At 40.1% G+C, this 144,179-nt stretch overlaps 2 protein-coding genes across 20 annotated transcripts in view; both read right to left on the bottom strand.

Annotated features, from left to right (window-relative positions):
- Positions 1-54,336, bottom strand: part of GRIA2 (glutamate ionotropic receptor AMPA type subunit 2) — a 140,699-nt gene extending 86,363 nt beyond the window's left edge. For 4 of the 15 annotated variants that reach the window (XR_012904186.1, XR_012904187.1, XR_012904188.1 and 1 more), the window contains exons 1-2: positions 53,572-54,335; positions 52,898-53,038 (exon numbers count right to left, since the gene is read on the bottom strand). Coding sequence is in view for 9 of the 15 variants with exons in the window: in XM_075930122.1 (XP_075786237.1) it covers positions 52,898-53,038; positions 53,572-53,665 (235 nt within the window). In the remaining 6 variants the exon portion in view is untranslated. Of the gene's footprint in view, positions 1-47,109; positions 50,247-52,897; positions 53,039-53,571 lie in introns of those variants that run through there. The other 11 variants (XR_331991.4, XM_006121857.4, XM_006121858.4 and 8 more) reach the window with 5 other exon arrangements.
- A 16,492-nt stretch (positions 54,337-70,828) lies between these two features.
- GLRB (glycine receptor beta) lies at positions 70,829-142,365 on the bottom strand. 5 transcript variants are annotated; one of them, XM_075930121.1, is made up of 10 exons: positions 142,140-142,365; positions 133,531-133,685; positions 121,377-121,483; positions 118,075-118,142; positions 111,911-112,140; positions 109,878-109,960; positions 99,466-99,606; positions 95,527-95,679; positions 87,455-87,747; positions 70,829-74,203 (listed from the first exon to the last, which is right to left on the bottom strand). In XM_075930121.1, exons 2-10 carry the CDS (start codon positions 133,650-133,652, stop codon positions 73,907-73,909), a joined length of 1,494 nt encoding a protein of 497 aa, XP_075786236.1. In that variant the 5' UTR covers positions 133,653-133,685; positions 142,140-142,365; the 3' UTR covers positions 70,829-73,906. The 5 variants fall into 5 exon arrangements, with proteins under 5 accessions (XP_075786236.1, XP_014428442.1, XP_006121913.1 ...); XM_014572956.3 differs by lacking the exon at positions 142,140-142,365 and adding an exon at positions 136,177-136,313; XM_006121851.4 differs by lacking the exon at positions 142,140-142,365 and adding an exon at positions 136,269-136,408 and having other exon boundaries at positions 70,830-74,203.
- Between the last annotated feature and the right edge of the window lie 1,814 nt (positions 142,366-144,179).

The following is a 144,179-nucleotide window of genomic DNA, read 5'->3' as shown; positions in this document are numbered from 1 at the left end:
TTTTTCGAAAAAGTGCTATTTCGAAAGTAAAACTGTAATCTAGATGCGGTTCTTTTGAAAATAGCAGGCTTTTTTCTAAAGAACCGCATCTAGACTGCAGTTTTACTTTCAAAATAGCACTTCTTCGAAAAAGCGCCATGATGCAATTATGCAAATGAAGCACGGGATATTTAAATTCCCACTTCATTTGCAATTTCAAAGTGTTTAATTTACATCCCTCTGTCGAAAGAGGGATGTAGTCTAGACACAGCCCTTGTGTATACACTGTCCCTTCTGTTAGGCCAGTAGAAAAATGGCCTACCTGACAACATAACTATCAGTGGAAAAATCCATTATATAACATTAACATAATATAAGAACAGCTATAGTGCATCAGACCAAAAATCCATCTAGCCCAGGATCCTTTCTTCAAAACAGGCCAATGCCAGGTGCCTCGCGGAATAATCAGAACAGGTAATCATCCAGTGATCTATTCCCTGTCACCTATTCCCAGCACCTGGTAGAGGTTAGGGCAGTGGCCTCCAACCTGTTTAACCACAAGATCACTATTTCAATGTAAGTGCAATGTCCCACCCCTTCTCTGAGGCCCCACCCCTGCTCCACCCCTTTTCCAAGGCCTCCCCCTGCTCACTCCATCTCCCTTCCTCCCCCATCCTCACTCACTTTCACCAGGCTCGGGTAGGGAGTTGGGATGCAGGCTCTGATCTTGGGTCAAGGGGTTTGGAGTGTGGGAGGGGCTCCGGGTTTAGCCCATGGCAGGGGATTAGGGTGCAAGCTCTAAGAAGGAGTTTGAGTGCAGGGGGACTCACGTATGGGGCAGGAGATTAGGTGCAGGAGGAGGTTCAGGGCTGGGACAGGGATGCAGGATGCAGGCTCTGGCTGGGCACCATTTAACTGGGATGACTTCCGGGTGGTGAAGCAATGGGGTTAAGGCACGCTTATTCCTGCCCTGGCCCTGCACATGAAAGCAGCTGGTATGTACAGCGATGGCACCATGGTGCCATGTGCTGCTCCTCATCTACAGGCACTGAGCCCACAGCTTCTTCTGGCCCCGGTTCCCTGTTACTGATCAATGGGAGCTGCAGGAGTGGCGTCTGCAGGCAAGGACAGCATATGGAGACCTCCACGTCTCTCATGGGCTGCAGGGACATGCCAGCCATTTCCAGGAGCAGCAATTCCCAGTGGGATAATGACTCCAGCCACAGCAGGATCAGCATTTTAGAACTCATTTCTCAAAAAATTACATTTAAGCGTAAAAGAGAAATGAAAATGGTGAAATGCACAGACCAGTCAAAACCCAAATAACCCATTTTGCAAGCAGTACAAGAAGTAACAACCACCCCCCACATGTGTGTTGGGTCAGAAGATGAGAGTGAAGGACAGTGTGTGTTTGTGAGAATAACAGAGGCACACACACTGTGTGAGAGTGACAGAGATTTGCATTGCAAAGCTCCCTCCATTGCTTTCTCTCTGTGTGGAGACAGTGTACAGGAGCGGAAGGAAGAAGGACACCCTGACATCAGCACCCCCCTTCTCCCTCCCACACTCTGCACAGCAAGCAGGAGGCTCCTGGGGACAGCTTCCCAGACACACCAGTCAGGATCCCCTGTCAGGGTAAGATCTTTTTCACTTTTTCCACACCAGTCATGATTTTATAGACCTCTGTCGTATCTCCCCTCAGGAGCGGCCCTAGGCAAGCTGCCGGCAACTGGTGCCCCTGCCTCCAAAGCCCTCAACAGCCGTTTATCTTGGTACCCAAGACGACCACCTAGTTTGCCTGTATTGACAGGCCACCACCATCTCCCCTTAATCATCTCTTTTCCAAACTGAAAAGTCCCAGTGTTATTAATATCTCCTCGTATGGTAGCCATTCCATACCTTTAATCATTCTGTTGCCCTTTTCTGAACTTTTTCCAATGTCAAGATATCTTTTTTGAGATGAGGTGACCACGTCTGCATGTAATATTCAAGATGTGAGCATACCATGGATTTATATAGAGGCAATAATATATTCTGTTTTATTCTCTATCCCTTTCTTAATGATTCCCAACATTGTTTGCTGTTCTGACTGCTGCTGAACACTGAGTGGAAGTTTTCAGAGAACTATCCACAATGACTCCAAGATATCTCTCTTGAGTGGTAACAGCTAATTTAGTGTCCATCATTTTATACATATTGTTGGGATTATGTTTTCCAATATACCTTCCTTTATCAACACTGAATTTCATCTGCCATTTTGTTGCCTACTCACCTAGTTTTGAGAGAGCCTCTTGAAGCTCTTCACAGTTTGCTTTGGGCTTAACTATCTTGAGCAGCTTAGTATCATCTGCAAATTGTGCCACATCACTGTTTACTCCTCTCTCCAGATCATTTATGAAAATGTTGAATAGGGTTGGTCGCAGTGTGAACTCTGGGGGACAACACTAGTTATCTCTCTCCATTCTGAAAACTGACCATTTATTCCTATCCTTTGTTTCCTATCTTTTAATCACGCATTAATTCATGAGAGGACCTTTCATCTTTTCCCATTGCAAATTAGCTAAATATTTGTGGAGAACAGTTCTGTGCACTGATGCACAACTGCTGATCACCAAAAATGCAATACAAGGTACTGAAGAAAGAGACCCCATCAGGTTTTGCTGAGTGCAAGAAGCATTTTCATATTTAAGAGCTTCCTGTCCTATGCACACAACCAATCTGACAGCTAATATTATCACTCATTTTTCAGCAACACTTTGAAGGTCCGGACCTTGTTCTCCATTATGACAGTTAAGATTCTGATTCTGCAATCTACTCTCCTTCAGCAAAACATGTAAATTTATGCTGTAGACCCATGGAAAATTCAATGGAGCTTAAGCACATGCCTAAAATTAAATATGCTAAAATGTTTTGCTCAATTGGGACCCATAACATGTGGTTACTCCATTATTTCTTGCCTTGGCACCTCTTCTAAGGCTCCCTACTACCATATTGTTTCCCTGCAATCTGTCCAAAACAGAACAGCTTATTTGATCTTATTTGATTTTTAGCCAGTCCATGTCACCCTTGCCTTTTAAAAATAATTCCAGAGACTTCCACTTGCTCACTATACTTAGTTCACATTCCTGGACTTCCTCTTTAAAGCCCCGTAAGTGTTCTGAGCAATAATTGTCTTGTTACTTAATTTTCTTGTTGGTGCTAAATAATAATAAAAGAACAACTGCAGAAATTACTTCACTCCTATCATTTGCTGATCTGCTTTTCTTTTAAAAAAAAGGATGTTAAATATACAATTTACAGATTATATTTATTTTTGGTTTTGACTTGAATCTAGTCTTGTAATATATCTAACTTTCAAAGAGTCACTGCAGAATTAAGAATTTAAATGTAAGAATTCATAATATGAAATTGTTTAAAATGTGTACATTTTTGGCATTATATAATGGTCCCAACTGAGAAGTAGCTAAATTTCTTCCACCTTTATCAAGACAAATTTAATATACAGAGACATAAAGTGAGTCAGAAATGGTTTCCTCAAAGTATATATGCAGAACAGGTTTCTAGCAATTTCTTTCTAAACCAACATCATCTCCTACACAGGACAAAGATAAGTCTATTGTCCTATAAATGCAAAGATAATGTAGGAGGAAATATTATTGAATTCAATTAGTAAATGTTCAGTTAAGTTATTGTAGCTGTACCAAGTGCTGAGCAAGGTCTGCAAGTAGTAAAGGTTGTAAAATGCTTGAACCTTTTTCCTCCTTTGTTTTTAACTTTTCAAAATATTCTGCTTTTGTGCTGTAAATTTCTATTTTCAGTCTTCACCCAAAGGCAAATACTTTTAATAAATTCTCTCCATGGATTTTAGCCTATTGAGAATATTTGCCTTTTACTGCTCATCTTTTGATCATAAGCATTAATCTACTGCAATTACATTCATTTGTTTTGACTGTCGTGTGCTAACTTCAAGGTGGATGTTTGATAAAATCTGATATTCCAGAATATTCGTGGTTTATATAAATTTTCTAATCTTTTTTCCCTGACTTTTATCAATAAACTTTAAGAGCAGTTCTACAGGAGGCCCCATCTGCAGCCACAATTCAAGTGACACTAAATCTCTGCAGGTGCACAATGTGGGAAAGGTTGTGATCTTTGTAGGACAGAGTGGATACTGCCAGCCATAACGTCAAGGAAAAAGATGAGTCCCTGGTGACTGGTGACACCATCCCACTGCTGAATGATTCATGCCATGAATAGCTCCCACATCCCAGCTAATGAGTGGGGCTGTAAGAGTAGGGCAGCAGGGGATTCCCTACAAGACCATACAGCTGGTAAGCCCGTGTCTCTGTCCATGCAAGATACAGGAGAGGTTGCACTTGCCAGTAGTTACTGATTTTTTTTCACCAAATTTCTGGATGTCAAGTTAAATCAGTGTCTACCAAATTTACCAATTTAAAATGAATCCTGCCAAGTCTACACACACACACACACACACACACACACACACACACACACACACACACACACAATTTTATTTGCTATAGGAGTCTACAGTACTGAGGGTGCATCTACACTGTGCGATTATTGTGAGATATCTAGCATTATTTTGAAACCATGAGAGCTTCTACACAGCCATTCCATTATTTCAAAATAATTTTGAAATAATGGATGGCTTATTCCGAAATCTGTAAACCTCATTCTACAAGGAATAATGCCTATTCCAAAATAGCTCTTTCAAAATAAGCTGCATTTAGATGCTCGACTGCTGCTATTTCAAAATAGCCCCTCACCAGGGCCATTCTAAGTTATTCCTCCCCAGCGCCTCTTGGGCTCTAAATCAAGATAGCACGTCTACATTAGGGAAGCCTGCTTCTGACTAATTATGAGGCTTCTCTCCAGTGAGGACATGCTATTTCAAAATAAGCTATTTTGGAATAATTATTCTGGAATAGCTTATTTCAAAATAGCCGTGCAGTGTAGATGTAGCCTGATCGTTGACTGAATCAGAATAATTCTAAGACTAACTTAGGGAATGAACTATATATCAATTTTCAGAGCGTGTTATTTAATCATGTTCAAGGAAATAATGATTCCCTCACTTCTAAAGAAAATATGGCACTAAATTAGATAAACAGACAAGCAGGATCTCTGTTAAGAAGGACTAGGAGATAAAGGAAAAAGCATGTTGGGCTGAAAAGTTGATAGATGAAGAGGAAGCAGCTAGGAAATGAGACAGAAATTGAATACCCACTTGGTAATTTCAGCAATCATTCAGCTTCTATGATCAGCCACGTCAGAACAAATGGACATTAGAAGAGAACTGCAAACAATACACCGAACAAAAGTAGTAAAAAACAATCAAGAACCACAGCTGCCAAAAGAATTCTTAGATGATAGACACTACATTAGAAAAGCATTATATGAAAAAGGAAGCCATATGGATTGGTTTCAAAAGCTATCAAACAAACAGAGCCTAGCAGAAAGCATGGGTTTCTTCTCAGCAAGGCTGAAAGGTGAAACACACAACAATGGTAATTCAGAATTTGAACACTATTGTAGTTCAGAAAAGCATGATTTAGAAATATTCAAGAAAAAATAATTATTGCCAGCCCCTACCATTAAAACCATGAGTCAAGCCCCACAGAATCATTAGCGTAAAAAATCATGATTTTTTTTTTTAAAAGAGACACGTTTAGATTTCATGCTCTTTACCTTCCACTCTAGCCTAAAATTCTCAAGATTTTCTCTATAACTATGAGGACGAGAAACCTTCTTTTTTGTTTTGTTGTAAATGAAGGCTGAAATTCTCATATAATCTGCAAATTCAAGCAACTGGACCTTCAGAGGGAGGGGGAGAAATCACAAGACTAGGGATAAAATTGCAAGTACAGGCAATATTGTACATATAGTTTTAAATTAGACAATTCAAGTTATTAAAACTTGATATGTTAGAGTTGATAGGTTAGAGTTAAGGTCTCATTCTACTTTATATTAAGGCCAACATTTATACTGATTTTTAAAAGTCCTTTTATAGCGTGTGTGTGTGTGTGTGTGTGTGTGTGTGTTGGGGGGGATACTGGCCCACAGATTGGACCTGGTTCCCCAGAGTTAGCCCCTAGTGGGCCATTGTCACCATATTTACCTGCACCTCCACAGGTACAAGCGATTGCAACTCCAAGTTGGCCGTTCCCAGCTAATGGGAGCTGTAGGGAGTGGTATTCCTGTCCATGCCACTTCCCGCCACTCTCATTGTCTAGGAATGGCAATCCGCCTTCAACAGGAGCCCAAATCATAGAATCATAGAACACTAGAACTTGAAGGGACTTCAAATGGCCAACAAGTCCAGTCCCTTGCCCTTGCAGCAGGACCCAGTACAGACCATCCCCGTTATCTATGGAAGTGCAGGTAAATATAATGGCTGCAGCCTTCCAGGGGCTAACCTTGTTTTATTGCCCAACTCTGTTTGATGCTGTCAGAGCAGCATAAAGAAGCCTTGCTATGACTGAGAACCAAGCCCTATACAGTATCTCAGCACACACTTTTTTGCATAGTTATCTAATACAGAACCAAAATTGGATCATAAGGAACAAACGCTTTGTATTTTTTTCCTTCATGCATTCTATACATGCAGCAGATCTTCAATTTTTATTATTACTAAATAAATCATGCTAAGGAATGATCAAATTTCAGACAGTAAATTCAGATCCCAAACAAACAAACAAAATAAAGATAACCTACTCAATGAGGAATTGTACATCTTCCACATTTTTTCTGTATAGTTGTTGGGACACCACTATACTGGGCTCAGTATTATCAATCACAGTGGATATTCACTTTCCTGAACCATAGACTCTATAGTCTGGCCACATTGTAGTGGAAGTACAACTCTGTTAGCCTTCCAAGTCTATCTGCAATCAGAGAAATTCCTAAGAGCTTTGCTCTCAGCACTAGTAAAGATGCCTGTAGATAACTGACACAAACTGACAGGAAGCTGCTGAGGTGGATTTCCCCCTTCCCCCATCCTCTTATCTTATATAAGAACTGTAATGCTGTATTTAAAATGTATGGGGTTTTATCTGTTGATTAAGATTTTGTAGGATCAGCCCTTACTCACAGGAGCAGCACTTACTGGCACACTACAGGAGAAACAAGTTAGGTGACATCTTTTAATCTCATCCACCTTGTGTGTTTCATATCATGGGACCAACACAGCTGTAAACACTGCAGACATAAAAATTACTTGTGGGAGAAGGCCCAGATGAGTGAAAGTTTGCAGAATTGGGCTCTATGTTTGAAAAACAATGCCAATTTAATAGTCCCTGTTTCTTCTGTAGTAAATTTGCACAGTAATATGCATTTAGACTTGAACCAAGAAGTTGATTCAGAACATCTGTATTCAACAGATGTTTCCATTAAAACTACTGTTAATTACATTGAAATAGTTTCCAAAAAATGCTAAAGTAAGAAGACATTTAAGAAGAGATCATATTGAGTAAAAGGCTATTTATTGTGTTACATTTTTGGATTTAAAATAACAAGCTTTTTTAAAAGAAACCCCCAGTCTTTTTACAAAGCCTAGGGTTAAATTGATCTTTTTAAAATTGTTTCATTTATTTATTTTAATGAAAAAAAAACTTTGATCTTGGTTTAAATGCAAACAATGAAGCTTAGTGCTAATGCAAGAGAACGAGAAAGTAAAACAAAATCAATTTTCATTGTTCAGGTTGAGAGAAATGCAAGAAGTGAATAAGTATAAAAATTAGATTTTGATTTTTATTAACGTACCTGCTTTGGTTTTTTCAATGTCTGACTTTAACCTGACCATGAGCCTACTGTTTGAGAAATTTTCTTCCAGTAATGTTATGGGAAATTCATAACTAAATTATTATCCCCATTTTATAAAGCGGGTTGGGTGGGTCTCAGAGAAGTACAATTTATCCAAGGCTACACTGCAATTTACTGGTAGAGTCAGAAATAAAATGTAGGTCCCTTGATGTCCAGGTGCATGCTCACTCCACTAGTTACTCACTACTGCTCTTAATTTGGGGTTACTGCAGCTGCATAGCATTCATGAACTTTGCCAATAACTTGAATATTGGGAAATGTGTGTTAAAATTGCTACATTTATTAAAACAATACTTTCTTACTATTATTGAGTTCTTTACTTTCTAATGCTTGACACAAAACAAATCTCTCTCCAAAAACACTGTGTATTTTTGTTTATTGATGTTGCAGTTATGCAGCTTTATTGTATTTTAAACATATTTCAAATAATTATTAGTTGTCATATGAATAATTTAGCATGAACTTGAATTTAATATATTGCCCAACAAAAACTGATAACATTTGCAGTTTTCTTGTTTTTTCCAATTATTGTTATTGATTATATCACCAAAAATGATAGCTAATATTTGGTATGAAGATGAATACAAAAAGGGCCTGTGCATAATTTTTGAAATTGGTAGTAATGAAACATGGTGCAAGAGAGGTAAGTTCTACCAGATGAATACCTGAAAATATCTTCAATTATATAACACACAATGAAGATAAGAGCTGCTGGGAATACTATTGCTGAGTCCAGTGGAATTTGTATCTTAATGAATTTAAACGGTCAGGTACAGTTCAAAATGAATATTTTTGTGCTATATTCCCCACTGATGTAAATCTGCATAGGTCAATTAACCTAGAGTTATGATGATTGACATTAGATGAGAATATGATTTTCCATTTTTAACATGACTACTAATGCAAACTCTTTAAAGTAACTGAAATTTACTTTAATAGAAGGCTGCTTAATGTTCCGTAACTTCATTTAATATTGCTAGAAGCATCTTCTTTCCCTTTTTTTTTTTTAGTAAACTCAACACCTTCCACAGTATCTCTGATTGTTTTTATGTATAATTGGAAGTTTATAGTCATGGCAGACTGAGAATGATGAAACTAGTTACTGAGTGGAAGTGCTTTACATTAAACTGGCTAGAGACCAGGGTTCAATTTATGAAATCAGTTTCTCACTCTCTGAGCTGAAACAGCCCCCAAATAGAGTATGAACAGCACCTGCTTAAAGCATCTTATGTTGTTCAGTAACACCTCAATTCAATAAGAAGGAAACATGGTTGGATTCAGCCCAGTCCTCCCCTGCTGGAAGAATTGTGACGGTCTTATGAGGCTTTGAAATTGAGGTGTAAATCAAAAACTGGTGTAAATCAGACAATCCTAAGGAATCTGATATGGATAAAGAAAATGCCCATTGAGAGAAAAACAAAATCAATGGAAAACGCAAGTAGCAGTTGTTAGCACTCTTATGTTTTTGGATTACTGAAGTCACAAAAATAAAATAGAAGGTTCAGGGGGTAGTCGAATTAGTCTGTACAGGATAAACTTAAAAAACAACAAATGGTCTGGTAGCACTTATAGACTAACAAAACATGTAGATGGTATCATGCGCTTTCATGGGCACAGCCCACTTCTTCAGATGACATCTGGTCTGCAGGGAGACAGGGAGCAAAGCCGCGGAGCATGCCCGCAGCGGGACAGCCCGGGCGCGCTTGGGCTGTCCCGCTGCGGGCGTGCTCCGCGGCTTTGCTCCTGTCCCCCTGGTCGGCTGGGGGGGTCCAGCAAAGCCGCTGGACCCCCCCAGCCAACCAGAGACACCCGAGCAAAGCCGCCGCCTGGGCTTTGCTGGACCCCCCCAGCAGACCAGGGAGACCGGGAGAAGCTTTTCTCACCCCGGAGGGCACGGGCGGCGGGTCGCCACCCGTGAGCTCCGGTGTGAGAAAAGCCGCGTTCGTAAGTCGGGGACTGCCTGTAGTTTAAGTACTGTGTAGATACTTTTCTCTCAGGCGTCATCTGGCTTCTAGCGGTTTGAACAGATATAAGTGTCCAGACAAATTTAAAACTTTTTAACTAAATTAATGTAAAAGGCGCACCTTCAGTTGAACCAGTGCAATTGTGTGTGTAGACAGGGCTCATGCTGCTACTTAAATAAAGATATATGTCATGTCAGTGAATCCACAGAACAAATGGAAAATGACAATCCACTAAATTCCTGTTTGAACTCTGACAGTTCCAAAGTACTTATTTTTAGCTGAACAATACTCAAAATGATGTCGTAAAATATGCAAGACCAGTAATTATTTTTTACAAAATGGGCTTTTACATCACAGAGAATATTTTCACGCTTTAAAATGTATTATAAATTAATGACAAACATTCATTAGCATATTTACAAATGCTACTTTGTAAATGTTACAATATTAAGAAATTGCAAATAAATCATTGCAATTTCTTTTGCAAAATTTAATGTAACTGTATATTCAGTTTTTCAGGATACCAATTTAGATTATAAGTGATTTTTCCCAGGAATTTTTCATTAATTATCTGGTGGGAGCAAAAAATCATTATCTGCTTGTATGAAATATTATTTTGCACTGAGAAACAATTTTTGATTAATGCTCCAATTAGGAAACATTTCAGTTTTTCACTGGTAACATACTAAAAAAAGGATGCATGCTGTCACTAGTTTCTGATGAATTCCTAAGAAAAGTTACCATGTAGTTGTGACTATACTCAGTATTACCAGCTCTCATAATTTGAGTGTCAGAATATTTGGTGTTTCTGTTTAAAATCCCAGCTGTTGGAACAAGGTTAAAATGTGACATCTCAGCATTTTGATTTTTCAGCTCTCCTGGATACAAGAAAAGCTTGGAAATGTGAACTTAAGTATTCCAACAACTGAAAGTAAAAACCCAATACATACTTCCAAAATATGTTTTTTTCAAACAATTATTTTTATTGGATATAATTTTGGAACAATCTTGACAATTTTATGTAGTAAATCAAGTACCTGGGTTTCTGAGGATCAGATTTAGAGGTTGCTCAACACAATCTATCACACCTATGATAATACATCAGTGTACCACCCATCATGCAGCTCAAATTTGGCCTCACTGTCCTTCTGTCATGACTGAGGGATTCCAATCCCAGTTTGAGTGAGCAGTCTTGCAGTTTTGCAGATGGGTTCACCATGCACTCAGGTTTGGCCTTGCCACCTTTGTGTCATGCTGGAAGGACAACTAGACCAACTCTTCCACTCCTGGCAGATGCTAAGAAATCTGCCACCCCAGGCAACTGCCTAGCTTGCCCTTAGAGAGTATGCATACATTGCATTCCTCCTTCAAAAGAGGAATGCAAATGCAGACAAATGAAATTGCAAATGAAGCCGGATTTTAATTTCCCGCACTTCATTTGTATAATTGCGGCCAGCCATTTTTCCAAAATACCGTATTTTGAGAAAAAAATGGGCTTATTTAGAAAAGAAACCCTTCCTTCAAAATAACCCTTACTCTTAAAAAATGAGGTTTAAGGGTTATTTCGAAGGAAGTGTTTCTTTTCAAAATAACCCCATGTAGAGCACGTTTTTTCTCAAAATACGGTATTTTGGAAAAGCGGCGGGCCGCGATTATGCAAATGAAGCACGGGAAATTCAAATCCATGCTTCATTTACAATTTCATTTGTCTACACTTGCATTCCTCTCAAATAAGGAATTGAGCAGCCTTTAGCTTGATTATGACTTTAGTAGATCCCTGCCTAAGAGAAGTTGTGTACACTGCATAACCCAAGGTAACATCTCAGAATTCCTCTCCTGCTTCTTCTTTGGTCGAAGGAGTAGTTATTTACTAATGGTATACACTAGCATCAAATTAGACAATCCCTGCTCAGGCTTTGCTCTGCTGTGCACCTAGTGGGGAGACAGGGAGCTAAAGCTGTTGAGATGGGGAAGTAAACAGGTTTGCAGCACCTGAATCTCCTACATGCTTGGACTCAAAAGTTGTAAGCTTATGGAAGGATAAATTCCATCAAACAAAGGGTAAATGGGCAATGTAGTCCTATGCTTCAATTGATATAAGGATAAAATAACTATTTTTTCTCCTGAATTGTGACTCTCTTCCTTTAGACAGTGCCCTACGATATAGCTGTAAAGCATTGAGGAAGGAGTAATTATCGTTCAGATACTAATATTGAGGGAAGGTATCATTGAGGGACAAGTCAGAAAAAGCTGTCATTGTCCCGAAGATTCATGCTATATGCAGAAATGTTTTAATTTCAAATGTAACAGAAAAGGCAAAGAGCCAGTTTGATGTAGGTTGGATAAAGAACCAGATGTGGAGCAGGATTTCCTTCACTATTAGATTGATTTAATTGCAACAGTTAAAAATTCAACAAATAAAAAGAGCTCAGCCCACAGATCTTAGTGTTCAGCATCGATTTGTTGGAATTTTTGTGGGTAATTTACATAAGCAGGTGACTTTAATATCAATGGGTACTTCAATTGCATATATGCTAGGTAAAATTAACCTCTAAGCAGGGTTCCAGTATAAAGTCTATACAGCTGCTAAATACCATTAAGTTATGTTAAGTTCCATTCAGTGTATAGGCTCTATATTAGACGTATGCTTAAGGGTGAATTCCACTTTAAAAAATAGAATAAGTGAGGGTTATGGAATTTTTTGGTTTGTTTTTTACGCTTTGTTTCTTCAATATTATATTTGAGTGGAAGAAAGCAGAGATAATAGAATATGGAGGATAAAAAACATTTGCAATCATTAGTCTGTTCCATTATGACAGTTCAGAGAAAAATCAACTCACAGAACAGTATTTAACAAATGAGATGCTGCTTACTGTTTAATCCCATTGATAGTCTCCTGGATATGGTTTCATTTGGCTGAGTAACATCAGTCAGCAGCTTGCCTAAAGCAATGGCTTCACTGGAGCACTTCCCTGATTTTCATTTGAGAGACTTGTATTCCAGCTAAAAAATTTATAGATGAGGAAGACCTGTACTTTTTTCCTGGGCTGCGTCTAGATTGGCATGATTTTCCGGAAATGCTTTTAACGGAAAAGTTTTCCATTAAAAGCATTTGTGAAACAGAGAGTCTAGATTGGCCCGGATGCTTTTCCGCAAAAGCACTTTTTGCGGAAAAGCGTCCGTGCCAATCTAAACGCACCTTTCTGCAAAAAAGCCCCGATCGCCATTTTCGCGATCTGGGCTTTTTTGCGGAAAACAAATCTGAGCTGTCTACACTGGCCCTTTTGCGCAAAAGCTTTGTGCAAAAGGGACTTTTGCCTGAACGGAAGCAGCATAGTATTTCCGCAAGAAGCACTGATTTCTTACAGTAGGAAGTCAGTGCTTTTGCGGAAATTCAAGCAGCCAGTGTAGACAGCTAGCAATTTTTTCCGGAAAAGCAGCTGATTTTCCGGAAAAACTGGCCAGTCTAGACACAGCCCTAGGGTGTAGGAGAATATATACACTAAATTTCAGCACCTATTAACGTTAACTGCAGAATACTATTTACACTTTCACAGTGTAAAGTGAGTATTTCATTACTTTTGTTGACTGTCACTTGTTTTCTAATCTTTCTTTGTTATTAGATAATAGATACAGAACATTAAAAGGGTCAAATTCTCATATTTAATTCATTCTTACTCAGGCAAAAGTCTCACTGACCTACAGCAGACATTTTGCCTGAGCTAAGAATAAGTAAAAATTCAATCCTTGCTACCCCATCCTGAAATCTGCAAATAAATCAATCTCTTTCAATGTGAAAGGGCTAAGGCACCCATATAGTTTAAAACAATACCCTCTTTCCACAGGTCCAGTAGAGATCTTCCCACTAGTTTGGAGATTTACACAATCTGTGTTTATGAATGTGGCTATGGGAGAGATTTTCAGAGTTATGTTTTAGCAACATAGAGCTCCATAGGCCTCAGTTTTTCCATCTCTAAAACAGGAGAAGTACTTCCTTACCTAACAGGGATACTGTAAGGATAATTCATTAACAATTATGAGTGCAGCAAAAAAGCTTATGTAAAACCTCTGCCCAATCCAAGACATGTATACGGCTGTGTCTAGACTGGCAAGTTTTTCCGCAAAAGCAGCTGCTTTTGTGGAAAAACTTGCCAGTTGTCTACGCTGGCCGCTTGAATTTCCGCAAGAACACTGACTTCCTATTGTCTGAAATCAATGGTTCTTGCGGAAATACTACGCTCTCCCGTTTGGGCAAAAGTCCTTTTGTGCAAAGCTTTTCGGCAAAAGGGCCAGTGTAGACAGCTCAGATTTGTTTTGCGCAAAAAAGCCCAGATCGTTAAAATGGTGATCGGGGCTTTTTTGCAGAAAAGCACGTCTAGATTTGCATGGGCGCTTTTCTGCAAAAAGTGCTTTTGTGGAAAAGTGTCTGTGCCAATCTAGATGCTCTTTTCCGCAAATGCTTTTAACAGAAAACTTTTCCGTTAAAAGCATTTGTGGAAAATCATGCCAGTCTAGACGTAGTCGTAACGTTTTGTACTGTAAATCATGTACGTTTCGGTTGTTCTAAGTCATGCGAGTTTCAGTAATTGCGAGCCTTATAACTTTCTGTTACTGTAACTTTCATGTAATGTTTCAAGTTCTGCAGCTATTTGCAAGCTTTCTAATTTCCAGCTATTGCTTGTAGAGTCTTTAAGCTCTGTAATATTCTATTTTGTGACAAGGGAGTACTTGGATGTGTGGAAGTGGTATGAACAGGGTATGAGTAAGCGGTGTGAATAGGGTAATGTCTGTGTGTTTGTGGAGAGGTGACATGAGGCTACAGGGAGGAGCCAGGTGGGGTCTGATGTAATCTTCACTTGCACATGAGAAAGGCAAGAAATGGAGGTGCAGCAAAGATGAGAATAAGGAATTAATATGCATGAGGAAAATGAGGTATAGGCGGCCCTCTTGGTGACGAACAGAAAAAAAATTCAGTGTACATGACAGGGGCTGCCCAGCTCAATAAAGAGAGGAGAGCACGCAGGCCACAAGCTGTACGATCAGCTCGCCAGCCTGGATTAATGACTGCAGGCAGACACACCAGACCACCATGCTTGGCTTCTTCTGCCCTCTGTGCAACTTGTAGCGTGCATAAGTGCATGAGAGAATGAGAGAGAGAGAGAAAGAGTGTGTGTGATAGAGAGAGAGAGAGAGCGCTCGATCCCCTTCGGTTTAACCCTCTAGTGGCATTTAATAAATGCATATGAGTGTAACCCTGGGGTGGTTTCTAGTGAAAATTAGGTAACAAAAGGTCACATAAGTATATATAGAAAAACAATAGCTTCCTCAGTTGCTGGGCTTAGCGCTAAGAATTCTATTCTATTTAAGGTACCTAGTTCAGATTTCAAACCACAGACTGCACTGTCTACTGTTTCTCCTACTTGGAAGTATATAAACCATATTACTAATTCTGAAATGAATGCATTATTGGGATAAAAGAACAGCATCCAGAAATTAGATTATTTCAGATTATCCTTATTGACCAAATATGATGTCTACTATTTTATCCTGTGGAAATATTACTAAGACTAATAACATTCATGGCTACCCAATATTATACATTATCATCCCTAGATTGATGCACAGATTTTTTTTTCCCATTCAGCTTTGTAATAATGTCTTTTCGATGTTTTCAGCACCAGATAGATATGTTCCTATTAATATCCCTTATCACTATATAATGAAACAAAATGCAGTATTTAGTGGCATATGGCATGCATATCAGTGAAGTGAAGGGCATGTCTGACTCCTGGCTGTGGTATGCCACTTAGTTTGTTCCGTACCACTTATTTTACCATATGGCACAGCCTAGGTGGCATGCCACTGCTGAAATGCAGGTGTGTGCTATTTTATTTAAATCCATGGACCATGCAAAAAATACTGCAAAAACCTTATCTAGTAGGACAAGCAATGTCAGTTCTTTTAAATCTCTCTAACCATGTTCTACCAGAGCTAGAAGACAATACTGCATTATTATTGGATGCAGACAAAATACTTGGTCCCATGAACAAGTGATAAAATACATTTTAGCCCTGGGCAGACCCAGCCTGATCCTGAAGTCAACAGAAACCATAGAGTATAGAGGGCTATTTTAAAAAAGTATGTTTCTGCTCTGATTATGTAACCTTATCTTCCTGCTTTATTCTAAACATTTTGGTAGTGGTAGGCATTTCTGACTACAGTTGGTTTTCTACTCACTCATTCAGGAGACAGCCAGAGAAAATGCCAAGTTATTCTTCACATACATAAGTGATGAGAGGTGCTTTCCCCTTTGAAGTTTCAGTCTGGTGGTTTAAGGAAATTGTTATTTTTCTTCGAAAAACAACCACTTAAGGAATGAGCAATGGGAAAGCATGTCATATAGCACATGAAAAGGGATCACAAAGTCATTGTGTTTAATACATATCATCTATTCTATTTCTTCTTATTAATGGTAGTAGTAGTAATAGTATAGACCTATAGTCATGACTCAGAACTCTCTCTGCTAGACTCTGGACAAACAGAACAAAAAAGACTGTCCTTGCCTCCAAAGAATATACAATATTAGTACAAAACAATAGCTTACAGATGCAGATAGATTGATGGGGGAGTACAATGAAACAATAAGATAATATTGGTTAGCCTGATAGGCACTGTCTTCAGCCCTTGAAAGATAGCCAAATCCAGCTATGTATCTGTTATCATTGTTTTCTGTAGATATCACAGCACAGAGGAATTTTAAGAAAGGTTTTGAAAGATAATGAGGAAACTTTGAGGATGTTAACAGAGAAGCACCTCCCAAGCAAGAAGGGCAGTTTGGGAGAATTCACAATTATATTTGTCTGAAAATTCAACAAGTGAAGGATGAAGAATGATATTACTAGTCAGAGATGAGAATCAACTTTTCAGCAGCAAAATGAGAGCGATAAGAAAGGTGAGGCTAAGCCATGAATGTCCTTGGCAGTGAAGACAAGCTATTTGTGTTTGATTAAATAGAGGAGAAGAGAAAGATGAAGAGAGGGCTGACATGGTCAAAGTGATAGGCTAAAAGAATAGCTTATTGAACAGATATCAGAGAAGCAAATTTGCACTTCTTAAGGTCAAAGAAAAGCATGTTGCAATAAATGAGAGAAGATGATGGAAAGCCTGGACAAAAGTTTTAACTGTGTGGATGGATGGGGAAGAACATATTTCAGAGATGTTTTGCAGAAAGGACTGGCGAGATTTAGACAGTCTGGATATGAGGACTTGCACAGAAGTATTAGTTAAAGATGATCCTTGTGTTATAGGCCTGAGTGACAGGCTGGATGCTGGTGTTGGCCCACAAATATTGAGACAGGAGATACCAGGGAGAGTTTGTGTGACCTGGGAGTTTGAGAGTTTGTCTGCCACTCACTTATATGATGTTCACTTGTGTTACAAAATATTTGAATTTTATTGGAACAAGATCATTTCTCTTCAGAGTGAAAATGCTCTGTTCATCATAATATTATCTTGCTCAATTACAAATGTCTTTCAGATGTCACTGATCAATAAGATATACAATTTTTCATGTGGATAACTAGTTTTTCTCTGCCAGCAGATGCCTGTCCCAACTTTTTTCTAAAATAAAATCTGAACAATGTGTGGAAACTCCTCATTCTGGGGTTTGGCTTTTTTTTTAAAAAGAGATAAATAACATAATTTTGTCTCTAAACTTCTCTCTAGCCTTAGCTATCCTAGAATTCTTACTTCAGGACTTATCCTCTCCCTCCAAACAGCTACAACCACCTCTCATACATCAAAGTAGAGTGATCAGCCACCTGCCAAAAGAAGTCATTAGACTGACTTAATTCTTTCCCGAAAAGGATCAACATCTACAGAGGAGACAGTGGTGTTTTAGTCAAACAGTGCCACCTTGTTACCTTCATATATGTGCAAAATCACAAAGTAGCTGGACAACCTTCTGCACACATCTGAAAAGACTCCACTTTGTAAACTATAGTAAAACTCCAATTGTCTGGCATCCAGTGGTCCGGCACTCCCGATAGTCCGGCACCAACTGGAACCCGGAAGTGCTCCAGCCAGCTGGACAACTGGAGCTGCTCTGCGCCGCTTCTCCAAGTCCGCTGCTGCTGCTGAAACTGACCAGCTGCAAACTTGGGGAAACTCTGGGGCAGAGTAGCTAGGGTGCTGCCGGGTTGGTCCCACAGTGCCGCCCCTCACCAGCACCCCGTTTGCCCACGCTGTGCCGTTCCCCGCCCAACCTTCCCCCCCCAGACCTGTCATAGCCCCCAAGCCGGAGTACCTCCTGATACTCCAGCATATCCGATAATCCGGCACCCTCTTGGTCCCAAGGGTGCTGGATTATCGGAAGTCTGCTGTATATCTTCTCATCTCCACATTAGCTTATCTAAAATAATTGCTCCAGATTTGTTTGCTTCAGTTGTTGAATAAACTAATGTCGGGATAATTTTGTTAGCTCTACATACTTATTTTGGGGGGCTGCGGAACATTTTGAAATGCACATCTGGAGATCTTCTCTATTTTGAGGAGCAATATGCTACATCAATTCATCCTCAATTAAGTGCCCAGATGCAGTAAAGCCACATTCCAGAAATCTGCTGTGTAGATTTCCCACTAAATTATCAGAAAGTGGCACCAGAAAAATTAATTAAATGCAAGTACAAATATATGCAACATACTAAAGTCCAAAGCCTATTCGGAATTTTTGCCATTGGCTCCTGTGTGAGTTGGAACAGGCATAAATGGTCTTGCAAATCTTTATTTATGCACGTAGTGTTTCTTCACCTCAGACTCCATTTAGTTTAATCAGCCACACTATCCAAGGGAGAGAATTTCTCCTGTAGTAAGATTACTCCAACAGCTTCCTGACATACTGGAGCATGGCCAGTAGTGCTAATGTATCAGTGCTATACACACTCTCCAGCTCCATGTATCAGGCCCCTCACTATGGTCCCAGGGTGGAAAGGAGCAATCCCATGGTCCTATCTCCTTTTAATCTCTTTTGGGCTTGTTTGTGCAATTTCAAAGTCGCATGGAGGGATCAATTACTTTATTTCTATGAGCATGACAATGGGGACTAGTCTTTCCATGGAACACAGAAGAATCCTTCCATGTTCCCTCCATAAATACCCATATAAAGTCCATTTGTAGCCTGGCTCTTGAACAGTTTCACTAAAGTCGCTAAAATGATAAGTTGGCAGGATCAGGCACTGTAATTCTATGCAAGCAATTTTAAACTAATACAGACCAAAGCTTGAATCTTTATGGTTTCTACCTTTACTAAAAATGTACTTTACGGAAAGCCAGAAATAAATTTGTGTTAAGACACTGATAAATGGCAGGAGAGGACCACTGTCTTCTGTCAAAAAATACTAATCAAATACTTCATCAACGCTTACTATGTAAATTGAGTACCACAACAATACAGATTTTGCACCTCCACAAGACATTTTAACCATATGGTTTGATCAATTTATATGCAGATCTATTCCCTTGGCAGAACTTTTTTTGCAACACCTGTTTGTCCATATTGTTCAGTTGAATCCAATAGAACAGAAATGAATTAAAACAGAAAGACTGTGCCTTTCTTCATTGAATGGCAATAGAAATGCAAATCAAATAAAGGTACTGTTTTACAAGAGGCAAGTTAAAAATGTAAATAATACAAAGTTAATATAGGAAGAATATGGCCAAGCATTACATCAAAACTAATAAATTCCAATATTACCTGAACCCTGACATCTGTAGATTAACCTACTCAAATTATGTGATAGCACTGAAGTTCACACAAGAGCATCAACCTTCTGGGATAGCTTTGAATTTGGGAATCTCTTGCATTAAATATAAGTACAACAAAACAAAACAATCTACCTGGCTCCAATCTTTTACCTTCGAGGTAGTGTTCAGTAGTCAATACCCCCTTTCTATTAAGTTCGGTAGAAATGAGACTGCTTAGTTGGACTTCAGTAAGCAAGTGATATGATTTTACGGGCTACAGTGAGAGTCATGGATTTGCACTTTGTATTGTCATTTGCATCAATGGAAAATTGTTATATAATTCTATCAACATTTGCTTGGAGAATCAGATTTACACCCATTGTGCACAGGTGCAAATGACTACACTAGGTGCAAGGTGATAAAAAAAATCAAGCCCTATGTCTTTCTTATAAAGTTATTAGTAATCCCTTTTATATCTTCATATGTTACAATGTGTGAAAGATTTACTAGCAACTTTAGAGACTAACCACTAACTTTAGAGAAGTCAATCACAGTCTATTATCAACGTTCAATTTGAGAAAATAAACCTATTTCCACTCTCTAGAAATACTCTACTTTAGATAAACAATTATTAAATGCAATATTACATGGAAAGAAAATGTTTTATTGCGTAGATTCTTACACCAAAGGAAGACACAATCTCTTTGTGCTTAGAAACACAATCTTACACTCCTTTTGTTTCCTGCCTTTAACGTACTGTGTTCAGTAAACTTGTTAAATTAACTTAAAGGCTGTCAAACGGACAATTCGAAATACTACATGGATTATTTAACCTGAGTTAATGCAAGTGTTTCTGTTATGAGAAAAATCGGAACTATAGTCCACAGATAACAATTTTAGAATAGATGAATACTATTAGAATACGTGAATGACCAAAGAAAATATTCACGTGTAGTAAGAGAGACTTTTTGGAGAGAGTAAGCATTTTGGGAAGAGGGGGAGTTCACATCAAGCAACCCTTCTGACAGTAAGGGACTAATTTGACTCATCTTCCCGTTTTGCCACTCCTAACACAAATGTATGAAAGATATATGAACTTCCTTATGTAAATCCTACTATTCTCAGTCTTCCTTGACAAATTCAGATGACAACCATGAAACTCAAATTTTGAACAAGCATGTGCTAACCACCTTAGGCAAAGTACATAATCAAATATTATTCATATTTTATTTAAAATGTGACTTGACCAGTGTTTATTCACCATACAGATTGCACTGAAAAGTGTTCTTTGTCTTAGAATTCATTTTTGGAAGCCTCAACTAAAGAGTGAGCTATTCTATTAAAAAGATGCTTTAGGGAATGGTAGCTGTATTCCTGTTTTAGTTTCAATCCTTCCCCTCTCCTACCCCTTTTCTTTTCCCTCCTCAGTTGTTGTGTTCTTTCTGCAGTTAGTACTGTGGACTCTTCACATTTAGTCAGGATAAATGTTGATTTGCGGCTCAGCTGAGAGAAGGCCAGCCTTGTAGACACTGCTGCTGTCATAGAAATTAAAAATGGAAAAAATCCTAAGGCTTCTAGTCCATTCCTCTGCCAGTGAAGAGTTCTACATTTGACCAAATTCATGAATATCATCATGTACCTGGCAAGTTTCTATTAGATCAGTGTTTCCCAATTTTATTTGGCCACGGAACCCTTTTAAACTCAGAAGAATTTCGAGGAACCCCTAGAGCTGGAGGGAAAATTTGTCAAGCAAAAGAAAAAAGAAAAAGCCACCTGAGGTGTTTGAAAGCTGGCAGAAAACCAAAGAAGGAGCCAGCTCCTCTCTGTCTCTTTAAGGAGGGGGTGTGAGCGAGTTCTCACGGAACCCTTACTTTTGATTCACGGAACCCCGAGGTTCCACAGAGCACCATTTAGGAAACACGGCATTAGAATGAAGAAGAATTATAACCTGAAATTTCAGTACCTGCTTAACATGGCCATGCTCAGCTCTGAAACAGTGGAATCTGAATACAAGCTTATAGAACTAACCTATAGCAATATTTTTTACAATCGCACATTTCTCATAGCAAATGGATTAAGACAACTGCTATTTCTGATAATACTTTAGACAAAAAGAAAAATCACTGAAATCCTTACATTTTCTTCAAAATGGAGACCTTCTAATATGACCACAAATTTTTAAATAAACCTTAAAATGAAATAATTTTCATGGCTTCATTGCTCTTTTGCAGATTTTGGGTCCAGTTTCCAGTGGGAGCAGAAATTTCTAATGGGAAGTCAAATATTTTCTTGGATTGATTTATTTACAAAACATACATGTTCTGTTTCTTTGCAGAGATGGGGGTAAACAGTACACAAACAACTTCCTGTACAAACCTAGGGTAAAATATCTTTGGCAAGACCTCAAAAGCAGAGGTCAGGAACTTCTCTCTCTCTCTGGGGCATCACACAAGTCTAACTTCATAACAGACTCTGTGCCCCACTTCCTTCTGCAATCTCTGCATGTTTCATTTGGGAAACCCTTAGCCCCCGTCTCTCAGGGTTTATCTTCATTAGGGGAAAAATGGGTGTTCTTAAGTTACTTAATTAGAGTTAACTAACATGAGGCAAAATCCTAGTGCAAGCAAATAGTTTATAGCTTTCATACAATATCTCTGCTGGCTATTCCAGGTATTATACAAGCCTTGTTCAATGGAATCCCAGTCTCCATTAAGGACTGTAGCGGCTACTAAATCTATTTAATAATTTAGTAAAAATAACTCATATTATATTAAATGGTCATATCATGAAACCACAATCAACATTAGTATTTGCAGATTTTTGGAACCATGAGTTTAATAGTCATAGATTAATGTTCTTGAATATTCCTAGAAAAACATCAATCTTAATTATAAAAGTGGCAGATAGTTATGCATCTAAAAATCCCTCAAAATGATACACATGTAAAACTAGATGGGAGAGGGGCATGGAACAGTTTTTATAGTGTGGGTGCTGAAAGCCATTGAATTAAACTATAAACCCTGCATATAATGGAGACCATTTCTAGATGGAGGGTACTGAAGCAGCACAACCCACACCTCTATTTCCAGCACCTACGAAACTAGGATCAGAACCTATGGCTGGCTCCACTCTGTCTTTCTGTTAATATGCAACACTCCCACTAGCATTAATGGAATATGCCCTCATAGAAAAATGGAAATTATATGAAAATAAATGACAGATCTCCCAAAAATGTGTCAAATACCAGCCTGCAGTGTACATTTTAGGGTTGTTGCTGATCTCTCAATTTCAGTTCCTCCTTTTTATGGCCAACAGTAACACTAAACAATGCTACCAGGATGACTAAAGATTTTCCTTTAGTCATTGTTCTTCCCCAATGATTGCTGGTTTAGATTGAAATGTAATTCTGGGGGAAGGAGGGGGGGACAAACAAACATTGGTTAAACTGAAATTAAGAGGGAGTCATGATGACATCAGCTCTTCTGAAAAGATTTTAAATAATGATTCAATTGTAAGGAAATACCAAGAAAGCACAGAAAAGTCAAAGTCAAGATTCCACCTTAAAAATGACAACTACATAAGCACCTCTCTCTCTCTCTCTCTCTCTCTCATGCCCACACATATACTCACAAACAAGCAAATTGAGTGTTTATACCTTTTTGTGGTTGAGGAGGATAATAAATTCTAAAACCTAAATATAGATCATTGTGATTGTAAATGAAAACTTCAAGCAAAAGGCAAAAAATATTTATCACATACTTTCTGGGATTTTTAAAATGATAGTATTTAGTCACATATAAGATATTTCACTTCTCTGTGAAATGCTATGTTTTACCTGGCAATGACAAGGCATACAACAGAGGAGGGCTCTTAAAACAGTAATACATATTTTCTCTCAGAAAGAGGCTCATGTCTACATCTTAGACATGAATTGAAATTGGCAGCATGAGCATCCAGAGCAGGCTGTGGGGTTCCTAATCCCACCTTAATTTATTGCTAGAAGGTAACACTAATAATGATTCCGGAAAAAGCACAGGAAAACTATATCCATTTTCCCCGAAGAAGCTATCATACTGCACTGAGAATTTTTGTCATAAAAATGATTCAGATTTTCTTGACAACACGACATTTTTTCTGTGTTAGTGAATTTTCTTGGCATATTAACAAAACTGAAAATTAATGCTACATATCATGAAATATTGCTTCCACAAATAGCTTTAATAAACTATTATTAAATACATTTGTCATATTGTGGTACTGTCTCTCCAGTATGATAAATGACAAAAATAAATCTGTTAAATACATTTGTATTTATGTTACTGTTTAAAAAAAAATGTTTACAGAGACAGAGACCAGAACATGCATATTGACCAAATTTTCTGATGCACTTGAGCAGTGCTTAACCTTACAAGGGGTGGAGATGGCTTTTGGCCATTTTTGTATCCCTGATCCCTTGAAGTGCTGAGAGCTAGCTTGGCTGCTGGCACATCTTAGAACAAGCTGCTCCTCATTGCAAAAGGAAGTAAGGGGTTATCCCCCTAGGGACTGTTATGACAACAAAACTTGACAGAGGATTGCATGCTGCTCAAACATGCTACTTCCTCTCTCCTGCCCTTTGCACACCCTTGACATATCTCCTATGCCAGTGGGAGAGGAGCCAGTTAAGCTTGCCAGGAGAATCCTTAGTATACTAGGGAAGCCCACATTATGGACAGGTTTAAGTACCTGTAATGTCACAAGAACTGTGCAAAAAGGAATAGATGGGGCTAAGGATCTGACCCACTATATATGTATGTTTACGTATAATATATCTTTAACACTCATTTGGATGAGTTGATTATTCATGAGTGGCACAGCAGATAGTAAAAATAATTAAAAGCAAACCCACTTGTGAGAAATCAGATTATCCTGAGTGCTGACAAAATGTGTTACCATTTCACCCCATTGTGTATTCTCCGTGCTCCACATATGCAATCCAAAACATAGAGTATAATGCACTCTCTTAGGGTATGTCTACATTACAGTATTATTTCGAAATATTTATTTCAAAATAGCTTATTTCGAAATAACACGTCTAGAAACAAAATGCATTTCGAAATAGCATTTTGCTATTTTGAAATAGCACATCCATACTGATAAGATGCTGAATCACATTAAAGGCCGGCCAGAACCAGTTCTGGCAGGACATCAGGTCAGGAGTTACCCTCAGGCAGCAGCCACACAAGGCATCTGATACCTGTGCTTAAAGGGACCCCTCCGCCCCCCAGACAGCCAGTTCTAGAGTTTCCCTGCTTGCTTGCCTACCTCACTGAGGGACAGCAAAACTTTTTTTTCTCTGCATGCTCTGGTTGCCCTCACTCAGGATACCACAGCACTCTGCAGCATGGAGCCAGAGCCGCCCCTGGGCACTCTGGTGCTTCTCCTGGATGTGTTGCTGCAAGCCTGGCAGCACGTTCTGCAGGCAGCAACAGTCTCCCTGGTGTGCCCCACTAGGGGCTTGTGCCTCATTCCTCCCTCACATCCTTCCACTTACCCCTCCCTACTCCCCCTTTCCTGCTGTACAATAAAAGACATGTGTTCATTACAACAAAGCCTCTTTACTGAACAAAACTGGGGTGGGAGGGAATGAAACTGAGGTGAGATTGGGGAAAGAAGGTGGGAGAGGAGACAAGGGAGGGTGGGAGAGGGGAGGGGGAAACCTGAGAGGAGGGAGCTGGCAGGGGGAGGCAAGGGAAGGAGAAGCTCAGGGCTCAGGGTTGGGAGTCTCACCGACCCAACTGTCTCCCAGCACCATGGGTGCGGGGGCCTCGGCATCCCTGGGGGTGTTCAGAGGGTGGGGAAGAAGCAGGAGGGGAGAAGGCATGGCAGGAAGAGCTGTAGCTGGGGAGGTATCAGGATCTAGAGCAGCAGGAGGCAGCAAGAGGCAGCAAGCTCCCCCATGACCACCTGGGGGGCACAGACTGTTCTGCCCCCAAGGATGTGGTCCAGGCATCAAAATAGGGGCAAAGGTCTGGGTCTGCCCCTGGTTGGGAGCTGCCCCCTTTGGCCCTGGCATATGCCTGCCACAGCTCCTTTATTTTCATGCGAACCTGCTCCTGGGTTGGCATGTGGCTTTTGGTGGCCAGGCTGGCAGCCATCTGCCTGTAGACAGTTGCATTCCTCCTACACAATGCTTATTTCGAAATAGCAATTTTGAAATTGGTGCTATTCCTCATGGAATGAGGTTTACCAGTTTCAAAATAGAGGTTTTGCTGTGTAGATGCTGGTAAAGTTATTTCAGAATAATGGCTGTTATTTCGAAATAACTTTGCTTTGTAGACATACCCTTATATAGCATAGACATGCTATTTTATTAACATTATTTAACATTATTTAGGCCATGCCTATATTTACATGCCAGAGATCCATCTTTTGGTATTTGATTTAGTGGGTCTAGTAAAGACCTGCTAAATCAAACGCTGAGGGTGCCTCCGGTCAGCGCCAGTACTCCTCACAGTCACAAGGAGTAAGAGAGTAGGATGGGAGTGTTTGCTCCTGTCAACCTCCCACCATGTAGATGCCTGCTCAGCTTAAAGAATGTTGACTCCAGCTATGTTTTTTACATTTGGAGATGTCACTTTTACTAAAACAGGGAAACTAGTCATCCAAAAGAGGTGGAACTTCAACTAAATCCAGTTGAAACTTTTCAACTTTTTTTCCTCAGTGAAAAATGTTCACAAAATTTATACAATGTGGGTGATAACAAGGAGAAGGAAAATAAGCACTGCAAACATAGTCATGGCAGCTGTAAGTGGGTTTTGGACACTTTGATGCATCTCTCACACAGCTGCTGCTATATATAGGGCTATATAAATGGCTAGTCAGTCTGGTCCCAGGATCTTAGGTATCTTAAAGAGAAGGGCCAGGAAAGAGCAAGACAGAGGGAAATGGGAGTAAGAGTCTAACTCAAGAATGGGGAAGAAGGAGATATAAAAATAGCCTATACAGAGAGAAAGACCAATAAGGATATAATTAGTACTACATGTGTGAGAAAAGTACAGTTAGGGAAATCTCTGGGGAGATAGAGATGGGTATTAAAAAAACAGGAAGGGTACTTTTTGAAGAAATACACATTTGGGGCTAGATATACATGAAACCCTTCTGCCAGGCCGAGTTAATAGCAGCAAGGGCCGGGTTCAGTATCTAGGGGTCTCCTCTCAACAAGGTAATACAACACCAGCTTGAGCCCCCACCCAGTGACCTGGGAAATCTTACATACACCTTTAGGTGCCTCAAAGAGGCAATTCTTCCCCTCTCGCAAGCACAGAGCCTCAGTATATCAGCAAACCTTTAATAATATGAGGTAACCGACATCAGCATTAACTTGGGAAAACTCGCTGTCAACGTGAGTCACTCTGCCACACACCACCTGTCATTCAGTGAGCCACCTCAGCTGTCCCATGAACTGTCTGTCTCCGCCAGCCATCTCGGTCCATGCCCCTGGCCGCCAGCTGGTTATTCCTGCAGCTGCACCACTGGCTGTCTGCTGCCACTCCTACTGGCCGTAGGTCGTCCCCGCCAGCTGCTCTGCTGTCCGCCTGCACCCGTCGGTCGTCCCCGCAAACCACTCTGCTGTCTGCCTGTGCCTGCTGGTTGTCCCGGCAAACAGCTCTGCTGTCTGCCTGTGCCTGCTGGTTGTCCCGGCAAACTGCTCTGCTGTCCGTCTGTGCTTGCTGGTTGTCCCTGCAAACTGCTCTGCTAGTAGCGCAGCAGCATAGCACCAGGTTCCCATCAGCAACAGTCATTTCAGCTGGTCAGCAAGTTCAGCTCATAATAGAGGAGCCCCAGTGCAAGTGCTACACTGGCCCACAGTGAAGTCAATTCTGCAGCTCACAACTAGACTCCTAATGGAATCCAAATTAGTTCTGATATTCCACAGTGGAGAGGGTGCTATTGGTGTTGTTTAGGCCCGCAGACAGAGCCCCACCACCAGGTACAAAGACCTGTCCCCAGCCTCTCTCAATTTGACTGGATTTGGAACCCATGCCCCTTGTCTAGCAAGTGCTACTTAGTTTATGGCAAATCCCTTGGTCATAAACAGTTCCACCATTTCATTGTCCTTGATTCAACACTTTTATCCCCCCTGCCTCAATAACAGAGAGACTGGGGATCCCACAGTGGCCAAAGTGACCATTTGGGCTGCTGTGAGCACATACTAGACGGGGTGGGTGTGTCTATGCAAATTGGGTGTATCTATGCAAATGAGATCAGCCCCTGAAGTCTCTTTGCACCACTCACCACAGTTCACCACCAGATGTCAGGGTAGAGCTTGCCCTTACCCTGTTTACATACAGGCTGCATCTAGCCTGGCATGATTTTCCGCAAATGCTTTTAACGGAAAAGTTTTTCCGTTAAAAGCATTTGTAGAAGAGAGCTTCTAGATTGGCAGGATGCTTTTGCGCAAAAGCACTTTTTGCGGAAAAGCGTCCGTGCCAATCTAGACGAGGTTTTGCACAAGAAAGCCCCGAGCGCCATTTTCGCCATCGGGGCTTTTTTGCACAAAACAGTTATTACCTGTCTACACTGGCCCTCTTGTGCAAAAGCATTTGCACAAGAGGGCTTATCCCTGAGCGGGAGCATCATAGTGTTTGCGCAAGAACACTGATAATCTTACATTAGATCGTCAGTGTTCTTGCACAAATTCAAGAGGTCAGTCTAGACGCAGCCACAGAAAAGAGGACTCTATCTGGAGAGGCACAATTTGGAGGAGGCCAGAGAGAAAGGCATATTGGGATCCTTCTCTATTTAATAGAGTTGTCCTTAACCAAAACACATTTTCAAATCTTCAGAAAGACTCAGTTTGGCTTTGCTTGCAAGAATGAACAGTGTTTCAAGGGAATTCTTATTAAACATTTAACCAAATCAGATTGCACATCTCTAATAATTAAGTGCTGACATTATGTTCTGCTCTGTACAATAAAGACCTTTCACTGGGCCATAGATTTTACACTCTGGATAATTTTCATTAACATAAAGTTTATGACATAGATCTACTCAAACCACATACAACAATTAATTCCCCCAAATACTCTTCATGCAAAGCTGTTTTTTTAAAACACAAACATGTTTTCTATATACTGTTTTCGATATTAGTATATGTGGCTCAAAACTAGATTAAATATGTTCAAAAAAATCAAGCAGCTAAAAATGCATGGGAAAGTATGGTCCAAACCTTGGGAAGCAAACTTTTGCAATTCCCACTGACTTCAATAGAAACTGTAGATGCTTAGGACCCAGGGCCGGCCTTAGGCCAATTCGCCCAATTCCCCCAAATCAGGCCCCGCACCTAAAAGGGCCCTGCGCCCTAAAGCTGGAAGAGTGCTGGGCGCACTGTGGGAGGGGGCGTCGGCCCTGGAGGACAAGTGAGGTGGCTGCCTGAGCCGCAGGAGGTGTGAGTTGAGCACAGGGTTTCCCTGCGCCGTAGGTGGAGAGGGAGGGGTCTTAGCTACCTCCGGAGTTTGGTGGGGGAGGTAGTTGGTGATTTTTTTTGCTCAACCAAAATTCCTGGGACCCCCGTTGAAACTTTTGTGTGCAGTTTTTTTTTGTTTGTTTTTTCTCAACCAAAATTGCTGTCTACTGCAGGGTCCCGTCGAAACTGTTCGAATTGGGCCCTGCACTTCCTAAAGCCAGTCCTGTTAGGATCCTTCAGAATTTGTCTGTTGTTAGCTGTCAGAACTAGTTAAATTAATCAAATACATGTTTTGAGGGCAAAACTAGTTCCTGAGGGTTGCATAGAATTTTGTAATCACTGTTCTTCCACTGCCTGTAAAAAAATTTTTTTAAAAAATACGCACAACCTTCTTTTTCTTTTCCCCCCTCTCTTCCCTCCTTTCCCTCTCCCCCATTTCCTGTTAGGTGACAAATGGCTACAGTTATTAACACTAATCTACCACCTTCCAGTTTTAAATTTCTCACTTTTTTGTGCAACGCAAGAGGGGAATGTATTGTGCAAGGAATCTGGTCTGATCATATTCATTTTGTTTGTTATTTTAAAACTATCAAATTTTCTAAACTCAATGGAGAAAGAGTAAGCCATTCATACAGTATTCTGCTCCTTTGCAGAAAGAGAACAGGAGTATAAAGTAGTATTCTTATAGTGCAATGTATTCTCCCTATGGGATGTAAATTGCACACTTTGTGCCCAGTCATCCCAAGAGTAAAAACCTGTCCACAAAGAAATATGCCCCAAAATTGCTGATCTCCCACTTGGGAATGGGACACTTACATGTGTGCATAGATATTTGTGTATACACTAGAGATTTTACATATTTGTTAACTGATTTATAAAGTGAGCTGTGTCTACATGAACAAAATAAACAATTTTGATGTAATCTAATAACACAATCCCCAGAGGCAAACAATGCTTCCCATTACAAATCAACCCCTAGATCAAATGCTTCAGAAGACATGGGTGGAGCTTTGCAGTTCTGCAGATATCTGCTTTATATCCATGGCTCATTTCTGAGGATACAGATGCAGATGTGGGTACAGATTTTGTGTCTAGAACCCTGCAAATTTGTGGATATCCACTTTATATTTTTGGGTATCCGAATCCTTGGATGTCAATGCAGATATCTGCGGGTCATTTTTGCAGATATAGATGTGGATGCACATACAAATTTTGTATCTGTGCAGAGCTCTAGAGAGGGACCTTATCTTTAAAGTCACTTGATCAGAGTAGTGGGAAAAGGGAATTAAAAGTTGAGAACTTGTCATAGTTCTGCTCCCAACCCCACAGACATTTAAATCTTAATCATTTAGTTTAAATGCCCATGAATGCCACTGGGAAGAAATGGTCTTTCATGTATCCAGGTGTGAAGCTAAACAAAGCTTGCTGATCAAATTTAACACCCTGAATTGCATCCAGAAGCAACTAAGAAAATAGTGCAGTTATCCGAGAACTGGTGTATCACATTGCCTTTGGCTAATACCATCTTAAAAATGTAAACAGTTCTATAATGCCACTTAAAAATATAAGCAATAACCCATCCTAAAAGTCACAGGTAGAATAATAATCCCAGTTAGAGCTAGAAACCATCCTAAAAGTCACAATAACATGGATTACTGTGACTAAGTCTGGCTCTACAAGAAAAAGTTTTAAACAAAAGACAAAAGTGAAAAAAGGTCCTTTGCCCACTGACATCACTTGGTTTCTTGTGAAGGAGTACATCTACTCAGCAGAGCTAAATCTGAAATAAGCTATGCAACTTGTGCTACATTCACTGCATAGCTTAAGTGAAAATAGCTTATTTCAGCTTATGGCACTGTCTACACAGCAGGAAGTCTGGGAAAAAGCATTTTTCCTCCGACCTCCCTTACTCCTCGTAAAATGAGGATTACAGGAGTTGGAGTAAGAAGTCCTCAAACTCGACATTATTTCAACATTCTGTCATAATAACTGCTTGTGTGTAGATGTGAGCTATGTTATTTCGGAATAACGTTAGTTATTTCAAAATAACACTGCTGTGTAGACATACCCAAAGAGTCCAAGAGCATTCACAGAATAAAATCCTCCTCTAAAAAGGGAAGACAAACACTATAATAAGGAGAAAATACTTCTCCTATGCCATTAAATCCTTCTCAACTACACCTTGTCTGGGCTGAACTTTGTCCTGGTCTCAACCATCTAAGTGCCAGATTTGGCCAGTCACTTGTCAAACACTGATATTACATGTTTTAGATGTGGAAAAAATAAGGAAAGTTTTTATATGTTCTTCTCTGTTCTTCCACACATCTATATTTCCTTACCACCCTTATACTGACCCCCCAAAGATATTGAAAGGAGGGTGAGAAAATAAAGCCTTCCAATAACTACTATAAAAGCTGTCTTGCAGGCAACTGCCACAAATCACTTCTGAGACCTACTGAAGAGAATATATATATGTATCATAGATTACAATCTAGGGCTTCAGGACAGCTAACAAAACCACTTGGGCAATAGGATAAAATGATGTTAACATCTTAAAAAAAAAAAGAGTCAGTATAGACACCTGCCTATTATCCATTATCATCCAGACCTTCACTGCTCTTCCTCTGAACATGATGATTCCACCACAGAGACAGTTTGTGGTTGAGGAGTCTTTGGGTGACTATCCTCTTGGATTAGCTAATGTGAACTCCAAAGACTTGGTGCAATAGTTGGTGCACTGAGACCACAGGGTAATATACTGACCAATTATGTTTCCTTGTTTCCTTTTACTTCCTCACCCATCTGTCTATATTCATTTGCTGTCTCCTGTCTTATATTTAGATTTTAAGCTCTTTCTATTCTGTGTTTGTGGGTGTAATACAATGGGGTGTATGACAAGTCTCCTGATCTATAGCTAGGGCTACCAGGCAGTATGGTAATATAAATAATTAGTAATCAGAACTCAGAAACTACAGTCTAAAATCTCCCCTAGTACCTCCAAATATTCACTGAAAAAAATCAGGTCAGAACCTTAGAGAAAATATCACATTTGTTCCCTCCAGCCCTGACCAGCCTGTACAATGGCAGCCACTGTAGATTGTATATTGAATTCACAAAGTATAGTAAATGGAAAAATCCTCACAAAAGGGAAAACTGTTTCTAAACAGACAAAGTGGGTCTTTGCCCATGAAAGCTTATGCTCCAACATTTCGGTTAGTCTATAAGGTGCCACACGATTCCTCGCCGCTGTTTCTAAACAGAGATAGCTGAAAGTTATAAGGCTGTAAAGAGCCATCTGCTTATTTCACAGAAAAGATCAGCGAATCATGGATAATCTCATAGAAAGTATGTAATGCTACCATCCCATCTTCATTCTCAGAATCTGAGATTCAGACAACAGGAAGGCCTACCAACATAAAAGACCATCCAAACCTGATCCATAGTCCTAGGATTTTGAGGACTGCCTGGAAATGCTCTAATCTGACTTTAAAAACCTTACTCCCAAAGTAGTCCGATAGGGTAGTGATAGACAGCTAGACCTCTCGCTTGTGAAGATGTGTGAGACTGTATTATTGCTCCCATATCCTATTTAATGTATCAGTGGAGCTACTTTGAAGGATCATGAGATGCCCAGGTCTACAGAGGTAAGCATACGTCAAAATATTCAACGATACAGCTCCTTCACTATCATTACCCAGCTGATCCACTGTCTATGCAAAATCAATTCCTAGATTAAAAGTGTCTTGCTGAAGCTGAACATGGAAAAGTTGAAAATGATACTAATGGGTAGAGGAATGGTTTATTGCCTGAGAACCCTGAAGAAGGAAATATTTGGAGGGGGGCTGCATTTATAGTTGACAATTCCCTAGAGCATCCAGGGAAAATAAATAGTCAGTTTTGGACACCCAACAGCTCTCCCAGCAGTTCGTTTCCCTCAGCACCTCTAACCCACTAGCAGCCCTGAAGATCATCTTCTTCCCTGCCCTCCTGACACCTTCATCACATGTTCAGCAGCATACAGGAGGTGCTGGGAGTAACGGAAGGAGCAGGGGCAGAGACAGAAAGAGATGGAGGGAGAGGCAGGAACAGGTGAAGCAGGGGTGTGGGAAGGGGTAAAGTGGGCATGGAGCCTGGGGCAGAGCAGGAATCCAGTACACCCTGGGAATAGAGGAAGTCAGTACTTATGCTTGCATTGGTCAGGACAGAGGAGAATAGAAGAGCTCAGCAAGGGGAGAGTCGCTTATTTTTTTTTTGAAAAAGGGAGAACTAAATATTCACACTGTCATTCTCCAAAATATATGTTTGAGCTGCAATGCGGACAGGAGCAAGGAACAGAGTCATGGTTGGTAAGTGTTGGGTTTGGATTTTTTTTAATCATTACAAAAAGTGACACAGAAAGGTCACACCTGCTTCTGGATGCTGTGAGAGCTTCAGCATCATGTTTCAAATGATACTTACAGACAAGGTTGAAAAAAACCCTTTATTTATTTTGAATGGGCATCCTGAATAATCGCAAGATATACATTTCTCCATATAGAACCACTTGTGAATAGAATTATAGAATAGATAGTTAAAATTATTTTCACAAATTTTTAAATACCCTAGTGGTAGCAATGCTCATGTTTTTTAGAACAATGAATGGGAAAGATCTAGTGGCTTGATGTAAAGCTGATCTAATAGTGTAAAAATGGTCTCCCAATACAACAGCATTTACTTTCTTTCGTGTTTGAATACTAGACTAAAAAAATTACTCTGCAACACAATCAACTATTTTCAATGCTAGAAAATATTATAAACTGTATAAGCAAGTAAAAAAGGCAACTTCAAAACTGTGACTGCTGTCAAAAGTATTTCACCAAAAGAAGAGAAATCTATAAGCAAAGTTCTTTCCCCTTCTTCTATTTTATTGTAATGGGCTTTATGACAATGTGGACTCGGTTTAAAATTCTGTGCTTTTTTAAATGCTGAAATGCTTTTTTCTCTGTTTCTCATGTAAGAATGAAATAGCACATGCTCCACAATGGAGGCTACTACTCAGCTTTTGTATATTGACAGGATAAAGCCCACAAATGGAGGCAGAAAAGATTAGGCAGTCTTAATGATCTGTAACAAAATCCAGGACTATGTAGCACTTTAAAGACTAACAAGATGGTTTATTAGATGATGAGCTTTCGTGGGCCAGACCCACTTCCTCAGATCAAATAGTGGAAGAAAACAGTCACAACCATATATACCAAAGGATACAATTAAAAAAAATGAACACATATGAAAAGGACAAATCACATTTCAGAACAGAAGGAGGATGCGGGGGGGGGGGGGCAAGGGAGAAAGGAAGGTGAATGCCTGTGAGTTAATGATATTAGAGGTGGGGAAGGGTAGATGTCTATGAGTTAATAGTATTAGAGGTGATAATTGGGGAAGCTATCTTTGTAATGGGTAAGATAGCTGGGGTCTTTGTTCAGCCCCCCGCGGAGAGTGTCGAATTTTAGCATGAATGCCAGTTCAGAGGATTCCCTTTCAAGTGCAGATTTGAATAATTCTATATGGACTCCCTCTGACGGTTGGAATTACAATCTGGATTTCTATATACAAAGCTTCCGCAACAACGCTCAGACTGACATTATTTGCAAACAACAACAAGCGACACACAATCTCAGCCACGCTGAACAACATGCCGTCCAGAGTCTCAAAAACAACCTGGACATTATAATCAAACCAACTGACAAAGGTGGTGCTGTGGTCATTATGAATAAGGCCGACTATAACCAAGAGGCAACCAGACAACTCTCCAACACCACATTTTACAAACCTCTCTCCTCTGATCCTACCTCGGAATACCGAAAGAAATTACTCTGTCTCCTTAAAAGCCTCCCTACAGCTACTCAGGAACAAATCCACACAGAAACACCTTCTGACCCCCAACCAGAATTTTTCTATCTGCTTCCCAAGATCCATAAACCTGGACACCCCAGACGCCCCATCATCTCTGGTATTGGCACACTCACTACTGGTCTATCCAGCTATGTAGACTCTCTCCTCAAACCCTACACAACCAACACCCCCCGCTATCTCCGAGACACTATTGACTTCCTAAGGAAACTACAAAACATTGATAACCTCCCCAATAACACCATCCTTGCCACCATGGATGTAGAAGCACTATACACCAACATCCCACATGAAGACGGATTACAAGCTATTAGAAACACTATCCCAGAGGACACCACTGCCAACCTGATAGCAGACCTATGTAACTTTGTTCTCACCCACAATTATTTCTAGTTTGAGAACAACTTATACCTCCAGATCAGCAGCACAGCCATGGGTACACGCATGGCCCCACAGTATGCTAATATCTTTATGGCTGACCTAGAACAATATTTCCTCAACTCCCGTCCCCTTTTACCCCTTCTCTACTTACGCTACATCCATGACATCTTTATGATCTGTATGCTTGGCCAAGAAACACTGGAGACATTCCACAGAGATTTCAACAACCAACACCCCACCATTAACCTCAGCCTGGACCATTCCACACGAGAGATCCATTTCCTGGACACCACAGTACAAACCAACAATGGAAAATTAGACACCACCCTCTACAGAAGACCCACTGACTCATACAGTTACCTACATGCTTCCAGCTCCCATCCAGCACACACCATACGATCCATCATCTATAGCCAAGCCCTTCGATACAACCGCATCTGCTCTAATCCCACTGACAGAGACCAGAAACTTCAGGATCTCTACCAAGCATTTATAAACCTCAACTACCCACCCGGAGAAATAAAAAAGCAAATTGAAAGAGCCAAACGAATACCTAGAAACCATCTACTACAAGAGAGACCCAAGAAAACCAACAATAGAACACCACTTGTCATCACCTACAGCTCCCAACTTAAACCTGTCCAACACATTATCAATAAATTACAGCCTATACTGGAACAGGACACTAAACTCCAAGAAGCTCTGGGAGACAGACCCATAGTCTTCTATAGACAACCACCTAACCTCAAGATGATTCTTACCAACAACCACAGGACATACCACACTAATATCAACCCTGGTACCTTCCCTTGCAACAAACCCCGTTGCCAGCTTTATCCACATATTCACTCTGCTGACACCATTATTGGGCCTAACCAAGGGAGTTATAAGATCAAGAATACATATTCCTGCGCCTCCAGAAATATAATCTATGCTATCATGTGCCGAAAGCTTCCGTCTGCTATGTACATTGGACAAACGTCTCAGACACTTCGCCAAAGAATCAATGCCCACAAAACAGACATTAGACAGGATCACAAAGAAAAAACAATTGCTTGCCATTTCAACCAGAAAGGACACTGTCTCAATGACCTAATCACCTGCATCCTACTTCAGAAGACTTTCAAATCTGCACTTGAAAGGGAATCCTCTGAACTGCCATTCATACTAAAATTCGACACTCTCCGCGGGGGGGCTGAACAAAGACTCCAGCTATCTTACCCATTACAAAGATAGCTTCCCCAATTATCACCTCTAATACTATTAACTCATAGACATCTACCCTTCCCCACCTCTAATATCATTAACTCACAGGCATTCACCTTCCTTTCCCCTCCCCCCCCCCCCGCATCCCCTTTCTGTTCTGAAAAGTGTTTGTCCTTTTCATATGTGTTCATTTTTTTAAATTGAATCCTTTAGTATATATGGTTGTGACTATTTTCTTCCACTATTTGACCTGAGGAAGTGGGTCTGGCCCACGAAAGCTCATCATCTAATAAACCATCTTGTTAGTCTTTAAAGTGCTACATAGTCCTATATTTTGTTTCAGCTACACCAGACTAACACGGCTACATTTCTATCACTATTCTTAATGATCTTTGTGTACCATAAAATGAAACACATACTGAAATGCACAACAATAATTATGGGTCCATATGTAAACAAGAAATACCTGTTTCTTAGCAGAGTGGGAAACAAAATTTCCAAAGCAGAAGCAATTAGGTATTTTTGTCACCTCTGAAAGGACAAGGGTAATGGGAACATGATTCAAATGGTGCTCCAAATAGTTGCCACAGATATTAAGTATTCTGTGGAGTACACCATTTATTTGACACAAACAAACACATTGTGATGTAGAATGATCCATTCCTATCACTGCAAATAGGAATTAATGTCAGAAAAAAAAAAAAAAGCTAAGGAAGCTTCTGAGCTCCTAAGAGTCAACACTCAACTTATTTGTAGCAATGATACAGAGATGCTATTTTCATTATCATACTGAACATCATCCTCATAGACTCATAGACTTTAAGGTCAGAAGGGACCATTATGATCATCTAGTCTGACCCCCTGCACAGTGCAGGCCACAAAATCTCACCCACCCCTCCTAGAATAATCCTCTCACCTATATCTCAGATATTGAAGCCTTCAAATACTTTGAAGACCCCAAGATGCAGAGAATCCTCTAGCTGTGATCTATACCCCATGCTACAGAGGAAGGCGAAAAACCTCCAGGGCCTCTGCCAATCTACCCTGGAGGAAAATTCCTTCCTGACCCCAAATATGGCGATCAGCTAAACCCTGAGCATGTGGGCAAGACTCATCAGCCAGACACCCAGAAAGTTCTCTATAGTAACTCCTATCATCCCTCCATTGACCTATTTCCCACTGATAATGAATGGTCAATTAGTTACCAAGATCATGTTATCTCAAACCATCCCCTTCATAAACCCATCTAGTTTAATCTTGAAACCAGATAGATATTTTGCCCTCACTACTTCCCTTGGAAGGCCGTTCCAGAACTTCACTCCTCTAATGGTTAGAAACCTTCATCTAATCTCAAGTCTAAACTTCCTACTAGCCAGCTTATATCCATTTGTTCTTGTGTCCACATTGGTATTAAACTTAAATAATTCCTCTCCCTCCCTGGTATTTATCCCTCTAATATATTTAAAAAGTGCAATCATGTCCCCCCTCAGCCTTCTTTTGGTTAAAGTAAACAAGCCAAGCTCCTTGAGTCTCCTTTCATAAGACAGGTTTTCCATTCCTCGGATCATCCTAGTGGCCCTTCTTTGTACCTGTTCCAGTTTGAATTCATCCTTCTTAAACATGAGAGACCAGAACTGCACACAGTATTCCAAATGGATCTCACCAATGCCTTGTATAATGGCACTAACACCTCCTTATCCCTACTGGAAATACCTCGCCTAATACATCCCAAGATCGTATTAGCCTTTTTCACGGCCATGTCACAATTGCGGCTCATAGTCATTCTATAATCAACCAGGACTCCAAGGTCCTTCTCCTCCTCCGTTACTTCCAACTGATGTGTCCCCAGCTTATAACTAAAATTCTTGTTATTAATCCCTAAATGAATAACCTTACACTTCTCACTATTAAATTTCATCCTATTGCTATCACTCCAATTTACAAGATCATCCAGATCTTCCTGTATGATATCCCGATCCTTTTCTGAATTGGCAATAGCTCCCAACTTTGTGTCATCTGCAAATTTTATTAGGACACTTCCACTTTTGGTGCCAAGATCAGCAACAAAAAGATTGAATAAAATTGGCCCCAGAACTGATTCCTGAGGAACACCGCTAGTAACCTTCCTCCAACCTGACAGTTCACCTTTCAGTATAACCCGCTGTAGGCTCCCCTTTAACCAGTTGCTTATCCACCTCTCAACTTTCATATTAATCCCTATCTTTTCCAATTTAACCAATAATTCCCCATGTGGTACTGTATCAAATGCCTTACTAAAGTCGAGGTAGATTAGATCCACTGCATTTCCTTTATCTAAAAAATCTGTTACTTTCACAAAAAAGGAGATCAGGTTGGTTTGGCACGATCTACCTTTTGTAAAACCATGTTGTAATTTGTCCCAATTGCCATTAGCCTCAATGTCTCTAACTACTTTCTCCTTCAAAATTTTTTCCAGGATCTTACATACTACAGATGTCAAACTAACAGGCCTATAGTTACCCGGGTCGCTTTTTTTCCCTTTCTTAAAAATCGGAACTATATTAGCAATTCTCCAGTCAAATCCTGAAAGTAACACACCCTCAGAATTGATCTCTCTATGAATTACAGTATAACTTCATATCTTCATTTGTACAAATGCTAATTCAATGGCACTGAAAGATCATTTGGGGTATTTTCAGCTCAATGGAAATAGCATTTAAAGTAATTGAAGCAGAACCTTGTTACTGTAATTATAAATTACAGTCAATATGAGGCACACCTGCATAGTGAAACTAAAATGTATCCCATAACTCTTGGCTTACGTGGGAATCCTTCTCTCCCCCTCCCCTCCCAAACCAGTAAAGTATTTTTAAATAATTTTTACATAATTATTTTTAAATAAAATACTTGGTTTTCCATTCCAGTAATCAAAACCTTCATTTTTACCACTTGATCTTGAATATTCAAGGTGTTTATGAGTTTTATATAGTTTCACTATATTTACTTGAAAGTAACATGCAAGTACAAAGACATAATAGACCCACTGTTTTATCTTTGATGGCAATCTAGAGAAACATGCATAAGCCTTTAGTATTTTCAGACATGTTTCAAATGAGACACAAATCTCCAAAAAACAATGAAATCCTTTATGGATTCAATTGGAATTTAATGTGAACTCTTTGATCTGAGATCCCTGCATGACCAAGTCTCACTGACAACCTAAGGAAAAATGACCTTTGCTTTTGTCACAATACTAGTGTTATTTCAGTTTAGAGTGTCAATTTAGTAAAAAACATTCATGCTAGAGTTACAGATTTTAAGAAAATATTTACATAGATCTAATGAAGTGATAACCATTTACACCAGTTCAGGATCTGCCCCAAATTGTTTAAATATATTGTATCATGGTTGGTAGTCTTTCATTATATCACTTTTCAAAGACTACAGCTAAAGTCTTCAAAATGATTACTTATTTTGTCTGCCCATTTAGAGATGCCTTAGGAACACTGATTTTCAGAGCATGGCTGATTAAAACTTTCTGAAAATCTGACCCCTTTAAGATGTCTTAAATTGAACTTCAAAAAATTGAGACATTTAAAATTACTATTCTTTTTTAAAATGTTGGTCATATATGCACATACACAAACACACATTCACATTGGTGTATGCACAAAGGAGTAAATATAAATAAAGTTGTGTTTTCTTTCAAACAAGTGTTACAATGCTCTGTGTCCTGGCAAATTCAGTGCTAGTAGTGCAAAATTATGCAGTTATTTCCAGAATGCAGTTTTGCTACTAATTTCTGTGAGTGCAGAACTAGAGCCATTTTAGCAACTCTGTACAAGTATTTTTTTTAATGTCACATAGATATTACCAAAGTACCCTTGATATGTCATGACAGCATTCTTTTAAAGGTAAAATGCAAAGGAGTAATGAAAACCAACATTATCTTTGTTTTACTGTTCATCTTTAAGAGCCATCTATACAAGCAGAAATTAAATCCATTTTCAAAAATGGCTCAAGTAACACAGTTTCAGCTATATATTTGTGCTAAATTAAAATGTTTCAGTAATCCCTTCTAGTAAGTTCACACTTTCTCCTTGGAAACCATGTTAGAAATGCTTTGAAATACTCAGAATCCTGGCTCATGTATGCTAGAATACTTCATTAGCATTTTCCTGTTATGAAAGGCAGATAAATGGCCAAATATTTTCATACCATTTTCTAAAAATGTTCAGATGTGTCCCTTTTTCACATGCATTGCAATATACTACACCACCATATTTACTGCATTGACACGATTGCATAGCGTACTTTTTTATTTTTCCACTTAGGGCTTGATCCTGCTCCCATAGATGTCAATGGGAGATTTGCTTTAGTAAAAACAGAATCAGGCCCTCAGCTTGCGGGCTTTGTGCTTCACATTATCAGAGAGCAAAATCATCAAGTTATATAGTTATCCTGTCCATGTTACAAAGCAACCTTTAGTATTTGGGCATAACACTTAAATATTAGCCAGATGTAATGAAATGTTTGAAATAAACATTGATAGTATTTTTATAAACCCAAATACTATTCTCACCGGTACTCACAATCTATAGCACAGGACCTCAATTCTGCTCTATTCTGTTTTTTTTTTAATCTGTCACTCCCCCTTTTAGTACTATTTAAGAAAATCAGTTGCATCATCAACAAGTATTATTACTCTTTCACTCTGTGCCCAATCCTATAAAGAGATGAGACCTGCCAGTAAGCTGTAGCTCAGGACCCCCAAGTCCCACTGTAGTCAACTGTTTGAAGCACTTAGCCAACTGAGCAAATGGCTCTTACACTTCCAACAGAGCTACTGGGGTCTACCTGAAATGTGCTTGGAGACTTTTCAAAATGCAGATTATTGATCCAACTAATTGTAACCGCTCCAAATGGTTTAAATCCCTATTTTGTGCATTGCTAAAATAACATCATAGCAGCTTTTGGTGTAATTGGCACATACCAGAATTACATAATTATTGCATGCATGCATCCAAGGAAGAGCCCAGGACCTAGACTGCAAAGCATGACCAAGGACTTGATAAATGAATTGGGACAGAGCTGGAAAGTGTAGTGGACCATGGGAAGAATCCTTCCTCTGGGTTACTGAGTTACACAGTCATCTACACTGGTAGTTCTGAACCTTTCCAGTACTGTAACTCTTTCACGAGTCTGGTTTGTCTTGTGTATCTCCAAGTTTCACTTCACTTAGAAACTACTTACTTACAAAATCAGACATAAAAATACAAAATGTAACAGACACTATTACTGAAAAAGTGCTTCCTTTCTCATTTTTATTATATAATTAAAATAAATCAACTGGAATATAAATATTGTATTTACATTTCAGGATATATTATAGAGTAGGATAAATTAGTCATTGTCTATGTGAAATTTTAGTTTGTAGTGACTTTGCTACTGCTTTTTATATAGCCTGAAGTATAATTAGGTGAATGCTTAGATAAGTTGATGTACCCCCTGGAACATCTCTGTGTATCCCCCAGGGGTAGGCATACCCAGAGGTGTCTCTAAAGAGGTGTGGAGCCCTGGGGAGAAGTGACAAATCCATCATTTCTGGATCAACCCATCACTTCCACAACTATGCCAGCCCAAAGGGTCCTCTAAAGTTCAGGCCTGGAGAAGTCACCCCAATTAGCCATACGCTAGGGACAGCTCTGTGCGCAGTGGTTCTCAACCTGCTGCCCAATTAGCACACAGCTGCAGCCTCTGTGACGTCCTCAAGGCCATACAGGTAGTCATAGAATCATAGGGTTGGAATAGACCTCAGGAGGTCAGGAGTCCAACCCCCTGCTAAACACACGACCAACCCTAATTAAATTATCTCAATCATTTGATGTAGCCTAAACAACATGTATTGGGGCCACAATGGTAAATAAGTTGAGAACCATTGCAGTCTAGCTCACCTACTACCATGTCCCTTAAATTACTCCTTCCCAGGGTATGTCTAAACTACATCCCTTTTTCGATAAAGGGATGTAAATTAGACATATCAAAATTGTAAATGAAGCTGGGATTTGAATTTCCTGTTTCATTTGCATAATGGCGGACGTGGCTTTTTTTTTTTCCCCTCAAAAACCCTATAGTGTAGACATAGCCTCTGAGCAGCACATTCACAACCTGTGCAGAAGAGTCATTCCAGTTGCATTGTCCTTCTACAGCCTTGTGAAAGAAAACTGAGTATTCCCCTAATCTTCTGTTAAAATGTAACAAATGGCATCTTAATTTTCATAAAAAGCTTAGTTTGAATGTGCAGTTCCTACTCTTCTTTCCATCTGAAAACAGGCTGCTAATTGGTGGCTGATACCATGCTTTAGGGGGCTGCAAAATTCAGCAGTTCAACAAGAGTCATTTGAATTCTAGAGACGATTAAAAAAAACAACCAAGGCATTACCTAATTGACTGCTTTGTTTGTTAAGAATGAAAAGCAAGAGTCAAATCTTCTATTTTTCAAATACTTAAAAAAAAAAAAAAAAAAACAGTTTGCTACCAGGCTGAGATATTTTTATTCCCAGCTCATCCCTGGGTCATACTTTTAAATCTTTATAAATAGAAATTTCTAATAACAATGTTGAGATGGCATTCTTAACTACCATAATATAAGAAAATGCAGTGTCCTATTATACCAAAAGCAGCAATAAATAACTGAAATTCAATCAGAGGCTGAAATGAAAAGGTGAGATAATATAGCAACTAGACTTGATCAAATATTGGTTATTGTGAGCATTTTATGTTTTAGTATTTTTGCCTCCAGTGGACTTGAAACTGGAGTTAAAGCCTAATCAGCTTGTCTATGACTAAGAATGCTGTGCCATTAATGTCACAAAGTGAACCTGCTGAATACAGATTGCTTTTGTGAATCTAGCACCAATTCCATACTCTGAACTCTTAAATATCTTTTTTACTGACATTTCTCCTACACTGCACATGACAAGTAAATATGGTCATGGACTCTGTAGGGTAGCTTATTTCCAACAGACTCCACTGGCAGTTTTAGCAGCAAAATGATCACAGGATTAGACTATAAACAGGAAATTACTATTTTCTCTTCTCTTTTGGTATCTAAAACATTTTAACTTCAGCAGTTAACAAATGAAGATACATTTCAGAAATGAATCATGAAGCAAACAACCAAGAGGGTCCCATGCCAAGTTAAATTTGATAATATAGAGCTGAATATCCTGGTCTGATATAAAATAAAGTTATAGTTTTGTCCTAAAACCGAAAATTTCTTATGTCCTGATTCTGCCATCTTAACCCCTCCTCCCCAAAAAACAACCAATCTCAGAAGTTTCTAAAAGATAGGCTGTAAACTAAGATAGTATCAGAAGCCAGCTACTGTAAAAGAATAGGAACCTTATTTTGTACATAATTTATATCTATTAGTGAAAATCTTTTGTTACATTTTTTGTACTCTTCACCCAGGCATTCTGAAGACCAATAGAGTTCACACTGTCTGAAACAGTGTAAATAAAATAATCTCGTTCAAAAAGCGTTACTTACTGACTTCATTTTACAAATGGTAACTTTATGGTACAAATATACTTCCTTTATAAATTCACCAATGTCTGAATAAGAACACACTTAAAATTTCGAAAGAGCATACAAAAATAGATGTATTTGCGATAAATTAAAAAATTGAAAGATTCCCTTTGATTGGTGATTGGCAAAGCAGCTTTGGACCACAGACAAACAGATAAAAGGAGCCTTGGTATTAGCAGTAGTACTTAAAATAGTATAATCCATGTTACACACATTACACATTGAAAATATAGTGTGGTCAGCAGAGCTACTGATAACATAATATACAATATGCATTATCTTAACAGGTGATTTTATAAAATATGCATTCATTATATATGCCTAGTTCTTTTCATCTCTCCTTTCCATCCAAAGAAACTGTAGTGTCAAGCATTCATTAATGGAACACCAGACTGTTTATTTAGCAAAGTACGTTTTAACTTTAACAAGCTTAAAACTATCACGTCTTTGTACCCAATGTACAATTTTAATTCGCTTTCTAATGTATAACCTGAAGGCTAAAAAACAAACAAACAAAAAATAATAAATGCTGATACAAAACCACATTAAATTTCAAATAGCATAAGACAGATTTCTACAATATCAAACCTTCTACAACACTGTAACCAGATTTCAATAAATAATGTGACACAAAAGAAGAAAATCAACATGGGGAAAACAGCTATGGAAAATTAAATGAGTGAGTCCCTAATTCTTGGTCTTCTACAATTTCTCATAGTACTGTGATCTTAGCCCTCAATGTCACATTGATAACTGCAGGCATCTACACTTATCAAATGAAAAAATAAAAATAAAAATATTTTGACTCATGAATTATGCTGATACAAGAAGCATAATACTTAATCAAAATATAATATGAAGTATTTACATATTCAGACCTTTTCTCAACATTACTTTGAGTATGATCATACAGGCTTTAGCATCAGGGGCAGAGTCTGCTATCCAAAAATTCAGGAGAGATCCTTCAGTATAAAGTATTGAGGTAATTCTTGCGCAAAAGATTAATAGATTGGAAGATTAACTAAAATGCTAAATTATTTTCTCATAAGGGCTTTTGGAATCCTTCTATTCAGAAAGTTATTTGTGTAGTTTAAATAATGTCCTACTTTTTTCTTATAGTACATCAAAGTCAAATATTTACTTACTAGTTTCATTAATCCCTCTCCCCCCCCCCCCCCAAAAAAAACCCAACAAGGAGTCCAGTGGCACTTTAAAGACTAACAAATTTATTAGGGTATTGGGGCATAAGGTTCCATAAGCTACAACTCACTTCAGATGCTGAATAAGAAAGAAAGAAAAGAAAAAAAGGATACACAGAAGGCAGTGTGACATCAGTGCTAATTAAATCAGAGTGGATGTGGCTCATCTCCAACAGTGATGAGGTGAGAGTACCTGATTGGGACATTACCTATTGTAATGCAAGAACTACTAATTGTTTTTTAAATTCTTTCTTCAGCATCTGAGGAAGTGAATTGTAGTTCATGAAAGCTTATGTCCTAATACATTCATTAATTTTTAAAGTGAAAATCATTTTTTTGAGAAGTTTAGGATCGAGTGTTTTTCCAAGCATTTCCATAGAAAATAATTGGTCTTTTTGGAACGTTCTATAAAATCACTAGGATTTGACAAATGGTCTTATCATTGGATAAGCCTTCTATTAAGATGTAAACACGACATGTTCAGTGAAAAGTTACTGATAATTAAATTAAGGACACAGCTTGTATGCACATTGACATAACAATGATAACATACCCTCTATTTCTTTAGCAATCTTGAACCAATGAAAAATGTTTTCCCTCAAGAATTATTTATTATCTGTGCAAGTAGTTCAGTAGCTGTTACATACCTCTTAATTCTCAGATATATCTTTTTAATAAAAAGCTCTCTTAAAATAAATAGCTTCAGAGGGAAGCCGAATTACTGTACTGGATAAGTCTGCACTGGATATCCTTAAAAAAGAACAAATGGCCTGATAACACTTTATAAACTAACAAAACATGTAGATGGTATCATGAGCTTTTGTGGGCACAGCCCACTTAAACTCCAGTCATTTGAAGAAGTGGGCTGTGCCCACGAAAGCTCATGATACCATCTACAAGGTTTGGTAGTCTATAAAGTGCTACCAGACCATTCGTTTTTTAAAATAAATAGTAAGATTATAATGTACTTCAACAAGCTTTAGATCAAGCCCCAGTTCATGCATCAAAGGTTTGTGCTTAGCTTTATGCACTGTGAGTAATCCAATTAAAGTTAATGTAAATTAGTTATTATAATAATAATAATTAATAATAATGTACAATAATATATCTTACTAAGGACAAGGAACTAAAATTAATTTCAGTAGTTATTTAATGACAAATAAAATGACAATTCATCAAAATGGAGACTAGTATGCATCTCACAATCTGCAGTTAAATTTAACTCATTTGATAGTTTTATTTTATTTAAATGTCTTCAGAAATATAAATAGGATGTATATTTAAGACAGATAAGATTTGTGCAAGAAATGCAAAGAAAATCTGGGAAGACAAGCTGTTAACCCAAAAATGTCACGTATGTGTAACTTCTAGATCATGGCTCTGTGTATGTAAATTTAAATAGCATCAAGAAGCACACATGCACAGCAGGGAAGGAACAATCGCAAAGAACAAGTGTCTTGGGTTTGATTTTTTTTTTTTAAGGACACCAGGAGTAAGAGAGTACTTTAAAGTCTGCTAAAACTCTTGATTTTAAATAAGAAGGTGTATGAGGGAGGAGGTGATTTTGGGGTGTGAAAAATATGGCAGATTACATAGCATACCATCCACAAATGTGTTTACATAATTTTTATGATAATTACAATTTGGAGCCCATCTATTCTAACTGTAAGCAAGTTCCATGACTGTTCCATGCAGAGATTTGTAGAAGAAAAGAAATGAGGGAGGGAAGACCTACCAGAAGAAACATGAACAAACCTAAGTATTACAAATGTCTCCTCTCTTAAAAAACAAACAAACAAAAAAACCCACAATTCTTTTACAATATATTTGCTTTTGGTCCAAAGAACATATACTTCACATAAACACACATAAATCTCTACTGGCATACCTGGAAAACTATATATTTTCTTGATTTATTTCTGAATTGTTGTTACTGGAGATATTCTAAATGCTCTTCTCTTTAAAATTTCATCTGTAGCATTGTAGTCTAAAATAGCTAGAAAACCAAATACCATGAATTCTTCTCTCTTTCAAATGTTGCAATACTTTAGATATTCATAGGTTTTCAAAACTGCTGGCTGATATAATGAGAGGATCTGAGATTTATGCATGAATCAGCAACTCCTTGTCATAATGTCATGGTGCAGTGATCCCTGCAGAGCTGTAGGGCTCGATTTAAAATGGAAATGCTCAAACCCCTCTTGAGCCAGCAAGATTAAACTTCCAAGATCTTACATATATTACCTCTGTGCCAAGGCTATTTTATGAATAACTTGTTACTGTCACTGATCTTTTATAATACACACTAGGACATTCTCTTGAAGGGACTCAAATCCCCTTTTAGGATAAAAAAACAAGTCTTCACAAAGCAACTGAAACTGTATAGTGTTGGAAGGGTTAATAGGAAGATTGTCAAGGTTCATCACTTCAGCTGTTTTCTGTTTTGATGTAATTACACAATAGAATCTGTTCCTAATACTGAAGAGAAAGAGAGAGAGAGTGATTTTATCGTTGTATGGGTTTAATTATACTGTGCTGAAGGACTAAAAGTTCATTTTACTGGATAACGTCCAGCTTTATGCCATAGATCACCGCCAATACTGTAACCTTGTCACAACTGTTAAAAGCCGAAAGCTCCCAAACACCAGACTGTGGTGTACTGTAGTGACCTTGTAACTTTCCTTTCCCCTTTACTTTCTTCTCTGATTTACGTCACTGGAATCACCTATGCGCATCGAAATCTGCTGCTTCGAGCCCGCTTCCCCCTTAGGGAGAGATTGTACTTTTCTTACTCCTGTGTACCTCTCACGCTTGTCTCCTCCATTATGGGTTGCACTGTCCCACAATGAGAACAAACCACAGCCTCGCATAATCGATTGATGCCAGCTGCTGAAGATTTGCCTCCCCCAAGTATTTGCTGAAGACCGAAATTAACACTCTCAAACGGCAGCCTGAGGCGTGTCTTGCACAACTTCAGTGCAACCTTCGCTATCCAGACCTGTACTGCAAAGCAGAACCTACCTCCCTGCACATTTGTCTTTGGATCATCTATACAGATCAGTAAGGCTCACTCACCAGATTGTTTGCTGCCAGTTTTGACATCTATGCCTCCTCCTTTGAGTGTGCATATGGGAACGCAGTACCTTAAGCAGTATTCCTTTGTGTAAAAGCCACTCGTCCATGGCATAGACTCAGTATTGGTGTGCAATTCGGAAAATACAAATGATATTTAATTAAACACACTTTTTGAGCAGTCGGGACCATGCGCCCTGGGTTTCCTTTAGTTACTTTGCTTACGGACATTGTTGGGTTGTCTGTGTGCGTGCTTACTTTTCGAAATGTGTCCGTTTCAAAAGAATGCTTTACAGACATTTAAAATCGATATCAAATGCTGAGTAGAGTTCCCAGCCTGTCGACAGTTTCATTTGGTAAAAGGGAGAGTTGGGAACGTGGTTTGCTGACTACCTGTTGTTGGAAATAGTCTGCCATCTGCTGGATGCTTGATCTATGGCATTTTTGTCTTCCGTCTGTGAACCTACACTTAAAGGCGCAGAACTCCGTTTTTACAAGTACTGTGTAGACGTATTTAGCTGTCAGAATAGCATTTTGTTTTATTCAGTTACTAATCTACTTCGAATATTAACAGTTTCGCCTGCATATTATAATTGGCTGTGTAGCGTACTGAATTTTAACCTTATGCCTTAAACCAAATTACCAGAAGAGCATCTCTGCTAAGCAAGGCTGATGAACTGACTACAGTAAAATGCCTAGGAAAAGATCCAGCAGCAGTTTTCCCTATGAGTTTCATTTCGCATGAAAGATGCTTTGAGAGTCACTCCAAAAAAGCAAGTTGAGAAAGAACCAGATACAGAATCTCATTACTCCAACAAGAATGAATTTCATAGGATGAGGCAGTGGAAATAGTAATGAGAAATAAACCCCGAATTTTGAAATATTCGGTGCATACAATTCTAATTATTTACCTCTCTCAGCTAATACTTGTCTCTGGTAGCCAATCACAAACCTTTCTTGGACGGCAATTGAAGTAGTACTACACCGAATTGTTTTAGTATGAAAAAAAAACTTTAAAACGACGAATGGTCCTGCAGCACCTGTTTTTAGTATGCGTCTCATGAATCAATCTAGACCCAGAAGGCTGATTACAAGAATAAGGTCAGTTGTGATAGATTTGAAAGATACTACCTGCTCTTTGCTCACTGTTCCTTGTAACCATAGGTCATGGGGGTGTTATTGCCCCCACTTTGAGATGGTTTCTATTGTATTCAAGGTTTACCGTGTGGGTTCAATGGCTCTCAGCACCTTGCTATAAAAATTATTCCAGCCCCAAAGCTTGTAACGGACCGGGCTGTTATCCTGGATATTGATCTGCAAGTGGCTCGAAAATGGAAGTTTTGGATTTGGCCAGCCACATACAGAAAGACAAAAGGGTAAAGAGAAGCGAAGATATCATCAGCCGGCTGGAAGCCTCTCTCAGCTCTTTAATGACATCAGAACCTTTCGTAAACCTCCATAGGTCATCCAAATTTTGCAGGAGTCGTCTGAGGGAAGATACTGAAGCTCAAGAACGAGTCAGACGCAAACATCCAGATCAGTGTGGTTTGTTTAAGGAAAGCATGATTGCTCCACTTGCGGGAAGAAATCGAAAAGCAGCCATGTTAGTTAGTGATTGTTAGCAGCAGCAAGATTACTGATGCTGCTTCAATTAAATCACATTCAGGAGTTCATTGACTCAGGAGTGGAAAAGCAAGAAAACACAGAGCAATCATTCAGGTTGACCTTGAATTTTACCCAGACTAGAATTTTAAGGCACTTTCCAGTTTAGTTGACAAATTTCCAACACAATATCTTGAAACTACTACCCAGAAGTGTATTCTGGAGTCTCCCGTGATATTTGATGAGGTGAGAAATCTTCAATTAAATAACTTACACTATAGTAGATAACTAATGTAATAAAATTACGAAACTACCTCGCTGTTGGAGGAAATCTGTGTTTTTCCTTCCCTTATTCAAAGTATGCCCTGTATTCCAAAGCACTAAAGATAACAGGAAGGTTATTTTAAAAAATATCTTATTTGGTATTCTATGATCACACTTTTTAAGGACACATTAGAATATGAAAGACTCCAGCTGAGGGTGCAGCTTGCACACACACAATTAAGGGTCGCTTCAGTGTGACCGTGCGATGCTCCCTCTTTAGTGTGCAATAAAATAAGGAAGTCAATTTCCTGAGCTAACATAGTGATAGAAATGTAGCCGTGTTAGTCTGGTGTAGCTGAAACAAAATACAGTTCTATGTAGCACTTTAAAGACTAACAAGATGGTTTATTAGATGATGAGCTTGGGCCAGACCCACTTCCTCAGATAGCTTCCCCAATTATCACCTCTAATACTATTAACTCACAGACATCTCCCCTTCCCCACCTCTAATATCAACTCACAGGCATTTACCTTCCTTTCCCCCCCCCCAACCCCCTTCTGTTCTGAAATGTGATTTGTCCTTTTCATATGTGTTCATTTTTTTTTAATTGTATCCTTTGGTATATATGGTTGTGACTATTTTCTTCCACTATTTGATCTGAGGAAGTGGGTCTGGCCCACGAAAGCTCATCATCTAATAAACCATCTTGTTAGTCTTTAAAGTGCTACATAGTCCTGTATTTTGTTCCTGAGCTAACAGTGTGTGTTGTCTGTTCTTGTAAACCTGCAATGTGCTCATTTTCACTACAAGACCGAAGATGTGTTAGGAGAGCATGACTCAGATCTGGCGACTCTATAGGAAGCCTTTCGGAGCATGGGGGACGAAATACAGATTTTAATGCTCCACATGGCCAGGCGTGCCTTTTTAGGGATCCTGGAGTTTGAACAATCGTCATTTTAAATGGTTGTTGGATGTTCTAGTCTGTATGACGCGGCTTCCCCTTCAATTTAGAACGACAACTTAGAGCTCTAATCGGCTGGGTCTGAGATGATTTTTCTCGTTAGGCCGTCGCCTAAATGGGCCTTCTCCCTGTCTTTTTTTAAGGTGTTGCGCCACCTCTGTAGAATCAGGGAATCTCATGGGCCACACTGAACGTTCATAATTCATTCCCAGAACTAATTTAAAAGCACCTTCTCATTCAAGAATTAAACAATCCTCCGATATTAAAACAATGCAAAATATGGTCCTAAAATAGTCCCCGTCAGAATTGGTGTGTAGGCACAGACACCACTAGATCGATTTTGTAAGTAGGTCTATGACTTCCATAACTGCAAAGCACCCTTTTTGAGCAATGGCTCTCTGTTTTCATAGAACTAAGACTAGAAACCTGGGCTTTTATATATATATATATATATATATATATATATATATATATATATATATATATACACACCCCACCCACGGGACGTATTTGTAATAAATATAGGATGACTTATGATGTTCTTGTCTCTTTGATACAAGTATCCATCGAGAAAACAACAGTGGCTCTGGGATTTTAAAATGAGGCAATGATCACGTTTCTCGAGTCTACAAAGCTCAGCCAAAATTGTTAATTGTTTAATCAAACATTTCAGATAAGGCGATGTGGTTTGCACCTGAGAATGTGAATAGGAGCGTTCCTGAGCTGGTTTTACTGTGGTATTTCCTCCCCCGTCACTCTAGCATTTATTTTACCTATTGGCTGGGCAAAACCACTGAACACAGGGAAATCGTGAAGATGGGCAGGGATAGCAACTATTGTGGCCCTATGCAATTACAAGAGATTGTAAGAAAACCTCAGTCTGTGTCTAGGAAGAAAGGACTCAGTTTTCCATCAGTACAATCCTCGAGTTAGCAGGGATTTTATACAGAGAGTGACCAGGCTCCTTCTTAATGCGCCTTTCCTCCCGAAAATCTGGTCGCTTTGCTGGTCTCTTCGTTAAGATGCCCCCTCCCACCCAGTGGGGGCTCCTCAAGGAGGCTTGAATTATTGGGGAAATGGAAGAAAGGGGGAGCCTGATGTAATATGGAGCATTGCAAACAGTAAAATGGCTGATCCGTGTCTCATTTAGCTACCGATGCTCAGATCCGCTGCCGTTTCGCTTCCCCCAGCTCCCGATCGCCTTTGCATTGCCTGGTTGATTTGTCAGGGCACCGCTGTACTACACCAAGACAGAAGCCAGGACCGCCGCGCCACGGAGCTAGCATTGCACAGCATCTGCGGGCAGCAGGCTCTCCCAGTTACGTTTAATTGATTAATTGGAGAGCTAAATGGATCTCTATTCAACAGCTCCTAGCTGAGCGTGGAGCCTTTCATTTGCCGAGTCTGCCTGTCCAGCTGGACCAGAAGGGCTCGCATATGGTCCCAGGCTATGTGCAGCAAGCCAGGCTTATGTAATGTATGGAAAGAGCAGAAAAGGAACCATTTTAAACTTGGACCATCCGTGCGGGAGGCCGCCTTTGAGCCCCCAAGTCATCGCCAGAGGAGCTCTTTAGATGGGCGCGTTCTCCCCGAACGTGTCCCGCAGCCCCCGGGGGGCAAAGCGCTGCACACCACCCCCTCCCACCGCCCCATTCCCAGTGCGCACGCGTCCCCGCTCCCCTCCCACGCTCCCCCAAACACAGGAGGACAAGGGTCCCGGAGATCTCACGCCTCCCCCCACGGTTATTTGAATGACACGAGAGATTCATTACTCACAAGCGTTGGTGACGGCGAAGCTGTTGGCTACCTCCAGGTTGTCGATGTGGGGCGTCAGCCTAAACTCCGAAGTGGAGAATTGAACCATCCCTACCCGAAAGGCACTGTATTCCTGATCGGCACCCCTCGGAAACAACCCCCCTGCAGGGAAACAGACACGCACACAACAGAACAAGAGAACAGATCAGTGCTGCAAAGCGGGAGGCTTCAGGCATCACTCTGGGGCATGGCAGCGCTTGGGAGCCACTTATTGACGCTGTCAGGGAGACGGGCAGCATAAAGGCACGCTCGCTCTGTGGCGGGGGAGCTGCTCGAGTCAGCTGTAGCTGAGGGGCATGGCATTTTGTCAGGAGCGGCTGCTTCTGCATCACACCAGAGAGCTCCGAGTCCCTGAGCCTCTTAATAACGTGCAGAGCTTGCTAGCGCCGGCAAACCTCCATCGGACCAGCTTGCCTTTCCGTTTAAGACAAAGGGGAGCTTAGCCATCATTCCCCAAGGGAGGAGGGTGACAGAAAAATCGCACACGGACGTGTGTGTATAACGCAGAGCACCCGGGGCTTGACATGCCATGCACACTCGAACGCAAAACCAGCTGTGAATGAACGAATCAATCACCCCATCCAAATGGAAACTCAATTAGAAAAAATAAAATCCGCCCACGCAGAGGCACCTACCTATTTGTATGCTGTTAGAAGAGACGCCCCAAATCAGTCCCCAAAACACAGGAGCCAGGAAGACAGCAATATGCATAATCTTTTGCATTTCCATGAAAAGTAGAGCATCCACACAGCCACAAAGGATCCCTTTCCCCCTCCTCTCCCTTCTTTGTCCGCGCTCGCCAGCGAATTAGATCCTCTGCAATGATGGGCGAGGGACCAGAGCACCCAAAGAAATGAAAATAAACCCGAAGCGGGAGAAGCCCTCTGCACAAGGGGCTGCTGCTCTGGTCCTTGTCCCGGCTCCAGAAGTAAGGCGGCTGCTTGAACGCTGCCGTGGTCCCAGCACATGCACTCACACTCTCTCACCCCCTCGCTCTAGCTCACAGGCTGAGGAACAGGGAAGAACCTGGCGCGCGTGCGCGAGCAGCGGAGCGCGCGGGGCCGCGCACCCACCCCCACGTTCTCTCTCCCTGCCCCCGGCCCTGGAGCGCTGCTCGCCCGCCCGCCTCAGCATCTGGGCTGCTGCAGCTGCGACTGCTTCCCGCTCCTCGCCAGCACCGCCGCCGCCGGGACAGCGCTTACCAGGCGGCTAGCGCCTTTGCGCACCGCGGACAGCGCCGCAGCAAGAGCCACCAAGCAGCCGCAGACCTGCCCGCCGCCGACCCCCGGCGCTTCCGCGAGCTCCCGACCGGCTCGCTCGGGGGCAGGGCCAGGCTCGCTGGCTTAGCCGCCCAGTTATGCTGGGCAAAGGCCTCCCTTATGGGTCAATGGCTGGGTCAAGGAGGGGATGGCGTGTGCTCAGCGCAGGGCCTCCCTTCCCCCCACCTGAGAGCCTCGCACGGGCTTGGCGGCGGCAGGGGGAACTGCAGCAGCGCGGCTCTCCTGCGTGCTCCATGCTGGGCGGCGTCCGGCCGGCAGCCACAGCCCTGGCACGCTGGCTGGCCCATTGCCCTCGGGGTGGAGTCGAAAGGGGCGCGAAGCGGCCGCGCGTGCGGCTCTGGGACCGGCGGTCGGGCTCTGCCGCTCTTGGCGCGCCCCGGGGCAGGGCTCGCCTGGTCTGCGGCAGAGGCGGGGCTGGGCCCTAAGCGGCTCCGGTCCGCGCAGTAGGTGGGGATCCGTCAAACTTTGGGCAGCGAGAGAAAGGAAAGGTCATTGGCTTCCACGCATGATTCGTTTTGGTTATTCACTTAGGCTCTCAAGAGAAGCTTAAGGGTGTTGGGTGCCTAATAGCGCTGGAGCCGAATCCCCTTAGGTTGCTTGGAAAACCCTAAGCCTTCACTCAAACCTCCTGGACAACGTTATCAAACCTGGATGCCAATAACTGGGCACTTCACTCCAAATGTCCGCACTTGAATGAGTGTCCTGATTTAAAATCCCAGATGCTGAGCTCCTACCTCAGCCTGTAAATTAAAACATGGATTTGGGTGCTTAACTTTGGACTGTTTTTTGGAAGGTATGAATAATAATTTTAAAAAGTGAGATAAACCTCCACAAACATCTTTCTACATAACAATAGGAAAGATAAGATTGAAAGCAGAGGTTAAAAATAAAGAATTTTATTTGAGTTAGCTTGTTTTTTATTCTATCCTCATGCAGATCTCACCTGAATGAATGTTGGCTTTGTCTCCAGCTCCTGTAGCTGGAAAACCTGTTTTTAATGGTCACACTAATACAGTTAAGTGGCTAATGAAGTGTTTTTATTTATAAATGCTTATCAAATTCTCAAATAACCAAATTTAACGAGCTTCCACATTTGTTTTCCAGAATTCACACTTTACCACCGATAGATAAATTTACAGTGAACTATAAGTGAACACATTTCAGTTTGCCATAAGCGGCCCTGAAATGTATCTTAATACATTTTAATACATTGTAATACAAAATACAATATTTTAATACATCCTTCCCAAAAAAATTGCCAATGAATGGTGAATAGTGAATGCATTTTTAGTGCACAGTTCATATCACAAACAATAAGGGTATTGGCAATTGTCCCATCTTTAGAAAAAATACCCTTTCTGGAAAGAAAAACTGATGTTTTCCTGTTGATTTTTCTATTAGGTTCTGTTATTCTCTCCTTTCTGTAGAAGAATCAATGTAGCCTTGTAATTTTTGTAGGTAATAAGTTATTTAATTATAATTAATGTATATTATTGCATAAGGTTTGGATTAAATTTAAACACAAGATGTAGACCTCAGACAGGCCAGGCGGCTTTGTTAACTTAGCTCCAGCTCTGTTTGATGTTAGCATGTTCTGATGTTAAAGTGAAGGGATGGAATATTTTACTACATAGTGATGTTAATATTAGGTAAGGACTTGTAATAGATAGAAAGAAGTTTAATGTTGAAAGACTTTGTAACTTTGTTAAAGTGACTAGAAGTACCCTTTGTTCTGTGCTGCAATTGTGTTGTAAATGTATTGTTTGTGTGAATGAGAGAGAGAATGTTTTAGGAAAGAGAAGTGTGAAGGCTACTGAATGCCCAAATGGTCAGGGAGGGGCTGGACACTCAGAAGCATGCAGACTGAACTGAAGCAGATTGATGAACCCTGAAGTTAGTGGCAAGCACCCCTTGATAGGGATACTGATATCAGATGACCGCGAGAACAACCTCCAGATAAACATATGTCACAGAAAAACTGATTGTGATGCTGAATAACTGATTAAGGCCTCACAAGGCAAAATGCATAAACTCATATGGAAGAAAAATCTTATAAAGGATGGGGTGTCTTGTATGGTTCTTTGGGTTCTGTCCTGCTACGACCATAGAGGATCAGTTTGGACTGACAAGAACCCAGCTCCTTCCCTGTACTCAATTTATCTCATCAATAAATTGGGTTGAGCAACAGACTGGTAACTATTCCATCAGCAGGACGTGTTTGTATGTGTGTGTGTAAATGCATATGCTACTTTGTTATATTATCAGTAAATGTGGTATGTTGTCTTGCCCCCCTGAAAATGGTTCCGTGTGCTTCTTTTAAGCATAACATCAGGGCCTGCAGCCTCCAAACTAGCAGTTGCCAGAGATCAGGATCAATTGAAAAAGCTTTCCATGCCACATAGTTTTTGAGAAGTGCAACATCATTGCAACCATTCTATCAGGGAATTCCTTTGGAAACTCTGGGGAAAAGGAGGGTGTTCTTTACATGATGGATAGTCTCAATACAAAAAGAAATAAAGTGTACAACTACATTACGTAGTGGTTAGGTGCCCAGTTTTGGAGGAGGGAGGAGAGGGAAGGGAGTCATACAAATTTTACACAGTCACACAATCCCACTCTGGTCCCTGCCTAATCTCTATTTGGGATACTCTGCTCGGTGCTCATATCATGTTGTTACATGAAAGGGCACTACAGAGCTCTGGGAAGGGGGTAGTAAGCTTCACTGAAATGACTGGCCCCACTGCACTTCACTTCACATGGTCCAGGGAAAATGTGCATATAAAAAATTCCTTCGAGTATATATTTGGAGGACAATCAAACCCACAGTCATTATGTCTGGTAATATGTGTCAAATGCCATACTACATTTAACTTTAGCACAGTTATGTGCAGTCTATCTCTCCAATCTCAGGAACTAAGAACTCTACTCTAAAAATTCACTGACACACAAATTTGGCATGTCTTAATTTGAGAGTGATATTTCAACATTTAAACAAGCAAACAAAATCCTATTTGTGTATTTGAATTGGAGAGTACACAAGAAAACAAACAATAACAAAAAAGTCTGAAACTATTTTGTGCTTGGATAAAAGTGAAATTTAGAATAAATCCAGCATGCAGATTTTTTGCCTTTACAGTTTGGAAAATATCTAAACTAGCCAATACATATAAGTAGAAAAATATCTATTCATGTACACATATATTTCTTTGCAAGAAATGTCATAAGTATAATTCATGATGGCATGTTTTATCCTGTAGCTAGTAAAATGTTATTTTTATTACTTACATCCAAGTAACAATTAGGGAACTAAAACAAGCTCTGTCCCATTGTATTAAGCACTGTACATTTATATAATAAAAGAGATTACCCCAAGGAGATTACAATTGAAGGCCTTGATCCTGTGTTGTAAGGGCTAAGCAGTCCACCTGCAAGCTATGTAAAATGAAAGCCTAAAAGACAAGTAATAATAAGTGAGTGAAACAAAGAAGTGGCAAGGGTTAAAGAGTGAAGATTAGTAAAAAAAAATAATGGATATTTAGCATAGACTAGCTATGTGCATGGTTTTCAGGTATAACAACACAGTAGCAAAAGTCTGATTGTGCTATTATAGAATTAAGTAATCAGTTTTTGTTTTTATTTCACTAGGTAGCCAACTGCAGAAAAAATATACAAGCCATTTGGTACCGTTCTCTTGTCAGCTGCACTCTGGCAAGCCCACTGACTGCAATTGAAGTGAAATAGTTCAAATAAGAGGATAATATATACATCCCAGAGAAACTGCGAAAAGGTAATTACATCAGAAGTTAAAAAGAGAAGTAGAAAGTTATGCTGACAATAAAATAAGGCATTCTGCATCTCTTCATTCTTTTTTTCTATAGTCATTATTTCAGTGAAGAGATGTTGACAGGCAAGGGAGAGAAAAAATAGTTGATAATAAATTATGCTAACACAGTAAGAATAAAATTGCCATGCTAATTAATATTTTATAAAAAACCCACATAATACAGGCCTGTATGCAGGAATTTCTGTGTGTGGGGGGATGTAATCCATTGGAGGGGCTGGTGGCTGCCCCACCCCTGGTGCCCAGGCCAGCCAAGGCCCTGCTCCTGTGGGGCGAGGGTATCAGCCCTTGCCTTCTCCTGGCTGGCCAGAGCACCAGGGAGGGAGGCTGGGACAACGCGCCTCTTTTCCCTTACCCCAGCTGACTGGAACAGAGGGGGAGGGAGGTTAGGGCAATGTACTCCCACAGCCTCATGCTTACTTGGAGGATAATAAGGGTGCATTTGTACCCTTCACACTCCCCCTGAGTACAGGCCTGTAATATGTCTGAAATTCATGTTCAATTATCTTTGCACAAAAATGGACATGATTCTAGTGAGAAGTCAGGTTTTTAGTGGGGTCCTGCAGGAATTGGTTCTTGGCCCAATGCTGCTTAATATTTTTGTTAACAACCCAGAAGAAAATTTAAAATAATCATATATAACATTTGCAGATAACATAAAGATTGGAGAAAGTCATGAATAAAGAAGAGGGCAGGTCAATGATACAGAGCAATCCAGATTGCATAGTAAATTGGGGGCAAGCAAACTTTGTGCATTTCAGTACAGGTAATGTAAAGTCATACATCTAGGGACAAAGCATATAGACCATAATTATAGTATGTAGATCTCTATCTTGGGAAGCAGTAACCGAAAAAGACTAGGGAGGGAAGTGACAGGATGGACTAGGCCCCAAGGCTCCTTGCTGTGGTTTTGTGGCCTTGCCACACCTTGCCCCAGAAAAGAGCTGTAGAGAAGTCTTCTAGGCTCCCTGGATTTGCTGTTTGAGAAGCAGCCAGTCAGGACCCAGCAAGCTAATATAAAGAGCTGCTGGATCAGAGCCAGGTTGTTCCTTGCTGGAGCTAAAGAAGTGTGGCTGGCAGAGCTGCAGAACCCCAGATAGGGTGATGCTGCTAGGAACTGGAGAGAATGAGAAGGAGCCTGAGTTGGGTGCTGGAACTCTGTTTTATCCAGTTCTGGTGTCCACTATTCAAGAAGAGTGTTGAAAAATTGGAGCAGGCTCAGAGAAGACCCATGAGAAAAATGCTTTATATTGAAAGATTCAAGAAGCTCCAACTATTCAACTTACCAAAGAAAAGATGAAGAAGTGATGCAATGTATAAGCACTTGACATGGGGAACTTTGATGCAGAGGTGACTTCGGTCTAGGAGATGGGTTGGCAAGGTATGGCTCATGGGCTGAATCTGGCCGATGGCCTGTCACTCTGAGACCCCAAGGTAGGCTCTCTGACTGCTGCAGCCTGAGACCTCTCAAAATGGCTGGCAACTCCCTCTAGGAAACCAACCAATGGGAGAGGCAATGGTTGGACTGGAGGTGTATGAAGTCTCCCCAGCCAGGGAAGTGTGGTGAGTAGTGGCACATGGAGGGAGCTTAGCCATTTTGAGCAGCCTGCGCCTGGAGCAGGCAGGAAGCCTGCCTCAGGGTCCCCATTGGGGTTGCTGGCCGGGAGCTGTCTAAGGTAAGCATCTCCAGGCCAGAGCCTTCCTCTGAATCCCCAGCACTTTCTGCTCCCCTGCTCCCTGCTCCAAGTCACTACCCAAACCCACTACACTACTCACCATAGGTCACAATTTCCTTCCAGACCATGTACTCTCTCCTACTGTCAACAAACATTGCCAGACTGAATTTCTCCTTTAGAATATTGGTAGAGAAAGAAATTGCATCATGAAGCTTTAGAATGGCTATTACAAATAATGGAAAATAATAAGCAAATATCCAATAAGGTCATTTAACATAATTTGCTGCATTTTTGGAGTAGTTTAGTTATAAAAATAATGTTGAAGCTTCTAGTGCATTGTGATTTAGTATATCAATACATGTTATTTGCATCCATCTGAGACACATTTTTCCATTATTTTGAGGATAAAGCCACTCAGATTCAGGCTGAGCTGTCTATGTGTATGATAACAAAGCCATCTCTGGTGCAAACAAATACAGTTTTTACTGCTTAAGTTTTGGCCAATCACACATGCTAGGAGGTACTGAAGTGTACAATCTGCAAATTATTCTGGGGAAATGCCATGCGCGTGGAGGCAGCATTTGAAAGGGGCAGCCCGGGAGCCCCAGGTCAGCTGGGGACTCCCAGCTGATCCTGGGCTCCCCATGGCAGTGGAACCCAGGGTCAGCTGGGCACTCCAGCTGATCCTGGGCTCCATGTTGCACTGCCTCTTTGATGTTCCACCATGGCGCTTCAAAGGGACAGCACTGCATGGAGCCCGGGGTCAGCTGGGGACTCTAGCTGATCCTGGGGTCCATGCAGAGCTGCCCTGTTGAAATTCTGCGGCAGCGTTTCAAAGGGGAGGCTCACACAATTAAAAAATTTTCAATTGCTTGACAGCCCTACTTATTACCAATATAGACAAGAGCAGTGACCACAACAAAATTGGTTTTCAGGAATAAGCTGGACTTTCTTCACTGATTGCATAAGTGAAAGTGCTCATACATCCATAATGATTTTGAACAGTGGCAGATCCATAAACTGTATATGGGGATGATATATAGGGCTAACATGTATCATGGACAATGTCATCTGTGTACATGCTTGCTCCATACTTACACTCCACATGGTTGTGGATAGAAGCATGAACAGCAAAATGTATCTAATATCTTATCATTGGCTGAGCAAAAATATTCAAGCAAATCTTACTTGTACAAAATGTGCCATGAAATGATTAAAGTCTATACAGTGTAGACTGGACCTTGGATTTAAGGTATTGTGGACAAGAACCAAACATAAAGAATGTGAATGTTGTACCTATCTTTATAAAAATGCTTTATATTGAAAGATTCAAGAAGCTCCAACTATTCAACTTACCAAAGAAAAGATGAAGAAGTGATGCAATGTATAAGCACTTGACATGGGGAACTTTGATACAGAGGTGACTTCGGTCTAGGAGATGGTTGTGGTGTGGAGAGGGCTGATAAAGAAAAGTTATTTATTAGTTCCCATAATAGAAGAACTAGAGGACACCAAATGAAATTAATGGGTAGCAGGTTTAAAACTAATAAAAGGAAGTTCTTCTTCACACAGCGTGTTGTCAACCTGTGGAACTCCTTGCCAGAGGAGGCAGTGAAGGCTAGGACTATAATAGAGTTTAAAGAGAAGCTGGATAAATTCATGGAGGTTAGGTCCATAAAAGGCTATTAGCCAGGGGATAAAATGGTGTCCTTGGCCTCTGTTTGTCAGAGGCTGGAGAGGGATGGCAGGAGACAAATCGCTTGATCATTGTCTTCGGTCAACCCTCTCTGGGGTACCTGGTGCTGGCCACTGTCGGTAGACAGGATACTGGGCTAGATGGACCTTTGGTCTGACCCAGTACGGCCGTTCTTATGTTCTTATGTACTTATCTTAAAAGGTGGCATGATTCAGTTGATCCTGTTTGAATCCGAATTGATGGTTCTGCAGAGTTTGGACATTTAAAACCCGGTGCTTAGACAGACTGAGAGAGAATGTCAGTCATGTGACTGTTTTTCAAAAAATATATCTACACACATGCAATGTAGATTTATATAATGAATGCTAAAATATTATAAATAATGATAATATAGTATTGATCCATACTGTAATTTGTGATATGAGCCCTCTGAGGATTTAGAATAGTAACCAAAGATTCCTGAACAGTGGCAAGACTAGTGAATTCTGAAGTCTTACATCAAACACTTTAATCCAATTAAGACAACTTTTTATAATATTCCTCAGTATAGTAGTGAATCTGTCTTATTACTCTTAAAGCAATATGCTCTCAAAATAGTATTTTTTTTTAATTTCCTTGACCTATTATAATATTTCAGGACCTCTATAGTCCAGTATCTGCCCTGATTGTTTGGCAGGCTTCCTGTTTCTGGTGAAACTATTTTTTCATTTTTCATTTTTGCTGCTAGTTTGAGTGTCTTTGTCTAGTTGGCAACCTTTTGTTTACAAGAAATGGTGAGAATTGCAGCCTATGATGTAGATAGCTTGCACAATCTCATGTGACTGAATAGTTCAATATAAGATTTGCATTATCTTTGGCAGTTTTTTCAGATGAATGTATCTTGATTGTGAGCTGCTTGCTTCTTATGGACTCTTTTCACTGCTAGCTCTAGGAACCAGCTGTTGTCATGGTCTTTGATACCCTGATGGAGATGATGGCACCACTAATTACAATCACTTGCCAAGATTTTCCATTGGTCAGGATCATCTTGTTTGCATGTGTCTTTATTGTGAAACTTGGGATGGCCTGTTGTTCTTATAACCTCTAATAAATAGCTCCCTGTATAACATGTCCTTGGGTATGCATCCATCTTCCAACCTACTCAGATGGTGCAGCCAGCACAGTCGACTTTGTTTGAGCACAGCTGACACTCTTAATAAATTTGCCCTTTGAAGAACCTCTGTGTTGGTGATTTTATCTTGCCAGTTGGTGTTGAGTAGGTGGAAACAGTTTAACGTTTTCACCTGATGAGCATAAGTTGTCCATGTTTCCCTACCATACATGAGAGTGCTGAGGATGTAAGCTCGGTACACTAGCATTTTGGTCTTGATGCTAAGCTTTGAGTTGCTTCATGCTTAGTTAATCTGCTGAAGGTAGTGTCAGCCTTTCTAATGTGAACATTTAGTTTTTCATTCAGTGAGAGGTTGGTGGTCATTGTAGAACCTAAACAGCAAAACTTCTGGACTACTTCTAGCTTGTTTGCATTTAAGGAACCCCCTGTCCTAATACAACACAACTGTTTTCTTGATTCTGAAGGGGACAGCAAAATGTTTGATAGGCATTTGAAAGACAGTCCATGAGTTCTTGTAGTAGATCTTCATTGTGGGCCATGAGGGCAACATCATCAGCTCTTTGACATAAGTCGGAACATAAGTTGAAGAGTTTACCATCTGATCTTGTGTGGAGATACATTCCATCCTTAATGCCTTAAATGTACAGTTAAAGAGTACTAAGAGGATTCCAAAGAGTGCAGGAGCAAGAACATATCTTTGCTTTACTCTGCTTTTCATTTCAAAGCTTTCCAAAGTGGACCTATCAAATGAGTAAATTTCACTTATTGTTGCTGCCAGTGACATCCACACTGGACAGATTGATTATCAGCCCCAGGCAAACAGGAGAAGGGTCCAGTTTTGAAATGGAACCCCAAAAACCAGACAGATGGAAAATCTCCCCTGCACTGGCAACTCCTGCAGTATAGCTGGTTCCAAATGTATCGACTCCTGTCCTTTCTTTTGTCTAAACCAATGAAGTCAAGAGATGATGCTGACACATAGTAAAACAGCACCTCAATATACACTGCTCAGGTTCCTGCAGCCACACAACATGGAGAGCACACTCCATCCTTACTGGCAACATGGACACAACATGGAAGGTGACAGTTATGGGTTCTAAGTTCTTACTTGATTGGCATAGAGGAGGGTGACACAGGTCACCTTTGATGGAGGAATCATTGCATTTCATTGGTCAGTCACCACCTGCCACAAAGCTAGGTAGACCCAAGTCTAATGTCTGGTAAACAACAGCTATGAGGAACAAGGTTTAAATTCACAGGTAATGAGGTACATTTACCCAACACATTCAAGCCTCACTTAGCAAAACAGAGTGAAGCCATATATACCTTCCTCATCTGGCCTGTATGCATCTGGACTTCACTTTAGCTGGATCTGGCTGAATTTCTTTCAGATAAATAAGTGGAATTTTTTACTCAGGGAGATAAATGTAGTTGAGGCAAATCACAAGCATGCGTAGCACCCTGATGAGTTCTGCTGAATATGACTTTGCTAATGGTACAGAGGAATAAAATAATGATGTGGCCTCACTGCCCCAGCATAGGAGCTGAACAGTTGTCTGTGCTACAATTGTTCTGATTTGGAATGAAATTTTCACCACTAGCCCTCCTAAATGATTCATTTAGTATTTTGAGTCACTGGTCATCTGTAAACCAGTGCCTTATGAAAACAATGCAAGGCTTCCAGTTGCATAGATGTGAGTGTGTGATGATTGTGAATAAAATATTTGTTATACTATTCTATTAAACAACTGGCAGAGAAATTAAAAGATTGAGTATTATTATTGTATAATAGGTGAAACATTAAAGCAAGATTTTTACCCTGATAGGACTTTAATCTGGAGCAGTGGTAATTTGTTTACGGGCATGTCAAAAGTGTGAAATTGATACTATCAATTTCCAAAGTATGTGCTGACTCAGAAATTACCATGGTTTTGTTTAGGGAATGGATTATCAGATCTTCAAAGGTACTGAATTATGGCCTACAAAAAGAGTATCCAAGATTGCATTGCTTACATAAACTCAGCCCCCTTCTTCAGTGTTTAGTGAATTTTTGCCTCACATTCCCAACTAACACATTCATGTTTTTCAAGTGCTGCTTAAAAATTATTTTAGTAAATGGCAAATACCAAGATGTGAACATTAATCTTCACAATGCAGGTTCATTAACTGTACTATATAAAACACTTGTTCACATTTTGAAAATGAAAAATGAATTCAATTCATAATTGTATGTCCAATTTTATAATTAAAAATTACAGTAATAGATTCTCCACTTCATGATAGGAAATGACCAAAATGACCAATTAAAACAGACAACTCATAAAAATGCATATATAATCTGATATTGATGTATTTTGGAAGTAGTAGCCAAGTGACAATGATAATTTAAGAAAAGATGCCAAGTACTTTGTTATATCCTGACAAACAATATTTCATACAGCTTTAGTCCTATGCTTTCTATTGTATTAAATGAATAAATAAAAAATATTTATAAGTTCCACAAAATATAGTATTTCCTATTTCTAGAAAGTCTGCAGGTACTCCTAGAATTTTGATCAGGGGAAGAATGTTAGGCCATTTTAGGAATATTACTTAGAGCTTCAGGAAATAATAGAATGTAAGGTTATGTGTAAACACGAAGGACTGATTTTTTTCTCATTGTCACCAGGGGAAATGAGGAGTAACAATGCTGTAAACTTGGTGTAAATGAACAGTGAATCAGAAATTTTGAAGTCAGAGAATGAATATCCTTAACACAATTCATGGCATTGATTATAAGGAAGATAAAGGTGGCTTTTCTCTACCTCTCTGCCCGTAGAACTGTGGTTGTTACTAACTGATCCAAGTCATTATTAATTATTTCTAATATAAGAGTATCTAGAGGCTGCAACTGATATCATGATTTCATTGTGGTAGGCACAATGGTATGGGTCAATAATGATCCCAAACAGCTTATAATCTAAATAGAGAGGACAAAGGATGAGAGAACAGAAGAATTATTCACCTCCTTTTACATTGAGGGGAATTGAGGGAAAGATAGAAGTGACCTGCCCAAAGCAAACAGAAATCTGTGACAGTGCTGGGAACTGAATCCAGATCTCCTGAATTATTGGCCACTGGTATACCCTAAAAACCATCCTTCCTCCCTTATGCTGCTCTAAAGTATACCTGGGGGGCAAACTGGTGTCTGCACGTTTACTACAATTCTGCACAAAGAATAATTCAGGTAGATTCAAATGATGTGGCCCACAATTTTTATCTAGTAAGTAGAAACTATTTCAGCCCTTGAATCATTTAAAAATAAAATGGTTAGAACACTAAAGCGTTTACTATAGAAAACTGTCCTTCATTGACAGGGAGTGACACTATGATGATAATGGAAAAGATTAACTGATAATTTCAGTAAAGCAATTTTTTCTTTTCTGTTGGGAAATGGAAAGTAATTGGAGATCGAATGTTTTCTTGTCTTTAAATACAGAATCTCCTTTCAGCAAAAATGATTTAGTACAATTGTCAATGTTCATCAGACTCTCTGCATGAGTTTTTCTTGCATTAATGGATTCATTTCTAACCATGATTTTTTCCCTGCCAACTTGTTTTCATCAAGACTTTCATGATGGAGATCGGCAAATTCAATGTGAGAAGCTGTCATTTAAAATGCACCATGTCTATTTTATATTGCTCAAAAAAGTAAGGTAAACTGTAATATGGTTCAATATTTTGTAGATGTAAAAAATAAAATCACAAACAAAACCCCCATACCTTCCTAATTTAAAATGCTTTTCTATGGAAATAGCATGGGAGATTTGATAAATAAAGCAATAAAATGTGGTTGAGATATGAGATAATAAAGTGCTTCCAAACTTAGATAAATAGATGGTATTTTCTGTTTAAAATCTCTTAGGATAAATTTTTGCAGGAATCCAAGATCCCAATAGATTTATACACCAGCATTCCTCAATAATAGTCCAAAATTCTGCTATAGCAGTAAATATTATTCCAACTTGGTATTTGGGTCATTACTACAGAACAGCTTTACTATTGTGGGCTTTTTGCAATGAGAGCAGAAAGTTGACAACTTCCCTCTATTTCTATCCGTTCTCTGCTGTCCCTATTTGTTGCCCCTATGGTTATTTTCTTCTCTGTTTTGCTCTGTAATGGTACATCTAGACTGTGGTGCTATTTCAGGATACCAGAGGTATCCCAAAATAGTAATGCCGCATCTTTAAATGCACCCACTATTTCCCGACATAGCAGGAAACGTAACGTAAGGGATTTGTTGGAATAGTGCCTTATTTTGAAATTTGGCACTGTCTACAAAGTGCCAAATTTCAAAATAAGCTCTTTTGACCTAGACTTGGAATAAGCTATGCAATTTGTGTAGTGCAAATTGCATAGCTTATTCCAACAGAAGGATGCTGTCTAGATGCACCCTATCAATAAAATGGGGAAGAGGACTTTAATTATTCTTTCTGTAGCAATAGTGACATCCTCAAATCTTCCAAGACTTTTAAGACCCAAAGAAACCAGAGATTGCTTGGCATAGTTTGAGGGAACAATAGTAACCTCATTTCCCACCTATGTTGAATTAAAGGACACCTTTCCCTGTATTTATGTTTGCTTAAAGACAACCTTCATTTAATAATTTCTTAGGAAATCAGTAGGTCCTAATAAACAGCCAATTAACAAATGTGAAGCACTAATAGATAAGTAACAATATATTGCTTAAATATATTATAATGGATAATGTTTTTCCTATTCATATTTTATTGAATGTACCATTCTCTAATATAGGCCTGATCCTGAAAGAGATCTCTAGGAGGAGACAGACACTTAGTTCTGGATCATCAAAAATATTTAGGTATATAAATACTGTTTGAGGATCTGGACCTCAGAATCCCTCTGCTCTGCAACCTTTGAAATGGCCAAATATCCAACCAGTTCCAAATTCCAATTCAAGCAGGTCTTCGAGAATAAAATAAATGACTATTTTAATCCAAAAAAGCCTGCCTTAGGGTATGTCTACACTACCACCCTACTTCGAGCTAGGGTGGTTAATATAGGCAACCGGAGTTGCAAATGAAGCCCGGCATTTGAATTTCCTGGGCTTCATTTGCGTATTGCCGGGCGCCATTTTTAAATGTCCGCTAGTTCGGACTCCGTGCCCGCGGCTATGCGGCACGAACTAGGTAGTTCGGATTAGGCTTCCTATTCCAAACTACTGGTACACCTCGTTCCATGAGGAGTAATGGTTGTTTGGAATAGGAAGCCTAATCCAAAGTATCTAGTTCATGTAGCCGCGGGCACGGAGTCTGAACTAGCGGACATTTTAAAATGGCGGCACCCGGCAAGATGCAAATGAAGCCGGGAAATTCAAATCCCGGGCTTCATTTGCAACTCTGGTTTCCTACATTAACCACCCTAGTTCGAACTAGGGTGGTAGTGTAGACATACCCTTTGACAGTAAGAAAGAAACATCTACTGTAAACACTTGTTAAACACCGAGAAGGATATTTTAAATTTAGAGGGTAATCGTCAACATCTAATTAGACTTTGAAAATGTAACAATGTGTTTGTCATAATTTGTTTTCAGCAATAATCTTGAGGTTCTAGACAGAGCTAGGAAATATCATGCCTATAGGGGATATTCTTCCAAACAACATATAATTCTATAGTGACGTGTATCTAACGGTGGTGAAATATAGGTACCATTCACACATGAGCACTAAAAATGCCAATATCTTTTCATCTTATTTACTATTCATGTACACTTTAAACATCCAGATCAAGCCTTATTCAGTCACATTCACAGTCTTATTGCTGCCCTCAGCTCCAACCCTGCCAAATGTGTGCTTGTGAGTGTAAGTTTCGATTTTTGCACTATTCATAGTAATACAGTATCCCAAAGTAAATCACTTTCACCACACCTGTGAGTGAATCATAACAAAATGCAAATATGGCAAAAAGCCAATATGATTTCAAGACATCCAGGGAGCACATTGTACTGACAGTTTTCACTTCATCATTCCACTTGCACAAAGTGTCTCACTGCAGAGGCAAGCCTGTGTTGTAGACACTCATTTAAGTTTCCCAGAGATTCCAAAATGACAATTTTGGATTTATTTACCATACCAAAAGTAATCGCCAAGGCTGTCACATGATATCATCACTTTGTGTTAATAAATTCAAGATGATCAATGATTATAGTATTGTCTGATGAAATCAGAAACAAGGCAAAGCTAATGTGCTGAAGATTTACAATGAAATGTGGAGTGGGTATTGGCAGCTGAGAAATATTCATAGATAGATTAGCCTGACCCACTTTCTTTTCCTCTCTGGGTGCATCTACACTGCAGGGCTTAACTCAAAATAAGCTACATAAATTGAGCTACATCAATTGTGTGTCTTATTTTTGAAATAGCTTATTTCAAAATAGGGAGTGTGTACACAGAACTTATTTTGAAATAGAGCACTTTTCCTCTGACTTCCCTTATTCCTCGTACAATGAGCATTACAGGAGTCAGAGTAAGAAGTCCTCCAGCTTGACAGTATTTTGACAGTATTTTGAAACAACTGCCTGCTGTGTAGATGTGGTCTAAGTTATTTCAGAATAGCGCTAGTTATTTTGAAATAGTGTTGCAGTGTAGATGAACCCTAGTTAAACTGCTTAAGACACAGTAGTAAAAATCTTGGTTTGGAAGTGGTTTGATATGGGCAATGTTTTCTAAAAGTTAGGTTATTTATCAGTAAGTCTTTCTTTTTCTTTCAAGAACTGTTTGTATAGATTCCCCCTTGTAGAAAAGTAAGTAGGAGTAACATCCCTTTAGGATAAAAGGAACCTATAACCATTTAGAACTGCTCTCCAAAATTGGACATCTGATTTAGATGCCGATTCTAGAGAGTAATGATGCATAAATGTGTGATTAGTGCTCCAGGCAACAGCCAAACTAATCTCCATGGAAATTACTGTTATGTGTTGTTTTGGACCTGGTGGAATGCATTTTAAGATCTTAAGATATATACTCACATACAAGTTCTTAACATATTCAAATATAAAATTTGATCCACTTGGCTGTTCTCTTAGTAGGTTCTATACTGTAGGGGCATCTTGGAGATGGTTGTATCAGACAGCACAGAGGAGACACAGGGCAACTCCATTCCTATTTTGAACTCCCTGAGGCTCAAGTGAATCTTGGAATGAATATGTTCAGATTTAAAGAAGAATGGAAATCAGTTTTTTTTCTGCTGACAAAGAGTCTAGGTGGGCGAACTTAAAGGAAACTGCAAGTTGAAACTAGCACAGATTTCTCTCTTCAGAACAGATTGCTCCAATATGTAGGTCGTTCAGAACTATCATGTTTCATCTAAATATAAATCTGCTGTTTTCTCAGGAGGAATTGAATGTTTTCCTGTCAATATGAGACTATCTTAAATGTCAAATTTTTTCCTTAACAACTCCTATTGTATTAGTAGCTACAGTTCTCAATCTTAGCTTTTATTGAGCCTGCTATTATTTTATTCTATGTCATTACAGTACTTAATATCTGTATTCCCAAACAGGCAATTAGTTTTGCACTTCTGCATCCTATTCCAGAATGAAGCTGGTAGATGTCATTCTACAAGCAGAATTTTACAACTAGAGGGTGCTGAAGGACCATGATATGATGACATTTGAAACTCTTCATGACCTTCTAACAGTAGGGTAAAAAATAAAATTTAAAAGCCTTATTATCTCAATTATTATTCACTTGGAGAAAGTAGAGAATGATAAAAATATAGGGTACGTCTACACTAGCCCCCTAGTTCGAACTAGGGAGGCTAATGAGGGCGAGAAATTGCAAATGTAGCATGGGATTTAAATATCATTTGCAATTTTGGTCGCCCTCATTAGCCTCCCTAGTTTGAACTAGGGAGCTAGTATAGACGTACCCATAGGGAGTTGTGATAAAAATATTGCTACATTTGATATTCCTTTGCTTGTCAAAGTATAAGGTATCTATTATTTTAAACCTCATCTAGATATTATTCTAAATTTTGTGGTGTTTTGGAGTTGCTACTGCATTTATTCTGTCCATAGGAAGATTTTTTTATGTTTTTAGGAAAGAACAAAACATCTGCCATAATATATATGTTCCTTTTGCTTGTTCTTATGTTAGTTGACTTGAAAAGTATTATGGTGTATTAGTGATTAAATGTTTTGTGGTAAACACAAACACCATCAAGTAGGAAAAGAAGAAGGAACAGAGATTATTTTAACAATAAAATCTGTAATGGAGGTTATACATATAAAATATGGATATTTATTACAGACAAGTTATTTGATTATAAAAGTACTAACAACGTATCTTTCAGAAAACATAAGGACAAATGCAAAGTACTCCACTTAGGAAGAAACAATCCAGTACACACATACACAATGGGAAATGACTGTCTAGGAAAGAGTACCGCAAAAAGGGATGTAGGGATCAGACGGTATGTCTACACTATGGGACAAGGTCAGAGTAAGATATGAAACTTCAGCTGTGTTAATTGCGCACCTGAAGTTGAAGTAGCTCAACTTTTGGTGCTGTCCACATTTCAGGAAGTTGAAGGGAGAACACTCTCCCTTCGACTTTCCTTACTCCTCAAGGAAGCAGGGTTACTGGCATTGACTGGAGAACCCCTCTCAGTTTGAATTAGCTGTCTTAACTAGAGGTGCTAATTCAAACTCTGGAAGATTGACAGCAACAGCTTCGATCTTCTCTGTAGTGTAGACATATCCTATGTACTGAGCTATAAGCTAAATATGAGTCAACAGTGTAACACTGTTGCAACAACAACAACAACAACAACAAAAATCAGGTTTTTTTGGGATGCATTAGCAGGATTGTTTTAATCAAGATGTGAAGAGTAATTCCTCTGCTCTATTCCACATTGATTTGGCCTCATCTGGAGTATTATGTCCATTTTTGGATGCCACATTTCAGGAAAGATGTGGACCAATTGGAAAAGACCAACACATGACCTATGAGGGAAGACTGAAATAATTGGGTTTGTTTAATCTGGAAAAGAGAAGTTTGAGAGGGGAAATAGTAGCAGGTCTAGAATATTTAGAAATATTTACACGGTTGTTACAAGGAAGAGGGTGCAAAATTATTCTCCTTATCCTCTGTGGATAAGACAAGAAGCAATGGATTTAAATTGCAGCAAGAGAGGTTTCGATTGGACAATAGGTAAAACTTCCTATCAACGTGATTAAGCATTGGAATAAGTTGCATAGGGAGACTGTGGAATCCCCAACAATGAATATTTTAATAGCATTTTAGACACACACTTGTTAGAGATGGGCTAAATAGTATGTGGTCCTGCCATAAGTGCAGGGGACTGGACTATATGACTGCTGTAGGTCCCTTTTAGTTCTATGGTTCTATGATAATTTCTGATTCTAGAAGCAATAATCTGCAAATTCCAATGCAAGTAATGTAAAAGCTGAAAATCAAAGAATATATCCATATAATTCACTTCTGTGCTAAATTGGGGGCATAGACCTTGCATCCTGAAAGTACTCCACCTATTTTTACAGATGGGTCGTTGTTTGTTAACACTTGTTTTTGTTTGTGAGTTCTCACTTAAACTCTTGTTAATTTTTTTGGCCTATATGTGCAGATTGGGGATCTGCTGGTTCAGATGCATTTTGAGTTTAAGCGAACAAGGATATATAGCAAGTTACAACATGGAAGTCGTGTTGTTTTTCCTGTTGTCCATCCTGACTGAACCTGTCTCAGATGAACAAGAGGGTTAGCTCTGTGGAAGTTTTATACGCTACTTTTCCTTAAAAGACTGCATTTCAGCTGAGCACTGACTCACCTGGAAAAAATCAGATTTTTTTTTCCTCACAGACCATTTCTATCTATTGAGAGGGACTAGTTAATATGAATTTTGTAAATCCCTCAGTTAGTGAGAAATGCCTTATTTTAATATTTTGATTAACAACTATAACCTAGTTTTCCAAGAGGAAATATTTTCCCGGAGGTCACAGTTCTGTTACTGCATTAGGGCTGAAGCAAAGTCTCATTGTGAACTCCTAGAGAGTGCAACATTGCATGTACCTTCTTTGATTTCTTTAGATAGTAGAAAATGTCACTTTATTGTTAGTTTTACTTTATATCTTAGTTTCACAAAAGACAATGCAACAGTAGGCACCAGAATACTGACTCTTGTATTATATATATATTAAGGTAGTGTACTTTTGTAATCCTAATTGATGTCATGTTACTGGGTCAAAGAATTTAAGGCCAAGAGGAACCACCAAATCATCCAGTCCAATTTCTTGTATAGCACAGGCCATCACTATCACCTGAACACTTAATCCAACAGCCAAAATTAAACTGTAATATTATAGCCCTTACGGGATTAAATTATTAGGAAATTAAGGTCTAGAAAATAAAGAACACCTTCTCATCAGAACTCCAATGTCACCCTCTTGGTATGTTGAGGACTTCAACAAGCAGCAGCATAAGAAATGGATTGGTATGGTCAAACACTTCACGCTGCTCTTTGATCTCTGCACAAGGAGACTTTTTGTATAGGCCTTAGCTTCTGAGTTATTCACAATCAGAAATTGGTCCTTTTATTACGGTTGATAGATTTGGTGTAGTGGCTTATTCTAGAAATAGGAAAGAGAGCCTCTCGCCCCAATTTTTTCTTTGCCTTCAGGTTTTCTCTTGTGCCTGTGGAGAAGGCAACCAAAATTTGGTGCAATATTTACTGTCAACATATTTTCCTCACAATCTTGCTGTGGGTTTGCTTAAAGGATGCAAAATTAATATTTCTAAATGAGCTAATTTTACAAAATTAGTAATTATCTGATCTTTATTTTTCCACATAGACAAGATCAGTTTAGTCAATACTTTCTCCACTTACTTACAAAGTCTAAATAATATTAATTACAATGAAGCTTGTTCTTTAACAGTGCCATCTAAAATTATACAAGAACAAGATTTTCTCTGTCATAAAAGCTGTTAGATACTACATATATTAGAATACTGATCTTATGCTCAACATGCACATCAGTTTCATTATCAGAAATCAGTATATTAATAATAACAGAAAATAATTATTTTGCTTTAATAACGATATGCATTACCCTTCATATATTCTTAAAGCAGGATGTATGCTGTACATTTATATACAACAGTTTGAGCACAGACATTGCAGTGTCATGCTTTCATTCAAAATTAAGATGCCATATTTTCACTACAATCACATGGCATCTTTAATGCAATATATTGCTTTGCAAATGCAAATAATTTCACAGACTGGCTTTCATGATTGGGAAAGGGAATAAAGAAATATTTTTTTCATTTATGTAAAATATAAAATATTTATCATAAATATATGGACCAGTATATGACATTGAAGAACAAGAAACAGAAAGGAAATAATGCTCTTGCATAAAGATCAATTCGCTTTGCTGCTGATGGAATGACAGGCTTAGGAGGAGGTGGCTTCTTGTTATTCTTTGCTTGAGATTTTCCGAGCCCACTATTGACTTCAATGGGCTTTCCATAACAGTCATAATTTGATAATTCAAAATCTCTCGGCAAGCTTCCAACGATGCTAAAATCATTGGATCTCAGATCAGATTTCGAGGTGCAAACTTTTTTGCATCTGGTCTCACCAACCTATGAAATAAAGAGTTTGGGAAATCATGATCTACTCAAATATTTTATTCATAAACATAATGCACCTGTTAAAGAATACAGCAAACAAATATATATGAAATTACTTGTTGATGGAGATGCACCACATAAGCTTAATTTGCAGGAATGGTTGTAATATAGCATACTTAAGGATGATCACTCAATCATATAAACTAATCTAAACATTCATAATTATATAAATTTGCATATACAAGGTGCCTCATGCTGTGGAACTAACTACGCTATATTGCTAGATTATATTTTAAGACTGCAGAGAATATTTGTAAGTGGATTCAGAACTCAAGAAAGTTGTCTGATATTATTTAATGCTTATATTACATTGAGCATTAGGACTGAAAACTGGTAATTCCAGTACTTCTTCCACTAAGCTTGAGCGCAGAAATATTCCTTATACAAGATAACTACTATACCTAAACCCTAAGCCATAGACTCCTCCTTAAAAGGATAAAGAGCATCCTCCTTGTATCAATATTCTTTCTCCCCTCAATAATGACCACAATAAAGGAAATGCAGCACTTTCCCAGATCCACACATGGCATGAGAGGATCTCATCACTGGAAAACTCCCGAGAGACTGAAGGGCAGTCTTTCTTCCAGCTGCCTGTTCTTCCAATACTCCTGGAAATCATGTGACTGCGGAAAGGGATTTAAAATTCAGCTGAGTCTGACTATATCCCTGACTTGCCTTCAATCCTGGCACATAGAAAGGAAATTTAAAAATACATTGATATTTAATGTAATTCAAGGACTAAGGTTTTGAAAAACAGTTACGTGGGTCTCCTGACCTGGTCTACAGGAAGTTTGTATTTGAGCTGTTATAAACACCAGAAGAGATTAAATCACCACACAGTGCAGACATCCTGAAGAGATTTGGAGACCACTCCCAGGCATTAATGGAAGTTGAATACCTTAACTTTCTTGTATATCTTTGAAAACCTCTCCCAATGACTGTTTAGAATATTCAGAGAAACTGTCAAAAATAAAAAAAGTATACTGGTTTAACAGGTAATTTCAGGAGTGGAAAGGACATCAGGACTTTTGGATTAACTGAAAAAAATATTTTGGAGTTTATAGTTTATCCCTCTTTGAAAACTGACAAGTGATACTGCTTAAAATAAATTATAGCATCACAACAGAACATCATACTACTCCTGCTCACTTCTTTATTTTCCTTTTGCTAATCACAATGGTTTTGAGGGAGATAGTGAGCAAATGTTCCATTTTGGCCCTGGAGTTCATCATAGAGTATTACATTTGCCAAACTTAGTTTTGTAGACAAAAAAGGAGGATTTGCAAACAGAATGCACTAATATTGCTATTCTAATTACCCAACAAAAATCAAAGGTTATATTATTTTTAAAAGTATTTTACTTCATAGATAAGGCAAAAATACATTTGGATGCAGCAGCTGCAGCTGCCTGAGCAGGTCCCTATGCGTGAAAGGAGAACTTGATGGATTGGTGACTCAAGTCTGTTTTTAATGTAAATGTTTTTGCTCAAGAATAATGGCACTTTTTTCTTTATCTGTTATAAATTTGTATGTATTTTAGAGTGCCTGACTCATTTTATCATGATTAAACCCACTCAGATTTGATGAATGGATATGCCAGAGACTCCTACTATGAAACATCCATGAGCAACTGAGGCCTGTTTACACAACATCTAACACTTTGTGTGTTCTACCTAAACCAAAGTATTGTTATAAATAAATTACAGGTGCTCTCAAAAATAAAACAAAGCAATAAGATAGATTAAGATGACAAGATTAAAATGTAGTATAATATTTTCAAAATAAATAGTGGGAGTAAAAATGTTATCTATACTCTACTAATGTAGGATTGTTCCTTGTAGTTTACAGTGCATTTTTAATTGTTCTATTAACTCAGGGTGTGTCTAGACTACATGCCTCCGTCGACGGAGGCATGTAGATTAGCCAGATCGGCAGAGGGAAATGAAGCCGCGATTAAAATAATCGCGGCTTCATTTAAATTTAAATGGCTGCCCCGCTCTGCCGATCAGCTGTTTGTCGGTAGATCGGGGCAGTCTGGACGCGACGCGCCGACAAAGAAGCCTTTCTTGATCGGAACAGGTAAACCTGGTTTCACGAGGCATACCTGTGCCGATCAAGAAAGGCTTCTTTGTCAGCGCGTCACATCCAGACTGCCCCGATCTGCCAACAAACAGCTGATCGGCAGAGCGGGGCAGCCATTTAAATTTAAATGAAGCCGTGATTATTTTAATCGCGGCTTCATTTCCCTCTGCCGATCTGGCTAATCTACATGCCTCCGTCGACGGAGACATGTAGTCTAGACGTACCCTCATAGGGCTATGCCAGTCTCCTATTGTTACAACTGCCACTCTCAGTAATATGTTTCCTGATATTCACTCTAAATTTTCCTTTTTGTAATTTCATTATTATTCATTCTCCTAAAGTATGTTTCTTGTATAGGTTGAACCTCCCTGGTTTGGCACCCTTGGAACCAGAGTGGATTCCAAACTAGGGATGTTAAATTTAGTTTAATCAACTCATTGACTAGTTGATGGATTTCCCAACAAGTAGTCGATTATTTGATAAGCAGGGAAGCCACAGTGGGATTAGCTCCAGGAGCTAACCCCACTGCATCTCTGCCCTTTTTAATGTATTAAGAGCCTGGTGACACTTACTGCATTTAAAAGGCTGGTATGCAGCGGGGGGAACCTGGCGGGACCTGGGAATCAGCTTTCCCAACTAACATTGGGTCCCCCTCTGCTGCACTTCTGATTTTTAAATGTATTAAAAACTGAGAGGCTCTTAATACCTTTCAAAGGCTGAAGTGCAGGGGGGTGACCCAGTGCAAGCCAGGCCAGCTGATTTCCGATTTGCGTTGGCAGGCTCTTAATACATTTTAAAGCAGAGGCACAGCATCTGGTACTGGGTACAAGCCAGGAATCATCCAATTCTCAGCTTGCACCCAGTCCCCATTACCCCCCTGCCTCCATTGCCCCCCACAGAGCCAATGCTGGGGGCAACCGGCTTTAAACCTAGCTCCCCCCAGTACTGACTCCTGCTCTCCCCACTTGCTGCCCCTGATAGAGGTGGTAGGGGGTGAACGACTAGTCCAGGGACTAGTCAACTATCCAATAAGCTTTTGCTTATTGGTTGTTGACTAGTCGCTTATATTCCTATCCCGAACAAGGGAATTTCCTAGACCAGGGAAGGTCAGGCATCTGGGCTCTCCTGGGGCTCCCCTCCTGTTGCTGCCCCAGGAGAACCCGGAGGCCTGACCTCCTCTGGCACACTTGCCTGGATCTGCTGTTCCCATCCCACTTGGCTTGCTGCCCCCAGGCCTGCTGATGAGGTTTGGCTCAATGTCCCCAGCCCAGTCATGGGGTTCTGCTCACTGCCCCCAGCCTGCTCATGGGGCGGCATCTGTTCCCGGAGTGCGCATGGTGGCAGCTGCTCCCAGGGCTCCCCATGGGCAGCTGGGTGGCAGCTGTTCCCAGGGCTCTCTACTCCCAGGTCACTGCCCCTGCAGGCTGCTTCCGACCAGACTGACTCGGCACCCAGTCACTCTCAACCACTTCGGTCAGGGCTCTCTCATCTAGCTACATCTGTGGTCCTACTGGACCACAGACGTTGCCGGATCAGGGAGTGCCAGAGGAGAGAGATTCAACCTGTAGTATCAGTTATTCCTTTCCCTTCCTTTCAGGGCACTTGTACGCTTAAGTGTGCTCTTCCCATTTTCTCATTTAGTCACTGTGTAAGCAAGCTTTTAATCTCTCTTCATATATCAGTTCTCCAGCTTCTAAACATTTTAGTTGCTCTTCTCTATATTCCCTTTGTCTATAATTTCTGGTGATAAGGTGAAATTGTTCATGTTAAATATAGTTCTTCTGCTTTTCTAATCTTAGCAACATAATATTCCTGTAAACCTATCAAAGGCTGCTGGAAATTTTTGTTGGAATGTAAGTAGTGTACAGAGATTGATTTTTGGACAGTTCATAAAGAAATGTTCATAAAGAAATTAAAATATTTTTTAGACACTAACTATATGAAACAATATACTTTGAGTCTTCTAACTATCTTATAATAGCTGTTTTACAAATTTGCTCAGTCTTATATAATAGCAATAGCTTGAAACTTTACAAGTAGGATGTATATTTGCATGACAATACATATATTTTTTAGATGATAAAGTTAAAAGGGACTATTTAAACCATCTCATCCAACATGCACAACACAGGCTATAAAAGACTTCCTTGAATTAATCCAATTTTAAAGTCCTGTAGCAGAGGTCAAACGAGACCACCTTTTAGAAAAATATATTCAATCTTGAATGAAAAATCTCCAGTGGTGAAGAATCCAGCACAACACTTGGTAAATTTTTTCAATGATAAATTAAATTTGCTTCTACAAATCTTGCCTTATTATTAGCCAATATAGACTATGAACAAATTTAGCTCTTAATGTTTCCGCTGATGAGTTTAATAAATTCAATTATTTGAGCCTTTCATTATAAGGCATGTTTTCCAGTTGAGTCATTTTCAGGACTCTTGTCTGAACCTTCTCCAATTTTTTAATATCCTTCTTAAACTGTAGACACCAGAATGGAACACAGTATTCCAGTGCAGTCTCCAGTTCTGAATAGAGAGATAATATAACCTCCCAATTGATATTCCCTATTGATACATCCAGGATTACTTTAGCTCTTTTAATTGACACTGGGGACTCAAATTTGGCCGATTATCTGCCATGAGCCTCAAGTCTTTTTCAGAGTCACTGCTTCCCTTCACTGTGTGTCACCTGGGAACTTTATCAGTAATGATTTTATATTTTCTTCTAGGTCATTAATAAAAATATTAAATACTATAAGGCCAAAATATTGTCTTAAGAGCTCATTAGACACATGCCTGCTCAATGATGATTCCCCATTTACTATTAGCTTTTGAAAATTAACAAATTTGTAATCAATTTAATTAATGCCATTTGATTTAATGTATTTAATGTATTTGTTACAAAATTACGTGATACCACATCAAATACCTTACAGAAATCTAACTATATTAGCACAAAACTATTGCCTTTATCAACCGAACTTGCAATTTCATTAAAAATAGTATATAAAGTTAGTTTGACACAATCTATTTTCCACAAACCATGTTGATTAGCATTGATTATATTATCTTCCTTTAATTTATCAATCAAGCTCTGTATTAGATGTTCCATTATTTTGCCTGGATTGATGTTGGGCTTACTTGAGTTATCCTATTCATCTTTTTTCAAATACTGATGCAATATTAACTTTTCTGAATCTCCAAGAACTTCCCCAGTTTTCTAAGACATTTAAAAAAACCAAACAAAACCCACTAACAGTCCTTAGAAAGCCCTTTTAAAAATCTTGGATCTATATCATTAGCAGGGCCTAGTTTTAGAGGGGTCTATTTAACATCTTCCTTGGCAAATGCTGGAATAGAAAGTATTTAATCATCATCACATGATATGGTTACATTGCCTGTCTTTTCCCCAACTACAAAACAAAAAATATTTTAACACTTCTGTCTTTTCATTGGTAATTCTACCACCTCCCTCTAGTAGTGGTCCTATACCATTTTTATGGTCCCTTTTATTCCTGGCATATTCAAACACTATATTTTCCTTAGCTCTGTTGATCATAGTTTTCCTCCTTGTGTCTTTTTTGCTTCTCTTACCAATTTTCTACAATTTCAGCTTCTATTTTTTATTGCTAGCAATTCTCCCCTTTCCCTCTGTTTTTAATTGTTAATTATTATTTCTGCTTTCACTTCCCTCCTAAGCTATATTTTTTAAAAATCTGTAACTTTTTTGATTGTAGGAATTCAGATTTTAGGGCATCTAGCAAAATGTTCTTAAGCAATTACAAATTATGTATACCTCTCTCTATATATATATATCCCGACAAATGTGTCTTATAATTGTTTTCAGTTTTGTGAAACTGGTCCTTCTAAAGTGGTTTGTACAGCACATATTACAATGTAGTCTTGTTCCAATGCAAGGGCTCTTAGATGCTATGGTAAAATAAACAACAATAATACTGCTGCTCTGTACTTCATTCTGTTTGCATATAACAAATATAATCAAATCATATTCACTTTTAACTAAGCAAGCATTAACTTTTAGATCTGTGATCAATCCCTTTTTCTTTGCAAAAATGCGGGGGTGATAATAGGCTCCCCCTCATAATGGTTGCAACAATTTCTGAGTTAGTAAAATTGTCATCCAATTTTCTAAAAATTCCAAAGATGTTTTAGTATTGGCAACATGAGATCTCTAGCATATATTCTAAGATTGACATAATCCTGATAATTTTTTTTTACATTACACACTATAGCTAGGGGTATGTCTAGACTACAGGCTTTTGTAGACAAAGCTTCTGTCGACAAAGAGCGTCTAGACTACATCCAGTTCTGTTGACAAAGCAAGCCACTTTGTCGACATGAGAGTATAGACAAAGCACAGTGTAGATGCAATAATGCCTTCTGTCAACAGAACTCTGTCGACAAAAGGCATTATTCCTCGTAGAATGAGGTATACCACCGTTGACAAAAGTGCCGAGTTCTGTCGACATTATTGGCAGTAGTGTAGACGCAGGTATAGTTTTGTCGATGAAAGTCCACTTTTGTTGACAAAACCCTGTAGTCTAGACACACCCTAGATGTGTAAGGAGCCAGGCATCCTGGTCAGTAGTGTGATTTGGTGATTCATAATAAACACCAACTAGTACTCCATTGTGTGCTTTCTCTCTTATAACATTGATCCATTGAGTCTTGCCTTTACCATGCAAACCTAATGCTAATACACAGTGTAATGAGTTCCAAAGGTAAATTAATTCTACCTGTATGTTTTAGGACAGTGTTACTAAGTTTCTTGTGTTTTATCAAGAAAGTCTGTATGATACTAAGTGCCATCCCTTCTGTACATTCCCAAGATTATTCCCAAAACCATATTTATGTCAGAGCAATAGCATCAAAACCCACAAAAGATACAAGCTAATAAAATCCAATATTCCCATGATCTGCTTGTCTTGAAGTCAACAAGTAAAAGTTGTTTAGTATTGCCTGCACATACATATACAGTAGTTGTCAAAGTTGAAGTTGTGCACATAATGACTCTGCAAGAAAAATCTGAGGTGGTTAAAGCACACAGGTGAAGGAAAAAGCACTACAGTAAGATCAAAGAAATGGTCATAAATGTTATAAATCACCATAGATGAACATAATATGCATCAGATGCCCAAGCCCAGAAATATGTTATCACAGCTCTGAGAAGATTAGCAAGAAATATGCCTACTTCTCCTTAAGACTGAATTGGGGGTGCTGTCACCACCTTCAGGGAGCCATTCATCATCTGCCAAAGTCATTATTCTTTTAACAAATGTTCAGTCATCAGCACACATGTGTGCAATGGCTTCTATAAATGGGCATGATGAAAATGTGACTTTTTCAAATCTGGGAGGATTTGCCAGAGTTAAAAGTGTAATCTCTCTTTGTAATCACACCACCAGTGGTAGCAAAGAAAAGATGACTCATCTTGCAAATATTTCTCTTTTTTCCCCACTGTTTTTCTCACTATATGATGTGACTCAGCAGTGAAAAAAAATTAAACTCCCACAGTGGTTCCCATTAAAAAGTCTGAATTTGTTTAAATAAAAAGTTACCACAAAACTGCATCACAAATTATCAAATCTTCTCCATGTTTAGGAACAGTGATGTGCAGATTGATATGCCCTTGCACTTTGTGGAATAGCAAAAGCTATAGCAGCAACTGAATCTTTTGTTATCTCGTACTCAGGTGTCCATGGTGATTTTGTTAGATCTACCAGATGTCTTTTGATAGTACTGATCATAAGGCCTTATTAATACATCTGTAAACTTTAGCAGACTAAGATAGCACTTCCCTTTACATTTTTCAGTCTTAACTCTCAGAGATCCTGGAAGGTAATATGGGGCAATTATTTTTCTTTACTAAGGGCTCTCTTGTGGAATTCTTCAGGGTTTAGTCTTGTCTCTTTTCATTCACCATGTAGATGGGTGATATATAGGGGATCAGATGACATGATCTCATGGGCCCTTCTGGCCTTAAACTCAGTGTCTCTAAGATAGTTGGGAGGGGCAGTGACAAGGTTATGACCTTCGCTGTATACTGACGAAACCCAGCTCTCTTTCTCCTTCTAATCCAAATCAAGCTGGTACTGTCGAACATCTCACCTAGGGTTTGGGTAGAGAGGAAGTTTATCTATCTGACACATGGTTTGGGAAAGATGATGCTTGTAGAAACAACTGGAAATGTGGGAATGATTCTATCTATCCTTTTAGGCATGTGCGTGTACTCACATTTTTCTTCTAGAATTCACAATTTGAGACTACTGAACCTCTCCTTTTCAGAGTATAGAATTACTGAAAAAAGCTTTTCTCCACTTTTGTCTGTATCAGAAACTGATTTCCTGGGACCTGCCTACATGACGGACTGCTACTACCATAAATGACCCCTTTGTTATACTGTCACAGCTGCTGCCATCAATAGGAAATTGAAGCTAGACTCCCACTAAAGATGTACAATCCTGTTCAATCAGTTAATCAGTCAAATGCTGTGTTTAATCCGTTAACCGCTTAAATGGGGATGGACAGAGGCAACTCTGGCTGGGCTGGAGTGACCTCCTCCCCACCAAGGCCAGGGCTACTCTGATTGTCTTGAGCAGCCCCACCCACAGCACCCTGCTCCAGCCAGACTGGGCCCCATGAGAGGGGGCTGATCAAGCAAGATGGAGTGCCCCTATCTGCGGTGTGCTGGACCTGCTGTGGAGGAGGGTACTCCAGCCCCCATTGGTTAACCGTAACTGGTAGCCATCACTAAGGATGATGTTAACCAGTTAACTATTTACACCCCTAGTTCCCACTGGTTTAAAAGAAGGTGTTCCGACCAGGGAGCAGCTCTGATGATTTTGGAATTTACTTTTCACTCTCAATCCCAAATACTATCAGCCTTAACCTTTAGAACATAGCTGACTTGAGGTGGCACTGGGAGGTAGGTACATCAACCCTCCATGTGCCAACAACATTTTAGTTGTTCAATGGGGTGCCCCCACATGTCCCCTCCCAATCCCTTTGGGTGGCCCTCCCTACACTTCCTCCTCCCACAGGCACCAGTCATCCTTGCTTTAGAACCCACTGCAGAGCCCACCACTTTATCTAGAATTGGGACTGAAAAGCATGGTAAAGACAAGCATTTCTGGGTGAGCATGAGTACTGTTTGCATTTGATTTTAATTTCTAGTTATTTTCTAGTTTTTTCATGACAGATGCACCTTTAATAATGTCATGGGTGTCCAGAATCCATATTTTATTGCTTATAAATTGAATGAATGAATAAATAAATGAAAATAACACTTGTTGCTGGACTAAGCCCCATGCAGGCAGTATACTTGCCATATTAAGAAGAATGGCTTGGCTGTACTCTGGATGCTTACTTTTGGGGGCAATTTCAGCACATTTTTCCTACTAATGCATGTTTTTGCATTCAAGATGAGGAATGAGGTCCAAGACCTTTATGCTGATGCTGACGACTCTAATGAACCACTAGAGGGAGGCCAAGGGTAATTTGTTGCCAGATAGATTCTAGTAAAGGATCCTAACTGCATTATTAAACTAGTGTTGGCAGAATTCTGTGGAAAGCTGCACATTTCCCATCGTCATCTCATGGTATTGCATGCTGAAACTGTCTACATATGCTTTTTAGTGGCATAAAGCGGTTTCCCACCTTAAATTACAACAGAAAATTAGAACTAATGTATATAATTCTTCTAATATTTAACTAACCAATTACATTTAGCACCCGTTAATGACGATTCCTCTATGTCTTTCTTGACTTGTGAGTTGGTTTCAGTTTCTTTAAGGAAATTGTCAAAAATCAGGAGTTATGTTTGGCCAAAAGGTGCATTTGAAAATGCAATTAGTTCTCTCTACTCCACTCAACTTCTTTTGCCTCCATAGTGTTCAATTTGGTACCATTTTTGAACCTGTAACTCTCGTTCAGCCATTGTCTCAATTCTACCCGTGGCGAAATCTTCAGGTGTACCTATAATCTTTCTTGCCTTAACTATTACAACTTTATGCTCTCAAGGACTGCATTATGCCCAAGCAGGTCTCCTGGCTCCTCCCCTTCTCTATAGTATCAAGGTCCATGTTGCTTTCCGTATTCTGAAAGTTCTCTGAGTGTTTTACTCCAGCTTACCTCATTGACCCACTGTCTGCTGACCCCTCCCAAGACAGTTAGGGCCAGTCTCCACTTTTTCCTCTCACATGCAGTCCTATTACCACTGTTGGTATGAAAGCCTTCCTTACAAGTTCCTGCTACCTGTAACAGCTACCTGCAACAACCTTCCTGGGGGAGGAGGGCTGTCTCAAAATTTCTACTTTTCAGCGCCTCAAAAGTTCAGATATATTTTGATTTAGGGGTTTAGTTCAAACTGTCATAGCAATTAGAACCAGCTGTGAAATGTGGATTTGGATTTCAGATCTCTCCAGAATGTCAGGTTGTTCAGGTATGGTGTTTTCACTCAGGCCTATTTTTAATTTTTAAACTTTGACAAACAACTTTCGGCTCCTAAGACTATAGTTGAACACCTAAGTAAGTAGGCTTATTTGAAGACTTGCTGAGCATGCAACTCTACTCAGCAACTTCTACCAGTCAGACTTATTTAGGGCGCGTCTATAAAGCAGGGCTTAACTCAAAATAAGCTCTGCAAATTGAGCTATTTCAAAATAGCTTATTTCAAGTTTTGGTTTTGTCTACACAGCACTTATTTTGAAACACAGCACTCTTCCTCTGCCTTCCCTTACTCCTCATACAATGAGGGTTACAAAAGTCCGAGTAAGAAGTCCTCCAGCTTGACAGTATTTTGACATGTCAAAATAATTGCTGGCTGTGTAGATGCGAACTATGTTATTTCAAAATAACACTAATTATTTTGAAATAATGTTGCTGTGTAGACATAGAATGAGATGTCTAAATATAGATTCTGGTGCTTAATTATAGTCACCCAATTTTGAACATTTTGACTTTATTCACAACTCAGAAATGAATAAAATACAGTTGGTGTAGCTAAAAAGGAATCAAAGCTGAAATGCTGGGGAGATGGAGCACTCTGGCCTTCTCCAGAAATGCTTAGTTTTAAGCATGTGAATAGTCCCAATGAAGTCAGTAGAACTATTCTAATTTACACCAGATGACTTTCTGTAACTGTTGGAGACATGCATCCCATGCTCACTTCTATTTTATGGTGTCTTTCATTTTGCTATGATCCACCGAAAGAAGTGCAATATAATACTGATTTTTAAAATCTGGGCTTATCTCTTCACCTTGGCCCATCAATACTGTCTGATTTACTAAATTTAGGATGTTACAGGTCCTGAACAGTGCTGCCCTCTGGTGGGGTATTTCAGTCACTCTTGTTTTCCTTCTTGGTTTTTCAATAGAATGCCCTCTTGAAAGCTGGATTATTAAAATTATCATAAAATAAACACTGTTTATTTGGCCTTTACAACCTGAAAACATTCCTTCCTACTCCAGGTAGGATACCCACAACTTTTCTGAGTTCCTGCTCCCAGTACAGTCTGGTGATCTTTCCAGGAACTACCAGCACCAGAACACCTGGAAACAGAATTAGCTGGACCCAGACTTCACTACCATTAAATGTCTTCTTTTAGGAAAACTTTACAGAACAGTACTATTTTATAGCATGGAAGAAAGACAATCATAGAGAAACACCTTATATTCTTGCACAGTATGATTAAGGCAATTAAAAGGACCATCTGCAATGGGTAGAGGGCATGCAGTCAGGGGAATACATTATATGGACAGAGACCAACATAGATTTTTTTAGGCTTGTAACATTTTAAAATCTTTAAGCTGCACAAAAGTAATCAATTTTGACAAAAGTAATCAAATTCCATGCTGCTGTGCTAGAATGTTTTAGCTACACTATTCTATTGTATTTCGTATCACTGAAATTGTGCATCACAAAGAGCATGAGTATAATTCTCAGCTGTTCATGCTTAGTGCACCAGAGAGTGGGGAGGCAAAGGTGTTGCTATACCACCTTTACCAGCTGCTGACCAAATCCAGGGATGACTGGGGGGTTCAAAGTAGCTCCTTGCACAAGTTAAATCAGCCAGATGGTTGGTTTAACTTATGCCTTCCAGAACGGTTCCTTAGGGACTCCACTGCCAGCTGGAGTGCATCATAGTCCAACCCCAGCATGTTCCCAATGCTGGTGGATTAGTAGAAAATGGTAAATGTCAGCTTTGCACTAACCCAGGATTCCCACTCCCCCATATGTTAGGTGAACCCTCCCATGCCTTCTTAGGGCAGTTTTTAAAGTAATATGTTGTTAGACTCAAAGAATCCTTAGCAGGACTCCAGATCTGGCTTAGTAGCCTTATTTTTTCCTCATTTAAGTTGTTGAGTCATTGAAAACCATGAGCCAAATTCCTGCCTGATATAGTTCTATATTCCCTTCTGCAGAATAGACATCAAGTTAAATGTCATATAGGACAGGTAGGGGTTCTGAACAAGAATGGTATTACTGCCACATAAAGACAGAATAAATATAGAAAACTTTGGCATGGCACAGTATGCATAACCATATAATGAGAAATAACATATTTCTTCTTCAGCTCTAACAGCACAAAATAAGGGTGCTGTTTGACAGGCAAATAGAGATCTCCCCTATTTGTAAACACCGCATCCATGTCTCTGGGATTATAGATTCTTTATGCTTAATGCAGTGCAGCTGTGGCCATTTCAAGCAAAGCAATGAGACCAATGTTACTTGGGTACACTCTTAATAAACTATTACTGAAATCCCCGACTGACTTAAATCCAGCTATAATTTAATAGCTGCTATTATAAATGCAAGATTATCATAAAGATGCTTGATTTACCTGAAGCACAGCAGTAGGCATCTTATTAGGATGTTAAAAATATGTGCTTCGAAGTTCTTCTCAAAGGATAACATCTGAATATAAGTCATTTGTGGTGGATTGTGCAGAATGTTGCTCATTAATGACCATGGTTCACAAAGAATAATATGTCCTGGCTAGTTCTAATCCCATTTTTAAAATTAAGACTATGAAAAATATTTCTGAAATAATGATGACTGCTAATAGGCCAATTTCGTTAACAATATCATAGCTCTTACCTGTAAAGTGCTAATGTGGACAGGGGTCCCTGTGCCATTTACCGTGTTCTTTTTGGCTACATTGCTTCCTTTCCCTTCTGCTTGTTCTGCCTTGGCAATTTTTGCTTTTTCAGCTTCAATTCTCTTCGGATTATTGAGCATTACCTGAACCACTGCATACTCAACCAATGAAGCAAACCCGAAAAGAAGACAAACAATCAGCCAGACATCTAAGGCCTTCACATAAGACACTTTGGGGAGTTCTGCAGCAAGAGTAGTACATTCAGATGCCAAGCTGAGCACTGAGAAGATGCCTAGAAACAATAAAGCAATATGTTAAAATAATGAAAACTATGCAGTCTTCTTAGCCTCTTCCTTGTTGGAGCGCTTTAAACATCTATACTGCTAGTTTCTAATGGATGGCATTTCTTATGAGTGAATGGAACTTCATGATGCAGCAAGTATGTTTTGCAAGAAATGACCATCAGCTAAATATACATTATACACATGCCCTTAGTTAATTAATGGTTTAATAAGCTGAACAGGATTGATATCTAGATAGGTTTTTATTAATATTCATAAACCCTGAATGCCGTGGAAGCAGACACTGAGGGTGTATCTACACAGCAGCATTATTTCTGAATAACACAGAGCACGTCTACACAGCAAGCCATTATTTCAAAATACGGCAAGCTGGAGGACTTCTTACTCGGACTCCTGTAACCTTCATTTCATAAGAAGTAAGGGAAGTCAAAGGAAGAATGTTCCTTAAGCTAAAGTTGCATAGCTTAATTTCACTTTTGTCCTGCTGTGTAGACGTGCCCAATTACTTACATAGAGAGAAAGAAACAGTATGTATCTATAGGAAGATGGAATGGCATAGAATACACTGTAAAAGCCCTGTCTTTTCCTCCATAACCTTTAGCTCTGACTTGATGGTCTAAAATTAAGCCAGCAGTGTCCCAGGAATCTGGAGAGCATAGAAAATACTTACAAATTTCTGTATCAATATAACATATCTCAACTACAATTTCTGGCTAAAAAAATCAAGAAAATATATCCACAATTAGCTGTGCAAAGGACGGCACTAAAATGGCTAGGGACTACATGGACCCTTATAAACCTCAGCTTCAAATGACTGGTACTCAGGGGTTGGGGGCTCTTTTATGGTTCCAATGAGCACCACTTTCCTGGAAGTTTCTCAAAACTCAGAAACCCCAAGTAACTAAATGCAGAGATCATCTCAAGAAAGCAGTTTAGTCATGCACAGATGGGATAGTTACATGCACACAGTTATGTGTCAAAAGGCTGACATGTTCTCCAAAACACACAACAAAATATTAATTCATGCAGGGATCTATTTCTGATCCTTATCCACTTACATTTGGAAAATTTTAAATGGTCCTTAAAATATTAGTACTGCTCCATCAAAATAATTTTAAGCTAAACAGGCACAAAATATCAAACTTTATCATCCCATTACCTTGTTTATTTTGCTTAAATTTTGATAGGATTGTAGTGGCCAGTACATTCAGAATTATTATAGTTTTGTCTCCTATCACTTTAGAGACCCTGTTTTTATTTGGTATAAGGCATTAATCTAATGCTGACAGCTTGTCATACATTAGTTATTAAAACAAAGATTGTGAAATAATAATGATCAAAGGGATATGATTTTCAAGTCAAAATCTTTCAATATACTGTCTAGAAATAGATAATATGCTTATGTTATTCTGAAGCTGAAAACTCCAGCTTTCTATTGGTGTAATACATTTATTTTCTGCCATAGCGAGATATCAGAGTGATACCACTGGGCCAAAAATGAAATTCCTGCTTGGATCGGACGGTTTTCCCTGTGTGGGATCTGAAGCATTTGAGCATGTACAAAAAAAATCCCTCTTTTCCCCTTCACTTTCAGAATATCATTATGAATCACTTATCGGGATGATCTCACCAGAGATTTATATGTATATTTTAAGCAACTGAGAGTGGAAATGCAAATGCAACGTTAGAGTTAAAAATGCTGTATGTCCAATCTATAGAAAATGCATATACAGTTGTGGATGTCCATTCAACAGCCCTGAAAAATCAATACTATGCTGAATCTAAATTACCTAACTAGCTGTCAAACAGTCTTTTTTTTACAGCTATAAATATCGGCTAGTAAACAACTCTTTGTAACTGTGGATATTCTTATTACTGCTGTAGAATGTATTTATTTTTACTGTCTTTAAGTATGTTTATTGAGCTAATAAGCTACTTTTGTTGGTATTATTTGATAAGTGCTGAAAAAATTCAGCTCTTTACAGTCACTGCCCAGAAGCGCGTAAGATGTTGGAGGCTTATGATCTTGGACTTAAAGTTGAAAAACCAACTTGTAAATCCGACTCTCTGAAAAGATTAGAGCAGAGCTTTCATCACTTAGTTGAACAGGGCAGCTGAGGCCACAGTGACCTCCTACTAGTTTCCATTTGTCTGGAAACCTGGGGTAAAAAGTTCAGGTTCAGAGTGAAAGAAAGGAAAGAACATTTTATCAGATTCAGAGGAAAGAATATAATCAGGAGAGAACAAATAAATATTCCATTAAGTAAACATTCACTATAAAATCAACACTGGCATGACTTCAGAGAACCTGACAGCAGTTTGGTAAATTGCACCTCTGAGAGTTACTGTATTCAGTGCTTACCTCAGCTGGCCCATAGCAAAATGCTGGGAGGAAAAAAAAAACTCTCTCAAAATTGAAACATAAGAACCAATTCTCTATTCTTACGTAGCTCTGAAGGAAGGGCTAGTAGCCCGTCACAGTTTTGTTGAGGGAGAGAAGTACTTAGGCTAGGCTGGGAATGTCTCTCTTCCTCCTCCCTCTGCATATTCCTGGCTGCTTTTTTGAAAGATAGCATCTATAATAATGGACACTATCTTGCATTTAAGCTGTGATTATTATGGATGGAGTGGCCACTAGGGCCAAAAGAGCTCTTTCGGAAAAAGGCTTCTTCCTCGTAGAAAGAGGTTTACCAATGTCAGAAAAACCCCTCTGGTTCTTTCAATTTTTTTTCAAAACAATGCAATTTAACTTTTGTTATTGATAACTGCTACACAATGAGGAAATGTCACACACAGCAACCCTCAGGTATCTCTTCTGTACAGTCAGAGTTAATTTAGAACCCAGGCCCATTAGAAGTTCAAATTCTTCCTTTCAATGTGTATTATTTGGTATCTGCCAATAAAAATTTCATCTGCCATTGGGTACTGTCAATTTATGTACATTATTAGGTTCCTCTGTCTCACAGTTTAACATGGTTTCCCTCTAACTTAAAAAAAAACTCCCTAAAATGGAGTGGTCCTGTAGCACCTTAGAGACTAACAAAATAATATAAATAGCATCATGAGCTTTCGTGGGTACAATCTACTTCAGATTAGGTTCCTTTGCAATTCTTCAACCATCTTTAGTTTTAACTAACATACATAACCATATGTCCCCTACAAAATGCTGTCCAGTTCCTTTGATGTGCTGAGATTCACCTACCCAATTCCACGTGCTGCTAAATAAATCCTCTGGTTCGGAGTACTGGTTAGTCAATGTTCCAAGCTCTAGCTCTCAAGTTCACTCCCAAGTCACAGACCCCAATGGCTGATACCTTCTGGGGCAGTGGGACCTTGAATCCTGATGCCTACTGCCAGGAACCAGTGCTATAGCCTTCCTGAGCCTGAGTTGTTTAGCCCCATTTTCCCAAAAAATATGTGTAGCTGGCAGTGCTCTAATTTCCCTACTTACACCCATTCAGTACCACAATGCAGTAAAGTACGGCACACAATTTAGCAAAGGAATTGCTTAATCAGACTTTACACTTAGAAAGCATAAGATAATAAAGGAGCTATGAAAAACAGCCATCCAATTATCTTAATCTAATCTCACCCTCTTTAGGAACTCACTGGATTTGATCTCAGTCTTTAGAAGAGGCAAAGACAACCATTTTTTCCCACCCTTTCCTGCTGAGTTATGTACTCTTGATGATAAAAAGTTTCCCCTGGCTTGCAGAAGCCTACTTCTGTCAATATTCGGTTCCCTTTTGGTTCACTAAAGAAAAAACACAGCTCTTCTAGTCTAGTCACGTCATAAGGCTGGTAGGATTCGAGCCCCGTCCTCTCCAATGAGGTTTCTGTGAAGACACAGTCCAGTCAAGGTCCTACATGCAGAAACTTCATTGTTCAAGCAAGTAAGAGTCATTCAATACTGATGGGCACTTGGTTGCTGTGACACACCTTTCCAAGCATAGTGACTCACTGCTTGCCAGGTTTTTACTACTAAATGGATGATCTAATGCAGTGGTCCCCAACCTTTAGAGGCTCCCGGGCGCTCGGAAGGTAGGGGCCACTCATGCGCCGGGCGCCTGGGGGCGGGGCCGCGCGTCCGGGGGCACGCCAGGGGACTGGGATGCCCTTGCACCCGGCGCTGGCATGTGCCCTAGGGCTGGGGCCGCCTGAGCGCCTTGGGCCCGGGGCCGGCGCTGCCGCCCGAGACACGCGCCTGGGGCCGGCACCAGCGCCGCTTGAGCACCGCGCGCCCGCATGTGCCCCGGGGCTGGGGCCGCCCAAGCGCCACGCACCCAGCGCCGGTGTGTGTCGCGTGCCTGGGGCCGGCGCCTCCCGTGCGCCGGGGGCAGGACCGGCCCAGGTTGTCGGCGGGCATACATGAATGCCCCGGCGGGCGCTATGGCGCCCGTGGGCACCGCGTTGGGGACCACTGATCTAATGCATAATGATCACTACAAGTAGGGTTCATAAAACCAAATGGAAATAATAATTGGACACAGACATATTTCCCACACTAACACAAGATAATTCTGATTAATTAGTGAACACAATAATCAGCTTTTGCCTACTGACTTTTAATGGGTTTTTAGGCCTCTAAGGGTATGTCTAAATAGCAGTGTTATTCCAAAATAACAAAGAGCATGTCTACATTGCAAGCTACTATTTTGAAATAATGTCGAGCTGGAGGACTTCTTATTTCACAAGGAGTAAGAGAAGACCTGTGGATATGATGGATCCCATCACTTCTTCTGTAGTGTGAGGCATTATGGTCACCAAAGGCTGTTTTGGAACAATGTGGGACAGTGTTTTCTTTTTGATGAATTATGTTCTGCAAAAAGGTTGTAAAAGGGGTTGAGTCTGAGGACTGAGGTATGAGATAGCCATTGAGATTCAGTCAACCCTCACCAGGAAAATGAAGTGAGTGTTGAGTAGGACTCTGGCACATCAAGAAAGCTTGTGGGTCAGAACGGCACAGAAAATAGGGAAACTGAGTCACAGCTGGACAGTGCTGTGATACAAAAACGACTGAGTGAAGATACAAAAATGACTGAGTGGCACAGTTGATGATAGTTGTAAGCCAGAACTGTGCTAGAAGCTGTGCTGACTCAGTTTGGTTTAGAGGTTTGATTTCAGATCTTAGGGGGTGACAATTCTTTGCTGCTCTAGATGAGGGAAATTGAACCACAGCTGGAAGAAGCTCTGATGCAGGATCTGGTGGGAGCAGTATGACTCTAACAACTATAGAATAGTTATGTGCCATCACTCCACTGAGAGTAGGGCAGACTGCTAGGAGTAATGAGCCGCTGGAACAGCTAAGAAACTTGTGGGACACAACTCCACTGACAGCAGGGCAGACTCAGTGGTAAGCAAGCTCAGTAAACAGAGACAGATCTTTTTATTGGCCTGAGTGCCTGTGACAATCTCTATCCCAGTGTTCACTCCATTTACAAGGCAGCGATAAATGTTGTACAAAGTATGCTTTGTATGGAAGTCGAAGGAAGAGTGCTCTTCCTTTGACTGTGGACAGTGCCAAAAGCTGAATTAATCTATTTCGACTTCAGCTACGCAATTGACATAGCTGAGGTTGAGGAGCTTAATTCAACTTTTGCCTGACTTTTGTGTAGATGTACCCTAAGTCACTCAAACACTACCGAAAAATCTCACTCATGCAACAATTATATTAATATCTTGAACTAATTGATTTATAACCGTATTGACAGCAGGCATTCTCTCTTGTAATTCTTTATAGCTAGTTATTCAGGAAGCAATCTTTGCAGGTGTGGAGAAATTGCTTCTCCAAAGGTTATACCGATGTGAGATATGATCAGTCAACACACAGATATCTGACAACACCCATTACTGCTGCTTTGCTGGGTTTAGTTATCTCTGATCTCTCTCAATTCTGCAAGCACAATATACTTTTTCTTGTACAAAGGAAAAACGTTAGTATCATTTTACCAGCATATTTTACTTGGGGCTTCTTTCAATGTGGATTGTACTGTAAAGTCTACTTCACTCAAAAATTGTATCTCATTAGATTATAAAAGTCAAAACTACAGGATGCTGCTATAAAAGTTAGGGTTCTCCTGATTCTATTCTGCAAAAAACAATGCCTGTAATTTGTGGGGACTTAAATTCCAACCCTCCTGCAGTAACACTCCAACCTCCTGTGCAAGAAGTGGGCAAATTATGTACAATCCATTATTTCTTTTGGGGGTCACACAAAAGGCCACATAATTATCCTGTTGTATTACATGTAAAAAACCCAGGCACATATATTCATTCTGAAGTCTGCAAGGATACAATCTTCAAAGTACTGTACAATCTGCAACATGCTTCTTATAAATATAATGTTAAATTAGTTCAAACATTCTACTATATTACTTTAAAAAGGTGTACCTTTCATGCATAAAAAGTTGAAAATATAAAAATTCAGGTTTTATCATATTGGAAAAGAAAAAAATTTGTTTTGCAACACTATATATATATATATATATACACACACACACACACACACACACACACACACACACACACACACTTCATAAAAATTCCTCCATGTAAATACTTTCTCTGTTGTATTTCATATTCATATGTTTTTATTTACATTGTATAGTTAGCACATGAAATAATCATGTTCTATCAAACTAAAATAAACTATATTTCATAGACAAATAGTCACTAATGTTTTTAAAGGAGCAAGTAAATAAGAAAGGAGAAAGCATATGCATGTGATGGATATGCTAAAATACTCTTCTGAAAAAGAACAAATTTTAAATATATCTATTATATTTAATGTGGATTTTATTTTCACATACAATCCAAATAGTCAAGTTTGTTTTTTCTTAATTAATTCTGTGCCATATTGCTTGGCAGCAAATGAAGGATCTGCTCTTGTGCCCATTGAACTCAATTGGACGTTAGTCATTGACATCAACAGAAGCAGCAGCACTCCCGATGAACAGTAATAACTCTTCTAAGCCTAAATTCAGCCTTTAGATAACCTCAGAGTAAATGTTTAAGTGTTTTGCTGAACAGGATGGAGTACATGATTAAAGCACTTTGATAAATTAAGGCCCTGATGAGATGTGAGCCAGGCTGGTACTGGTGGCTGTAATCCTCTTCAGAACATTACCATTATTTAATCTTCAAATAACTGCTGCAGGAGGTAGGTAACAGTCTTCCCTATAAGCTGGGTGCTTGTGCAGCCACTTAGGAGAGATTCAAATGCCTTCCAGCTATTAGAGTGCCCACAGCTAGGCTTTTGTTTCTACTGCTGGTGCACATTTGCATATGCCTTGGTGCACATAAAAATTTATTCTTCACGTGAATAGAAAAAATCTGCACATGGATGGAAAAGATTAGCATGTACACTGGTACTCTATACCTTAATAATCATCTTGACTATCCATAATTTATATAGTTATTCAAGTTTCTACAAGGTTTCTATCCCACTGAGTGCATTATATATGTCTGAGATAAAAGTGAGAACTTTTCCAGATATGCACAGTAGAGAAATCACTACCTCCTTGTCTCAAAAATCACATTAGAAGGCACAGATAGGAAAGCAATGCCCATCAAACACTAGATATGGCATTAAGCAAAAGCCTGGATGAAGAGACGTGTTTCACAGAGGCTAGAAATGAGGTTTAGGTGAAAATGAAGACCATGCAATGGGATGTAGTTGCTTTCAATATCCCATCTTTTGCTATCAAAGCAACCAAAAAGGGTGAAGTGGTGCTAAGTGGGTTCTGACAGTAGATGTAAATGTCGGTTACCCAGTGGCACTCTTGCAGCACTTGCATCAGGATTGATCCAAAATGACAGCCAGGACAGAACAACAATTAGCAGTGTAGGAGCATAAACACCCATCATGTAAAATCCAACTTGTCTTCTTAAAGTGAAGATTACTTCTACACAAGTGTAATAACCTTTAAAGAAATAAACACATTAAATGTTCTCATGTTTTACAGACCAACATTTTTCAAATTAGAATGCCTGCCCGGTTGAAATTAGTGGGAATTCTGCCAATGATTTCAAAAAGGCTCTCAATGAATTAGGCTTAAAATGATTTGTTTTTCCCATAACTAAATAGTTTATTTAAAAACATGTTTGAAGCACACAAAAGAGCTTACAAAACCAGAATGAAAAGAGAGCTGCAGCTTGTACCTGACCTTTCAGAACACAGAGGAAATCACAGTGCCTGCTGCTAAATCAATCTCTAGATTTACAAGTCCTTCTACATTGAAAAGTAGAGTAATATCTTGTCATTGCTAGTGGGTGTTCTTGCAGGCATATGAACTCAGGAAACCAAATAGGGACAAGCAAAAACAAAGGAAGTAAAAAGACCGTAGGGAATTCTTCTGTAGTCCAAGGAACTGTAATGCATGGACAGAAGCAAGGTGTTTCTAGCAATCCAAAAGAGTCAGGCTTCCCAAATTTTGCACACTGGCAACATTCTGTTCTTGGAGATGCACAGATTCCCGAAGCAGAATTTTGCCAAATGGCAGAAGAGCACTTAACTCCCTTAAGTTCTTGTGAAAATCCCAGCTGGTATCTAGTTTGTGAAAAAGAAGGAATCACTTATTAAAATAACATGTACAGCTATGAAGTCTTGTTCAGATTAGAGAAAAAAAAATTAAAAAGTAAAGACCTATAGCAGGGTTTAATAAAAATCACCACAATAATGAAAGTTGATAGATATAATATTTTGTGTTGGTACACAATTTTAAAAGAGAATCTTGTAAATTTAAAATTGTGAAAAAACTAGGAATACAGGCTCAGGTTTATTTAAATACGGACTACATCACATACACATACTGCCAGACGACCTGGAATGGTCACTGAAGCAAAGATTAAAAATGAACCCCACAGCCCCCTACATTTGCCAGTAGAGAACAAAGGAATCAAGAAGTATGGTGGTACAAACAGTAGCTAAATTCTGCCCATATGTAAACTCATATGTAACTCCACTGAAGTGTGTCTTAAATTCACCTGATTTGATAGTATAAAAATAACCCATAAGCTTCAGTATCATCATTTCAGGGCAAGACTTTTCCCAAGTGCTTTATAAATTAAAAGTCTTTTCCAGTTAGTAGCAAAAGTTGGTGAAAAGCAACTTAAAACTTAAATTTATATCTTAAATATAGAGCTTAAATGCAAAAAGGGAATACATTCTTTTTTATATTGTTACATTAAATATAACATGTACACAGTTTACAGTTATAAGTTGTTTGGATAAACAGTTGTTTAACTGTTTAAGACTCAAATACAAAGCAAAGCATAAACTAAAACAGAAGGAAACAAATTTTCCTTATTTCTTATAGGTAAAAGACATGCATATAAGTTAATTTTTCCTCTCCTCTTTTATGATCTTTAGGCTAAGGAATTCTTCCTAGTTTGTGAATTGTTTCCAGATATTTTCAAATTCTTACTTATTTTCCACACTATTTATGACTTTTATGTGTTCAGCTGTTTGTGTTAACCAAAATAAATTTGACCTCTGGACTTGTATCATCTTTCAATACGCAGAGTATAATATTCCTTGCCATCCCCATTTATCTTAATGGTTTCCATTTAGCACATTCATGAGAATTTTTTGCCTGGCATACAAGAAAAAGAAATATGGAGATTTTCAGTGTAGTGCAGGCAGTGATCATCATAAAAATGTAATCCCCAGATTTGCTTTTGCTTGTACAAGTACAGAACATATGGATCCAATCCTATGTCTACTGAAGCAAATGTTAAAAACACTGAGGGACATAAATGGGTGAATAAGGTAGAGTACTATGTTTGCAGTTATCAAACATTTCCAGCATAAACCATAGCTTTGCAAATTCAGTTTGTACGTTAATGAGGTGTTCTTGTACAGTGCAGGAGATTAGCTTTAATTTGGTATTACAAAGAGATGTTCTCCCACCATATGCCTTCAAAATATGAACCTTTTGAAATCGATATACAAACCTAACAATGCCTGCTTTTATCTGCAAAGATCCTGCAACAGTACCTCAAAGTCATCTCAAGGGAATGTTTAGTCTAAAGCCTGGTTATAACAAAGGTGATTATAATTAAAAGAATCTGTTAAAAAATGATTTGATAAAAATGAGTCAAAATGTGGCAAAAACTTTCATGAAAATGTCACCAGTTCTAAATGTTAACTCTTTCTTTCATATGAGAAAGAAAAGAGAAGAACATCAAATATATTCATAATCTACCATAACGTATCTTTTTTCCCCTATCATAAGGGAGCACTATTACTTCTGCCTCTTCCCAAATGTAAATTTATTTAGGACAAAATGCCAATTAATTCCATTTAACTATCAAATATTTTTTCAACATCTTAGCCTAGCATAGCACTTAGTGAAAATTGAATACTTAGGACCATCTAAATAAAATGGAACAGTATCTTTTGTATCATCTGCTGTTTCCCCATTTCATTTATATATCATCTGGTCATTGAAGCTCAAATTCAATTTATTTAGGCTCAAATTCAATTTATTTCTGAGTAATGTATTGTTTAACTGTTTAAGACTCAAATACTGCTATAGTTATTATACATACTTTTAACTTATCTGAAAGCAGAGATAAACAGGATTGTTGCCTCGCACCTGTGGGTTGTACTTTTTACAGTAGCATAATTTTTCTGCATGTGGATTAATTCTATATTATTTTAAAATGGTAAGTTACCAGAGACAATGGATAACCTAGCAAGAACTTAAAGGATGAGAATTCATTCCTACTGTAGCTAAGACCATAGTTCCAAGGAATACTTACACTGAAACCTGAAATAATGCAAAGCTCAACTGATTTCAAATTACAATACAAACTTCAGATTCAGATAAAATTAGCTCAGAGGATCACACAATTTTCTGGGAAATCACCAGATATAGGTACTGTGGAGCCAGACAAATGTTATCTTTTGACAAAGCAGAGTTTCTTGATGCTAGCAAGGGGAGCCTCAGAGCTTCCCTCCTTTCTGTGTTCTGCTTGAGGATCTCTGCAAGCCTGTGGCATATGTTTCAAAATGAACTTATCAAAATACAATAAAAAACATGCTGAATTGAAAAAGAAATGTTGATTATTGCTTCTGGATGTGATCAATTTTATAACTATGAATGTGGTCACAAATCAGAGGAGGTAGAAACAGACAATAAACCACTAGAAATTGTATTTCAGAAATCATTGTACAAAACAGAATCTGGATTTCAGAATATCATGAAATTGCAAGTGTATAAATATAGAATCTGTAAACAGTTTTAATGTAGAGAACATGCTTTCAAGAGCACACTATTATCAGAAAAAACCTAGAAACTACAGGAAGGTTCGAATTAATACTCAAGCATTCTGAAACAATAATTGACAAGCTCAAGATCTAGATGAATGGCCACCGAGAAGAACCCAGGCACTTTCAAACATAAAAGCTGCTCAGGACAATGGAAATGAAATTGCTATGGGAGGATCAGAGATATCCTAACAAAAATAAGAAAAGGAAGTCATATATACTGACCTTCATCTCAATCTCTTTATAAATTTGTGGTTAGCATATCTGGCTGTTATATAATTTGATATGTTATTCATATCTAAATTATTAATTAGTTAAAAACTAATTTCCCCTTCCACAATATAAAAACTATCAATGCAACTATCAATAACAATATACAATAACTAAATGCAAATTGGCGTATTTAATAAATAAATTTGTTAATAGAATTACAAACCTGTGCCTTTATAATATTTGGTACAGTTACCATATTCAATATCCTCTTTTTTAATATCAAACTGTGGCAAAGCAATTTTTTCTAACTGAACAGGATCTCCAGATTGCCAGATGAATCGTAAATCATCAGTTGTGTATCCAACTACAAGAAAGAAAAACAAAACATTTAAAAGCTACCTTACATGAGAGCGAATTCAGAAAAAAAAATCTATTTTTTAAAAAATTTCTTGCTTTCTGCTTTTGTCACAAAATTATGAGTGGCTTCACAGATATTTATTCTCTATTTTTTACTAGGACTTGACAAAACTTTGTTATTTTAGTACTCAGTATTCACACAGAGAAAACAGTACCTGATCCTCCACAACTTTTAACACTGTATTGTCATTTAGACTCTGATTCAGCAAAGAACATTAATACATGCTTAATCTGCAAACATATTCTTAAATCCCATTGATCTCTGTGGGTTTTAAGACTGTGTTTAAGTGATTTTCTGAATCTGGGCCTTTCGTATATACAAAGTGGCCTTAAGTGCATTCTTCAATACAGATGGACTTAACCACATGCTTAAGTGCTTGCCTAAATCTGGGTCCACACAGATGACTTTTGACCACTTCATAACACACTGCACAAGAAAGTGAAAAAGCAGGACCATCATGTTTGAACATAAAAAGATGTTAATTAAAAGTGCAGTCATGATAATGATTTTACATAATTTTCTGTCTGCCTGACACTCATTAAAAATGGAATTAAACACAGAGTGGTGCTTAAGTAATGGGAGGGATAGAGGACATAAAAAGGATAAATTCAGAATGTAGTGTATTTTTTTCTAAGGGTACGTCTACGCAGCACAGCTATTTTGGGATACCAAAGGTATCCCAAAATTGCTACTCTGTGCATCTTACCAAGCTGCCCATTATTTCAATTTTTTTTAAAAATAATGGAGGCGTTATTTTGGCATCCTTGTAAGCCAAGGGTTAAGGGATGTCTCAAAATAGTGCATTATTTCAAAATATGATACTGTGTAGATGTGCCAAATTACAAAATAAGCAATTTTGAGTTTAGGGTGCTGCACCTTAAGAATGCAGACTCTTTAAGAAATGCTTAACAAGCTGTTCCTTCCCAGGGGTGGGAATAAGGTACATTATTTTTACATTTGAAAAATATCTGTGATAAACTAAAATGTGGATGAACTTTTCAAACTTTTCAATAGGTAATACTGATTATGGAAAACTTCCCTAAGTTTTCCACCTGAACATTTATATCATAAAAGCTATAGCATGAAAGTATGTTTTAATACTTTTATTAAGTGTATTTCATTCTCAAATGCACAGCAAATTGCAACAAAACTGTTATAATTGAAAGGAGAAGTACAAAGCGTCTCTCAGTATACAGAGAGAGTTGTGTAGCATGGTTAACAATAACAGCATATATGAAAAAACTGGTGTGTGTGTGTGAGAGAGAGAAAGAGAGAGAGAGAGAGAGAATTAGTGAGGGAAAAGGTGGCAAGCATATGGTCAGGATAGCTGATGATGCAGCAAAAGATCAGAGTGAGAATATAAGTGTAAGAGGATACTTCAATTGGTAGAGCAGAAGAGTAAAGAGATGGGAAACCAGAGGCATTTAAGTGCATAGTCATGAAGGATACTTAGTAGAGTCAATTTTTCAAATGGATGGGAAGTCAGTACAGCTCTTTTATGACAAAGATGAGAGGTATGAGAGAGGTGGTAGCACTTCCAGCAAACTAGAGTTTGGACAGGAGGAAGCCTTATAGGAATGTGCTGCAATAATCAAAGCATGAAATAACTAAGTCACAAAAAACAGTTCTTTATGTGTTATGCGGACCTGTGAAGTGAAAGGAAGGTCAGGGGCAAGGAAGGAGATGCATGTTTTAGAGACAAAGCTGAGGATATTTCTCTTGTAAAGGTGGAGGATCTGTCTTTGTAATACTCAATTTAACATCACATCAAGGATTTATGTGGTTTAGAGAGATGAGGGGGAGTGTTGAAGGAAAGGTAAATGAAAGAGTTAAAAAGAGAGGCATAGATATCACTGGCATCAAAGTGGTATTTATGCTTAAATTGTTAATTTTTAATGTAAGGAAAATGAGGCAAAGCAGATAGTTTTTTAATGTAAGGAAATGAGAAACCAGAGCAGAGTGGTTTAGAATCTGAGGCACAGTCACTACCAGTTTCAAAGAAATGGTCATTGGAGACATAGTAGCCAAAGTGAGTGAGTAAGGACTCTGACCTATTTAATGATTAGGCCAGTCAAAGAGCATATGTATTGACACTGGTGTCATATGCTGTGCTGAGGTTACGAAGAATAAAAAGCATGGGAAGTTATCTTTAGCAAAGTGGAAAAGTTAACTGAACATTCCAAGCCAAGCAGTTTCTTGGCATGGAGGACGTTGAATACATACGGGCAGAGGGAAAGCAATACAGTAATTAGAGAAGTCAGCTTCTCTAATCTCACCATTTTACAGAATGGGTGTAATTTATGCATGTGGTAGTAGTTGTTGAAATTACTGGGATCAAAGATAGATTTGTTATCAATTATGACTTTTAGTGTAATAATGAAAATTCTACAAAGTAAGCTGATAATATAGGGATCTAAAGCTGGGGGAAATATTGGGTGTGTCTAGACTACATGACTCCGTTGATTTAAATAATCCCCACTTCATTAAAATAAAAATGGCCACTGCACTGTGCCAACAATCAGCTGATCCAGCACAGCGCAGATCGGTCAACAAGGGAAGCCTTTGTCAACCGCTCCTGTAAGCCTCGTGACCTTGTTGACCGATCTGCGTCTAGATTGCCGTGCTGTGCAGGATCATCTGATTGTCGACAGCGCTTCGGCCACTTTTATTTTAATGAAGTGGGGATTATTTAAATCCCCACTTCATTGACTATGTCGGGTAAACTACTTTACATGGCTCCGTCGATGGAGCAATGTAGTCTAGACACACCCATAGAGTTGAGTGAGCTGGGTTAAGAACGTCAGATCTAATGAACCAGCTCAGGACACTGGTCAAACTAGTCCAGTATCCTGTCTCTGATAATGGACACATGACATGCTTCAGAGAAATGAGCATAAAACTCTATAGTTGACACTTATGAAATAATCTGTCCATTGGGGAATTTTTTATGGCTTAAATGACTGCTTCTTGGAGCAGCTCGTACAGGAACCCACAAGGGGAGAGGAAATCCTCGATTTAGTCCTGAGTGGAGCACAAGATCAGGTCCAGGATATAATCATTACAGGACCGCTTGGGAATAGTGACCATAATATAACAACATTCAACATTCCTGTGGTGGGAAGAACACCTCAGCAATCCAGAACTCTGGCATTTAATTTCAAAAAGGGGAATTACACAAAAATGAGGCAATTAGTTAAACAGAAATTAAAAGTCACAGTGACTAGAGCCAAATCCCTGCAAGCTGCATGGAAACTTTTTAAAGACACCATAATAGAGGCCCAACTTAAATGTATACCCCAAATTAAAAAAAACATAGTAAGAGACCTAAAAAAGAGTCACCGTGGGTTAACCACCACGTAAAAGAAGCAGTGAGGAACAAAAAGGCATCTTTTAAGAAGTGGAAGTCCAATCCTAGTGCGATAAATAGAAAGGAACATAAACACTGTCAAATCAAGTGTAAAAATCTAATAAGAAAAGCAAAAAAACATTTTGAGGAACAGCTAGCCAAAAACTCAAAAATATTTTTTAAGTTCATTAGAAGAAGGAAGCCTGCTAAAAAACCTGTGTCCCCTCTAGACGATCGAGATATAAAAGGAGCAATCAAGGACGATAAAGTCATTGCAGATAAACTAAATGATTTCTTTGCTTCAGTCTTCACGGCCGAGGACATTAGGGAGATTCCCAAATCTGCACCGTCCTTTGTGGGTGAAGAATCTGAGGAATTGTCCCGGACTGAAGTGTCATTAGAGGAGATTTTGGAACAAATAGAAAAACTTAATGTTAACAAATCTCCGGGACCGGATGGCATTCATCCAAGGGTTCTAAAAGAACTCAAATGGGAAATTGCTGAACTATTATCTGTGGTTTATAACCTATCCTTTAAATCGGCTTCCGTACCTAATGACTGGAAGGTAGCTCACATGACACCAATATTTAAAAAGGGCTCTAGAGGAAATCCTAGCAATTACAGACTGGTAAGTCTAACTTCAGTACCGGGAAAATTAGTCGAAACAATAGTAAAGAATAAAATTGTGAGGCACGTAGAACAACATAATTTGTTGGACAAAAGTCAACATGGTTTCTGTAAAGGGAAATCATGTTTTACTAATCTATTAGAATTCTTTGAAGGGGTTAACAAACATGCAGACAAGGGGGATCCAGTAGATATAGTATACTTAGATTTTCAGAAAGCCTTTGACAAGGTCCTGTAGCCAGACAGAGTCTCCCCCCCCCCCCCAATCACATCTATCTTGCTTGCCCCTCTGAGGTGCCTGAAGCATACAGGGCAGAGAAGGAGCAATAAAATCAGCAGTCTTTGAAGCCTTGACAGAGGCCCGGATATGCTGGCTCATCTGACCCTGGGTAAACTGAAAACACCAATAGGAGAGAGAGTGATCAAGCCAATAAGCTGACCTCGAGGCTGCGAGAACTGCCTTGGCTGGCACCTATATTGATACGATCACACACAGTCGTCCCTGGAGAGGAATCTCCCGCTGAGAAAAGAATGCCCAGTACTCCCAATTTAGCTATCTCTCATACAAGTGTAAATTAAGTTCACAACTCCCTTGTAAGAACTGGCATCACAAAGACAGACCGGTACCATTTGGCATCACAGATAAGAAAGAGAAATACGTGACCCCACGGATATAAAGATGGGTACAGCAGCCCGCTGAGTGCCAATCCACCCTCTTTAACGATTAAGTTGTCACTTGGTACCACTATTTTCTATCTTCCTTTTTCCTTTGTAACCATTTTAAGATCTGTATTTGCTAGCAGTTAAGAAGTAGAGCAATAGCCATTGTAACCACATGCTTTATAAAGCCTCTTCAATAAACCTGTAACTGGTTAAGTTTTAACCTGACTCCCTCAGTTGCTGTAATAGAACCAAGCACAATTTAAAAGAAATCCAGCCAGTTATAAGGGACAGATATAGGGAGAGCTGGGGCGTTTGGATCATGTCACCTCCAAGGGACAAATCCGTGGGGCACCTCTCAGCCTTCCCTAGGCTGTCCGCTGTGAAGGGATCATGTGTCCTAGCAGTTAAAGTCTGAGGTGTAATAAGCTCTCCCTGTAAACTCTGGGACGTCTGTCAGCCTGTTGGCTGCCCGCCATGAAGGGACCCCGGTCCTAGCGGTTAAAGACACGGACGTAAAACTTCTGAGGGTGCCCGTCGGCCTCCGCTAAGGCCGCCTGCAGTGACAGGGTCTAGTGTCCTAGCAGTTGAAGACTCGGGTGTATAACACACACACACGCACTGCCCTGACCATCGGCTGACAGGTCCCTCAGCAAACGCTCTTGTATAAATTACATTGCCATGGGATAAGAGGGAAGGTCTTTTCATGGATTGAGAACTGGTTAAAAGACAGGAAACAAAGGGTAGGAATAAATGGTAAATTTACAGAATGGAGAGGGGTAACTAGTGGTGTCCCCCAAAGGTTAGTTCTGGGACCAATCCTGTTCAACTTATTCATAAATGATCTGGAGAAAGGGGTAAGCAGTGAGGTGGTAAAGTTTGCGGATGATACCAAATTGTTTAGGATAGTCAAGACAGAAGCAGACTGTGAGGAACTCCAAAAAGATCTCACCAAACTGAGTGATTAGGCAACAAAATGGCAAATTAAATTTAATGTGGATAAGTGTAAAGTAATGCACATTGGGAAAAATAACCCCAACTATCCGTACAGTATGATGGGGGCTAATTTGGCTATGACAAATCAGGAAAGAGATCTTGGAGTTATCGTGGATAGTTCTCTGAAAACTTCCACACAGTGTGCAGCGGCAGTCAAAAAGGCAAATAGGATGCTAGGAATTATTAAGAAAGGGATAGAAAATAAGACACAGAATATCTTACTGCCCCTGTCTAAAACTATGGTACGCCCACATCTTGAATACTGTGTACAGATGTGGTCTCCTCACCTCAAAAAAGATATTTTGGCCTTGGAAAGGGTTCAGAAAAGGGCAACTAAAATGATTAGGGGTTTGGAACAGGTCCCATATGAAGAGAGGTTAAAATGACTGGGACTTTTCAGTTTAGAAGACAGGAGACTGAGGGGGATATGATAGAGGTATATAAAATCATGAGTTGTATGGAGAGGGCGAATAAAGAAAAGTTATTTATTAGTTCCCATAATAGAAGAACTAGAGGACACCAAATGAAGTTAATGGGTAGCAGGTTTAAAACTAATAAAAGAAAGTTCTTCTTCACACAGTGTGTAGTCAACCTGTGGAACTCCTTGCCACAGGAGGCTGTAAAGGCTAGGACTATAATGGTATGTCTACACTACCATCCTAGTTCGAACTAGGGTGGAAATGTAGGCAACCGGAGTTGCAAATGAAGCACGGGATTTGAATTTCCCGGGCTTCATTTGCATCTTGCCGGGCGCCATTTTAAAATGTCTGCTAGTGCGGACTCCGGGCCGCGCGGCTACACACGGCACGGACTAGGTAGTTCGGACTAGGCTTCCTAGTCCAAATCACCATTACTCCTCGAGGAATAGGAAGCCTAGTCCGAACTACCTAGTCCGTGCCTCGTGTAGCCGCGCGGCCCAGAGTCCGCACTAGCGGACATTTAAAAATGGCGGCGCCCGGCGAGATGCAAATGAAGCCCAAGATATTCAAATCCCGGGCTTCATTTGCAACTCCGGTTGCCTACATTACCACCCTAATTCGAACTAGGATGGTAGTGTAGACATACCCTAACAGAGTTTGAAGAGAAGCTAGATAATTTCATGGAGGTTAGGTCCATAAAAGGCTATTAGCCAGGGGATAGAAATGGTGTCCTTGGCCTCTGTTTGTCAGAGGCTGGAGAAGGATGGCAGGGGACAAATCGCTTGATCATTGTCTTCTGTCCACCCTCTCTGGGGCACCTGGTGCTGGCCACTGTCGGCAGACAGGCTACTGGGCTAGATGGACCTTTGGTCTGACCCAGTACGGCCGTTCTTATGTTCTTTTTCCCCCCAAAATACTTAAAGTTTGTTTTATACCATGATGCAGGAGGTTTTACGTCCCTTCTATTTTAAAAGATCTTAAATATAAAACTGTAGACATTCCTTTTTTGAATCCTGCCAGGCTCTGTCTCAATGAGTTTAAAAGGCTAATTCTATTATAATAAAAATGTATTACTTATCACGTTTAAATTTGCTGCCTTTTAACTACAATAAATGTCCTCTTCTTTTTGAATTATGAGAAAGAATAGCAGAAGCATTCAGTTTACCTCCTCTGAACTACTATATACCCTATTATTCATCTCCCTCTAAACTAAGCAGTGCCAGTCTTTTCCCAGTCATTTTCTTACAGATTCAGGATGACCAGAGGTTTTAGGGAGATAAAGGAGGAGCTGTTTTACTTTCCCAAGAGAAAGTTTGTGCAGTCAGATGTAATAGGAGCAGAAGAGCTACAGATTTGGGGGCAATAAGAGGAAGAATAGCAGTAAAAAAAGATAAACTGTGGAGTTGGTGGCTGTGGTGAAATGGCTGTGGGGGTCTGGATTTATTAATAAAGTTTCCAAAGAAACACAAGAATTCCTACTTAGTCTTCCAAGCTGGCTCACAAGTTTTGGGACAGGTTTCTTAGTCCTATCCCTGATGGAGCTCTCTTCTATTAAACTTGCTCTCCATAGTCTATCCATCCTCACTGACTCCTGCTCCCTGCTGTCATGTACGCAAAACCTCCCTGCTCTCCATCAAGCAGCAACTACCAGGGCTCACAACATAGGTCTTCCCTTCCCTTTGACTCTCCATAAGCTTTGTTTTATCTCCCTCCCAGAACCCTGATTTAGCCATACAACTTGCCTGCCACCTAGAATCAGAACTGAAAGGGATCTCGAGAGGTCATTGAGTCCAGTCCCCTGCCATGAGTATGGCAGGACCAAGCACTGTCTAGATCTTTCCTGACAAGTGTCTGTCTAATCTCCTCTTAAATATTTCCAGTGGTGGAGATTCCACTACCCCCTAGGCAATTTATTCCAGTGTTTAACCACCCTGACAATTAGAATTTTTTTCCTAATGTCCCACCTAAACCTCCCTTGCTGCAATTTAAGACCTTTGCTTCTTGTCCTATCCTCAGAGGCCAAGAAGAACAATTTTTCTCCCACTTCCTTGTAACACCCTTTTAGACACTTGAAAACTGTTATCATGTCCCCTCTAAGTCTTCTCTTTTCTAAACTAAACAAGCCCAATTCTTTCAGTCTTCCCTCACAGGTCATGTTTTCCAGACCTTTAATAATTTTTGTTGCTCTTCTCTGGATCTTCTCCAATTTTTCCACATCGTTCTTGAACAGTGGTGCCCAGAATTGGACACAATATTCCAGTCAAGGCCTAATCAATGCAGAGTAGAAGAGAAGAACAAGAGGTGTAACAGTTAACTTGAACTAAGGATTTAGCTCGAGTTAACGTTTCACTGCCACGTGTAGCCACGGGCAGTTAGTTCGGACTAAGGGGATTTAAAAATGGCGCCTGGATGGGAAGATGCAAATAAAGCCTGGGATATTTAAATCACGGGCTTCATTTGCAACTTCGAATGCCTACATTAGCCTCCCTAATTCGAATTAGGGGGCTAGTGTAGACATACCCTAAGGTGCTGCAAGACTATTCACCGTTTAAGTTTTTCCTCTACCACATTGTTAGAGCTACAGTTTAACATGGATACAAGGCCTTTTTTATACACATATTTTGCAACTATTTTGCATGTGCTGAAAATAAGGTCAGAATAATGTCTAAATGTATATAATTAGGAAAAACACATCCAGAGACCTTCCATCAGGGACACATTTATAAGTATGCTCTACAATGGAAGAGTTTAAACCCATAGCCAAATCCATTTAATTTAGAGAATTTTGTAACTTTTTTCCAGATGGTGGCCTTTTTCTAAAAAAGACTAACTCTATGTAAGAAATAGTTTGGTTTGGAAATTCTATTAGTCAAGTAATTAAGTAAAACAAAACATCAAATTGGTAACAGCTAAGTGAAACAAGAAAGCCTCCCCACTATTGGAACTGGAAGAAAACACAGGGGCTGTGTCTACACTGGCATGAATTTCCGGAAATGCTTAAAACGGAATACTATTCCGTTTTCAGTTTTTCTGGAAAAGGAGCGTCTACATTGGCAGGCTGCTTTTCCGGAAAAGCCCCTTTTCTGGAAAAGCGTCTGTGGCCAATGTAGACGCGCTTTTCCGGAAAAGAGCCCCGATCACCATTTTCGCGATCAGGGCTTTTTTCCAGAAAAGACTACTGGGCTGTCTACAGTGGCCCTTTTCCGGAACAGTGTTCCGGAATAAGGACTTATGCCCGAGCGGGAGCAGAATAGTTTTTCCGGAATAGCAGCTGATTTTGTACAGCAGAGCATTGTTGCTTTTCCGGAAATTCAAGGGCCAGTGTAGACAGCTCGCAGCTTATTCCGGAAAAGCGGCTGATTTTCCGGAATAAGTGGCCTAGTGTAGGCACAGCCAGGTAGTTATTCTATGGACTAATTCTTACTGTTGCAAGTTGAATTAAAAAGGACAAAAGCTTAAGTCACACTATAACTTCAAGGGAGAGGATAATAATCAATTGCTTGTCCTCACCACTTTGAATACAGCATGTCTGGTATTAAAGAAAAGGTAATTGTTTCTAATGGAATGGAAAAAACTGTTCATGCATACTTCCTCCTTGAGTAAATATGGTATCTGTAATGCTGCTAATGAGCCTCATATTGGAGTTCTTCTCAGGAAAACTTTGCTTGATATCAAAGGTTTTGGGGAATTAAAGGACTGTATGAATTAGCCCAGTATTAAAATTTTAAAACCTAATTCAAACCTAGTATTATTAGGCAGGTGCAGGCCTATTTAACTTAGCAGATTTACTCTCAATGATACAATGGATAATAAAGCCTACAATATTCTGCAGAAGAAATGTTTGTCATACAAGATACAACTACCTGAGGGAAACACTAATTCATTTTTCCAAGTGATATATATGCTCTGATTTTACTCAATGCATTTTAAACATCTTAAAAACACTAAACATTATTATGTGTTTGCTAGCAGAAAACTAAAAATAGAACAGATTAAAAACATTGAATTTTCTTGTAGGAAAGAAGTGTACATTTAAATTTGTAGTAATCACAGAATATTAATTTTAAAATTAAGAAGTCTTTACACTAAACATAAATAGAGTATTTCTTGTTTGATTTTCAGGCCTGCCTAGAAGGTAACTATTTTTATGCATAGACTTATTTACATACAGCTCTCCAATTGCATCTTGCAACGCTGTGTATCCATAGGAAACAAGGTCAAGTCCAAAGGGCATGACAGAGTAACGGATAATCTGAAAACAGAAAAATAGATCTTAGACATAATTTGCACTGCTTTGTAAGTAACAAACTAGAGTAAGACTGTCTCTGTGCATGTACAGAGTGTAAAAGTACAAAAATAATAAGAATCTATAGTATAGTATAGTGACTCAATTTTCTGTTGTCACTGAGAATCTGATTCCAAAATAATGGGGTGTTGAACCAGCATCATTCTAGCTGTATTCATGTATTTTGTCAGCAAAATTCTGTATGGTTTAGAAATACAGGATGAACCTCGTTAGTCTGGCAACATCTATGGTCTGGCATGATTTTAGTTGGCCAGATTTACCATGGGTGTGGCCATGTTTCCCACAGTCCCATAAAGTTTTTGTTTATAGCCACCAATTCAGGCTCTCAATGTTCTGTGCCACTATTTAGCTTTAATTTACCACTAACTAAATGTCTTCCAAGAGCCCAGTAAGTAGGGGAAGCATTGGTAATGCTGCTAGACAATATTGATCTCTTGGGATCGGACAAATTCTCAGATCGGAACTGGTCAGGTCCTGGACAAGAGAGTTCAACTTGTACAGCAATAAGGCTTTTCATGTATAAACTTTTATAGGAAAAATGCTCACCTTGTTAGTCAGTGTGTGTCTTTGATGGGTCTGGGTGGTGGGAGGGGGAAAACTCAAGTGAGAGCACCTGGGGCAATATTACACTATGGGGAGGCTGCTGCTTTCTCATTTCCCCTTCACTCCATCCTGTGGGGGGAAAAGAGGGAGGACCACATCCTTTCTTCTTTTGCTGCCACTGAACAGTATAGTAAGCAGTTAGGAGAGGCCAACTGAGCTGAGGGAGGATTGTTTCTGCTTACTGTTGGCAAGTAGCCAGGATAGGGACTTTTCAAGCCCCACCTTTTATCTATAGAGCTGGATTTCACAATGCCAAGGATGAAGCTGATTGCCAAATTTTGTTTGGGGTCTGGAAGAGATTTCTGGTTTTCCACATGACAAAACTGTCAAACTGCTCTGTGGATTTTTTTTCCCTTCCATCCAGCACCTTGAAGGTCTACTTTGGGGATTTAAATTATATTCAACCAGTGGGTTGCTTGGGAATGGGCCTCATACACACTGTTCATGGTGATGGGGTTGCCATCATGTTTCATGCAGTATATGGCTCTCCTCATCTCTCTCTCTTGTGTGGAGGAAAGGAATGGATTGGCATTCTAACTTCCAGCCAAGCCTGAGAGTATAGAGGGGGCATTGCTCCCATATCCATCCTCAGGTTTGCAGAACCCAAGTCCATTGATACCAAGTGAAATCCACATTCGAAGAGCCCTGCCAGGTAATTTGGGGTAGTGGTCTCCCATTCAGCAATAGCTATAGTAAGATTGTAAGTTTCTGTATTTAAATATACAATGGCACATTGTTACAAATACAATTAAATTTGTTTTTGTTGAGGATTGAGTTAGTGGCTAAAATGGAAACAGTCTAATAAAAAATATTTGGATCAATTGAAAAACTTATCTCCAGTATTACACTGACCCTAATCAGTATTTTCCTACAACATTACAGACCATAGGATAATCCCTTATCAACTGGGGCTTGTTTTTTAATTTTCTGCTTCCAGATGCAGCAATTGTTAGTAGCTATAAATCAGATTCTTATTAACATAGGGTGTATCTAATGTGGTCTGAAAACTGTATCACTTACTCTGAAAGGCCCTAATTGTTGTCAGATTATTATCATAATAGACAAAGTATCAATCAATATTCTTTAGAATCTGTAGTTTTGAGAACTTCTGATTTATTTGTATATATTTTATTTAATATCAATACCAGCTGAAAGTACTATTGATTATTATCTTTGTAAATTATACATATTACTAAGCTGCAAACTGAGAAGTATGTCCTACACCAAATAACTTATTGAAGATTATTCAAACAAAACCAACAGTAAATATTTACAATTAAAGTAATACAATACCTCATGCTGACTAGAACATCTCCATCCCGAAATATAAATAGAAGAATATTTTCTTGAGTGACATCATGGAAATTGGCATTCTTTTCATTTGCAAAGAACAAATCTGGCTTCCACAGGCATTTAAACATTGTTGGATCCACAGTCAACGTATCTGAACCCCTCCAGTCATTGGGCAATTTAAGTCTGGGGTCATTCCACTTCTGTCTTAGGAAGATGTTAACTCTGTAATCCTGATGAGAAGAACTTGTAAGTGTGTAGCCACAAAAACACCAAAATTAATACAAACATCCAAAAATCATGCGGGCTCGAAAATGAAAAAAGATTTTGAGTTAGCGATTTTCCTATAATGGATACAATTGATCATTCTTCAGTACAATATACTGTCATGATTTTCTCGGTTTTTTTAAAAAGAGAATTAGCTCAAAGATAGCTAAAGTGAGGTTACATGCTTTCTTTAGATTAACTATCTTAAACTAAGAGAATGTGGGCCAAATTCTGCCTTCCCTTACATCTGTGAAGCCTCAATGACAGCAATGATACCTTCTGTGTGTACATGAAGATTGGGTGTAGTCTTATAGTTCTACAAAATATATGTATTTCAGGCTGCAAGATATCAGGCAGAGCCCATATGTATTTCACACTTACATCAATCCTCTGACCCGGTAAATGTAAATTGCAGCACATGCTTCAGCTGGTTATACAGTATGTTAACAATGTGGCACCACATTATGAAAGTAGAAAACAGGGCAGAGAAGTAATGCTTAGGAGCCATAGAATAAACTAAGAAACCAAAGAAATATGAAACGGTTTTCCAAATTTTGGTGTCAGTCCATTGCTGTACTGGTGATGTTATGCCCCTGGAGTAACTTGAAATAATCTCTCCCAAAGGTAGCTAGAGCTCATTCATTCCACCATGCATGCTGAACCTCACTGAGATAGTACAGGCACAATTAAAAGTAGAATTTGACATTGACAGAGCAGCACTGTAGACCATACTCATGCAAAAATCAAGCAAAATTCTTCCTGAATTCTGAGAACACATGGATGATAGTACAATCAGATCTAAAGAGAACCACATTTTGCCTTCAGTAAATGAAGCAGATTATCTGAATGGTAGCCACATGCATTTCATCCTCAGTGAGAGCAGTGTGCATCCAGGGAACTATTTGACCCAGAATATCAACTATGATTTTCACTCTTACTGCCTGTTCATTAAGGTTTAAGATAGATGCATGCTGTGAACCAAAAATGGAGGGAAAGAGTTATCTTAATTTTTTTTTAAAAGTTAAAAACCTTTATGCAACATAAGTCCTTGCTTTAGACCTCCTAATACTTCTTGTGTTTTATGTATGTCTATTAAAGGGTAAATATTCTGGGATATAGTCTGTCATGAAATGCATATCTTGCATAATAGATAACTCTCTGCCAGTGCTTTACAAATGATAATAAATTGTTATGGATGAAACAACATGTGGTGGAGATTTAAGTACATTTGGATGTGTCATTATGCCACACCAATTATAAAAGATCATTTCTTGTACAAGTTAGTCTCTTTCGCACAATATATTCTGGGCAGTCTTCCAAAATATTGTCTTTATGACTAAACATAATTGTAAATAACAAAAATAATTAACTGAAAAATACATTAAATACATTGATATTAAATATTATTTTATACGATAATATACAATAAGCATACTTCTGGAAAAGCTATAGTTAATAATAGAGATGTATAGCTTTCTCACAGTCTGTTCTTGGTGAAAAAAAATATGACCTGATTTTCATTTACATTAAAGCTAGGGATGTAACTTTTAAATGATAAACACACACTTAGCGGGTGATGCTTATCAGTAATTGCTTAACCAATGGCTTGGCTAGAATGCTCCCCACCCAAGGCACAGTGTCCCTGGCACAAGCTGCCCACCCCCACCTGCAGCGAGCTCAGCCCAACCTGGCCAGAGCAGCCCGTAGCAGGGTAACCAGGATTTTCCATCCTAATTACAGCCCATTTTATACCACTTTAGAAGTGTAAAAGTAGGATAAATGTAAGGGCCCTTTGTACTACCAGCATGATGTAAAGAAAGCTTAATATACATGAAAACTCAGGCTATTCTCGTCATCTCCAAATGTAACTTTTCAATTGCATGTATAATTATGGCTCTGTTTGCTTTTTGTATTGCTGAAACTCCCATCCTGTATGGAAATTAGTTGTGTTCAAACCATTTGTGATAAATACAATTCATTGTTTATTCTCTCTAGCATGCCATTATTCATTATACTGAATATAGAGTTCCTCCAAAAATCTACTCTCCCTGTTACAACCGAAAAAGCTGCTTCTTCAATTTGATAAAGACAAAGGGTACGTCTACACTACGTTAATTTGAACTAACTTAGTTCAACTAACTTAGTTCAACTAACTAAGCTAATTCAAACTAACGGATCCAGACTAAAAAACTAGTTCGAATTAGTGTTTTGCTAATTCGAACTAGCATGTCCACATTAAGTGGACCCTGAACCAGGCTTAAGGATGGCCGGAAGCAGTGCCAGCAGGGCATCAGAGGAGGACTTAGAGCATGGAGATGCTGTCTCAGGCTAGCCGAGGGCTGCACTTAAAGGGTCCCGACCCCCACCCCGGACAGACAGTTCTCAGGGGTGCCCCGCTTGCAAAGCAGTCCTGGCTTGGAGTGCCCAGAGTACCCACACTGGGCACATCACAGCACTCGGCCATCAGCCCGGCTGCACTTGCTGCAGGCTGCCATCTGGGGAGAGGGGGCAGATGCTACCTAAGTTTCTACCATTCCCTCTGCCTCTCCTTGGGTCTAGCATATGTCTGCACTAAACCCAGATAGCTTTTGGTTTCCCTTTCTTTTTATTGCCCTTTTTGCCTCTTTGAATTATATTGTGATACAAGGTAGGAACTATGGAATGACCCAGATCACATCCATTTATACTGGATAACCAGATGACGGGTGTGGTATTTATTATTATTATATCCTCCTTCAGCCAATGCTGATATCAAGGTGGAAACCAGTCTCTTCCATTCTTCACAGTGTTTTGAAGTTTGCAGGTGAACAAATTCAGGTGCCAATCACTTGGGTTAAATGTGCAATGTAGGCATAGCCTAAATGAGATGTTGATAGACTATTTACCCTTCCCTGATGAGGGTTCTTCTTAAGATTTCTCTTGGGCATCCACTTGTCTTCATATCAGTTAGTTTCTACTTGATAGCTTTATGTGGAAGTTTGTGTTGACATTCACAGTATATGCCCCAATTCCAGCTTTTTGTTCTGTTTCTGGTGGAATAGGCTGCTGGCTGGCTGATTTCACCATGGTCATGACATTCCAAACAAAATCCAGAAGCTCTCCTAATAGACCCAGAAGGTTGCCTTAAGGTATAACTCCAGCTATGTAAATAATGTAGCGGGAGTCGACATATCTTAAGCTGAGCTGGGCACCTTCTCCATTTGATCCTGTTGGCTTCCTGTACTCCATGGAACTCAAAGAGTCCCAGCACTGAACAGGGGCACCCACAGTGTTCGATTTAACAGGCCCTTTCTAGACCTGCTAAATCAAATGCCAGAAAATCCACCTTCAGTGTGGTAAATATAGACACATCCTTATGTACCTGTAAAAGGTAGACCCACAAAAAAAACCCTCACTTGAATAATCAAATTAGATAAATATACTTCAGGCCAAGCAATTTGCATACAAGGATATAGTAGACTTCCGATAATCCGGAATCTTCGGGACCTAGGTAGTTCGTCATATCTGATAATCCAGCACCATCAGGAGGTACTATAAGCTGGTTATACATATACACTGTATACATTACATACTGTATATAAAGTGTTTAACCCTTTTTATTGTACATACTGTATACAGTATACTGTAATGTTTTAGGTTTTTTAACCTTTTTACCCTTTTTGCTCGTTCAGCTGCTGCCTTGTGACTCATTTTTTGACAAAGCTCACTCACTAGGCTTTTACGATTTTGATGCTGGACTATCGGGAGTGCTGTACAGTTGGATGCCAGACTATTGGAGTTTTACTGTAGATGGTTTTGTGCTCAAGGTAGTTGCAATAGGTTTTTGGGGTGGTTTTTTTTTTAAGGCACATTCATTACATCACTTTTTTTTTTTTAACCATTTGGCTCTTGGTGAATCATAAAGAAACCTCTGTAAAAGTCACTTTTTAAAGTGTGCAATAAATTTTAGAAACATGAAAGGGCCATCTGGCCTAATATACCTAACATGTTAAACATTTATCTCCCTTTTACCCTTCTGCTTTTTTTCACATTTATCCCTCAATCTCCTTTTTTTCCCAGAACTAAATCCTAGGCTGTTTTGAGCACACTTACATTCTTTGTGTCAATGACAATCTCCTATAACACAATGCACATATTTATTATCCTTTGCAATAAAATACATCCAAATTCCCTATTTGCTCCTGATTAAACTTTAAAAAGTTTGTTTCCAAAATTTTCAAATATAAAGGTAAGACCTAAAGTCAGGCCTTATCACCATAAACACTTAAACATATGCTTAACTTTAAGCAGTTGGGCAATTCCATTGAAGTTGTCCGAGGATGTGCTTAAAATTAAGGACATATGTAAGGTGCACTGACACCAAAAGGGGCTTTTATTATTACTATTTAACATGTATATTGTAATCTATTTGTTTACATACTGTCCTTAACAGGGAAGTTTTCCTAAATTAGTTTGAAGTAAATGGACTGATCAATTCCTGCTGAACAACTAAGCTAATGATAACTGAAAAATAACAGGACTGAGGTGGTGGAGGAACCCAGTGAATTACCACAGGTATCTGAATTACATACAATTTATTTAAATGAAACTTCCTGAGTGATACAGGAGAGGAAATAATGTCATACTAATGAAATTCACAGATGGAATTGAAAACCTATAGGAAATTGGAAGCAGTTTCAAACATCAGTAAAGACAGAGATATAATACTCAAGAGACTTAAAGGGGATTTAAAAAGTGAGCAGAACCTCACAAATTGGATTAATCATGGAAAAAAGATAATATATTTGGAGGGGAAGTAATCTAAAAATAACGACAAGGAGTCCTGTGAAGACTATAAGTTGGCACAGGACTCCTTGTCACTTTTGCAGAGCCAGACTAACACGGCTACCCCTCTGAAAATCTAAAAATAGATATTCAGTGTGAGAAAAAAACCTGGAAAGCAGTAATGCAGAGGGAATGGACATCAAAGTTCATAATGCAATATGGCAACAAAAGAAGCCAATACAATGTAGGATGCACACACACGGATGAATGTAAGTTACTGGTATTTGACCTGATACCAAGTAGTTGGCCTGGACATTTACTGACTACTGAATAGGGATCTAAATAGTAGGCTGGAACTAGAGGCAGCAAGCAGAAGCAGGGAAACACACTGGGACAAATGGAAAAAAGCTTTATATTTAGACTCCTCATTCTTAAACAAAACTCCACATTTTCCAAACTTAAATGCAAGTCTTTCGCAGTACTGCTAATATCACTGGGTTCAGCAAGGACTAAGCTGATGAATATTCCTCATATTCAAGCAGAAGTTTTTTATACACATAAGAGAATGCTTCTCACCCTGGTACTCAGAAATGATAATAGTCACAAAATGACTTAATGCAGTAGGGAGTTCCCAATCATTACCATCTGTCTTTTATCAATACTCAATTATCTTCTCTCATCCTGGACAACAAACATGGGCATGAGTGTGATCTACTGTGCATTGATATTCCGTTTCTTTATGTTCAACTCTGCTTATTCATATCCTCAGATGCCTGGAAAATTAAGAATCTGAACACTACACATCCTCCTGCTCTTGGCATAGTAATCTTTCTATGCGCCTCATTTATAGACAACACATTCACTTTAAAGTTACACAACATGACAAAACTGGTTCACAAGGAAGTAATTGACCTCACACGAATACACATTCCCCTTCTGAGTAAGCAACGAAGAACCACACGCACATCTCTCAGAAGCCACTAGAGTTCATTTAATTTTTTAGGCCTTTAATCCATCAGATTTTAAATTCTCTCACAATTTATGAACAAGAGATACAATCCTCTTTGTGAATCAGTAAATTTAATTCAGTTTAATGTAATAAAATTTGCATGTGAATATTGAAATTTCACACTTACCATCGTTGTCTCTTGAATTGATCCAAAGCTATTAATGAAAATGTTGACTGTTACATCAACTGGAATTCCTAAAGAAAAACAAAGCATAGAAAATGCACAATAAGTTATACAATGTAAGATTTAGGTCCTGATTCTCTTGTGAACTAGTGACAATGGTAATGTAAAGGGAGCTTAAACTAATTAATTATACATACGTTAGGGTCCCTTTTAAATTCACTTAACAGTGCTCTGGCACATTTGCCGGCTTGCCCCCTTTACATTGAAAATTATGAAAATTCCAGTGATAAGAAAAATTCCGTAGCCCAATTCTCTTAGCTTACAATACTACGTGTGCAGTAGACTGGAATCTTTTGTAAATATCATGTTTCTGTGTTATCACAGTATAGTGATATAGAGCAGAGGTTCCCAACCACCGGTTCGCAGACTGGTGCTGGGCTGCAAACTGTTGGCTGGTAGGCCATGGCAGCTCTAGGGCCCCGGGGCTGGTGTCCTGCCCTGCCTCTCAGCCAACTAGTGTTGGGCAGGGACGGGGTCTCCTGAATGTGGAAGAACACTTGCATGGCGGGAGAGCCACTAGGAGTCCATCACAGCAGCCTTAGAGCAGCCGTGATCCAGGTAGCAGCACTCAGCAGGTGTTTGGGAGGCAGCTCTAGGCTAGGTGAAGGGAGCAGGGAAGGCACTCAGGGCTCCGGAGATGAGACTAGTGCTGGGGGCAGGCTCTGGAGGTGGGGGACTCTGAGGCAGGGAGCTGCCACTGAGGGGCTCTGGGAGTGAAGCTAATATTGGGAAGCTTTGGGAGCAGGACTAATACTGAGGAGCCCTAAGGGATGGGGGTCTCTAAGAGGCAGAGGGCTGACACTGGGGCATCTGGGGTGTGGAGCTGGTACTGGGGTGCTACGGGGCCAGGGCTGGCACTGGGAGGGTTTGGGGGACAGGGTTACTACTGGGAGCTGGCACGGGGAGGTTCTGGGAGGTTGGGTGCAGTAGGGTTCTGGAAACAGGAGGCTGGCCCTGGGGTGGCTGGTAGCGTGGGGCTCAAAGGAGTGGGGGGGGGGGTGGCTCTGAGTCATTTGGGATGGACTGATATAGACAACATATGTATGCAGGAAAGACACATACTTTGGGCTCTCCTAATCAATTTGTGACATTTATTCTTGGTTTAAGTCTGATGTGAGTGTGTAAAGGATTGTGGGTTGTGGTGGGATATAAAAATGGCCCTTTGAAGCCTCTTCATTCTCAGTACAATATAGATTGATGAACCTGAGGGTTGCTCTTGCATACTCTTCCTTGGTGACTACAACTTTACATGGTGGGGCATTTAAAATCCCAAAGATCCTAAGAGATATGTTGGAACCATAGTTCCTGGTGACGTACACCCAAGATAAATGGACAATGGGTAGAAAGGGACATGGAAAAAAAGCAATTCTCTGGTCCTCCAGGATGAGGATTGAGCAATAGGCCAATGCTACAAGATAGCCATTCCATCATGATGGACAGGGATGGCAATGTGTTGCTTTTTTACCTTATTTAGGGCATAAAAAAGGGAAACATTCAAATTCAGAATCTAATACACATTTAATTAATATTATTCCAATTCATTCTGCTAAGATTTACTAGTGAAAATGTAGATTTTGCCTTATGCACAACGTTGATAGTATGGCCATGCTAGCTCCTCCTGTAAGTGGCTGAGTGCCCTCAACTCCTATTGCCTTCAGTGATGTTGAGGGTGCTCAGTACCTTGAAGATTTAGACCAGCTCTGTGTGAGCCAAGAAAACCAGTCATGCTTGAGAAATATTTTAACTTGGACAAATCACTTGTCAGAAAATATTATTCTTCCCTTATCTCCCTCTGAATTGATGCAACATTTCAGTCCTGATTCATTTGGGTGGGAGAAAAGAAATCAAATATTAGCAGTAAGATTTGGGGCTATGTGCCTACCTATAACTGAATATCACAGACTATTAAGTGGGCTTTTTTTGAGGGAGGAGATGACATTTTGAGGTTGGGAGGGAAGTTTAATACTTTTATAAAGTTAGCCGAGTAGAGACAGCTGAAGAACCGTTTTCCCTTGGAAAAAGGAAAAGTCTTTATGTTGAGGACAAGTTGATAAAGGGATATCTGTAGCACTCTCTTCAGAAGCACAATCAAGATTATACCTCTCCAGAGTAATTTCCTTCATATTATATATGTGTATGATACAATTATATAGTACATACACATATAGTTACATATGATTTTTAATGTGGTAGAAGCCACACTCCCAATCTGCAGTGCAAATGTTATAAAAATTTTGTGCTTTCTGAAAGGAGAAAATCTCATTCCTGGAAAGCTTAAAATGCAGCTGTAAGAGTTATGAGGGTTTTTAAAAGAGAATATATACCTGTCATTATTGTAACAATACAGAAGTGATAGCTGTTAAAGGCATGTACTTAAGCAATGAGCCACATTAAGGGTACGTCTAAACTACATGCCTCCGTCGACAGAGGCGTGTAGATTATACAGATCGGCAGAGGGAAATGAAGCCGCGATTATTTTAATCACGGCTTCATTTAAATTTCAATGGCTGCCCCGCTCTGCCGATCAGCTGTTTGTCAGCAGATCGGGGCAGTCTGGACGCGCCGCGTCGACAAAGAAGCCTTTCTTGATCGGCACAGGTAAACCTGGTTTCACGAGGCATACCTGTGCCGATCAAGAAAGGCTTCTTTGTCGACGCGGCGCGTCCAGACTGCCCCGATCTGCCGACAAACAGCTGATCGGCAGAGCGGGGCAGCCATTGAAATTTAAATGAAGCCGCGATTATTTTAATCGCGGCTTCATTTCCCTCTGCCGATCTGTCTAATCTACATGCCTCCGTCGACAGAGGCATGTAGTCTAGACACACCCTAATTTCCCACGTGCAGCAATAAGATAAATGGGAATTACAATTTTTGTGTGCTTTAGGAAAACTATACCATAAGACCTAAATTCCGTAGTATTTTCATGATAATCTTAAAAAGAAGTTAAGTAAAACAGTTCAATGCTTTAAACATATACTGCTTCGAAAATAGTATTCAAATACCACTTTAAAACCATACAATTTAATTTGTAAAAGCCTTAGATTGAAAAAATCCCTAAAACCACTCCATGGAGTTATTTATCAGCTAACAAGGGTAAATATCTTTCAACAGTTTCACCCTCTTTCCAGAAATGTAATCCTAAATCCTTTCAAAAATCTGGTTAGCACAGATTCAGTGCATGTGGATTTTAAAAAGGAAATGTTATTAACTTGAAAAGTAGAAAAAGTCTTTTATACGTGACAAACCTTTGAAATTTGGTCTTATCCTGGGATCATAACTGACCAACAGCCTATTCAAGGTATTGCTAGTAGAATTAACAGGTACTCTTGCAAGATCTTCAGCTGATTGCTGGCTGCAAAATAGTTGATTGGTTATTGTTAAGATACAAGGCACTGCAAGTCTGACAGTTCTGAGTAATTTTAAAATACTGTAAGTATTCAAAACGCATCATACATATAAATCTCCCATGGGTTTATCCCTTTCAAGAAACTTATAGGATGTGTCTACATTGGCATCCCTTTCCGGAAAAGGGATGCTAATGAGACACATTGCAATTGCAAATCCGTGGAGGATTATTCAAGTAGGAATAAGAGATCCTCCAGAAAAGGGCTTATTTTCCGGAGAATCACGTCTAGACTGGTGCTTTTCTCCGGCTTATCCCCAAGCTGGAAAAAAGCGGCAGCCATGTAAATGCAAATGCCGCGGCGGATATTTAAATCCCCCGCGGATTTGCAATTGCGATGTGTCTCATTAGCATCCCTTTTCCAGAAAGGGATACCAATGTAGACACAGCCATACTGTATTGAATCTTACTTTTACCTGTTTAATTCTAAAACAATCTTACTTTACCTGTCTAATTCTAATAGTACTCACATTTCAAAATTTTCTTCATAATGTTATACAAACCATGAAAACTGTAATGATTTCTGATTGTAAACTAAATAAAAAACTAAAAACACTGAATAAGTAAAATTGAACTCATGATTTTTTTTATCAAATATCAGAGATGCTTTAACTTCTTCATTACTAGAAGCAGCCTACTGGACTACATGTTAGGTCCCAAAGCAGTCTGTTGCTTTTCATGTGACAGAGTCAGCTATATTACAGAGAGAGTTAGGATATGTCTACACAGCAACATTATTTTGAAATAACTAGTGATAACTTATTCCACGTCTATACAGCAGGCAGTTATTTCAAAATAATGTCAAAATACTAACAAGCTCGAGGACTTCTTATTCCGACTCTTGTAACCCTCATTGTACAAGAAGTAAGAGAAGTCTGAGGAAGAGTGCTCTATTTCAAAATAAGTCCTGTGTAGACACACCCAATTTTGAAATAAGCTATGCAATTGAAGTTGTTCAATTTGCATAGCTTATTTTGAGTTAAGCCCTGTTGTGTAGAAACACCCTTAGAGACTACTAATTTAAATTGGCAAATCCTGATACCCTTTTCAACTGAAAAAAGAGGCTGCAGTCTCATTTTATTTTTGATGAGAGAACTGCAAAATCCTCATTAACTGTTTTTCATTACTGTTCACGTTTTAGGTGATTACTCTTACCTGTCCCAAGCTAACTTTACTTTTATTAGAGTAGCTTCTGAATTCTGATATTAAAGTCAGTGAGCATATACATTCATTTACCTCCGCACACACCCCTTTTGCAACTCACCCATCCAATTCAGTAGACTATCTAAACTCACAGTCTGATTATGCTAGATATATGTGATTATTAAATTCCAAGACTCCAGAGTAACCCCAAACAAAATGAAAAAAAAAATGAAACAACAAACCTAAGCCTATTTGTGATTTATCACAACTAGATCAGTGCTGGGCAATGAGTGACCTGCAAACTGGATGCCGTTTGCCAAGGTTAGCCCCGATGGACCACTAGATGCTTTATTTACCTTCATGTCTACAGGTATGGCCACTTGCAGCTCCCATTGGCAGTGGATTGCCAATCCCAACCAATGGAAGCTGTAGGGATAACATATTAATGTATTGAAAATGATTCCTCCAAATGGAAGTGACTCCCCATAATTTGTTCCCCACAACTTAAAGTGTTTAGATTTATTATTAATTCTTCTTCTTATTATTATTAGTTAAGATTGTTAAATGTTTAGATTTATTATTATTATTGCCCCTTTAGAATATAATGTATTAGGTCATGTAACTTAGAACTGTTAAGAATATAATCCTATGTAACCAGAAACAGCCCCGCCCCCCCCCCCCCGCCCCCTGTGCTCCAGGGCATGTTCAAGTTTGTGCAAGGGGGCTGCTTGAAATTGACATTGCAAAGATACATTGTAACAATGCATTGTCAAACCACTAACTCTGCTATGGGAGCCAAGCCCTGTAATTGACTAAGGGCATTGTTAGTTAATTGACGCCTGTTCTCTTTAAAACATTGTAACTTTACTCAGCACTCAGAGAATGTTTTAAGCAATACCACCCAGAAACTTTTTGTACCTACAACTCTGATATATGTAAAGTTATTATTATACAAAAACATTGTATGGGAAACATTAATTAAGGAATGTATGTAAGAGAGAGAGAGTGCTTGGATGATGAATGAATGGTTCTGAGAGGTGCCAGCCTGAGAATACAGCAACAAAGGGCTGAAGAAGGCGTCAGGTGCCAGTGCAACCAAAAGGTGTCAAGTGGAGAAACTGGAGGTCCACCCGATGAGATCACTGACGAGCACCTGGCAGCTACCCTGGAGACATCAGCATGATGCAGCAATTTCCATAGACTGGCATAGGAAGAAATTCCTATAAGAACTGGACTAAAAAACTATGGAACCAGAGTCCAAGGTTCTGCTGCCAGCCTACCAGGAGCTTCAGATGCGCATCTGATCAGGACTTCGCTCCCCACTACCATCACTTGTGTACAAAGTACCTGGCCAGTATTCTGTCACAAGCAACTTCCAGGCTGGTAACTATACACAGAACTTGAATGAATGGATGTATGAATGAATGGTTTTATATATATATATATATATGTATAAGTGTATAAGGGTTAAGTAGTGATAGGAATAAGTAGTTAAACAAGGTTGTTTGCTTCTATCTTTTCTTTATTTTTTTTATTATCTTTACAATAAATGTGGCTTTTTGCCTTATCCCCCTCATAAGATCCTGCTTGCTTTTATTTGGTACAACAAAGCTGCCAAAGTGATTCCGGAAAAGCAGCCTGCCAATGTAGATGCTCCTTTTCCGGAAAAACTTAAAACGGAATAGTATTCCATTTTAAGCAGTTCCGGAAATTCGTGCCAGTGTAGAGACAGCCCCAGTAAGCCTAGCTTAGGGTTTCCAATTCTGGTCAGATGTATTCCTGGAAATTTTATCACTTGACTCAATCTTTAAGATTCATCTTTAATTCTTGGAGACTCCACAACAATCCTGGAGGGTAACTCTTAGGGTACGTCTAGACTACAGAGTTTTGTCGACAGAAGTTTTGTCGACAGAATCTGTCGACAAAACTTCTGTAGACAAAGCACGTCTAGACTACTGAAACAATAGACAAAACTTTTTGCTTTGTCGACAGAGAGCGTCCAGACTGCAGGACGCTCTGTCGACAGAAGAAAGTACCCGGAACTGCTTTGTCAAGTCACAGGTGCAGCATGTACTTCCTTGTTCTGCTGCCTGCACTTTGCAGAGACGCATGCTAAAAGGGGCACCCCCCCCCCCCCGACTAGCCCTTGCTCTGCTGCTGCAGCTGCCTAGAGGGATAGCAAAGGTTCTGCAGTACCTGTTTGGAGTGCCCTGCTTCCTGGCACAGCACAGCAGTGTGGGGTTTTTTTTTTTGAAGGTTTTCCCTAACCTTTGTTTACCATGGAGCGAGAGCTTCCCCTGGCCAGGCGCTGGCCCCACTCCACGGTGCTTCAAATGCTGCTGCAACTGCATGAGACAATCATGCTGTTAATGCCTGGTCCAGAACCTGAGCCCAGACTGGAGCCCCTCCTTCAGGATGCAGCAGCACTGTTCCTGCCTCCAAACTTTTTCCCGGACAGGCGATGTTGGAGGAGGGAAACAAGTACAGACTGGTGGGCCCGGCTCGTAATGGAGCAGTGGGATGATCAGGCTTGGCTCCAAAACTTTAGGATGCGGAAGTCCACCTTCCTGGAGCTTTGCAACTGGCTTGCCCCCATGCTGCAACAACAGGACACCCACCTGCGCCCTGCCGTCCCACTGGAGAAGAGGGTAGCTATTGCCCTCTGGAAGCTGGCCACTCCTGATAGCTACCGGTCAGTGGGACACCAGTTTAGTGTGGGGAGATCAAGTGTTGGTGCTGTGTTGATGGAGGTAAGTCCCTTGGGGATGGGGGGGAGGGCAGTCCGTAAGGGGACTGTAACCAAAAAAGGGTGGTTGGGGGGCAATGGAGGGGAGGTGGTGGAGGGCTCCTGTGCCTTACACCATCATACTACTGGGAGCAATCACTGGGAGGCGGGGGAGGGGGGGTCGCCAAAGGACTTAGGCAACCCCTCTTACTTCATAATCTGTGTGTGTTTGTATGTGTCTATTTTTGCAGGTGGCGAGGGCCATCAACTCAGAGCTGCTGAATCGGATTGTCCACCTCGGAGACCTAGACACGATCATAGCTGGTTTTGCAGGGCTGGGATTCCCAAACTGCGGAGGAGCGCTCGATGGAACGCACATTCCCATCCGTGCACCACCCCATCGAGCCGCCCGGTATATCAACAGGAAAGGGTACTTTTCCATTGTGCTGCAGGCCCTGGTTGACCACCGTGGACTATTTACGGACCTGTGTGTGGGGTGGTCGGGCCAGGCACATGATGCTCGGATCTTCCGCAATTCACACCTGTACAAAAGGCTGCAGACAGAAACCTTCTTCCCCTAGCGAACCTCTGCTATCGGGGACGTAGAGATGCCGGTCTGCATTGTGGCCAATGCAGCGTACCCCCTCATGCCCTGGCTTATGAAGCCATACACAGGGCATCTGACCCCGAGCAAGGAAGTGTTTAATGCACACCTGACACACGCCCGTTTACAGGTAGAATGCGCATTTGGCCGGGTGAAGGGAAGGTTTAGGTGTCTGCTAACTCGCCTTGACATGGGGGAACACAATATCCCAGAGGTGGTGGCAGCATGTTGCATCCTCCACAACCTGGTGGAGAGCAAAGGGGAAGCCTTCCTCCCAGGTTGGGGGCCAATGGCTGAAGTGGAGGGCAGGCGGTTTGCGCAGCCTCGGACAGCTGCCGTTCGCCAAGCCCATCAGGTGGGGGTTTGCATCCGGGAGGCTCTGCGTGAGCGCTTCTCAGCTGGAGCCCTATGACTCCCCAAGGTATCCCCAATGGGGTCTGTGGGCCTTCCCCCCAATCCCAAAACCTTCCCTCCCACAATCCATCCCTGCAGCAGCCTCTGAACAGTTAAGGCGCACACACCATGTTAAACTTGAAAAATATGTTTATAAAGGAGTAACGTAAGAAATTAGATCAGTTATACAAAATAGAATTGTTCAACAACAGTGAAAAATAAAGTTCTTTTTTTAACTAATAACATGTGTTTATAACTGTGGTAGAAGGAGGAATTTCCAACATGGAGTGAGGGAGGGAGGGAGGGCAGACACCTTAAGGGTAATGGTGGCCTCGCCTGGGCCGCAAGGCTTTGCCACCCCTGGTCCGTGGACCCAGTCGGGCTCGAGTGGGGGCTGACAATGACTCTGCTCTAGTGGGGGGGGGAGGGGCAGGGGCTCAGGGGGAGGACAGGGGGTCAGAGGGGGAGGACGGGGGGTCAGAGGGGGAGGACGGGGGGGGTCAGAGGGGGCTGGAGCTGGATGGGCAGGAGTCCCCCCCAGGGGGAAGAGGACCTGGCACAGCCAGGGACTCCCGGACGGTGGCACACATACTGCTCCACTCTGAGAGGAAGTCCTGCAGCAGGCGACTATGCCACCAAGCCTCCTCCCTCGCTCTTTCAGCCATGGTCCCTTGCATTTTGGCCATGGTCCTCTCCATTTTCTCCATGGCCTCCACATGCCACTTTAGGAGGTCATTATAGGTCCTCCAATGCCTGCGGGTGCTGTGGGACCGGGTGGGTGGTGGCACAGGAGTTGCGCGGCAGACAGCTGCAGCAGGTCCGGCTGTGGAGAAGAAGAGGAAGAACCGATCAGTGTTAGCAATTCACACACAAGTCCATACAACAAGGGATGGGAATGTTGTTACTGGTAGGCCACGTCTGGCCTTGCCAGCTGCCTCGGCTGCACAGGGGACCCGTTGTGGCTAGGACAATGTCCACCTCCACCCCCTAGATCCTGCCGCCCTCCACTGTGGCTGTCCAGGCCAGATCAGTGTGCAGGAACAGTAGGACAGGGGCCTGCTGCACCTTGGGTCTCCCATGCCCCCCACCCACATACCCACCACCTGCCCGCCTGCCTGTACATGCACAGAGATGCAAGCTGTCCAGGAGGGAGGACCAAGATGTGAACACTGCTCTGCATCCTCTCTGCTCCCACCTCCCCTGTTCTGTGTCTGTGACCCTGCCTGTACTCACCTGATGTTCCTTCTCCAGCATTGGATGGTGCCTGCGAGGCTTCCTCTGTCTCTGGGACAGGCTGCAGAGTCAGGGTCAGGGTGTTCTCCGTCTGCTCCTCTGCCTCCTCCTCCTCGACATCGTCCCTGGGGACCTCCTGCCGGCTATGCTGCACCAGTGTGTGCAAGCCTGTCTGCACGAGCACGGTGCAGACATTGGTTCCTGGCCTCCCAGGATACAGTCCAGTTCCTCATAATAGGTGCAGTGCACTGGGGCTGCACCTGAAGCCGAGCTCTGCTCTCGGGCCTTCATGTACCCCTGGCGAAGTTCTTTTACTTTGGCCCGGAGCTGTTGGAGTGTCCTGGGATGGTGCCCTTTATCGGCCAGCCCCTGAGCCATGCGGCCATAGATGTTTGCGTTCCTGCGCCGGGTGTGCAGGGCCTGGACTGCTTCCTCCTCCCCCCACAGTTCTAACAGTGTCAGGACCTCTGTCCCTGACCAAGCTGGGGCTCTCTTTTTTTCAGCAGAGGGCACCCGAGATGGCTCCCTCGAAGGTCCTTGGGGGCCTCGTGGTACTGGAGCTGCACACATGGCCATGTGCAGGTTATGCTGGGAGAGCTCTGGGCTGACAGGATCGCTCTGTGGCCAGCTTCCTGTCACAATGCCTGCCAGGGATGTCTGTGCCTTTAAAACATGGCTATAGACAGGACCAAGAAGAGGTTTTTCCTGAAGAAGGACTCTCCAGCAGGGGGCTTCCCTGGAGGTCTCCTTCTGTCGACAAAAGAAACCCCTGCGTCCAGACTGCCCTTTTTGTCGACAGAACTCTGTCGACAAAGACGTTATGCCTCGTAAAATGAGGTTTACCAGTGTTGACAAAACTGCTGAGTTCTGTCGACGTTATGTTGACAGAACTCAGCGGTAGTGTAGACGCAGATATAGTTTTGTCGACAAAAGTCCACTTTTGTCGACAAAACTCTGTAGTCTAGACACACCCGAAGTTGTTCATACACAGGGCACAGTAGAACAAGGCCTTGTCTAAGAGTAAAAATATTGTGGGATTCCGTCTCAGGAAAGATAAAGAAATCAGGCCTGACTACTGAAAGGAGGTGCATTCAGTGAGATCAGAAAGGGGGGAGATACACTTAGCATTGCAATCATCACTATCATGTAGGATATGTTGGGCTTCTTAATCATTATTACTTCAGCAATAACTATTAGCATCATTAACAGAATGTAACAATGACTTAAATGAAAGATTTTCACTCAGCTCTCTTGTATAATGCTGCAAACCATATGGATCTTATATCAACCTGAACTCAGACAGCTTACCCATATGGATCTTATATCAACCTGAACTCAGACAGCTTACCCATATGTGATTTGGAAGCAAGGATTATCAAACATGTGGTGGAAGAGATACATTTATATTGGTGGTAGTGGGATCAGGAACTGATTCATTAGCCAAAGGTAACACTTAGAATTGTGGTTCAGCTCAGAAGTCTGAGCAGACATACATGGGGTATTCTCAGTTTGAAGCTATAAGGTTTCCTTGAGCTTGTCAGGATACATTGTGTCTCACTCTTTGGGGATTCTGAGACATACTATGATGGGATTTTATTTCCCTCCCACAATTCACTGCAGTTACAGGGAATCCTTGCCATAGACCATATTATTCAGGAATAATTATTTGGGAAAACAACTGCTAGTGAATGATGCTTCTTATTGTCTTGTTCTCATATTAATTACCTCTTATCCTAAAATATCATCATGCTCTGGCATCTATAATTTTAATGAGTGGCTGTTATAAACTATTGTCATGCAGAAGACTTTCAGGGAAGAAATAAGCATGTCTCAGAGAAGCGAACCCACAAGTCATTTTGTAACACAGTTGTCTAGAGTCTGTCATATGATATGTAACCAGTTGCCAGAATCTGCTTATAGTTTAGATGTTAGATAATTTAGCATGGCAATTTTTAAACGTCATTGCACTGTGACCCCCTTCTGACAATAAAAAATACCATATGAATATGACCCAGGGAGGGGAAACCAAAGGCCAAGCTCAACCAAGCCCCACCACCCCAGGCAAGGAGCCAGAGCTGAAACTGCTGCCCTAGACAGGGGGGCATGTAACCTTAGTCCTGTATAGTGAGGTTTTGGCTTCTGCTTCAACCCCGAGCAGAGGGCAACGACTTGCTGGGGTCCAGACCAATACTAGCTTTGGTAATCCTAACCTACTTTGGGCTCCCAACCCAAAGTTCTCATCATGTCCCACTGTTGAAGAGTTTAAGGGAGCTGGTTGACAGATAGAAATGTGAGATTAATATACACTGCTATATTAACTTCAAGGATTTAAAAAAAAAAAGTGTAATTCAAGATGCAGACTTTGATTCTAGCTTATCTAACCAGAATACAAGCAGATGATTTATACACAAATACCATTGATAAAGAGAAACACAACGCAACACACCTGACATATGATAGTAAACCAGAAGCATTATTACTTTTTATATGAATTAGTATTTTGGGATGCGGGCATTTGGCATTGAGCGATATGTACCATACTGTAGAAAGAGTCTAGTACTATAAAATTATATACCTTCCTTAATCATAGGAGTAATTTTACAACATGTACATGAGGAATATCAGCATGTATAACTGTCCCATGTACAATATCTTTTTGGGGGATGGGGGGGGGGGAGGGGAAGCAAGCACTGAATGATATCATGAACAATAATCCTCCAGAAATTCTAACATGTTCACATGATTTCTTGTAATATCTTAGAACTATGTCTCTCTGAATAATTAGGTGCATATTCTTGCAGACAGGAAGCTCCTTCAATCCAGTCATACATTCCTTGCCTATTCAAAATTTCTCAGTTCACTGGAAGTTTTACATGCATAAAGATTTCAGGATTGGACCCCTAAATAAATTACATATCCAATACACATTAGGGATGTAAGTGACTAATTGACTATCTGATAAGCATAAGCTTATCGAATAGTTGAGTAGTGACTTGACTAGTCGCTTGCCTCTGTCTTTGCTGCTTCTATCAGAGAGATGCAGCAAGGGTCTCCCATTCCCAGCAAGGGTGATCCCAGCAAGGGTGGGGGGAGCAGGAGATGGTGCTGGGGAGGAGCCGGCTTTGGTTTCCCCCAGCACCATCTCCACAGGTGACGGGAGGCAGAGACACAGAGGGGAAACAGTGCAAGTGGGGACTGAAGCACTCCCAGTTCGCGCTGGTTCTAACTGCTGCGCTTCTGCTTTTGAAATGTACAAGAGTGGCATGGGGCTCTTGTACATTTCAAGAGCAGAAGCACAGGGAACAGGGGAAACTCAAGCAGTCCCCCGCTGACCCCATGCTCCCTGTGGCCACTTCAGCCTCTGAAATGTACAGGAGTCTCGCGGGGCTCTTGTACATCTTGAAAGCAGATGCATCACAGGGAGCATGGGGCTGGCAGGGGACCCTGCGAGGCTCTTGTGTATTTCAAAGGCTGAAGCAGCCTCTGGGAGCAGGAGGTCAGTGGGAGACAGTTTGGTGCTCCCTGCCGCACTTCTGCCTTTGAAATGTACAAGAGCCCTGAAATGTAGCAAGAGCGCCATAGAGCTCTTACTACATTTCAAAAGCTGAAACCACAGTTCCCCTATGTTCTTCTGCCTTTTAAATGTAATAAGAGTCGCAGGTGGTTCTTACTACTTTTAAAAGGCTAAGGCACGGCTCCCCCTTATTGACTAATTGAGTAGTCAATGGAATTTACGTTAACTACTCAATTAGCTGATTAATCAAAATGTAACATCCCTAATACATGGTACATCTAGACACATGCAGATATTCTGTCTAATGTTTGCATAAAATATGGCCAGCATCTTCTAGTTTCAAATGATACTAGGCAAAAAAAATAAAAAAACCAAAACCCTATCTTGGTTAGAAAGCATAAACAGAGCTATATAACATAAAAACATAAGAACGGCCATACTGGGTCAGACCAAAGGTCCATCCAGCCCAGTATCCTGTCTGCCAACAGTGGCCAATCTCAGATGCCCCAGAGGGAGAAATCACAACAGGTAACTCTCATGTGATCCCTCCCTTGTCACCCACCTCCAGAGAAAAACACAGGCTAGGCCGGGACATCATTCCTACCCATCCTGGATAATAGCCATTGATAAACCTAACCTCCATGAATCTAGCTCTTTTTTAACCCTGTTAAACTCCTAGCCTTCACCACATCCTTTGGCAAGGAGTTCAAGAGGTTGACTGAGCACTGAGTAAAGAAAAGTTTCCTTTTGTTTGTTTTAAACCTGCTGCCTATTAATTTCATGTGGTGACCCCTAGTTCTTATATTGTGGGAATAAGCAAATAACTTTTCCTTATTCACTTTTTCCACACCAGTCATGGTTTTATAGGCTGCTATCATATCCTCCCTAAGTCTCCTCTTTTCTAAGATGAAAAGTCTTTTTAAATCTCTCTTCATATGGGACCCTAATCATTTTTGTTGCCATTTTTGGAATCTTTTCCTATGCCAATATATAATTTTTGAGATGAGGTGACCACATCTGTATATAGTATTCAAGATGTGGATGTACCATGGTTTTAAATAGAGGCAATAGGATATTTTCTGTCTTATTCACTATCTCTTTTTTAATTACTCCTAACATTCTATTTGCTTTTTTCACTGCCACTGCACATCGATAGTTCTCAGAGAACTATCCACAATGACTCCAAGATCTCTCGAGCAGCCACTGTAGACAGCTGGCAAGTTTTGCAGAAAAACTTGCCAGTCTAGATGCAGCCTAAGGGTATGTCTACACTACCCCACTAGTTCGAACTAGCGGGGTAATGTAGGCATACCACACTTGCAAATGAAGCCCGGGATTTGAATTTCCCGGGCTTCATTTGCATAAGCGGGGAGCCGCCATTTTTAAAGCCCCGCTGGTTCGAACCCCGTGTAGCGCTGCTACACGGGGCTCGAACTAGGTAGTTCGAACTAGGCTTCCACGAGGTGTACCGGTAGTTCAGAATAGGAAGCCTAGTTCGAACTACCTAGTTCGAGCCCCGTGTAGCTGCGCTGCACGGGGTTCGAACCAGCGGGGCTTTAAAAATGGCGGCTCCCCGCTTATGCAAATGAAGCCCGGGAAATTCAAATCCCAGGCTTCATTTGCAAGTGCGGTATGCCTACATTACCCTCCTAGTTCGAACTAGGAGGGTAGTGTAGACATACCCTATGGGTTTTACCATATATGCTCTTTGCCCAATTGAATATCAAGCAATAAGTAGCAATTAATAACTTCTAATTTCTATATTTCATTAGTGGAACTATTCCAAAAAGGAACTGTATTTATCTAACACAGCAACCATAATTTCTATTTACTGTAATATCAAATAAATATTTATATCTTATCACTGGACACTGACCTTAAACATTAGTTGAATTGCCAGTGCATTAAGAATGTCAACAGTTGTATTACTTTTTGGCTGGAACAAAACCTATATACCCAGAAAATTGATTTTAATACCAAGCTTAAAACCCTCTTTATTTACCAGTATATTTTTATCTGATGTTAGACACCACACAGTTATAAGTCCGTACTATGATTTCTGCAAAAATCTGAGAATATTGGTCTGAAATCAAAACTAGCATTCTAAATCACAATTAAAAATATAAAGTAATTTTGTCACAAGAAATTCTCATTAAATTTGTAAGGAAACCTAGACGAGACTACACAGAAAATGAATTGCAACTGAGTTTTAAGACATTACACTGCCCAAAAGACCTCTCTTTTTCCCAGCTACAAATCTCATCAGCTATGCTCTTTTGATAGGAAAAGTCAGACACCACTTTATAATCACATACAGTCTTTAGAAATATAGTATCGCTATCAGTCTTGTCACACAGAAAGTATAAGAGAGATAAGCAACATACGATGGACAGAGATATTGCTTCTTTTTCCCCTTTCCTTTCTTTGAAGATTTCTCTTTGGAATAGGCTTCTTCAATCCAGGAAGACAACAAAACTAAAGAGAGAACTGCCAGTAAGAACTTCATCTTGAGGGCATAAGTCTATGAAGTACAGCTGATCTATGACAGATAAGAAAGAGGGCTATATTAGTGGGGCTAATTATGGAAAATGGGACCTCCTAAATGTAGGAAGTAAACAAATATGTTTCCTTCATATTCAGTGGTCTCACACACACACACAAAGCTCAGACGCTCAGTAAGCGTATGTCTACATAGCAGGGCTAAAGCCAAAATCAGCTACGCAATTCCAGCTACATCAATTGCTAAGCTTAAGTCAAAATAGCTTATTTTGGCTTTTGGAGTGTTCTACACAGCAGGAAGTCTAAGAGAGAGCACTCTTCCTCTGACTTACCTGCTTTTTACGAGGAGTAAGGGAACAGGAGTCAGAACAAGAAGTCCTCCAGCTCGACATTATATCAAAATAACTGCTTCTAGTGTGGACATGGAATAGTATCAGTTATTCTGAAATAACACTGCTGTGTAGACGTACCCTAAATTATCTGGAAAGACAGGTGGTCCTGGGCTAAGTATCCTCCCAATATTTACATACAAGGATAGACTTCAGGATATTTAGGAAATATACCCATCAATAAGCTGACAAACGTATTTTTGTTGCTGTGTTTTGGAGAAATATATTTAAGCCCTCTAAAGGCAGGCCTACTTAAGAGGCCTGTGAAGCCTTATCTCACATGGATGGATTCCCCACTCCAATAACATGACCATATTCTCCCAGAGACTATTATATATCACAGCATGACAATTACTGAGACCATGAGAATTTAATATTGCATTTTAAAACATTGTGATCAACAAATTTACCATACTAGGCATATTGCAACCCTAACTCACACAAGCAGTACCACAAAAACACCCCACACACATTTCAAATACAACAATGGTCCTGTAGTCTCTCGGGTACTAACAAAAATATATAAATGGTATCATGAGCTTGTGTGGCCACAACTCACTTCTTCGGACAACAAATATTTGTCATCTGAAGAAGTGAGTTGTGCCCTGAAAGCTCATGATACTATTTATATGTTTGTTATGCTCTACAGTGCTACAGGGCCATAGTTGTTTATGGGTTTTTTTTCATTATAGACTAACACCACTACCCCTCTGAAACTTGTAAACAAATAGTATCATTCAAATTTTAAATGTGAATAGTAGGCTCTTCTATGGGATTGTATATTTGAACATCTGTCAAATACAATGCATTAGACAAAAAGTAATATACCACAACAAGTATTATAGAAATTACAAATTAGAATAAACATGGAAATTATAAAGGGTGACTAATAAGTCACATAATACTATAATTTCTTCTGCATTTTGTGTCCTCAGTACCATAAGTAGTTTTTCCATCCTTTTCTCCCCAGAGCAACAAAAGCACTTCATGGATTCTTTGTCTAAGAAATAGTAGTTGCATTTCTTTCTCCCTTAGAAGCAGGAGGATATTTATATTCCTTTTAACAACAGAAGGAGCTTCTGTCCACCCTCCAAAAGCAACAACAGAAGGGGCATCTTATGCCTAAAGCAAAGAACAGCAGGGGCTCTTTGCCAAATTACAAGATATTGTGATCTCCATCTCCTTCCCAAGCAACAGCTGCAGAGCTCTCCAACACCATCCCCAACTGCAGCAGCAGTCTCTTGACTCTCAACTACAGCAGAAGGGATACCTTAATACCATTTCCCATATACAGTATCCAAGGGCTTTCCAGCCTCTTTCCTAGTTTTACACACACACACACACACACACACACACACACACACACACAAGCAGAACTGCATCGCCTCAAAAAGAGAAGCATTAATACACAAGAATAATAATCAACAACATAAATAATATCTATGTGAGATCTTACATTGGAAGCTCCCAAAGGGCTTTACAAAATGCACATAAGGGATCCTTACACCCTCTCTAACCATGGCAGGGGGTCCCACTGAACTACCTCCCCTACACCCACATCATTCTCCAATCACAGCAACTGTTGCTCTGCTTCCATTGGCAGAAGTAGAGAGTAACAGGGGGTTCCCCCATCCCCTGCTTAGCCAGCAGGAACCTCTCTGGGGCCTGGGCTCCCTTCAGCTCTGGGTCTCGTGCACAGGTGCTGCAGCACCCGCTGGCTAGAAGCGCATTCCTTTAAACACAGGGTTTCGCGTTTGGTTCAATGGCTGTCAGCAGCCCCCCCTATACACACTGCTCCAGCCCCGCTGGTCTTGTGCGGTGCTGGCGGCAGGTTATCTGCCCTGAACTCACCATCCACACAGGGACAGCCGGGCCCCCGGCCCCTCCGTTCGCCAGCAGCAGCCACCAGAGCGCCCACCCCATCCGCAAGCGATGCCCCGCCGGCCTCTGCAATGCCAGCCCTGGGGCTCTCCTCCCCCCCCCCCCCCACATACACAGCGCAGCATCAACCCCGGCAGCACCCGCGTCCCCCGCTCGCCCAGCTCCCACTGCCCGCCAGCCTAGTGCTGGCCGAGGTACTGAAGACGCTTCGGCAGGAGGCAGCGCGCGCCGTGCCTGGGGCCGCCGGGGACACGGGCTCACCGGGCCAAAGGGGACGATGGGGCATCTCCGCCGCTTCCCGCTGCAAATCGCACGCAGCGCCACGGCCCACCCTGCGAACACCCGGCACCTACCACAGCGCGCCCCAGCCAACAGGAGCGCAGGACGCCGCAGCCCCACGACGCCCCTTTCCTAGGGCCGCGGGTGTCCCGGCAGCCTGCAGCGCGCCATGGCAGCGCCGCGACGGCCCCAGCAGTTCCCCTGGCAGCCGCCGCCGCGCTAGCAAAATAAGCCCTGCATCAAAACGCGCCCTTCCCCTTACTGAGCATGTGCAAAATGCTCGGCCCGGCCTGAGTGAGCATGTGCACAGCGCCTGCCTTGGGGCAAAGTAGCCCCTTCTCTTCCCTTCCCTGCCCTTTGCTCTCACTTTCCTGGGGAAACTCACGTTCAAGGAAATGGGTTGCAAGTATCGGTAGGAGCGTGGGGGGAAAGGCATATGGATTGCTCTTACCTGTGAGCATCACTGCTACAGTTCTGGGAGGAACAAAAAGTTCCAGGCAGACCTTCTGAGGTCCAGAGAGGCCCTGGTACCCTTCCAGCTTTTGAGCCCCCTAGCTATACTAAAAATCAAAACCACACACCCGAGACAGGCAACAACAAAATAAGGGACGAGAAGAAGAGAGGTTATTTGACTTTTTTTTCCTATTTAACAAATGCATTTCTAGCCTTTCTGTGCAACTGCACTACTTATTGAGGAGAAATCTAGCTTTCATACAATGTCACAGTTAAATGCAAGCCCATTCAAATGCTCTTGTCCCACAGTTTAATGGTGATAGTTCTTTGCCTTCTTCAACACAGTGAAGGTGCATTCACCTGAAGCCACTGATGAAGGCAAACTGACAAAAATATGCAGACACCAAGTTTGAGTTTTTCTTGAAGCAATTCCTTTGATTTGCAAGCTAGTTTAATGTTTGTGGAATATGTTAATTTGAGGAAGATGACTTTGTGACGGAGGTCTTTTGAGATTTGTAATACTGTGGCTGAAATTGGTCAAAATCTATTAGCTAATAAAAGTTATGTCTTTTACCAAATCACATCTCTTATTTGCTTAAATGTGCAGCTGTAAGCCATGCCAGTGTGTCACATTTTGGTCTGATATAGGGATGTGCATAACAAAAATTTGCGAAACTTACCAAGTGCCAAAAAGTTAATAAGTGTCTAAATTTGAGGCCTCCTTTGAGCTTGAGGCCCAGGCCAAATGGCCCTTCTGCCGCCCTCCTCCCCATTGGCCTTGATTACAGGGGCAGTTCAAGAAGAGATTAAAATGCTAGGATTGCTCCCCCAACCTCACAGCCAGATCATCTGCTATTGTGGCCCCTGGAGTGCTCAGATATAAAGAAGCATGGGTATATACACTGTGAAACATGAGGACTAGAGGAGGGTATGGTTTTTCAGGGTATGTTATTGGGGTGGGAGTAAGTATCCAAAGAGTTTTCAAAGTAAATGGGAAAGAGCAATTAACAAGCACTGACAAAGACACTTCACAAAAGTAGAGAAAATGGATTAGGAATGGGCAGCAGTTAATACAATTTGGAAAGGGGGGGACTGAAATACTTTTAAACTATCAGAAAACCATGCAAGGGGAGACAAAGTGAAATAATCTTGAACTTCAAGATATGTACCCATCATCACTCTGCTCATGTTTCTTTGTCAATTCTTTGTCAATTTGTGTGTGAGCAAATGAGGGAGACAATTTCCTCCTACCTGTTTGTACAATACCTAGCACAGATGGTTCCATTTCCAGTTCTGGCCTGGAGGCACTACCATAAAAGTAAATTATGATAAAGCTCCTCCAACAAGAACTTGAGAATTGGACAATGTGACAGAGCATGTCATTTAAAGCAGTACAATTCCCCAGGGAAAAATGCTCGGATTCCGGTTTCAAAGATAATTGTAATTTTGCATCTCTTTGAGATGCTGCAATTTTTGCTTTAGAATTTTTTTCTTCAATTAGTTTAATTGCAAATGAAGAGAAAGATCTCTTCTAAAAAATTTAGGCTCCAATCCTACTGAAACCTATACATGTACAGCACGTTAACAATACAGGTAGTTCCAATGAAGTACATAAATACTGGCAAAATTGGGGCAGTAAGGCCAAATTAAGGAAACACATACAAGACTAACTTTAGTCATCTAAATAGACTTAGCACAGAACATGTCCTCTCTCCTTTTAACATTGGAGTCCTAAGCAGAGCAACTTTCAACTACCATTCCTTGTGGCAGGGCATATTCTCAAAGTTATGTAATATTCCCACAAGGTGTTCCTATCCTCAACTCTTCATCTATAGTTTACAGAAAGACGCATTGCCTCATGCCACTCAGAATATTCCTTGTGAGGGACCATGGATATTAATAGGCAGGCAAGCATGTTCTGCTAAGTATATCCCTTAGAATCCTTATGAGAGATGAGATTGTATTGATGGAAACATTCTGAAGAGTGTCATATCCTTCAAACATGGGTGCTAGTAGAAGATGGGTACTTTCTAATATTTGCTTTGTGTCCATAAAAAAATGCAATCCCAGATTTCATTTCCAGAAGTTAAGATGGCCAACAGACTCCTTCTGATGGGCACATTACAAGAGGAAGAGTACTCCACTGATTGCATCTCCTCTTTTGCTGTGCTGGCTACTGTTGTACTAGAGATAAAGGAAAGGGTTAAAGCAGCAGTAGAAATAGGGTGTCAGGATACATTTATCTCCCTACAATGTGACATAGGGACTTGACCACCTAAATGTTTCAATTTCCTTTGGCTCAGGAAGCATTAACATGTAGGAGTGGAGTACCTGTAGCATGTGCAGTAATAGAAGTACACACAATTCTGGTGTTATTAAGCATTTCTTAGGCTGCAAAATCTGCAGTTGCCTTCTATGGCTTGCTGCAAGTTCACTTGCATTTATAAGCGCCTACTGCTACAGGGGTGCACAACTAAATGAATTGGTCAGTGCTAGCCAGATAGTTAACAAGATGATGTATAGAAAGTAATGCATCTGACTCTTCTCCCCAAGAATCAAGAAAATGAGAGAACATGGCTATATCTTTACATAGCATGATCGCTATGAGATATATAGATGTTACAAATGCAAGCATAGAAGACCTGCCTGATTAACACATAGATTCTGTCTAGCTGTACATACATCACACCATAAGATCCAAAACCCACAAATACAAGAAGCAGATATTCCCATAAAACTAATTTTTTTTAAAGTACTTAATTTTGGACAGATTATGACTAGCCCATAAGCAGCTATGTAGAGTTGAGGAATAGATGGAGTAATGAACATAATTTGGGGGAAGTCAACATGGTTTCTGTAAAGGGAAATCATGCCTTACTTTGTTAGAGTTCTTTGAGGTGGTCAACAAACATGTGGACAAGGGGGAAATCCAATGGATATAGCTTACTTAAGATTTCCAGAAAGCCTTTGACAAGGTCCCTCACCAAAGGCTCTTAGGTAAAGTAAGTTGTCATGGGATAAGAGAGAAGGTCTTTTCATGGATTGATAACTAGTTAAAAGACAGGAAACAAAGGGTAGGAATAAATGGTAACTTTTCAGAACAGAGATAGGTAATTAGTGGGGTCCCCCCAAGGGTCTGTCCTGAGACCAATCCTATTCAATTTATTTATACATTATTTAGAAAATACATTATTTATACATTATTTAGAAAATGGTGTAAACAGTGTGGTGGCAAAACTTGCAGATGACACAAAACTGCTCAAGATAGTCTGCTTTGGTCTTGACTATGAAGAGCTTCAGAAAGATTTAATCAAACTAAGTGACTGGGCAATAAAATTGCAAATGAAATTTAATGTCGATAAAGATAAAGTAATGCACATTGGAAAAAAATAATCCCAACGATAAATATGATGGGAGCTAATTTGGCTACAACTACTGAGAGATCTTGGAGTCATTGTGGATAGTTCTCTGAAAACATCCACTCAGTGTATGACAGCAATGAAAAAAGCAAAGAATACTAGGAGTCATTAAAAAGAGATAGAGAATAAGACAGAAAATATTCTATTGTCTCTATTTAAAACCATGGTATAACCACATCTTGAATAATGCATACAGATATGGCCACCTCATCTCAAAAAATATATATTGCAATTGGAAAAGGTTCCGAAAAGTGCAACAAAAATAATTAGGGGTTTGGACCAGGTCCCATATGAAGAGAGATTAAAAAGACTTGACTTTTCATCTTAGAAAGTAGGAGACTAAGGGAGGGGATATGATAGAGGCCTGTAAAATCATGATTGGTATGGAAAAAGTGAATAAGGAAAAGTTATTTACTTGTTCCCACAATATAAGAACTAGGGGTCACCAGATGAAATAGGCAGCAGGTTTAAAACAAACAAAAGTAAATTTTTCTTCATTCAGTGCACAGTCAACCTCTTGAACTCCTTGCCAGAGGATGTGTGAAGGCTAGGACTTTAACAGGGTTCAAAAAAGAGCTAGATAGATTAATGGAGGTTAGGAGTCGGGTTTGTCTGGAAATGGGTGACGGGGAGAGATCACATGAGAGTTACCTGTTGTATTCCCTCATCTGGGGCATCTGATTTTCGTCACTGTTGGCAGACAGGATACTTGGCTGGACAGACCATTGGTCTGACCCAGTATGGCCGTTCTTATGTTGTTAATGTCTCCCCTTCAGCCACTGGAAAACCTGTGTAACAGCTGGACAAGATCACATCACCTGGAACTCTGAAGCAAAGAAGGCATGAAGGAATAGTCACTTTCTACTCTGTCTCCTTACTCTGTCCTTTCTGGAAAAATCCAGGGCTTTCATATGTACAGGATATTTCACATTGTCCAAATCTGCTGCTTGGTTCACTACATTGCCCAGTCGGGGCAACTGTATCTGTGGATCAAAGAGATAGACAGGAATTTCTCCACACATGCTTTGTAACAAGAAGCCAAGATACTATGAGTTATAATCACCAGCAGAGCTAAAACCATATTTCTGCACATTTTGGAGTGCTAATTAATGAGCAAAGCCTCATGACTTTCTTCAAAGTTGGGTAATATCCACCCTGTCACCAGCCACTTCTTCTTTTAAAAATAGTTAACTGGGAAGTTACAGAAGCTAGAAAAAGAACAGAGCTCTGTAACATGGCAAACCCACATCTTATCCACTATGCCTCCCAATACAGTGAAGCCCAGAGTTTGGCACATTGTATCTAAACATTTGACCATGTTCACCTTGTAGATTCAGGAAGAGATCACAGGATTCCTGATCTCCAATATTCTACTAGTAGTAGTTCTATAACCCACTGGCAATAAATATCAAATTACCTTCTAATGATTCCTCCAAACTGGGGGCACCAGTTGTTTCTTAACGCAGATTGTAAGGGTTTATGCTGTGAATCTGAGAGAGCTCAGCACCAAAATCCTACTGCCCACTCACGTGGACTATTCTTACAATTGATGACATTTGGTTTTCCATTTTTTTATAAATCTAGTTTATTTAATTAACACACTATCAAGGGATGTGCTCCCCTTGAACAGACTCTCACAATCAAAATCCCCCCCCCCCCCGGGGGCCTCTTACCAGTGTCAGAATGGCCAGAGCCTGAGTCCCAGATCCCCATCTATGGGGGCCAGTGCAGCTCAGCAGCCTAAGTCCCTATAGCACACTTCCACTGTCGGGGTCTCTACAGCCCTGAGACCCAGTCTTAGTAGCACTCCCTTCTACTGGGGGTAAATACAGCCCTGAGGCCTAGTCCACAGGCTTCAGGAGACTACCTCTATCTAGGAGCGCTGCAGAGGGAGGGGTAGGGGGACCCAGGCTCTCCCATTCCACTAGGTCCCAGTCTAGGGCTCTATTGGCAGTGGCTTGGGCCACTGCCTGCACAGCAGGGGATCCCTCCACAATGCTCTTAGCACTCAGGATTGCAATTCCCCACCCTGCCCTACTTTCTACCACCCCAGGCATCTCCCTGTTGCTGTACCTCCAGACTGTCTCCAGGGGCCTGATGGTCACTGTGGCTGCAGTGGTAGCTATGTCAGGTTGGGCTTCATCTGCTCCTCCAGCTCTGGAGCTTGGTCAGCAGGTTCTTCCCTTTAGGTGGTGAGCTGCTTTAGGGCCATTTATACTCAAGCTCACCTGTGAGCATGCCTGGCAAGGCTGTGGGGAAGGGGCACTTTCAGCCAGCTGGGCCCAGCCCACACTCTGTCCTACAGTGCCTGGCCAAGGCACCCTGTCACACACCTTTAAAATACTTTATTCTGCTGAAAAGCAATTTGTCAGTTGTGATGTGATATGCAACAAAACACAGGTGCTCCTCATTTTGGTATGTGTCAGACATTTTGATTGCCTCTGTCACAAAGGTGTAGCAAGTTACTCAATCTTTCTCTCCCAGCACTACCAAACAACCATAAGAGGGTTTTCCCCTCCCCTATTGGCAATGTGGTTCTGTACCATCCCTAAGAATAAGTTACACCTACCAGCCTGGAACCTTGCAGAAAATGTCAGTACTTTTGGATTCCAATGGCCAACGTGTAAAAAGAGCCTGATTTATTTGTTTCCTAGAAGTCTAGGCACTTTAAGTTTTGTGTATGAATTGTATATTTTAAAATGAAATCAAAATGGCACACACAACATAAAATATCAACATGTAACAAACTAATGGAATTAATCAACCAGCTGGACAACCAAATGCAGAAAAAGATAACCCATCACTTCTACAAACCTCAGTTCCTCCGTATCTCTGTCTTTCTCAAACACCCAGTTAAAACAGATGACCCTTTATTACCCAAGAACCTCTGGATGCCAACTGACAGAGGGTACTGGGGTACAGGGGCCCCTGAAGTAACTATAAGAATATCATATAGGGTCTCTATTGAAAGCCTGTGTCACATAAGACCTCTAGATAATACCTATCTGGAGGTCTGCTGTCCCCTGGCAGGCTGAGGGCTGGTTTCAGAGGGGCGGCAATGAACTGGCATTAGACTGGCTAGAGTCCAGGACAGAAAGCCCCAACCCCATTGCACCATGGAGCAGAAGTTCTGAGCTCTCACAGTACTTTTTATTTGAATCTCTAAGCTTTATGAAATGATTGTGTCTTTATTTTATAACTGAACTGAAGCATTGTGCATAATACAGGAGGAGTTTACCTAGGGGCAAGCAGCATTCAGACGCTCACAGCAAACCTTATGTTCTTCAGTGAATCAATCTCACCTCCTCCATAGAATCCAGCTGTAGCTTCCTACAGCTCCCCTTGACTGAAAACAGTTAACCCAAGCCAATGGGAACTGCAAGGCTCTGTGTCTGTGGAGCCTTTAAATATACAAAGTGGAACAGCCCATTAGCAGCTTTCCCAAAGTGGGCCCATGGCCCTCTTTGAGAAACAATGATCTAGAGATATTTCATATGCACTGTTGGCACCAAACACTAAGCATAAAATGATTTGATGTTGTGTGACTCAGAGATCTGGCCTTCTTTCAATCACTTCTTATATTCAGAAGCAGAGTTGCTTGCTTTTCAGCCATGTTGCCAAGATGAACAGCAACGCCTTAGCACACTGTGCTCTCAAACACATGAAGGAGTGAATGGCCTGACTGAATCTTTGGAGATCTGTTGATTCACAGAATTGAGCCAGGTGTGGAAATTGCCCTACACAATACTTGATGCAACACCATCAGTCATGGTCAATGTATCTGGCACAATTGTCTGCAGTAGACTATGCATGTTTGAGGCTTTAGAGTTCCACATTCTTGATGACAATTAGTTAAATAATTTGTACTGTTGTCAAAACTAAGAGTATGCCATGGTTATATAGCAAGCATATTAATATTATTAAGGCTTTCCTTTTTGTTTGCTGGAGTTAAGTCATGTGTCTTCTCAGAAGTCTTAGATTATTTGAGGGCACCTATAGTGATCTTTAGCTTTTAAATATAAAAGAAAGCTCCCTAACCTTGGTTTACTAGAAGCTGCAAATGAAGGACACAGAATGGATCATCTGATGATCACCTGTTCTGTTCATTCCTTC

The sequence above is a fragment of the Pelodiscus sinensis genome, chromosome 5 (genome assembly GCF_049634645.1).
Source record: "Pelodiscus sinensis isolate JC-2024 chromosome 5, ASM4963464v1, whole genome shotgun sequence".
NCBI classification, from domain to species: domain Eukaryota; kingdom Metazoa; phylum Chordata; order Testudines; family Trionychidae; genus Pelodiscus; species Pelodiscus sinensis.
Note: the sequence above shows the minus strand (reverse complement) of the source record. Positions and strands in the feature narration are given on the sequence as shown.

Bases quoted from the DNA above. Each gene is read 5' to 3' on its own strand.
- GLRB (XM_075930121.1), bottom strand. From the start codon at position 133,652: ATGAAGTTCTTACTGGCAGTTCTCTCTTTAGTTTTGTTGTCTTCCTGG. The intron at 121,484-133,530 runs GTATGTTGCTTA...ACTATTTTGCAG, and splicing joins AAGCAATATCTCTGTCCATC to CCAGCAATCAGCTGAAGATC. The intron at 112,141-118,074 runs GTAAGTGTGAAA...TCTTCTCATCAG, and splicing joins CAATTCAAGAGACAACGATG to GATTACAGAGTTAACATCTT.